This window comes from Cynocephalus volans, chromosome 15 (assembly GCF_027409185.1).
Source record: "Cynocephalus volans isolate mCynVol1 chromosome 15, mCynVol1.pri, whole genome shotgun sequence".
NCBI classification, from domain to species: Eukaryota; Metazoa; Chordata; class Mammalia; order Dermoptera; family Cynocephalidae; genus Cynocephalus; species Cynocephalus volans.
The window spans coordinates 11,116,077-11,244,697 of NC_084474.1; the positions used below are offsets into that span (position 1 = coordinate 11,116,077).

At 40.6% G+C, this 128,621-nt stretch overlaps 1 protein-coding gene and 3 pseudogenes across 1 annotated transcript; all 4 read right to left on the reverse strand.

Annotated features, from left to right (window-relative positions):
* Nucleotides 1-22,471: 22,471 nt before the first annotated feature.
* LOC134363631 (large ribosomal subunit protein uL11-like) lies at nt 22,472-26,447 on the reverse strand (annotated as a pseudogene).
* A 55,458-nt stretch (nt 26,448-81,905) lies between these two features.
* On the reverse strand, nt 81,906-99,137 carry ALKAL1 (ALK and LTK ligand 1). Its single transcript, XM_063079116.1, has 4 exons — nt 98,948-99,137; nt 85,054-85,107; nt 83,012-83,092; nt 81,906-81,970 (listed from the first exon to the last, which is right to left on the reverse strand). Exons 1-4 carry the CDS (start codon nt 99,135-99,137, stop codon nt 81,906-81,908), a joined length of 390 nt encoding a protein of 129 aa, XP_062935186.1.
* Nucleotides 99,138-117,703: 18,566 nt separating this feature from the next.
* Nucleotides 117,704-119,105, reverse strand: LOC134363632 (endosome-associated-trafficking regulator 1-like; annotated as a pseudogene).
* A 3,427-nt stretch (nt 119,106-122,532) lies between these two features.
* Nucleotides 122,533-123,259, reverse strand: LOC134364187 (proteasome subunit alpha type-6-like; annotated as a pseudogene).
* Nucleotides 123,260-128,621: the final 5,362 nt, after the last annotated feature.

A 128,621-nucleotide genomic window follows, 5' to 3' on the forward strand; every position in this document is an offset into this window, starting at 1 on the left:
CGTATTGAGCAATTTTCAACTTAATTTAGCCATCAAGCATAAATAATACTGAAGCTTTTGAGTATATTAAGTTCCCTTTCAAAATAAGTGTGGACTAGTCAAAAATAACGAGGGAAAAAATGCACCCCAAACCATACGTAATTAGTCTTACACTAAAAAGACCATGTTAAAAAAAAATAAAAAAGAAAGAGAGACCATGTTTTATACAAGCAGTAAAACTTTTAAATGTCCTAATTAATTTTGTCAGAAAGAAACTGAAAGGTGGAGAGAATTCTAAGCAGTGAAATGACAGCATTATTTACATTTGAATTTTGAATTAAAAAACCAGTATATAATTTCTTTAAAATTGTTTAAAGTCTTACTTGTGAGAGCAGTTGGAAAAGCAGCTCCAAACCAGCAGAAAGGAAACGTAGTCTGACAACTCTGAAGAACTCATCCAAAACCTTGACACATACACAACACAAAAAAAGGAAAAAAAACTTTCCACAAACTTAGAAACCACATGACTTCAACTTTAGTCTCTGTAGCTACTTCTCCTTTCCCCTGTTTGTTCATATTCAAAACTTTCATGCTAATGTGCACTGTACACAGATTTATTTATTATAAGCAGGTGATTTGCATATAGTTCTTCTCTGTGTAAGACTGAATCAGAAGCTAAATAATATCTTTTTGTGAAAAATCCAACTTTTCTATGACATTTTTAATTACTGTAAAGACTACAATCTGTTATCTCATAGCAAGACTAAGACTATTTGATGGCTCTGATATTTTTGCCATTAGTTTTACCTAATTTGTCTGAGGGCAAAACAGTTCAATGGTATAAACAACCAACAAAAATCCAAGAGGGGAAGGTAAGAAGCCCTCGCCCTGGCTCACGGCAGCATCACAGCGGTGCCTCCTGCGGGGGCTCCCAGAGGCGAATCATAAAAAATAGCAAAGGGTTCTTTTATAAAGCACTATTTGGTGCAGGATCTGACATTTCATACCTTTAGTTATTCAGCTATTATTTAAAAAGCAAATTTCACATGCATATCACTAACTTTAAATATTTGAGACCCAGATGAACTAGGTAGCATGTCTTTGTTTAGAAGTTAGTATTCCTGGAAAGCAAAATGAAACAAAACAAAACAACAAAACAAACAAAAAACTTATATCTAAGTATTATAATGTCTCTGGGTTAAATATTTCTCTAACTCGTTCTAACCACATCCCACTCAGATCGATATAGAAATCGCTTCCCCTTTCATCTTCAAAAGGACCAACATTGTTGTTGTACAGTTAAGTGAATAATTGAGGAAGGGAAAAAAATCTTAAGAATTTTTTTTGTTTTTTAAAAGCTTCAGGATTATGTCTGCCAATAAATTTGACTGTGTAAATAAAGAGTATTAGCCACAATACAAATTCCTCAAAATGTGCAAGGAGTTTCTTGGGGGGAAATGTTAAAGATGAGTCTCCTTTACCTTTGCTTTTTGTTTTTTTGGTGGCTGGCCAGTATGGGTATCCCAACCCAGTCTCAATTTTCAGTGTACGTAAGGAGCTAAATGTCAAATATTTATTGACATCCTTAGTGACATTTACTGATTATTTATTTTTTAAAAATCTGACTGCCTTTCTAGAATGATTATAAAAACTATGTCAAATTTGTTTTTCAAAAACAGTTTTTAGAAACTGACTTAAATACAATAACAATTAACAAGCAAACAAACTGGAAGGTACTAAAAAGCTAAACCAAAGCACTTAGCTTGAGATCATCTCATTAAATCCCAGGCTATTAAAGCTAGCCTCAATGCTGAACAAACTTAAATATAATTCCTAAGAAAATGACAATAGAAAAATATTCATCATTAATTTCAATCATTTGGTGATGCATCTTTCATCCAGAAGCAAGATTTGTTTGCCAAAAATATGACACATTTTTCTCTCCATTCAATCACAATTTCAATATTGTCTTGTTTATGAAGTCTGGAAAGTAACAATACAAAGTTATTATTAAAGTTTAGGACAGGTGCTCATGGTTAGCATTAAACAGTTTGGGCCTAGCTCTGAATAGTATTAATACCTGTAACCAAATAACTTGTATTTGAAAAGCAAATACCCAGCACCATGTTGCTATAGAAATAAAGTGAACATAATAAAAGACAGACATCAGAACATCCTGTTTAGGCTCTTTCTTGTAAATGCTTTACTTCTGTTTCAAGCAACAATCACAAAAAGTAGAAAAGAAACTGAACATTTGTAAAACTTTAAAGTTCAACTTCTATAGCACTTGGCAAGATTCAAGTTAGTTCACAGACTATTATAAAATCTGAAATGTGGCTTGAAATTTTGAATGATGCTTGAAATATCCTTTGAAACATCTATCAGATTAGAATTTTTCAGTTGATAACTTAAGTGTCATTTTCAAATCGAGAAATTTTTTTTTTTTTTTAAAGCTGACCGGTAAGGGGATCTTAACCCTTGACTTGGTGTTGTCAGCACCACGCTCTCCCAAGTGAGCCAACCTGCCATCCCTATATAGGGATCCGAACCCGTGGCCTTGCTGTTATCAGCACCACACTCTCCCAAGTGAGCCATGGGCCAGCCCCTAAGAAATAATATTTTGAGGTGCGTTAAACCTTGGAAATTTACTTGGAATGCAAGTGCATGAATAAAACAGAACAGGAAAAAAAATACAAATGAGGCGTCAAATCAGCCAGATCAGTATTCCAGCAGTTTCAAAAGCATTTGCATGAGCAACTTTGCATTGGTTTTCATGCACAAAGTTGTCCTTCCAGCCACATGGGTAGGAATGAGAATTCCATAATAAGCAAGAAATTAATATTAAACTAATAGTCAGAATGAGCCTGCATCATACTGTTTTACTAGGCTCAACAGAATTCTAGACAATAAGTACTTTGATAGAGACATTTTGAAATGGTCCAACCTTTAAGGAAGTATGGAAATTAAGATGACACCCAAATAAATGTAAATAAGTTAAATATGAAACAGGTATTTGATCCTTAGTACACTGCAGAAAAAAATTTAACATTTGGTAAAATTGCCATGAACTCAGCTAACAAACTACAACCTATTTTTATGCTCTTTCCCAATTGCTAAAATGTTACAGATACTCAATAAATATTGTCACATTTTAGAGGCAAAGCAAGCTCCCACTGAAGGGAAGGCCTGCAGAGGGGCTCAGTGCGTGCTTGTGGAGCGAGTGACTGCATAAATGAGTATGACCGTGTGATTGTATCACCGTGCAACTCAGCCTCTCCTGGTTATGTCACAGTGAGACTCAGCATGTCATGATTGTGTCACAGTGCAACACATACTACTTGGTTTTCTTTTTCTGTATTTTTTTTTTATTATTGGTTTTCTTACCTGAAGTCTTGATGTTGTCAAATCCACAAACAACTTTGAGAACAGCGCTCTTAAACATGTCTTAAATGGCATGAACAGGTAAAGATTATGCACACTTTTTCAACAAAAGCTGGTATAGGGTAATTACTCTCACAGGACCTGACCTAAATTTCTATCCATGAGCTAGACAGATCTTTGAGATTCCTAAATTGCTTAATCTAGACGAAGAAGTGAAATAGATTGAGGAAGTGGTTCAGTGCTCACTACAATTTGGATAGGGTTGTTAAACCTCATTGCTTGGGGCTGGTAGTATTTAAAACTCTTATGCTTGGTACAGTAGTACACTGCAGATTTTCGCTGATTTTCACATTCATATGCCACTCTCACCCCAGTTCTCTCATTGCCTATTGTAGTTAATAACGTCCTCATGTACCTAGGATAAACCTCCCACGTTTCAACTATTCTTTTTCCCTTTTACTCAACATTGCATTTGCCACAAAATTTCACAAATTTCATCCATTAAATAAATTTCTCTTAAATTTGCTTCATCTCTCTCAGCTGCCTTGATTCAAGCTCTCATAATCTTTTGCCAAAACTTTGCAACAACCTCCTAACTCACCTACGGACCTCTTCGTTATTTCAACCCTCCTCCTACTGGGGCTGACAATGATATGGACATCTCTGTTGCTTTGCCTCCCACGGATTTGTCACCACTTTTTCCCCGGGTGACAGAGCCACCAAAGATTACTCAAAGCCCATCTCTTCCGAGCAGTGAGAAGCCCCGAAAAGGGGTTCATCTCCCGGAACCCTCAAGATAGAGGCATTCCTTCCATTTGGGAAATTAACCATGAATTGGGGTTCTCTTCCCACATTTATTCTTCAGACCAGGAAGTTCCAAGAAGAGAACATAAGTGGGGTTTTTGCTAAGTATAGTTTAACAAGTTTAACAATAGGCATTCCATAATGCAATTTTCAAGGGAAGCTTGATCTTAGCAAACATTCTCTTCTTATAGCAATTTCGCAGTATCTTTACATATCAATCAGTAACCTGTCTGTCTTTGAGCCAGCAACCTTGCTGTGTTACAATTCTTTATCTTACCACAGAGATTATTTAGCCTGGGGAAAATTTCCTGTCCTTTGCAAGGTCAATATTTGAAACTTCAAGGCTTTGGAAAACCAGGCCCTGTGAAGTACATTTGCTTTATGCATGCTTCACACATCTCTCTTACCTAGAGAATGAAAGTCTACATATTTTAAACTTTTGGTAAATCTGTTCCATAATCTGAATCCAGTTGACCTTTCTAGACTCATCTTACACTACATATCACCTACCCTGGCTCTAGACACGATGCACTCACACCTCATTGATCCCAGACACTTTATTCCTGCCTCTTGGTGTGCTATTTGAGGACCTTATAAAAAAGAAAAATTTGCTTGGTACATATGCAAGACATTTGTTTCTGCTTTAAAATAATAAAGCAAATACAATAAAAGTTACATAAAGCACTATGTATAACATAGATTATTTCTAAATAGTTTATTAAATTTATACTGGAGAGAAAGGGATAGACTGAATGATCCTTAGAAAATTTTCTATTGTTTTTGTCTATAAAGCACACTCTTTGTCCATCCTACATGAATATTTTTAGAGCAAAGAACAAGATAAAATGGGTTTAAGTCACACCCAAAAATGCAGCTGGGCAGAAGGAAGAATGATCAAGAATCAACGTGCAATAATGAGTCCTTTGGTATTCAATAGTGACATCAAAAAAGATGCAAAGATTAATTTCCAAAACTCACAAATAATCTATATAATAACCCAGAACAGTATTCTCTCCAAACAATTATCATTACCAACAAATTTAAGAATGAAGATTTCTAGGTGGATTTTAAAGGCCTAATTGAAAAATACTTCCCTTCAAAAATTTTCTTTTTAACTGAATATCTTTCCCTTAGGAAGCTGACAAAATTTAAATAACTTTAGGCAAGTTACCAAATTGTCTCTTGGACACTTTCATTTGATAAAGACGTTAGACACCTAAAATCATAATCAACTAACTGAATCTAAATCAGTTCAAAAGTAATTTTGTTAATAATAAATTTTTTGCCATTTTATTATATTAACAGTATGAGCTAATATTATCAGCTCATATTTGCTCATACTAGCTCATATTATGAACATGAGCTAATTTTCAAAAGGAATTAAGTTCTAGTAACAACTTAGAAATTTGCATTTCCCTGGGTTTTTTGTTTTTAATTTAGTTCAATTTTGAATCAAAATTCAGCATAAGCTACTTTCAATGTGAAGATAAAAACTGTCTTGTTTTCATTTGACCAACTCTCCACAGCTTCCTCCTTTGGATTCTGGCCTCACTCTGTGATGACACATGCCCTCCTTGGAGCTGGCTAGGTCAAGCTGGTGGTCACTTTATAAGGTGACTGCAGGAGCTTTAAAACGTATTATTCCAGGGAGAGGAATTTTAAACCCCCAATGCAGAGTAAAATTATCACTAACGTGTTTAATCGCGGTTATGTTGGCTTGTAAAGTTAGAGATAGATAAACTATGTATAGCGTGACTGCTGCATAAGTGCATGATTTTTAAAAAGATTTTTCTTAGATAAATCTCAGGTTTGTACCACGCTTGCAAAACTTGACAAAAAAAAATTCTCAAACTAACCCAGCACTTTTCTTTAAAAATAATCATTTACACTCTGCTCAACTTGAATTTTATAGGAGAGTTTTCTTTGCTCGTCCATTTTGAAGTGGTTGTTTTTCTTAAAGATAAAAAAGGAAAAAGAATAAAGGAAGCAAGGTTTCTTGTTTCTCCTGAAACAGCTGAACCGTAAGTCGTTTTCCTAAGAAGCCACTTCAATTCAGAACAAAAGAAAACTTTGCACTGGACAGATGGTTCTATTTACCCAGGTAACGCTCACATCTGAAGGGCTTGCGTGACTTGCAGAACCACATCGTCGGGACGAGGTCGCCGAGCCGCGCGGGGCACGAGCTCGCCCGCTGCGGGCACAGCCCACACCCGCTCCCGCCCCGGGCTCCCGGCCACCTACCAGGCGAAGGAGGCCGTGCAATCATAGCGCGACACCTCCTTCATTCGTGCAGAACCTGAAAAATCCACCGCTCAAGGGTGCTTTGGCCTATGCCCTCCTCCCCAGCATTTCTGTCCTAGCCGCCAGGCATTGTTTTTCAAGGAGGGGTTTTTCATCACTTCAGGCCGAGGGCACCTGGCCGCAGCAGCCTCTGCACTGAGTGGGAAGAGGATTTCTAAAGAGCTGACAGGTACTGCATTCGGGAACTGAACAAAAGATTGAATATGCACACCTGGTGCAGCCGGGTCGCTCAGGACGCGCGCGGTCCCTGCGGTCCCCCTGCCGTGCGCTTCCCGCCCTGCCCGCGGCGGGGCCCTGCGTCCTGGTTCCCGCGCCCCGCAGCGGGCGACACTCACACCCAGTGACCCTTTTCCCAGGACCCATTTCCTTAACTGTATTTATTTCATTAATATGTTTTTAAGTTGTGCTTAATTATTTAAGTAGCAATCATTTCCGTTTCTAATTATGCCTACTGTCGATGGTAAAAATGATAGTTGTTGACCCTCTACAGGTACTTTTTTATTTTTACACTTAATTTTTTTGTTAGAGCAGTTCGTTTTAGGTTCACAGCAAAATTGAGCACAAGGTACAGAGGGTTCCCATATAACCCCTGCCCTCCCTCCGCCCCCCATTTGCACAGCCTCCCCCATTGCCAGCATCTTCCACCAGAGTGATACATTTGTTGCAGGTGATGAACCTACACTGACACCTCACTGTCACCAGAGTTTACCTTAGGGTTCGCTCTTACTGTTGTCCCTCCCAGGGGTTTGGACGAATGCATTGCATTTCCCTGATGACATGCGACTGGACCCCTTACAGCTATTTGCTTGCAAAGTCTCAGCTCATCCACGAGTAGGCATTTTGACCTCTTGTGCAGAGGAGGGAGGACAGTGGAGAAGACACATGCCCTGCTCCAGGTCACATAGCTGGTTGGTGTGGAGCCTGAGTGACCCAGAGTGGTCTTGGGAAACCAGCTGCTTTAGGTCATCTATCTGCTTATCAAAACTTCTGTGCACAGTAATACCCATGATCCTAGCCTGATCTCACACCTAATGTACCAGCAAACTCTATCAGCTCTACCTTAGAAATACCTGCAGAACTTAACTCCTTTTCACCATCTGCACTGCCTCCAGCCCGGGCCCAGCCATCACAGCCTCTCGCCTGGATTAGAGCAGAAGCTTCCTCACCCTCCCTCCTGTGTCCTCGCCTCTGCGAGGTCTGCCCAGCACACGCCTCCTACAGGATCCTACTGAAATACGGACCCAGTCTGACATCCTTCTGCTCAGGATCATCCTCTCGAGGCTCTGTGTCCTCTTCAAGATTCACTCCCGAGTCTTTGCTGTGGTCCAGAGGGCCCTGTCTGTCTTGCCCTAGCCCCTCTCTGACTTTTCCCTTCCCTCCTTCACCTCCAGTCACTCCCCCCCGGCTACTCCTGGAGCAGGTCAGGCAAGGGCCACCTCAGGGGCTTTGCAATCCCTACCCTCTCCATCTGGAAGGCTCTTCCCAGATGTCCTGGTGGCTCACTCCTGCTCCTCATCAGGCCTCTACTCAACTATCACCTTAGCCAGAGGCCTTCCTCCAGCACCTTCGATGATTCAACTTCACTTCTCGTCAGAGCAACCGATCACCACCTGCACATCAGACATTTGCATGTTTGCTGTCATCTTCTTAATGGAATGTAAGCTCCAAGAGACCAGTGATTTTATCTGCTCTGTTCACTGCTGTATTTCCAGTGCCTAGAATGTACTTGGCATTGGATAGGCCCTCAAAACAAATTGACTGATTGAATAACTGAATCCATATTCCTGACCTCAGGGAACTCCAGGATTTAGCACTTACTTCAGGCTACATAATACACAATAATGGAACCCACAATATATCACCGTGATGCCAACACCATGTTTCTCACATTCTGTGGAACCTGATTAAGTGGACTGTGGTCAAATCAATTTGGGAAACACTGGCTTAAATGCAGTTAAACTGGTGTATTTACTTCTCAGCCCTTTCAACGTGCTAATATGTGTTGCTCTTGTTGAACTAAAGAAACTGATGCTAAACATATAAACATGGAGTTTACTGAGCCAATATGATGACTACAGCTGGGAAATGCATACGTCAGGTCACCTTGAGAAATGGACTCCAAAGCAGCCAGCAGAGCTCAGCATTTTATAATCACACTACGGGGAGAATCAAAGGAGAGAGAGACGAGGACAGCTCCCTAATCATTACATCAGTTTTCCTATTGGCTGGTACATATACAGAGATGTCGGATGGTTACTAGGTTACACCTTACATGCAGGAATCTAGGGTAATGATTACAAGAGGGCTTCTAGGCTATTTTATTACTTCTGGTGCCAGCATGTCTGATTTCTAAAAACAGTCTTATGATAATGTTTGCCGGACATATGGATATGACTGCTGACTTATCCTAAATTTCCCAAGGCACTACAATTTAGCTGGGCAGAGAAGATTTTTTAATTAGTCTTATACAAGAGAAGAACAACACCTACAACATGTCCCAATCTGAATTGACCACAGGACCCTTTTAACACTGGCAACTAATATTCCAATGCACTCTGCAGGGTGCTGTGCTAGTTCTTTCAGTGTCTTTATGCTTAAGGAGTGCTAATTAGGCTACTCTTTTTAAGGTATTTTTTTCTTTTATTTTTTGATAATCTGTCAATCACTAAAGATCAGTTTCAATTCCATTGGTAATAATCATTGTACAGAAAGAGCTACCTAAGGCTTCCAAGTGACTCACTCTGAAGAACCGTGGTGTGCTTTGCTGTGAGCCATGAGCTGCCCCTTGTCACAGTGAGCACCAGACAGCACTCTTCTGTAGAGCCACCCCCGCTCAGTCTGATCTCCACTCTGGGGTATCCATGCCCAAACTGGGCATCTCCAGCTCCCCTGAGCTGGGTCTCCTAGAACACCCCTACCCTTCAGCTCCCCTTCCCACTAAGCCTTTTTTCTTACATTATCTCTAATTGCTACAACAACCCTCCATAAATATTATTATATCCATTCTTGAAAGAAAGACACAAAGGGACAGAGAGAACTTGCTTGAGGTCACACAGTCAGTTTGGATTTCTGAGCACCTCACCACCTCCCTCAAAGTCCACTCTCAATTTTGAAGACATCGGGTCCTTCCACGGTAGATTGCACCAGTAGGACACCTCGCCACTGCCAGGTGCTGCACGTCACCGTGTTGGGCAACATGATTCTTCAACGAGTAAACATCAGCACTGAGTGAAGGCGGCACCCTCTTGTCATAATTATTCCCACTTTACATATGAGGAAACTGAGGCCACAGACAGTTTAAGGAGTGGTCACAGGTACATGATGACATCTTGGCGGCCTCAGAGACAGTGCCTCTGGGAAGGTGCAATGAGTCTTTGTTGAATTAAAAATGAGGATTGAGGGCCAGCCCGTGGTTCACTTGAGAGAGCGTGGTGCTGACATCACCAAGTCAAGGGTTAAGATCCCCTTACCGGTCATCTTTAAAAAATAATAATAATAAATAAATAAAAATAAAAATGAAGATGGGTGGTGGGTGCTGTGTATGTAAGAGTAGCTTTGCATTCTGGTCTCTAGAAGCGTGAAGATTTACTTGCTTGATGATAAACTAAAATTAAAAACAAACGGAAAAATTTAAAGAGGGTAATAGAAGCTCTTCATAAATAAGCCTTAATGTTCTTAAGGAATGTCATATAATTATCCTCATTACTTCCTCTTGAATACTTCTTATCTGTCCTCCCGTCCTTGGGTGTATAAGAAGAATTTCTCTCGCCATTCCCATTTCCTGCTCTGTTGTATCCATGGTATTTTCAGCCATCAGGGAATTTTGTTAAAGAGTGTCAAATCACATCTTAGGAAATGTCACAAAAATAAAACCTACTGAAAGGAAGGTGCACTTTCAGAGGAATGTTTGCACACCTATGGTCTAACTGCTACAAACAGAACAGTAGAGGTGACACTGGATTTATCAAGAGGCCCTTTGGTAAAGCCTGCAGTTCCTGACGTTTTGAGCTTTGTTACTGAGAGACAGTTCTGAAATGGGGGTGACCATGACCCATGGCAGAAATGGGAGGGAGACACATTGGATTACCATGTATACAAATACAAAAATATAAACGGGAAATGTATGTGACTTTTGGCACATCACCGTGTCCCTCTGAAGCTCTGGGTGGATGTGCTCGTGAAGCTGCCTGCTGGGTAGATCAGCAACCTCGATGCTTCCTCCTGGCCTCGTGACCAGCTGACCTTGCACTGCCCTCACCTGAGGAGGAGGATTGACAACAGCAGTGATGACCTTGATGGGTGGAGGGTCAACAGAGGGAAAGTCTCTACAAGTATCTGTCACTGGAAGTCTCAGAAATGCAGAGCCTTGTCATGCAAAGTTCTCGGCAATGCTCCCCACGTCCAAAATTCTACCCTGTTCTGTGTTAAGCCTTTATTTTTCCTCAGAGCAAAGATCTAAAGTCCAGAGAGGCTCAAAACCTAGTTCCTCTAAACACAGAACCTCTGATCCCTCTTCTTGAAAACAGCATCCCATTGACTCAGCTGGTGGCCACAAAGCCAAGGTCGGCTTTGAGTTATGTTCCTCTCTCTCTTTCCTTCATCTCACTGCTGGGCCACTCCTGGCGCAAAAGAAGCTAGTGGCAAGGGCTTGAGGTTCATGCACAGACCCCGCATGGGCAGGAAGGCTGGAGCTTTGAGAAAATGCCACATTTTAGGTACTGTATTTCTACTGGCACTAGACTCATTCGAACAAAATAAGACACGAAACAGAATAAACAGATGCTGAGTGACTTCTTCAAGAACACTGAGTGGAATACATGACCCAAATCGAAAACGTCTGATTCTTAAAAAATACCAAATAAATGTTTTGGGTTTAGAAGTCTGCACCCTGGGTTCTCACCATGTAGGTGGCTCCCTGGCATCCTGTGGCCTCGGGGCATGAGTCCTCTGCAGATCCAGCCTCCCGGGCACAGGAGAGGGGCTTAGGGGTGGGCCAGCTACCAGGAAAGACGTTTCACTGGCGCTTGTTCATCCGCATCTTTTTGCTAGGATTCTGATATGGTGAGTGCAGGGGACGATTCTGAACAAAAACTGGTGGCGGGAGACTTACAGCCAGGCTTCTGAAAGGTTCATTCTCTGGTGAGTGACAATTCAATCGTCCCTGGCAGAGAAAAAACAAACCCTGCAGGAGAAAAATGGTCAACTTTATCCAAACAGAACCTAAGGATTTTCGTGGGGACAGCAGTGGAGAAGGGAATTGACCTCCTTCTCTGGGAGGCCCCAGTCCTCCTTGGAATCAAATGCAGCTTTGCTGTTTGGTGTAGCCTTGTTTTTTTGCCACATTTAAGTAGTACTGTCCTTATTCTTCTGAAAATACCTCAACGAAACAAATGAGCCTGGGAAAACTGGGTTGGCACTTCACAGAAGCTTTTTTTTTTCTTCCTGAGACTAAAAGCCCCCGACGTTGCTGCGACTTTCAGCTCATCTTCTCCCTCTCCATCTTGCTTGGTGCACACGCCACCCCGTGAGAAGACGCCAGGACTCAGAAAGCACAGACCTCAGGGTGGACAATCACTTGACTCAATACATCCTTAAAATATTTTGTTCTCCATCCCTTTCCTGTCCCACATTTTAAAATACTACCAATTAAAAATAGCCTCGAACCCATTTTAGAGATGGGGAAGCTGAGGACCTGGGAATTTTAGAAGGCTGTTGGAGATCACACAGATGATGTGCAGAGCGGGCTCTACAGCTCCTCAACTCCAGAGCCCCAAGGCCCTGCTCTCTCCACTCCCTGCCCCGCGACCCCCCATCCGGTGGAGAAATAGCCCCCTGCACACCAGACCCCGGCTGCTGCTCCCCGTCGGGGTGGGTAATGGCACTGGCAGGGATCTAGCATCTTTTGCTCTTTCTATATCATTTGAATGTTTTACAGTTAGAATACATTCATTCATTACTTGGGTTTAAAAAGGATAAAAAAAGTATTTTTTCCAGCTTTATTGAGGTATCATTGACAAAGAAAAATTGTATGTATTCAGGTATACAACAAGATGATTTGGTACAGGTGTACCTTGTGAGGTGATTTCCGCAGTCAAGTTAGTTAACACACCCATCATCTCACAGTGTTACTATTTTGTGGGGGGAGGGGGATGTGAGGACACAATGTCTATCATCTTAGCAAATTTCAAGTATCCAATACAGTGTTATTAAGTATAGTCATCATATTGTACATTAGATCCCCCCAGGATGTATTTATCTTATAACCAAAAGTTTGAAAAAAGATAAAAACATTTTAATAATCTCTGAGAACTGTAAAATAATAAGTGCTACGAGGTGTTCTTGTTCATTCTATTATGTGTGTGTTACTCTATTTTTCACGTGCACCATATTCATTCAGTAATGGCATAACTCAACTCAAGAATTAGTAGTAGCCCTTCCTGTGTGTACTCGTGGTTGGGCTCACGACTCTTTCTCTTTGCTGTCCTTGTTGGACGCCGTGATTCACTGCACGAGCTACTCGCTCACAACCATCTTTCATTCCTTCTACCCTTCCTTCTTTTTGTACTTCTCCAGTGCTAATGAGGAATTAAGAAAGTCGCACAGAGTAGTGCCACTAAACAGTGTAGTCTCTCCAGCCCAACCAGACAGGCATCGCCCCTGCTCAGTCGTCTCTCTTACCCTCAATCCATTTCCTTTCGTTGTGTAAATATTTCAAATCTTGACTACTTTGCTCACGATACCAGGGAGGTTCCCACCATCTTCACTTACAGATGAACTTGCCTGTGGTGTTGTCCACAAAAGAGAGGCTGTCAGAGGAGGTGGCCCACGCTCCCCGGCCCTCACCTCATCTGCTCTTGGGTCAGGGGCTCCCGACCACCTCCTCCTCCTCCCCTGGAGGCTCGCCCAGCACTTTCCTCCCATGCTCACACGTCTTCCTCCTCCAGCCCCTTCTCCTGGCCCTTCTGATCTCCCATCTTTACAAAGACGTCTCCTCAGGCGACTGCCTTACTTACCCCATCCCCCAACCAAACTTCCAAAGAACAGTGTCTCCCTGCTTTTCCCTGTCCTTCACCCCTCAACCCCTATGTCTCTCCATCTTCCCACAGCTGTTCTGAAATGCTATGTTCACGTGTATATTCAACTGACCAAAAAAGTCAGAGGACATCTTTCAGTCTCAGTCTTGTTCCACATCTCTGCCACACTGGAGCTTGGTCCTTGAAGAGCTCACTGCCTTGGTTGCTAGGACGACCCGTCCTCCCTCTGACCGAGCCTCAGTCTTCCTTGCTCCTGGGACAAGCATCAGACTTAAACTAATTACTGAACATTTCCATCCAGATATTCCCTAATACCATGTACCCAACCATTCAAACATGCCCAAAACCCAACCTTCCTTTCCCATAAAGCAGCCTTCAGAGAGCCACGATCATTTCTCATCCCCAAACATAGAAACCTGGGAATTATTCATGATTCCTTTCTCTCACACTCCCTATACACCGATCAATCATTATGTTTGGCCAATTTCAATTCTTAACTGTAGCAGATTGCGTTTTCCACAGATGGCCACAGCAGTGTGCCCCACCCCAGACGCTGTTCTGCGACATGACCTGCCACTGTCCCCTCAGGAGGTGGATTCGATTTCTCCACCCCCGAGCGTGGCAGGCTCCGTGGCTCCAGGCTCACCCTTCTCTGGGCTGGCAGCTTCCACCTCCTGCCTCTGAGAGCTGGCGGGCCTGGCTGGCTGCCCAGAGACCACCGTGCTGAGAGAAGCCTGGGCCGTGCAGGGAGGGCCTAGAAGATGAGACGCTGCACAGAGGGAGAGAAAAGGGCAGCGAGGAGCCAGGCGTGCCAGTGAAGAACTCTGTCTTGGAAGAGGGTCTCCCAGCCCCAGCTGCACTGAATGTGCCCTTTTCTAAACTCCATCCTTAGTAGGCCTTTCTAGAAAAGATAGAGTAGCTCTCAAACCAATGGATGTCAACAGCCTGGTGGTGAGTGACAGGGTTCATAGCATTCTTACCCAGGTCATTCCCGATGCATTCTGTATGTCCTGGACAGACCAGCTCTAATCACAGAGCTCAATTCTCCTCTGAGAGATGATCTGGCTGTGACCGTCCCATAACCTGGTCTGCCTGCTGGTGCAGAGAGGGTGGCTAGCAAGGCTGAGGTGTCCTTCCTGCCTCCCTGACAGCGGCTGGAGAATGGGGCGAGTCACTGTGCCCCTGAGCTGGACTCTGCGACAGCTTCCTCCAGACCCCCGAGAGTGGAAGGAGAGACCCCGACCCCCGGCCCCATGGAGGGCAGCCACCACCGAGAGCACTCGGCTTGCCTGACCCTGTGCCACTCGTGAGCACTGTGCACGGCCGGGAGGGAGAGCCGCATCCCTCTGAAGCACAGCTGCTCCGTTTTCAGTGAGCAGAAGGATAACCTCGGGAGTTGTCAATACGCAAATTTCAGGCTCCCATCTCCAAAACCTCTTTTCTGTGGTGCAGTCCAGGAACTCGCTTTTTAACAAACCTTCCAGGGGATACTGATAAAGGTACTTGGTGAGGCACACATTGGGATACACGGTCCTAATGAAATGCGTGTCACGTCCTCTGCTGTCAAGGGGTTTGCAATCAAACCAAACAGATATTAGATGACGCAATCTAGTATGTACTAAATACCGAGAGAGGTAGATGAATGTTGACAAACAAAGGGAAGAAAATGAGGTGCATGTGGATGGTGTGGGATTAGGTCCTGACAAAGGTGAGATTCTGGTAGCTCAGTGGTCCCCAGCATGCGGTCGCCATCCTGCAGTGTGGGCGTTTTCTGGGCTTTTGTTAGGAATGCTTATTCTCAGGCCCACCAGAACTGCTGACGCAGAACCTCTGGGGTGGGCCCTGCCGTCTGTGTGTTGGTAAGGCCTCCCAGCTGATAGCTGAGCACACCCAAGATGGAGAGAAGCTGGAAATGTCCAGAGACCAGACTACACATGACATCTTCAGAGGACGTTGGGTAATATATCAAAAGTAAAATGTGTCATAAGAAAACCAAACCATTGACTATTCCTGTCATGCTAATCTGTGACCTGAGTGTGGTAGTCACCTGCGAAGACCAGCACTTTCTCTCATGTTGACTTTTGGCCTTTCTTGGTACAGCCCGACCAGCAGAGTGAAAATGAGTCTGTAGGGAACACCTGCTCTTAATGGTATTTAAAACACAACCCTTTGAATAAATCATGGCCTGTGAATAAAGAACACCATAAGATGGTGTCATATGTTACAGTGTTTGTTTAGTTTACATTTAGCCTTCCATCTGTACCAATTAAATCGTAAATTTGTTCAGATACTGGGGGAAAAAGTGTGTTCTTTGAAAGTGTAATAAGCTAGGTTTCAAAGCAATAATGTGCTTAATAAACTATGTGTGCATCCAATATGTTACACGCACCGAAGGATGTATCGTGATTAAAGAGGAGTTGTAGTTAGTAATAAAAAATTATGAAAATGTGTTCATTGAATTGCAAGATAGAAGTACACTAATCACAAAAACCCTTATTTCAGAAAGCCATTTGCACTGTTTGAACTACTAATAAGAAATAATTCAAGGCAAGAATGTGGCTTACAACTTCTCCTATTACAAGTGTGTGGGGTAATGTCATGTGCTATAATTAATCTGTTTGTAAGAATGAAAACAAGGAAGCACTGTGCCCCGGTGAAAGGCCTTTTTCATATTAGTGAGCTGGAGGGATACGGTTTTTAAAAAATATCTCCTTTTATTATTTGTGACATGGAGTAGACTATTAGATAAAGGCGGCGGTTGGTCACCTGTTAAAAGCTAAGTGTTTCACTGCTCAGGAATCATTTTACAGATACCAAGTGAGGAAAGAAGTCAGTGCAGCTGACTATATTTATATTTTTATATTTACAATGTTGTAGTAAATATAGAAAAAGTCGATTTTGAAGTCAGGGATCCAAAATCCTGTTTGGGATTTTGCATCAAATGTGGTGTGTTCTGTAAATGAGATATTGGAGAAAATATCCAGCACAGAGTTCTGCGAAGAACCTAAACAGTATCCAACCAGTAGAGTTCAGAAGAACACGGTCTGTGTCTTTCTAACCACAATCACCTACATTATCTTCTTCCACTAAACTCTTTTATCGCTTTCAAAATAAACACACTAGTAGTTATCCCATATATAATATTTTCTTACACTTTAAACTTTAGCTTATTGCTTTTGTGTTAAAATACTGTAATCTGACAATGTGGCTGGCCAGTGAGCACAGTAGGTTAGAACACGATGTCTTAACACCAGGGTCAGGGCATCAGATCCCCATACCGGCCAGCTGGCAAAAACCAAAACAGAACACAGCAAAACAACCCTTTCACTCTCTGCTGCCTATCAGTAAGTGTGTTCACAGTGTAGGTTTTTGACCAATTAAGAATTAAGTCACTGAGTCTGTATTTTTTTGTTAAAATCAGATATTTAGCATTTATCATGTTCTATAACTGTTAAAAATAACTCTTTAAGCAATTTCAGAAACATCAAGAGTATGCCTAGAAAAGGTTAACAAATGCGTCTATCCATCTGAATAATTTTATACTTAGAATTATGTTTCTTTTCTAAATAAAATAACACAGTGTAAAGCAGATAATAACCAGAGGTTCAGTCTAGGTTGTTTTTATTACCAATACTTGCTTTACGTAAGTTCCTCCAATTTATTCCCTGACGGCAGAAAATGATGCTTCTGCGCCCCTGGCAAGGGATATCAGCTGCCATAATGTACTGATTTTCTTACTGCAATCTAGTAAGTAACTCTGGAGATGTCCACTAGGCGGCGCTCTTGCTACAACAACAAAACAAAAGGCCGCCCTTGCTGTTTGCCGATTGAGGGCCTCAATATTTTCCTTAAATTATTCTGTATAGTTGTGTCGGCAAACAGAAACCCACACTCCATAGGCAGCAGATGCAAATATGAAAATATTCAAATAAGAGTTTATTAAATAAAAAAAAGCAAAAATGGTAATCTATGCTAATTTTTGGAAACTTGTATTACCGTCTAAATTAAGGCAAAATTGAATACACACATCTGCAGAAATCTAACAGAACTGTATTTTTCAAAAGAATGGCATTTTAACAGGATACAAAGCTGAGATTTTCTTAAAACGTCAATTAAATATTTCTATTTCAAAAGTATCTCATTTCTATTTGGTGGTACTTCTCAAACTATAATAATAAAATGTGTTCCTGTCAAATGCTTCTTCAGAATGCAGAAGCTCACCTGCAAACCCATATCATTTTCACTTAGACGACCTTGATGCTCCGTGTTTTGAATGCATTGATTCTCTCCATCCCTTCAGTGAGAATAATTTTTTATTATGAATTTTACCTTTGCATTTATTAAGAAAAATAAAGTATACGCATAGATGGTCTCACATACAGAGTTTTAGCAATACGTACTTCTGGAAAATTTATTTTCAACCACAGTGTGTGTGTGCACACGTGTGTGCGTGCGTGTGCGTGCATGCATTCTGAGTGTAACGTGTTCCTATGTGTGTACGTGTGAGCACTGTCATGCTGGCCTATTGATGTTAATGGGAAGATGGTCCGTAGTACTTTTTCTGTATTTGAGTATTAGCAATAGACCTGGCTTCATAGGAAGGAAAACTGCATTGAGTCATCTGTGACAGGCTGGATGAAAAGGGAGCAAACAACCCCACAAGAGAAAGCACAAAGCTGCATTTTGAACCTTTCCTGGCTCCGTGAACCTGACTTCCAGGCCTTGTGGAGCAGCCAGGCCTCCATGAGCGTGGAGCAGATGGAACAGGCAGTAGTAAGACATTATAAACATTTTGGAAAATGATTCTACCAAGCCAAGTGGCCTGTGGAGCATCGATGGGGGAGGGGAGATGGGGGCGAGAACCACAACCTGACTTTCAGATTTTTCAGCAGGTGGCAAACGCTGCCAAACAATGCCAGTATTAAAACCGTGGGGCTGGGGGGCCGCCGGCGAGAGCACTGTGAGGAGCAGCAGATGCTCCCCTGTCCCCAGTCCTGTGTCTGCCTGTGCCTCTGGCAGCAGCTCCCTGCACTACTCCCGTTTGCTCAGCTCAAGTTCAAGGCCAAGAGTGACAGTGGCTCCAACCTCGCCAAAGACAGGACATTCCACGGAAGTGCACAAGATGCTATTCGGACTGGTACTAAAATCCTCATTACCTGCAGGATAAAATCCAGCTCCTCAGCATGACATACAGGGGTCTCCACAATCCAGTCTTATGCTACCTTTCTAGCGAGGCCCCCAGAACTTCATTTCCTGAAAGCCAGGCTCCCCTGAAGCCATTGTCATTTCGTGCTCACATCACACCCTTTCCTATCTCCTTGCGATCTCACAGCTTGAGATACCCCCTGCCCACCTGTCAAAATCCTCCAAGGCCAGGCCCTAGCCTGAGAAAGCTCCTCCTGTCCCCTTCACCAGCCCAAATTACTCCCTTGTGTGCCCCAATAGCACTTTGCTTATTTCTTTGTGACATCATTCAGGTCCAGATATTCACCTTCCCTAGTAGTTTGCACGAACTTGAAGGGAAGGCACTCATCGCTGCTCGCTGGTGGGTCTGCATCCCGCGCAAGACCTACAGCTGCCCTCCACTGCTGTGACGGCTGCTTCTACTACTTGCCGTGTGCTGAACACTTACCGTGTGCATCACCTCATTCTAATCTGCCTGGGTTTGAGTCCTCGATTCATCATTCACCAGCTGAGCAACCTTGGGCATGTGGCTCAGATTGCAGGTGCCTCAGTGATCCCATCTGTAAAATGGGGTGATAATAGTCCTGCCTCCTTGGATAACTGTGAGGATCAAAGGTGTCATCACACATAGTGTGTGGCAGGATCCTGGTCTACAGAAAGGACTCAAAAGCCATTACTTATTATTTTTATTATCATTGCACTGCTGTTATTATTTATTCTACAAAGCAACACTGTAAGGTAGGTATTATCCCAACTGTCACCTGAAGCCACAGCTCATAGCGGTGGAGTCAGGATTCAGAGTCAGGTCTGACTCCAGAGCCAGCGCTCTTGCCCTCTCCTGCCTGACCGTGACATTCAATATTGTTTTTTAAACAAAAGAAAATACTTTGGGGTAAGTTTATTGAATATGTAACAAATGAATTAACTGGCTGAAAAAGCTTTGGCTTAGAACATTAGAACCTGAAAAGACCTCCAAAATCATGAAATCTAAACTTTGTCCTTCACAAATGAAGACGTTCAGGCACGCTCATGTAGAAAATTTACTGAGTGGTTACTACGTGTGACGCACTGGCACAAGCATTTGGGTGGGAGGAAAGAAACAAAGCGAGAGATGTGATGCCCACCCTCAAAGAGGTTATGAACCAATGAAATCTCCAAGTCACCTTACCCTGAGGGGGCATGCGGTGCTAAACTTGTTAGTGACAGTCCAGACTCCAAGTGGGTTGGCTTCTTGATCAGAAGGCTCTGCATTTTATCATTGCATTATAGTGTTGCAGTAAAATAAGCAATTCAGCTTAGTGTAGAAATTTCTGTAGGAAAATGTTTTGATTTTAACAACTCTTATATCCCAGAAATCCATCTTTCCAAACCTTGGCGGCCCTAAGGATGCCCCGAAGGAGTAACATTCCACAGGATTAAATGTACCATCCACCACCTCCCCTGGCAGAGTTTCCCCAGGGTGTGAGCAGCAGCCTGAACAGATGGAGACTGCCCTTCCCCACTTGCCTTCCCCGACAGCTCTTCTTTCTCTGTGTGTTCCTCATCAGTGAGTCCATGCTCATCGTCCACACAGTGAGCCCACATGAGGATTAAACAAACAGATAATGAAAAAATGACAATTTAAGTAAATCAATAATAAATGTCGATTTGCCTAGGAATAGAGGTCAGAAGTCTTGTAATGAGATGCATATTAATGCCTCTGGCATTGATATACATCAGGGTAGAGGCCTCATTCAGATTTTTATCACTGGCCTCCCCCATGAAAACTGTAAAATTAAGCTTTATGTTTGCTTATTGAGTGCATGCTAGAATTGATTACAGATCAGTAAATGGATATTGAAAGCACTATTAAAAATATATTTAGGGATTTCCAGTCAAGATGGTGGAATAGATGGTCCCCAGCACCACTCTCTCCCACAAATCAACCAATTTACAACTATAAAAATGTAACATCAGCCAAGCCGGGGCTGCTGGAGCTCCAGAGAAGAGGAGAAGAGATCTATGGAGTTCATGAAGATGAGAAAAACCATGATGAGAAAAAGAAAAAACTGCTCTGAACGTTTTGGGCTACAGCCACTTTAAGGCTGGAGCTGCTGAGTGCATGGAGCAGGAGCTGGCAGAAGCTGCAGCTGCGCCCTTCAGATGGAGTTACTTGGAGGTGGCAGGGGAGAAGAGGGCCTTGGAGGCCCCCAGGACAGCAAGACCACTAATAGGGTTCCTGTGAACCCACACAGGAGTGAGGAGCCAGAACAGCTGAAAAAGGGGAGCCATTCAGAGGCCAGTGAGTCATCACAAGGGACTGGCACAGGGCCTGTCCCAAGGGAAGTGTTCAGAGCACAGGTGGTAGGGGAGACGGGCCCACCAGGAGAACACTGGGACACAGTAAGGACAGCCAATCTGCCCCCCATCAGCACAGGACCACTCAGAGGTGACTGGTCAGTAATGCAGAATTGCATGGAGTGCAGTTTGACGAAAAAACTCAGGCCCAGATCAGAGTTTCTACACAACGCAGGTGCACCGGGTCTCTGGAGAGCCAGAAGTACCTATAAGGTCAACCATTAAACCCTGAGCTGCACAAAAAGCCTTCCCTAGGGAAACAGCAGCAAAGCAGCAATTTAGCTAAACCACAGAGCTCAAGCACTGGTTCCCACAGGAAGTTCCCCCATTTTAGAAATAAGCAAAGGACAAAAAATGAGTTCCAGCCCCAGCATACCACCAGCACCTTGGAGCCCACCAGGGGACATGAGGTATAGAGCTGGGGACCGGACCCCACTCCCACAACCAGGCACACTGCCAGCACCTTGGGGCCCACCCAGGGACCCAGTGCATGGATCTGGGGACCAGACCCCCTCCCACAACCAGGCATGCTGTGCCAGTGCATCAGAGCCTGCCTGGGAACCTGAGGTTTGGAGCCAGGGACCAGAAACTCCCCACAACCAGGCACACTGCCAGTGCCAAGGAGCATGCCAAAAACATTATCTCCATGTGAGTGGCCCACCACAGCCACCACAATAACCATGGCTGCTGCAAAAGTGGCTAGATGCCACAACCACCATGCAGATGGTCCTCCAGCCACTAGAGTGCATTGATACAAGGATAGTCACCCACAGAGATAAAGAAAAGAAGAGGGTGTCTCTCTCCACAAAGCCCATTCCAGAGTGACAGAAGCAGCATCTGCTTTACAATAATATTGGGGAACCTGATCACATCTCTCAGCAGTGGACAGATCATCTAGGCAGCAAATCAACAGGGTAACCATTATTCTTTCAGAAGGAGAGAAGAAATCTAGTGTAATTAGAGGGGGGAGGGAGAGGGGGAGGGGGAGAGATTGGACGAGGGGCATAAAGAATAATTATGATTTGTAACACTATATATACTAGTAATACTGATTTGATCAACATATCTCAATGTTGAACCCCCCAAAATATGTATAATAAATTTTGCTTCAATAAAACTTTAAATAAATAAATAAGAATGAAATTCAAACACATGAATTAATTGAAGTTTTGATGCTACTCAAAGAAATTTCTGGAACAAAGACAAATTTCCATAGTCTAAAAGACACTACGACGCTAGGAAAAAATGCTTGAGAAGATGATCGTGCTAAACTTGCCTTTCTGAATAAAGTTCTTATATATGGACCTCTTAAAAATATATATACATACACACACACACACACACACACACTTAAAATGATGTCAGCAAAATTGGCAAAGTAGGGGCATCCAGGGGCTGTTTCTTCCCAGAAACACTAAAAACCTCAGCAAAAACTATGAGAATCAACCTCATCAAAACTCTGGAAAATAGTCAAAGGTTTGCAGCAACCAGGTGGCCACTTGGCCAGGAGAATGGCGGCTGAAACAAGACAGGAGATCTTTCCAGCATTCCCTAGTCATCCCTCCCCTGTCTTCCTGACGGTCCCCAAGACAACATTCTTCCTCCCTGGTGTAGGTATCAGGTTCTGCAGAGAGCACAGTAGACCTTGTTCCTGAGGAATTGTGATCGTCTGTTTGCACCTGGCTGGGGTTTTCCCAAAGGTATGCTGTGAAGGTTTTCTGTGTTTTGTCAACTTGGTTCTTGAAAGCAATGAAAGCTAAATGAATAATCTGCTGCCACCCGAGGCAAAAATAAGCAGTTGAAGCAAACAATTGACCACTTGGGGCAAAACAAAACAGTTTGGGCAAATAATAGAAGTGCCAAAAGCCTGGGAGTAAAAGCCAGGGAGTGAGATTTGGGGGAAGAACAGGAGCTTCAAAAAGCTACCACACAGGGGAAACCCAGAAAGCACACACTTGGGACAGAACACATGCTGAAAATTGGCCTGAAAAGACCCTAAGCTTTAACCTCTGGCTGGTCTTTAGGCTCAGTGCAAATACACTGAGCTAAAACATGCTAAGGCAAAGATGTAAATGATTTGGCTAAGCCTTAAAGGAGTGCCCAGCACCAAGCAAATCTACAAATACCCGGGGAGTATAATATTTTTCCTTCCTTCCTTTCTTTCTCTCTCTTTTTTTTTTTTTTGGCACATGATAATAGTCAAAATGTCCAGTTTTAACAAATAATTATGAAGCATGCAAAGAAACAAAAAACTATGGTCCATTTACCAAAAAAAGGAATTAACAGAAATTGGCCCTGAGGAAGTATAGACATTAGACTTACTAAACAAAGACATAAATGTCTTAAATATGCTCAAAGAGTTGAAGAAATCCATGAGCAAACAGTTAAAGGAAACCCGGAGAATGATGTCTCCATGAACAAAATAAATTATTTCTCAGTAAGGAGAAACAAATTATAAAAATCAAGATTTCAGAGCTGAAAAGTACAATAACAAAAGATTCACTAGAGGAGTTTGACAACAGATTTGAGCAGACAGAAAAAAGAATCAGCAAGCTTGAAGATAGGTCAAATGAAATTACCCAATACGAGGAGCAGAATGAAAAAAGAATTTAAAAATGAACAGCACCTAAGAGAACTATCAGACACCACAAAGTGGACCAACTGATACATAGTGAGAGTCTCAGAAAGAGAGGAGATAGATAAAGGGGCAGAAAAATGTTTGAACAAATAATGGTCACAAACTTCCCAAATTTGATAAAAGACATGAATCTACATATCTAAGCTCAGTGAACTCAAAGCAGGATAAATCCAAAGAGATCCATACCAAAATAGTTTGATATTATAATCAAATTGTGAAAAGCCAAAGCTAAAGAGCCAATCTTGAAACCAACAAGAAAGAGAAGCAGCTCATCACACAGAAAAGGCTTCAATAAGATTTACAGCCAATTTCTCTTCAGAAATCATGGAGCCTACAAGGCAGTGGGATGACATATTTAAAGTGCTGAACAAAAAAACAAAACAAAGAACTGTCATCCAAGAAGTCTGTATCTAGCAAAGCTATCTTTCAGAAATGAAGGAGAAATTAAGACATTCTCAGATCAACAAAAGCTGAGGGAATTCATTACTTGCAGTCCTGCCCTACAAGAAATGTTAGAAGTGTCCTTCAGGCTGAAGTGAGGGGACACTAGGGAGCAACTCAAAGCCATATAAAGAAATAAAGAACATTAGCAAAGGTAACCACAGAGGTAAATATAGAAGGAAGTATTAATGTATTTGGGGTTCATAATGCCTCTTTTTTTCTCTGTGATTTAAAAGACAGATGCATAAAACAGTGATTATAAATCTATGTCAATGGGCATAAAATATAAAGGCATAATATGCGACAACAATATAAAGGGAGAGGAATAGAGTGTATGCTATTGGAGATAAGTTGCTATTAATTCAAGGTAGGTTGTTTAAAGTTTAAGATGTTGATTGTGATCCCCAAGTTAACCACTAAGAATATAACTAAAAAGTATACAGTAAAGGAAATGAGAAGGGAATCCAGAATATGCAAATGCATAGACAGAAAGCAGGTTGGTGGATCTGAGGGGCTGATGAGGGGAGGAAGGGAAGTAACCGCTTAACAGGGTGTCTGCTGGGGTGATGAAAAGCTCAGAGTGATGATGGCTGTGCCCTGTGAACATACTTAATGCCACTAAATTATACACAGTTAAATTGTTACAGTAGCAAATTTTATGTTCTGAGTATTTTTCCAGGATAATAAAAAAAAAAAAAAAAGCACACACACATAGTCTTCACTCAAAGCAACCATTCAAACTACCACAGGCCTCAATGGCAGCCTAAACCCAACACGGTGCCATAGAAGTTACAGCACACACTTGTGAATGTACCTACATCCTCCTTCTCGAAAGCATGTTGAGTGTTCCCTAGATAATTTCGCAGACCTTTGAGGCCACAGGGCAAGCCATGCCAGACGTCACACAAAATGTCAAATAGAATCAATTCCCGGTGCTCAGGGGTTAACAAATATGGTAAATCATAATAGACATTTAATAACAATGAGGAAAACTCACACCCTCAATTTTTTATATATTCTGTCTTGTTTGGTGTCTTAGCACCTTATCTATATTCTATTTAGCTTTGATATTATTCAGTTACTAATTCATTAAAATCTGTTTCTCTAGTCTGTGATAAACTTTTGGAGAGCAAGGACTGATCACTATTGATCCCTGTGTCTAGCAATGCCTGAAACTTAGTAGACATTTAATAAATATCGACCAACTGAATATGTACATCCTTGTACAATGTTCAGAGAAAAGGGGGATTCTAATTCCTAGAGAAGCCAGAGGGTGAAATGTAGAAACTCTTTACGCACAGGGTGGATCCTCGTGACTGAGCGATCCGGGGATTTTTATGGCAATGTCCACTTTTCCATGATATAAAAAGTCATATGCACAGGCGGCACATATTGGCAGAACCATGGAAAGGATGATGTATCACTTACTGGAGTGTTTATATTTGTTTTATCTTATTGTTTTCCAGTCTATTTCTAGGAGAGCTCCTCTCCCCCCTGAATTCTAGTGAATAACTTAGATTTTGATTAGCTTCTACTACTTACAAAAGGCGTTTTCTGTCTTGAAACTTAGAAAGATTCACCAGTCAGGTAAAATAGAGTTCTCTGGCCAAAACAAACAAACAAACAAAGTAAGAGAACACAGACTGTGACAGACACTTGCAAGTTCCATTGTCATTCGTTTATTGCTTCTGGTTTGTAATATTCTTTAGCATCTGGATGCAGTTTTAAAAGAAATGCTCTGTATGGACCAGCCTTCCTACATTCTGTAATTCAATTCCTTTCTTTATTTCTTTTTTTTGGTTGTCAAATAATCCTCTATTACAATATTTTCCCACGTACTTTTTCACTAGCCGGGCACACCACTGCACCACTGTTGATGTTATCAATGACGTCACGAGGGTGGTGATGAGCGACATTGCAGCCTGCAGACTGGGCAGTCCCCAGGATCTCTTTGGTGGTTCCAGAGAGTTCTCTGGTTGAAGGTCAGTGCTGCATCTGTCGAGCAATGCTGACAATGTCATCAAAAATGATATTTCCTCTATGTTTTTTTTTTTGTTTCTTCCTGCCTCTTGGTGGTTCCTTGAGGGCTTTGATGATCAAGGCAGAGGCAGAAGGTACCACCTCAATCTGGGCCTGTCTGTTCTGAATGGTCAATTTCACTGTAATCCTCAGACCCTTCCAGTCACCGGTTGCCTTGGTGATATCATCACCAACCTTTCGGGGGACAGACCCAGGGGGTCACTCTTGGGGGCCAGGACAGACATGGCACCTACTTCACCACCTGTACTTCTCGGGTACACAATTTTGATCTCGTGGTTGAATTTAGGCAGCATGGTGGAGGCTGCTGGTGTCGGATGAACCCAGATTGTGGAGGACCAAAGAAAGTTGCACCTTGGCCTCCCCCCAGCCAAAAGCCGAAAGTAGCTATGATTCAATTCTCAACTTCAAATGAAAGGGACATCTTCACTTAAAATAAACGCACACACACACACACACACACACGCACGAGGGTATTTCAAAAAGTTCATGGAAAGCTTTGCATTATCTTTCAATTCTGTTTTTCCACGAAATAATTCAAGGACGTGTGTGTGTGTGTGTGTGTGTGTGTGTGTGTGTGTGTGTGTGTGTGTGTGTGTGTATGTGTGTGTGTGTGTGTGTGTGTATTTAGTATACTACGAACATTACCTACAAATGCTAACAAGAGTTAATGATTCCTTGTGCTTTTTTCAGCTCATTTAAACTTGTTAACATTTCAGGAGAATGCTACCTGTGGAAATTAGGACACCATCACAGAACAACGACTAATTAGCTCAGGACCGGCTCAGCAGCGGCAGCTATGCTACAGAGCTAATGAAGTCTAAGCTTCAGGACCCTTCATCTGCATGGGCCCCTTCCAAGGCCCAGAGAAGGGTCTTAGCAATGTCTTTGCATGATCATGTTTTCATACAATGATTGGAATAAGGTATTTTAAATTGCGTGTTATGACATTTCTGGGATCCAGCTAAGGGGACATTGAAGTAGGAATACATTTATCTGGGGGATAGTGGGATGAATTTATGAGTTTAGCAGTCACTTCTGCTTATACTTAATAATGGGCAGCTGCCCTGCTGTAGGAAAGGCTTCCAGGAATACAGCCAGCACCCTCTGTAGCCACTCACCCAGCATCGTGACACCGAGGAGTCACAGGAAGTGTGTGGACACAACTTAGTCTCTTATGCCTGTTGAAAGAAAATTGTCTCCACCACACCTGAAGATTTTGACTACCTTGGCATTTTGCAGCTGATGTATATTTTTTTCTGGGGTTAAAGTATTTTATATATGCATGTCATACAATTAAAATTTTTCTTTAAAAAGTTGAAATATGGGCCGAGCCCGTGGTGCACTCGGGAGAGTGCAGCGCTGGGAGCGCGGCGACGCTCCCGCCGCGGGTTCGGATCCTATATAGGAATGTCCGGTGCGCTCACTGGCTGAGTGCTGGTCACGAAAAAGACAAAAAAAAAAAAAGTTGAAATATAACAAGATGACCTGCTCATTTTAAAGCTGGAGCTTTGCAATGAGGTAACAGCAACGTTTTAAAGATCTAAGATGTATTTTCTAAAATCAGAAAAGAAACATAAACACAAAAAAGATGCAAAAGTTTATTCAAAAAGCTGATAACATTTAATACGCATATTGGAAAGAAGCTTTGGAATACTTATTTAAAACGAATGAAAAAGTTCAGCCTTTCAATTTGGGCATGTATGACAGGTACCTTCTTTTGCCATCTTTATTTATATACAGAATTGTCAAATAAAAATTGTAGCATATTCTAATTGAACCATTGTATATGCGTGTATTAGAATAACACATTATACCCCACAAATATGTACAATTAAATTTTAAAATAAAAAATTACAGCACATGAAGTGAAATGAATAAAGAACAGCAATAAAATCAATAGAATACTTTCTGATATTGAGGTGGTTTTTTAAAAATTTTCAGATCAGACCAAAAGCTGTATGTAATTCATTAAGAGAACGAAGTAAATTTCACATAGAAATATTAAATTAGCTCCTTCATTGTGTAGAAGAGTGAATCATAAGAACATTGAAAAGATTTACATGTTTTGTTGATTTGAAATAAAATATCAACATCTGTGAAGATAACTGTGATAGGCAAAATAATGGGACCCTCAAGACTTTGGACTTCCCAGGTTCAGAAACTGTAAGCAATAAGTGTCGTTTTCTTTATGAATCACCCAGTTTCAGGTATTTTGTTATAAGCAACAAAAACGGACTAATACACTTGATATGACATTATTAGTTGTGAAGCTGAAAGAAATTTCTTAAATTATTGACAATAAAGAACAAATCTTTTTTTGCTTTTAACTTTAGTCATTGTACAAGTCTAGTTTGTGTTGCTATAACAATATCCGAAACTAGGTAATTTATAAAGAAAACAAAATTTATTGCTTTACAGTTTCTGAGGCTACGAAGTCCAAAGTCTGTCTCGTGGTGGCGACAGTGACCCGGGGGTCTCACATTGCAAGATGTTGGAAGCAGAGAGAGCAGAGAGAGAGAAAGACAGACTCTCCTCTTCTTTTAAAGCCCTCAGAACCACACCCCTGACCACCACTTTTAATCCATTCACTACTGCACAGTCCTACAATCCAATCAACTCTTCAAGGCCCCACCTTACAATTACCATAATAGGATTTCCCATCCTCTTAACAGTCACAGTGGGGTCTAAGTTTCTAATACATAAAACATGGGGGATACAATTCAAGCTTCAATGAGTTTTGGGAGAACATAATTCAATCCACTATACTCATTTTTATTTTTCATTATATGAGAAATAAATTTGCATTATAATTTTTTCAAATATGGAAATAAAGAAAATAAAACCCAAAAATATTTAACTATAGACAATTCCACTTCTTCCACAGAAGGCATTGCTATATTTAGTTTGGTATGGATATCTTCAAACATAAAGAACAAAACTTGGTCAACCATGCTAGAGCCTAGACTTTCTCATGTTGTTATAGAAAATCATGGCACATACTATTGTCATATGGAGAGGCAATTAAAGTGAATGAAGGTAAAAGTGTAGGAAAAATATTTATTGGAGAGATGTGTCATTCAATTAATAAAAATATGAGATTTTGCTGGTGTTTATGAAAATTATGACATGGGTCTACTTTTTAAATATTTGAATTTGCTTTTATTTGCCCTTTCTAAATAAATATGTAATTATTTAATCCAGTTTTGAATTTATAATTTCGTATTCTTTTTCAAAATTGTATAAACTTGAGGCTCCACAAAATCCAGATTCTCCCTGGGGTCCAAGCTGTCTGCTAAACTGCTGCATGGACTGTCCCCACCTATTTGTAATACCATCAGCACGTCCATTTAAACACAAGGTGACCAGGACTTGGAACAGCCAAGCCACCTGTTGGGAAAATAGAGTAATTTAATCAGGCCCCCTCACCTTAGGTTTGGTTGGGAGTGGTGCAGCGCATTCTTTGTAAGCAAGTTGTGTGTGGGTGGAGTTGGTGCACATGGATGTCTCTACCACTCGGCTGGCATTTACTGACTCTGGCATCCACCCGTGCAGCCGTGCTCTTGAACCTATGGCTCCAAGGACCGTTTTGCTGGTCACCTAGCTCGTAGACCTGTATGTGAGGGGTCTGGGGACCCAGCCTGGCATGTGAAGGGTTTGTGACCCAGTCTAGACAATGGGCTTAAGGGGTCTATGAGCTCCAGACCCAGCACTAGCTCAACACCACCTGCCCTGGCTTACTTGGTTATCTCAGAGGCAGAGTTTGGAACTGAATCAATGCCTAACTCCAAGGCCCTCACTCTTACAGGGCAGAAGTTCTCAGAGTGTGTTCCCCGGACCAGCATTCTCAGATCCCCTGGGAACATGTTAGACCGGCCCAATCAGAACCTCTGGGCCAGCTACTCTCCCTATTTAACAAGCCCCCACAGTGATTGTGACACACGCTAAAGTCTGAGAATCACTTTCCCAGAACACAGTCTGGCAGGCCATCAACCAGCGTCCTTTGTCACAGGCACCCCTGTGTCCTCAAAATACATCATGATCTCCCTGATATTGAGGCATAACCTAGGGAGCACTCAGACAACACTCTCATGAATTTTAACCATCCTTCAGCGGAATTATCTCTTCTAGTTGCTTGATGAGGATAAGAACTATACCTACTAGCAGTCTATCGACATAAGTTGCTCAGGACTGAAGTTCTGTTCCAATCCTGGAACTGGAATAGCATGGTAAGAAGCCAGCTTGGTGGCTGCTCAGGTCCAGAATTTCTCCAGCCTTCTCAAGAACAACTCTGGCAGCGAGGTGCCATCTTGTGGAGGAGTGTGGCACAGCAGGAAAATAATACGTGGAGTGGACAAGGTTTGGTTGTTTTTTTGCTTTATATTTCCTCAGATCTGTCATGGATTATAAAAATACTTTTTCAAAAGACGATGACATTTTGGAAAAACGAAATGAAGAAAACATACAAAATGCACAAAACATGCAAAATAATTTTTTAGATTTGAATTACTATAAAGTTTCTAACGCTGCCTGCAGTCTGTCCTCATCTTGGGCCAGTCACAATGTACAGACTAGCACAGGTGCACAGCTGGAGTAGCGCTGCACATCGAAATTCCTTAGGAATGCAAGCTGTACGCCTAAGAGCCTTTGTTTTTGTACAAAAGGTTTCCTTTGTTAGACTACGAAAGAAGCAAACGTAGACTCTCTGCTTTTGTTCCGATGTGACCACCATTCTGTTGTTTATTTAAATTTTGTATTTGTTGTTTGTATTTTGTTTTGTTTTGTTTATTTTTCCTGTTATAAAGAATAAGACTTCATATTCCTAAAACAATCTGTAACTATGAGGATTTTTTTTTTTTTAACTCTCTACATCTGTTTTTTCATTTTCATTATTTACCTGCATTTGACATTTTGGTACCATTTACACAATGCCACCACAATGATTAACTGGTGAAGAGTTAAATGTTCAATAGAATGGCTAAAATAAAAATAGGTGTTTGAGCTTTATTTTTCTAAATCTTATTGACCAATCAGCTGACTGGTTAGAAATAAATCACCCAGAAACTAGGAATTCAGTCAATACTATGGAAGGCAGAGATAAACATTAATTTGTATCAATAAATATTAAAATGGTGTCAAGAATAATGAAAAATTAAAAGTTGAAGTAAGGATCAACCATTAACCAGTTGCCTAAAAATAAATTAACAGAAGCAAATTATAAGTAATCGCATGTAATGATTATTTAAGAAGAAAACTTATTGAGACTCTACTAGAAGTTATTTTTTAGCTCCCTCCAATAAGTGAGAACATGTGGTATTTCTCTTTCTGTGCCTGACTTGTTTCACTTAATATAATTCTCTCAAGGTCCATCCATGTTGTTGCAAATGGCAGTATTTCATTCGTTTTTATAGCTGAGTAGTATTCCATTGTGTAGATGTACCACATTTTCCGTATCCACTCATCTGATGATGGGCATTTGGGCTGGTTCCAACTCTTGGCTATTGTAAAGAGTGCTGCGATGAACATTGGGGAACAGGTATACCTTCGACTTGATGATTTCCATTCCTCTGGGTATATTCCCACCAGTGGGATGGCTGGGTCATATGGTAGATCTATCTGCAATTGTTTGAGGAACCTCCATACCATTTTCCATAGAGGCTGCACCATTTTGCAGTCCCACCAACAATGTATGAGAGTTCCTTTTTCTCCGCAGCCTCGCCAGCATTTATCGTTCATAGTCTTTTGGATTTTAGCCATCCTAACTGGGGTTAGATGGTATCTCAATGTGGTTTTGATTTGCATTTCCCGGATGCTGAGTGATGTTGAGCATTTTTTCATATGTCTGTTGGCCATTTGTATATCTTCCTTAGAGAAATGCCTACTTAGCTCTTTTGCCCATTTTTTAATTGGGTTGCTTGTTTTCTTCTTGTAAAGTTGTTTGAGTTCCTTATATATTCTGGATATTAATCCTTTGTCAGATGTATATTTTGCAAATATTTTCTCCCACTCTGTTGGTTGTCTTTTAACTCTTTTAATTGTTTCTTTTGCTGTGCAGAAGCTTTTTAGTTTGATATAATCCCATTTGTTTATTTTTCCTTTGGTTGCCCGTGCTTTTGGGGTCGTATTCATGAAGTCCGATTTCCTGAAGTGTTTCCCCTATGTTTTCTTTAAGAAGTTTTATTGTCTCAGGGTGTATATTTAAATCCTTAATCCATTTTGAGTTGATTTTAGTATACGGTGAGAGGTATGGATCTAGTTTCATTCTCCTGCATATCGATATCCAGTTATCCCAGCACCACTTGCTGAAGAGGCAATCCCTTCCCCCGTGAATAGGCTTGGTGCCTTTGTCAAAGATCAGATGGCAGTAAGTGTGTGGGTTGATTTCTGGATTCTCTATTCTATTCCATTGGTCAGTGTGTCTGTTTTTATGCCAGTACCATACTGTTTTGGTTATTATAGCTTTGTAGTATAGCTTAAAGTCAGGTAGTGTTATGCCTCCAGCTTTATTTTTTTTGCTGAGCATTGCTTTGGCTATTCGTGGTCTTTTATTGTTCCATATAAATGTCTGAATAGTTTTTTCCATTTCTGAGAAAAATGTCTTTGGAATTTTGATGGGGATTGCATTGAATTTGTATATCACTTTGGGTAGTATGGACATTTTCACTATGTTGATTCTTCCAATCCAAGAGCATGGAATATCTTTCCATCTTCTTGTATCCTCTCTAATTTCTCTCAGCAGTGGTTTGTAGTTCTCATTATAGAGATTTTTCACCTCCTTGGTTAACTCAATTCCTAAGTATTTTATTTTTTTGGTGGCTATTGTAAATGGGCAGGCTTTCTTGATTTCTCCTTCTGCATGTTCACTATTGGAGAAAAGAAATGCTACTGATTTTTGTGTGTTGATTTTGTATCCTGCTACTGTGCTGAAATCATTTATCAATTCCAACAGTTTTTTTGTAGAGGTTTTAGGCTGTTCGATATATAGGATCATGTCATCTGCAAACAGGGACAGTCTGACTTCATCTTTTCCAATCTGGATGCCCTTTATTTCCTTCTCTTCTCTGATTGCTCTGGCTAGTACTTCCAACACTATGTTGAATAGGAGTGGTGAGAGTGGGCATCCTTGTCTAGTGCCTGTTCTTAAAGGAAAAGCTTTCAGCTTTTCCCCATTCAGGATGATATTGGCAGTGGGTTTGGCATATATGGCTTTAATTATGTTGAGATACTTTCCCTCTATACCTAACTTATAGAGGGTCTTTGTCATGAATGAGTGCTGAACTTTATCAAATGCTTTTTCAGCATCTATAGAGATGATCATATGGTCCTTGTGTTTGAGTTTATTAATATGGTGTATCACATTTATTGATTTGCGTATGTTGAACCAACCTTGCATCCCTGGGATGAATCCCACTTGATCGTGATGAATAATTTTTCGTATGTGTTGCTGTATTCTGTTTGCTAGTATTTTAGTGAGGATTTTTGCATCTATATTCATCAAGGATATCGGCCTGTAGTTTTCTTTTTTGGTTATATCTTTACCTGGTTTTGGTATCAGGATGATGTTTGCTTCATAGAATGAGTTTGGGAGATTTGCGTCCGTTTCAATCTTTTGGAATAGTTTGTAAAGAATCGGTGTCAATTCCTCTTTGAATGTTTGGTAAAATTCTGCTGTGAATCCATCTGGTCCTGGGCTTTTCTTTGTTGGGAGCCTTCTGATAACAGCTTCAATCTCCTTTATTGTTATTGGTCTGTTCAAATTTTCTACGTCTTCACAGTTCAGTTTTGGGAGCTTGTGTGTGTCCAGAAATTTATCCATTTCCTCCAGATTTTCAAATTTGTTGGCGTATAGTTGTTTATAGTAGTCTCGAATGATTCCTTGTATTTCAGATGAATCAGTTGTAATAACGCCTTTTTCATTTCTAATTTTTGTTATTTGAGTCTTCTCTCTTCTTTTTTTTGTTAGCCATGCTAATGGTTTGTCAATTTTATTTATCTTTTCAAAAAACCAACTTTTTGATTCGTTGATCTTTTGAATTGTTTTTTGGTTTTCAATTTCATTCAGTTCTGCTCTGATCTTAATGATTTCTTTCCGTCTGCTAACTTTAGGATTGGATTGTTCTTGTTTTTCTAGTTCTTTAAGGTGAAGTGTTAGGTTGTTCACTTGCCATCTTTCCATTCTTCTGAAGTGAGCATTTAATGCAATAAATTTTCCCCTCAATACTGCTTTTGCAGTATCCCACAGGTTTTGGTATGATGTATCATTGTTTTCATTAGTTTCAATAAACTTTTTGATTTCCTGCTTGATTTCTTCTTGGACCCATATGTCATTAAGTAGAATGCTGTTTAATTTCCATGTGTTTGTATAGTTTCCAGAGTTTTGTTTGTTATTAATTTCTAGTTTTAATCCATTGTGGTCTGAGAAGATACATGGGATAATTCCAATTTTTTTGAATTTATTGAGACTTGATTTGTGACCTAATATGTGATCTATCCTGGAGAATGATCCATGTGCTGATGAGAAGAATGAATATTCTGAGGTTGTTGGGTGGAATGTTCTGTAGATATCTGCCAATTCCAATTGGTCTAGAGTCTTGTTTAGATCTTGTGTTTCTCTACTGATTCTTTGCCTAGATGATCTGTCTAATATTGACAGTGGAGTGTTCAGGTCCCCTGCTATTATGGTATTAGTGTCTATTTCCTTCTTTAGGTCTAATAGAGTTTGTTTTATAAATCTGGCTGCTCCAACATTGGGTGCGTACATATTTATGATTGTTATGTCTTCTTGATGGATCAGTCCTTTTATCATTAAGTAGTGTCCCTCATTGTCTCTTTTTATGGTTTTTAGTTTAAAGTCTATTTTGTCAGATATAAGAATAGCCACTCCAGCTCGTTTTTCTTTTCTGTTTGCATGGTAAATCTTTTTCCATCCTTTCACTCTTAGTCTGTGTGAATCTTTATGGGTGAGGTGGGTCTCTTGTAGGCAGCATATAGTTGGGTCCTGCTTTTTGATCCAGTCAGCCAGTCTGTGTCTTTTAATTGGGGAATTTAAGCCTTTAACATTAAGAGTTGTTATTGAAAGGTGTTGACTTATTCCTAGCATTTTATTGGTTGTTTGGTTGTCTTAGGTGTCTTTTGTTCCTTGCTTTCTGATTTACTGTTTGGTTTCTTTGTTTGTTGGTTCCTTAGGTTGTAGATAGTGTTTTTGTTAGCTTGTTTTCTCTTCATGAATGCCATTTTTATTGTACTAGCGGGTTTAGATTTTTCTTAGGTTTTTATGGCAGTGGTAGTTATTTTTCAGGAACCAAACCCAGTACTCCCTTGAGGATTTCTTGTAAGGGTGGTCTTGTGGTAGTGAACTCCCGCAGTTTTTGTTTGTCTGAGAAATATACTATTTGCCCCTCATTTCGGAAGGATAGCCTTGCAGGGTAGAGTATTCTTGGCTGGCAATCTTTGTCTTTTAGTATTTTGAAAATATCATCCCATTCCTTTCTAGCTTTTAGGGTTTGTGATGAAAAGTCTGATGTTAACCTGATTGGGGCTCCCTTATAGGTGATTTGACGCTTCTCTCTTGCAGCTTTTAAGATTCTCTCTTTGTCTCTGAGTTTTGCCAATTTGACTATGACATGTCTTGGAGAAGGCCTTTTTGGGTTGAATACATTTGGAGATCGTTGAGCTTCCTGGATCTGAAGATCTGTGATTTTTCCTATACCTGGGAAGTTTTCTGCCACTATTTTTTTGAATATGTTTTCAATGGAATCTCCATTTTCCTCCCCTTCTGGAATACCCATGACTCGGATATTTGAGCGCTTGAGGTTGTCTGATATCTCTCTCAGATTTTCTTCCATGTCCTTGATTCTTTTTTCTTTCTTTTTGTCTGCTTGTGTTATTTCAAACAGCCCATCTTCAAGTTCAGAGGTTCTCTCTTCAACTTCGACAAGCCTGCTGGTTAAACTCTCCGTTGTGTTTTTTATTTCGCTGAATAACTTCTTCAGTTCAGCAAGTTCTGCTACATTTTTTTTCAGGACATTGATTTCCTTGTATATTTCCTCTTTCAGATCCTGTATACTTTTCCTCATTTCATCATGATGTCTAGCTGAGTTTTCTTGTATCTCATTCCGTTTCCTTAGAATCATCACTCGAAATTCCTTGTCAGTTATTTCAAGGGCTTCTTGTTCTATAGGATCTAGAGTATGAGATTTATTAACTTTTGGTGGTGTACTTTCTGGATTTTTTGTATTTCTGGTGTCTTTTTTTTGGTGTTTATTCATTGTGGCAGGGGGTTTCACAGTCCACCGGTTTGAGACTAATGACTAACTAGGATGTTGCTGTGGTTGCCAATTTGGTATGGCTCCCGCCGTTACTGCTCAGTTGGCCTCTAGTGTCTTGTGTGTGTGGTTGCCTCGGGTCTTGGGTTTCTCCGGGGATCCACCTTTCTGGTCAGCTTGTACTCTGCTGGGCTGGTGGATCACGTACCACAGGGTGTGTGATCTCTGTTGAGCTTTCACTTTCTGTACAGGACTTCTCCCCGTTCCGTGTGCTCTGGCCCAGGCTGTTAGATCGTGCAGTGGCGACCCCACCGGGTGTGTGGTTTCTGTAGAGTCTCCGCCTCCCTGGCCGCACGTCTCCCCCCTCTGTGCACACTGTGCTGGGCTGGGGCGTGTCTTCTGCACCCGTCGTCTATCAGCTGGGCCTTCAAGACCCTGCTCAGCACCGCCTCGCCCAGGAAGTCTACCAGGTTTCTGCTAGGCACAGACGACCGGTCTCTCTGGGTGCCTTTGTAGCACTGTGTAGATCTTTCTCGGGTCTTGTTCACCTTTGTATCCCCCCGGTATAAACCAAGTCTAGTGCCCGCCTGCAGCCTGCTCTCCGGCAGGTTCAAGCGGACCTGGGAACTCTTCTACCACACTATTCCCAACCAGAAATTCGTTAGGCTTTTTTCCAAACTGGTGGTCACAGAGATGGTATCTGCCTCCCAGTAACAGGAAGTTTACCGGGGCCGGAGTCCAGGGTGTGGTGGAGTGACAGTCGGCCCGCCCGTACTTCCTAGCCCTCCCAACACTGGTCGGGACGCCCCACACCCCCAGCCCCGCCAGAGAACCGCGGAGGGAGTGGGAGAGGAGGCCGGCCCGCAGGGTCCGGAAAGCCCCCGCCAGGCCAAGCAAATGGGCTCAGTGATGGCCGAGCAGGGCAGAGCTGCCCGCACCTGGGAAAATGGGGGCAGCACCAGGGCAGTGAGTGGCCTGGTGGTGAAGGCGGGAGCCGCGTGGGCATCCACCCCCCAAACAGAGCTGTGCCAGGGATCACTCACAGTGCTGTGCCAGGTCGGGCGCTCGCTCTGTCTCTGGTTTGTTGCCTTCCGTGTTCTCGGCGCTGCCGCCTCGGGCTGTTCAGTCGCAGCGCCGCTCGGGCACTCCCAGGAATCTTCTTTAATGCCGGCCTGAAACCTCGAATCCTGAATAGGGCAGCTGGCCGCCTTCAGTGCGGCCCCAGCCTCCGGGATCCTGGCTGCATCCACAGCAGCCCTGGCTCTGTGTTCCCTGTTTAGAGACTCACTTTTGCAGCTAAGAAACAGTTCTTTTCCTGCTCCACACTTCAAAGCTGTTGCCTGTAAATGAGGCAGCCTCTCCTGCCGGGGGCAAAGTGGCGTTGAGCCCCCACGACCGGCCAGCAGCAGCAGTCCTCCCTTAAGAGATGGCCAGAGGAAAGTCCACAAGTTTCCCGGCTGCCTGAGGCCCAGTGGCCACCTTTTCCACCTCAGCTACTCCGCGCCAGCCGCCGCAGCCGCCGCCATCTTGAAACTCTCCTACTAGAAGTTATTTGAAAATGAATTTTCTTCCTTCTCATCATCTCTAAAATATAAGCATTTCACAACTTTTAAAGTTTGTATCTTTGGAAGATGTTTGAAAGCTTCCAGACTGTTCATCCATGATTTAACTAGAAGAAATTATAATTCAATTATGATTTAATAAATCAGCTTTTAAAATTGTTTTCTTATTTGCAAATTTACCAAATTTTTGTCAAAGCACTATTCCTTCTAGTTTTCGATTGTCTGTAAATTTTAGAGAATATCTAATTCATCTTATTTAATTATTAACTTCTGGGGAAATGTACTTATTTCTTTCTGTTGTTAACCAATAACTGTTAAAGAAAAAATTATTCAAATACACTTGCTAAAGGACCTAAGGCTTTATTCAGTACCATCTCAATTGATCTAGACCACTGCAATGGGATTTTGCAGTAGGGGAAAAATTGGGCTCAACTCCAAATACAGCATGGGTAAGTGGACATTTGTAGCCAAGGAGCAGTGTGGGGGTCAGTGGATGGAAAATTACTAAGAGGAAACACCAAAGAAACTAACCAAACAGGATTCTTGCTGAAAGCAGGCCAGGGTGATTAGACATCACCTGGGGGATGGTGGGAGATGAGGAACCTGATCGGATATGGAGGTAGGTAGGATATCAAGTGGGGGAGTTCTGGCTAGAAGTGGATTCTACAAGGAAGTGTGCAGATGGGCCCAGGAGAAGGTTCAGGAGCCTGACTAAAGGTTGGTCAAGCAGAGAATCTTTGACAGGTCCCCTCTTGTTCAAGAAAAGAAGAGACATTCCTCCTTCTTTGAACAATGTAAGTCCTTTTTCATGTTCATTAAAGAACAGCTGAGCCATCTGTTGGGACTGGGTAATAGAGAAATTTGCTGGATGGTCCCAGAAGTCAGGCATTTAGTGAGGGAAGTTTCCATGAAAATAAGAGAAGCACAACGATTAACAATTGGAAACCCAATTTCTGAGTCCAGAGGGCAACCAGTTGAGATTTTTAGTCTTGAACTTGAAGCACCTTCAGATAGTGAACAGTGGCCATCTGACGAATTTTCTGGTTTGCAGCTTGAATGTCTCTTAGAATGATGGTATCGGGTGTTCCAGGGAACTTTCTGAGGGTTCTGCACAGCAACAGGCACAGAGGCTATCTATACTCGATCTGTTGTGCTGATTTCTCTGAAGTTTATACCAAATTGTCCATGTTCAGCTTGCAGGGCTTCAGGAAAAGGGAAGTTTTAGTTTTTAGTGATACCAGGTCAAGAAGATGGAAGAAAATTGCAAACGTTAATTTAGGAAGTTGTAGCCAGCTATCGGAGAAAGCTAGAAGAACTGAGCAGATCCAGACAGGTAGATCTCAAAGGCAGCAAGCAGGGATAGAACCTAACAACCCACAGGGTGTGTTGTAGTTTCCCATTGAAATGTAATTTTTCTGTCTACAGCCACCCCTATTTCTATCAAAGTAAGACTAATTTGTTTGCAAAATAAGTTTGGTCTCATTAATCTTGGCCTGCTTATTTACATAAGTACAGCAAGAATAAGAGTTGACCAAAAGGCTTTTGCTTAGTTTGCTTTGTTGGAACTCTTTATAAAGAATCTTATATTAGACTCTTAAAAGCCTCTTTTTTGTTTATTTTGTGTTTTGGTGGCTAAAAAGTACAGGGATCCAAACCCTTGACCTTGGTATTATCAACACCACACTCTGACCAACTGAGCTAACCAGCCATCCCCTTAAAAGCCTCTTAAGGCTAGGAGGTTGAGCCAAGAACTCCTCACCAGACTTCACCTCCACTACCTATAGATTTAGGTGAATTTCTCTCTCCTCAGAGTCCCTAAGATGCCTTAAGTTTCCTCAGCCCACCAGGAAATGACCTTGCTGACACATCTGTAAGGCAGGAAACCCTGTAAGCCAGGTACCAGGCTAGTTTTTTTTTAAGAGGGCTTTGTAAGTATTGGCTCTATAAAGTCAAACTTAGTTCCTTAAAATTGTCTGGTCATATCTGATTTTATGTATGTCATTCTCAAATACGATATTTCAGTCAAAGCCTTGGTAATATAACTAATATTTCCAATTGTGTCTTGTTAAAAGGAGAATGGATTCTGATTGAACTTCTGCAAATAACTATATTGCCATGAAAATAGTAATATTCAATGAGAGTTTCCAAATCTGGGGGTGATCAGTTAAAAAAATTTTATTTTTGTTTATAAAGGCATACTTTACTGAATAACTATAAGTTATAAATAGCTTAAGAGAAAAAGGAAAGGGGTTCCTTGAATCTGGAAAACAAAACATTAAAGAACAGGCAGTGTTCCAAAGCAAAACCCACAATCATCCTGTTCATTCAGTTCCTTCATCCCCACGCCATCAGTCTTGCTCCTTTGATCTCGGGTTAGCATCTCAGGAACTCATCAGTGTCTTCTTTAGAGTTCTGTAAATTCTTACCCAGTCCTGTGGTCTGATCTTGAAGTTATCAGAAACCTACACTTGTCAGAATCTTTTCCATGAATATCTTTAAATAGGAAGCACTTTTGGATAATAGCTGCTTGCAAAAGCTGTTAGGAAAGCATCAAAATAAAACAGTGTCTGTGAATGACAAAAGACTCAGAATGGTCACAGTTAAAGATCTGATGAGAGTTCATCTAATATGGAAATGCAGTTATTTCTGTGATATATAATATTTTAACATAATAACTGGAATTACGACTGATAACATTATGTCCAACATATAGACAGCAAAGACATTGACAAATTTCTGTGAATGTCATACAATTTCTGAAATACTTATACTAATAACATTTGCCTAACACAAATATAACATAGGGAAGATTAAGCATCGCTTTTTATTTGACAATGCTTCTCGTGTAACTTAGCAAATCAAATAAACCTGATTAGTTTACCTTCTGTATTTTATAAGGTAAGAAAGCCAATGCTTTTGAGATTTTCCAGGGGCCCTCTGCTGGCAACTTCTGTAAATTTCGAATGTCTAAGACAAAAAATTTGGAAAATAACAACTTATCTAAATGGCTCCCAGCAATCAGTTTGAATACCTTTATTTTTCTTACTGAATGCAGTGAGTGTTTTCGAGTCGTGTAGAAGCATGAGTCTGTCCAGCATAGTTCCTGGAACATAGTAGGTATGTTTTGTGATTGATTTGGAAAGGAGTAGAAACAGTGGAGGGGATAACTACAGAAATTTCTAGGAACAATTTGCAAGTTGTATTTTTGGTGGGGGTGATGGTGATGGCGATGCGTGTTTTTTCTGTATTTTCCTCTTAGAATAATAACAGACTGTTCAATCATGGGCTTTTACAGACTGCATGTCAGGCGCTGTGCAAGTCACCCGCCACACAAAGTGTGAGGTGACACAGCCCTGCCCTCCAGGAGCTCCCAGGAAGGGAGGTGTGGTCAGGACCCCTCCCAGAGCACCTCCAGGGAGGGGCTGTCTCTCAGGTCGCCCTGAGAAGGCTGTACCTGAGCCGAGTTAGTGAGGAGGCCGTGGAAGGTAGAAGGCTCCAGACAGAGACACACTGCCCTCTCCAGCTGTGCCCGAGGTGCTGGGGTCAGGGCGGGAGCTGGGAATTCTGATGCTGAGGCTGGCGGCTCCCACAGCACCATGCATATGAGCACACAAGCACACATAAACATGCTCATAATCGCCAAATGTGTATGCTCACAAATACAAACACACACACTCACAAACACCCCCACAGCTAGGGCAACCGAGTGTTCCAATCTGCCCAAGGCTACCTTGGTTTTCACACTGAGAGAAAGAGGAATCTCAGGGAACCCTTCACTGCTAGGAAACCTGGAGGACTGGTCCCCACTGTCCCTCTGCCAAGGTACAGCCCCTTCCTCAGCTCTGAGATGAACCAGCCTCCTGCCTTCCCCCTTTCCTCTAGCACAATGTGTCTTAAACTTTAAAGTGCTCAGGAATCACCTGGAACGCATGGAAAACACCCTGCACCCACCTCCAGAGCTCCTGATTGGTAGGTGTGGGGTGAGGCTGGAGAATTTCATGTCCAGCCAGATCCCGGATGGTGCTGGAGCTGCTGTTCTTAGAGCGGAGGGTGGGATAATCCACAAAGATCTGTAGGGTCTTTTTATAAAAATATCTTTTTAATATAATTAATACAAATAGCTTAGAGAAAAAGAACAATCTCTGCATGAGCGACACTGAACAGTGTAATTCCTGCCAGGGGCTTAGGCTGTGAGCCAACCTTTGGTGGGGTGTTCTCCAAGCATCACCTGCTCTGCAGCCCCTGCCCACCCTAAAAGCCCGCAACCAAGCCAAGACGCAGCCCCAGATCTCAGGGGAGGTTAAAGGTAGGGGGAGATGAGAAAGCAGGTCTCTCCTAAGATGAGTGTTCTTTCACAAATAATGTGCCTTGTGCAACTTCAGTGTCCATTGAGAGATGAACAGCGTACAGAATGTGGTAGCTACTGTAAGTACAATGGAATATTATTCAGCCTTAGAAAGGAGATTCTGTCACTTGCTACATACACTGTGGATGAAACTTGAAGGCTTTATGCTGAGTGAAATAGCACAGTGGGAAAAGGACAAATAGTCCATGATTTAGCTCATATCAAGTACCTAGAGTTGTCACATTTATAGACAGAATATAGAACTCTGGATGCCAGGAGCTGGGGCAGGGGCATGAGAACTTAGTGTTTAATGCTACAGTTTCAGTTCGGCAAGAGGAAAATAGTTCTGGGGATGGATGGTTGCACAACAGTGTGGATATACTAAATGCCACTGAACTGCACACTTAAAAATGGTTGAAATGGTCGGTTTTATGTTATTTATATTTTACCACAATTTAAAAATTTTTTAAAAGTGAAATGCTTTGTTTTTTTCGTGGGGGAAGCTGCCTCTCTGTCTCATTTAATTCCCCACATGAAGCTTCCTGTTTATGTGTCAAAAACACTCAGTGGGGCTCATTTTTCACAAAATCCAAAGGCCAGTCTGCATTATCATAAATAATTTTTGAAAACATTATTTTGCAAGAGAATCAACTCTAATTTCATCTCCATAATGAGGCCGACACAGGTAAAATACATTCCACTGATTTTTTTCCCCCAAGGAAAATCATTAAGAAAATGTATCTGGTATCCATACTTTCCTACCTCTAATATTTGCATAAGAAAAAACAAACCATCAGCCACGTTAAATTTTTAGCTTACTTGCTGCACACCTGACAGAAACATTCTAAGTGTTGACAGGCTTTCCCACACAAATCCATTGGCATGAGAGACTGATAAAAACTCTTTCACAACGCAAGTGAAGACTCTTAAACTGATGGGATTTTACACGGAACTCTACATCTGACTGTTCCAGCGGCTAAAAAACAATTCCAGAGAAATTTTTACACCTGCCACCATTTGTACCTAAACTTGTCACTAAGCATTGGCTCGTTTGAGGAAGGTCTCTTTGTGGAAGAGATTGTAAGAAACCTAACAATAAAGTAATGCATAAACAAGGAGCTTGCACAGGCAAAATCGGCCCTGAATGCTCTGCCCTTGGGTCGGAAGCCACACCGTCCTGCTCGCTTGTGTCTCAGGCCATTGGGCCTTGAAGTCAGGAGCATCAGGGCTCTGGGTGCAAACGGGCACGATGGCGATGGGAAGCCGGTGACCTTCCCCGCCCGCTCTCTCTCGCTTGCTGTCCTCCACCATGGGAGCGCCCAGTGTCCTGGTTCTGGCCCAGAACGTCCAGGTGACAGTTCTGGGGGCTGTTCAAAGCAGCAGTTCTGCAGCTCTCCTTTGCCTTTGTCTCCTCATTCCTGTCACTTCTTTCTCCCTGGAATGCACACTGCATGCCTGGAAGTGCAGCGCTGTCCCCTCAGAGGAGACCCCATGCGCTCAGAGTGGACAGGCGGAAATCAGGAGGGCGACGGAGCCCTCAGCAGCTCTGCGTGGGAGCTCCATGTCCCCAGCTGCTGGGAGTGTTGGCTGCTAGCAGCTCACAGAGCCCTTCCTGGGAGTGCCCTGGAGGGGACACCTGCCCCTGGAGGTGGCTCAAAGCCAATGGCTGACTGATACAGAGATTAGAAAGCCTGGCCTCTTGGCCTGAGTGGGACCCCTCTGTGACTCTGTTCATGCTCCAGAGCCCCCAGGGGTCCGACAGAGGCCAGACCCCACTGGGTGCATACCTTACACCCTCAGACCCTTACAGATTTCCCCAAAGCCCTCTTGCAATAAGCCACTTACACAGAGACCTCTGACTCAGGCTCCACAATCGGGAAATAGACCTCGGGCAAACTGCTTGCTTGTTCAGGTCATTTGTGACTTTTCATGTAACTTATAATTCCAGGTTTTGTGTAACTTGAAAGTGAATGCAATCCTGATCAGTCCGCTCCCCAGATGCCAGGATAGGCAGTCGAATAACTGGAAGACATCCAAGGGCACAAAGGGCAGAGCAAGCACCTGGGGCTGCTGCTGCGTCTGCTGAGATGCAGGAGGGAGCGCTGGCTCCAGCTCTGCCGCCTCCGCCCTGGTGGTCACAGATGCCGCCGGCAGCCCACCTTTTGGGCAGAGCAAGTCCCTGATTTCTGGCAACAACCTCTTCTGGTCTTCTTGTTTTGGGGGTTTTGGTTTTGGTTTGTCTGTTGTTCTTGTTCTTATTGTGGCAAAATATGCATAACATAATATTCACCATTTTAACCATTTTTAAGTGTACAGTTCACTGTATATTCTGTACAATGTTGTGCAACCATCATCACCATCTTAGTCTATTTTCTGTTGCTACGACAGAATACCTGAGTCTGGATAATTTACAAAGAATAGAGGTCTATGTCGGCTCATAGTTCTGGAGGCTGGGAAGTCCAAGATCAAGTGGCTGCACCTGGTGGGCTTCTGGTGCAGGCCTCTGCTGCCTGGTAACATGGCAGAAGGCCTCACATGGCAAGAGATAGGGAGCATGTCAGCTCAGGTCTCTCTTTCTCTTCTTATCAAGCCACCAGTCCCATCATGGGGGCCCCACCCTGATGATCTTATCTAATCTTAAATACCTCCCAAAGGCCTGACTGCTCATCGACATATGAATTTTAGTCAGCTTTCCCACACTCCTAATACCGCCACAATGTTTACCAAATTTCAACACATCCATCTTTGGAGGACACACTCAAACCATAGCACCATCCATTTCCAGAACTTTATCATCCCAAACTGAAACTCCATACCCCTCCGCCCAGCCCCTGGCAACCATCATTCTTTCTGTCTCTATGAATTGGACCCTTCTAGGTACCTCCTATAAGTGGAGTCATACAGTATTTGTCCTTTTGTGACTGGCTTATTTCACCGAGCATAAGGAGTTGTTTCCACCTTCTGGTCACTGTGAATGATCCTCTTCTGTTTTGTGCCATATTATGGTGGCATGTGTTCATGCACGGTGGTGCTGGGGCTTCCCATCATGCTTTGACAAGCCTTCTATATTTGAGGACCTCCTCACATTTTGAACCCCATCTTCCCTGCACAGAAGCCAGAACTCTCGGGCATGTGAACTTGGCTCTGCTGATCAGATTTGCCCATGCAAGGCAGGTTGGGAAGGGGAAATAAGCAGCAAGTCTCCATGTGGGACATGCACTTGGCCATCTCAACTACAATGGTGGTTCCTATCTTAGGGTGTCTGCCAGAAGTTGGTGCTGGGAACAGGGTCAGTTGCCAGAAAGCAGAGTCCCTGGGAGCAGTGCAAACCATAGCTTCTAATCCTGGGCAGAGGCAGCGTTATGGACTGAATTGTGTCCTTCCCCCATAAACTAACATGTTAAAGCCCTAACTCTCAGGACCTCAGAATGTGACTTTCATTGGAGATAGGGCCTTTAAAGAGGTGATAAAGATAAAATGAGAAGGTTATGGTGAGCCCTAATCCATTTTGGCTAGTGTCTTTATAAGGAGAGGAAATTTGGACACACACAAAAGAGATATCAAGGGCATGCGTGCGCAGAGGAAAGACCATGTATGAACACAGCAAAAAGATGGCCATCTACGAGTCAAGGAGAGGGGCCTTGGAGGAAACCAAACTTGCCAACACTTTTACCTAGGATTCCCAGCCTCATAACCCAAATGTCTGTTGTTTAAGTCACATGTTCTGTGGCTCTTTGTTATGGCAGCCCTAGCTGTTTAACTTCCATGTATTCATATAGTTTCCAATGTCCCTTCTGTTCTTGATGTATAGTTTTATTCCATTGGGGTCAAACAAGATAGCTGGTATGATTTCAATTTTTTAAAAATTTGTTGGCACTTGTTTTGGATCTGCTATATAGTCTATTCTAGAGAATGTTCCATGTGCTGCTGAGAAAAATGTGTATTCCCCAGCTGTTGGCTGCAATGTTCTGTAAGTGTTAGGTCTAGTCAGTCTAGAGTGGCACTTAACTCTGCTGTTTCCTGGTTAATTTTCTGTCAGGATAATCTGTTCTTTGCTGAAAGAGGGGTATTGAAATCCCAAACTATTCTTCTGTTGGAGTCTATTTCTCTCATTAGGTCTAATAGTATTTGCTTCATATATCTGAGTGCTCCAGAGTTGGGGGTGTATATATTTAGAATTGTTATATACTCTTGTTGAATTGATCCTCTTATCATTATATAATGACCTTCCTTATCTGTTTTACTTTCTTTGGCTTGAAGTCTATTTCATCTATGTATAGCTACTCCTGGTCTTTTCTTTATTTCCATTTGCATGAAATATCTCATTCCATCCCCTTACATTCAGCTAATGTGTGTCCCTATAGATGAAATGAGTTTCTCGTAAGTAGTGTACTGTTGGTTCTTGTTTTATAGTCCATTCAGCCACCCTGTATCTTTTAATTGGGGAATTTAAGTCATTTACATTTAGAGTTATTGATATATAGACACTTGTTACTGCCATCTGTTACTTTTTTCTGGTTGTTTTGTAGATCCTTTTTCTTTTTCCAGTCTTACTGTCTTCTTTTGTGATTAAGTGATTTTCTCTGGTAGTGTATTTTGATTTCTCACTATTTATTTTTACCATGTCTGTTATAGGTTTTTGTGTTATTGTTACCTTGAGGCATACAAAAAACATGTTATAGTTATAAAATATTGTTTTAAACTAATAACAAATTAACTTTGATTGCTAAGAAATAACAGAAAACCAAAGCCAATGCTACATTTTGATGTCATTCACCACCTCCCCCCCAATTTTTTGCATTTTGTTGTATCAAGTTACTGTCTTTAATATTGCCTATCTCCTATATAGTTGGTGAATTTGTTATTATTTTGTTGGGTTTGTTCTTTAGTCTTCATAGTAAGGATATAAGTGGTTTATTCACCACCTTCAAAATATTAGAGTACTCTGAGATTGTCTGTGTATTTACTTGACTAATGAGTTTTGTATCCTCAAATATTTTCTTATTACACTTTAGTATTGCCTTATTTCAGCTTAAAGAGTTCTCTTTAGCATTTCTTATAAGGAAGTTCTAGCATTGATGAATTCCCTTAACATTTTCATCTGAGAAAGACTGTATTTTTCTTTCATATTTAAAGTTTACTTTTGCTGGATACAGAATTATTGGTTGACAGTCTTTTTCCTTCAGCACTTTGAATATATCATCCTACTCTCTCCTGGCCTGTAGGGTTTCTACTGAGAAATCTTCTGAGAGATGTATTGGGACTCTGTTGAGAGTTATGTGTTTCTTTTCTCTTGCTGCTTTCAGAATTCTTCAACTTTGGTCTTTGATAATTTGATTATGCTGTGCCTCTTTGGATTGAGTTTGTATGGTGACCACTGAGCTTCCTGTACTTGGATGTTGTCATCTTTTTCCATACTTGGGAAATTTTCAGCCATTATATCTTCCATTATGCTTTCTAGGTTATTTCCATTTTCATCTCCTTTGGGTACACCAATTATGTGCAGATTAATTTGCTTAAAGGAGTCCCATAATTGCTGCAATTCTGTTTCATTTTTTCTTTTTCTTTCTTTCTTTTTTCTTCTTTTTTTTCTCATCTGATTGGATAATTTTGTATGTTCTGTCTTCAAGCTCACTGATTCTTTCCTCTGTTCGATCAAATCTGCTGACGGAGCTTTTTACCAAGGTTTTCAGTTCAGATAACATATTCTTTATTTCTAAATTTTCTATTTTTTTAATTGATTCTATTTCTTTGTCAAGTTTCTTATTCTACTCCTGTATTGTTTTCAAAATATCATTTAATAACTTAACTGTATTTTCTTGGGATTCCCTGAACACCTGTAAGAGGATTAATCCGAATTCTCTTTTAGACATTTTAAATCGACTGTTTTTCTGGGTTCGTTGCTGATGCTTTGTTGGTTTCTTTTGGTGGCATCATATTTCTCTGTTCCTTCTTGATCTTTGCATCTTTATGTTTATGCCTGCACATTTGAGGAGATAGCTACCTCTTCCAATTTTTGTAGGTGTTCTTTGATGGTGTTAGACCTTTATTGCTCAATGTCAGAACTTCATCTCTGGTCTATGTTTTTTTTTTTTTTCTTTTCATTCTATGCTGGGTTAATAGCAACCACCATGACTTAAACTCTGCAGTGGAACTAATTTGCTGACCTATGGTTAATTCTCAGATTGGGGAAAACTTCCTGTGGGAACTAGAACTTGAACTCTGGCCTGAGCAAAATCAGTGCCTTGATCTTGTTTCTCAGACTGAAAGAATTTTTGTGCAAACCAGCCTTTTAGTCACTTCTAGGTCATGTGAGGTCACGACAGAAATAACTGGGATGTGCGGAAATTCTGGCCCAGCACTGTCTTTCCTGCAAACTATAACCCCTGTAGTTTTATCATGCTGACCATTCTTCACTGTCTGGCACCTCTGCCAATCAGAAGGCAGATCAGCTGCCAACAGTGCTCCTCATTGCACCCCTGGTGGATTGTCCCCCAACTGCCTGGCACTGCAAATGCTTCCCATTGAGCAGGCCCCACATGAGTCCCTGTGAGAACTCACCAACCTCTGAGTGATTCTTTCCTCCTATCAGCTGCAGCCTCTGTCTCCTATGCAGGCACTGGGGAAGCCTGTGACCAGCTTTGCTGGCCTGGAAAATGGAATGGTGTACTCCAAAGTGATTTATTTATTTATTTATTTGCCAAGTGTCATGGCACTCTTCTCGCCTGCAGACTCCTTTGCACGTTCCAGGTAGCTACTCTGTGTGCTGGTAGCTGCTCCACATGCTGTGCCATGCTGGCCCAGGGAGCGGCTGGGGCTGGGTGTGATATGGGTGATCCCTCCTCCTGTTTGCCATGCCTTCCCACACCTTCACAGCCTCAGAGGTTCCCTCCCCCTCTTCCCTCAAGTTCCAGCGATTACATGATGACAGTTTTTGTGTTTCAACAGTTGTAAGTTGACTCTTGTGGGTAGGGAAGTGATGACGGGATTGTCTATTTCATCATCTTGTTGATGTCACTCTCTGTAAATAAACTTTTATTGAAAACATTTATGCCCAATTTTTTATGTATTGTCTCCAGCTGTTATTTTGTTATATTGGCAGAGTTTGAATATTTAGGACTGAGACTATACCTCCCATAAAATCTACAATATTTGCTATTTGGCCCTTTCACAGAAAAAGTTTTCCACCCCCGATCTAAACCATAAAAAAAGCCTGAAATAATAACTTAGACCAGTAACGTTTAAGCACATTATACTTACTATATTTGTATTTGACTCAAATAATATAAACCTAAGCAAATTTATATGTTTGTTTTTCTTTTTTTTTTTTTTTTTAACCTCTTGGTACTTTAAAAATATTGTACAAAAGATGGCAGACTAGAGGTGCCCAGGGCACACTTCTCCCACAGAAGAAAATCAAAACAGGCCCACTGTCACCACTGCTGTAGTCACTGGAGCCATTGTTGGGTCCAGGAATCATCACCCATCACAGGGCAGCAGTCATGTGGCTTGCCTGTCACTGCAACTGCAGACTCTGCAGACACAAAGGAGGCAGCTACAATTGCTGCTGCAAGTTAACCCTGCTGCTGCTAAGGATACTACAGATATGAAGGAGACAACTGCAGCCACTGACATCACTGCCACTCCACAAGGTAACCCCACTACCACCATGGATACTACAGATGCGAGGGAGGCAGGTGAAGCTGCTGGTGTTGCTGCCACCACTGTGACGTAACCCTGCTACACCCAAGGACACTACAGACATGAGGGAGACAGTTACAGCCATGGAGTCATTGCTGTCCCCATAAGGTAACCCCACTACCACTGTGGAAACTGCAGACACTAGGGAGGCAGATGAAGCCACTGGCACTGCTGCCACCCACATGAAGTAATCATGCTGCTGCTGTGGACACTGCAGACAAGAGGGAGGCAGTTGCAGCCACCAGTACCACTGCCTCCACCATGAAATAACCCCACTGCTGCTACAGACACTGTAGCCACACAGGCTGTCACTACAGACACTGCAGCCAAATTGTGGTAGCTGCCACCACCAGGGTCACCAGGCAGCCCCCATCAATGCATGAGAAGCCTACTGCCACTAGAGCCACCACTGCCACACAGACAGCCAGTCAAAGCCACTTCCACAACTACCGCTGCTGCTAGGTTGGCCTTCTACCACAGCAGCAGTAGAAGCAGCCACTGTCACTGGGCAGGTGGACCACTGATCACTCAACTGCACTGACACAAGGAAGGTAACCAGTGGAGTCAAGGGAGGGAGAGTAATAGAAGAAGAAACTGCTCTACCATCTGACCAGACATCAATGTAGAGATGTTAGAAATACGAAACAAAACGAAACAAGAAACAACAAAATATGAACCCACCAAAAGAATACAATAACTCTCAAGTACCAGACCCTGTACAGTAGGAACACCTTGAAATGACTGAAAAGGAATTGTGAGTAAAAATCTTAAGGAAACTCAATGATATACAAGAAGATGCAGTTAGACAACACAAAGAACTGGGAAAAACTATCCAGGATATGAAGGGAGAAATTTACAAAGAGATTAATACTCAAAAAAAGAATGTAGAACAACTCATGGAACTGAAGGAGCCATTCAACAAAATAAAAAACATGACTAGAGCTTTAGCAGCAGCTAGAGCAAAGAGAAGAAAGAACTTCTGATCTTGAAGACAGTCTCTTTGAAATAACTCAGGCAGACAAAAAAAGGATTTTAAAAAATGAAGAAAATCTAAGGGAAAGTGCAGACAACCTTACACACACAAATATCTGAATCATGCTATTCCTGCAGGGGAGGAGAAAGCAAATGGCATCGAAAACAGTCAGTGAAATAATAGTGGAAAACTTCCCAGGTATAGGAACATACACAGACTTTCAGATTCAGGAGGCTCAAAGATCCCCAAAGAAATTCAACTCAAAAAGTTCCTCTCCAAGGCACATTATAGTCAAACTGACAAAACTCAAAGACAAAGAAAATCCTAAAAACAGCAAGAGAAAAGCATCACATCAATTAACCAATAAGGGAGTCCCTGTCAGACCAACAGCAGACTTCTCAACAAAACTCTATAGGCCAGAAGAGTATGGGATGATATATTCAAAATATTAAAATTAGTGGCATTTTTATCTCCAAAATGAACTAGAAGAAAAAGAAATCAGGAAAGCAAGCCCATTTACAATAGTCACCAAAAATCACAAAATGCCTAGGAACAAATTTAACCAAGGAGGTGAAAGATTTCTAGACTGAGAACTATAAATCACTGTTGAAACAAATTAAAAAGGACACAAAAAGATGGAAAGATATTCCATGCTCTTGATCGGAATGAACACTGTGAAAATGTCCATACTACCCAAAGCTATCTACAGATCCAATGCAATCCCCATCAAAATACCAATGACGTTCTTCAGAGATATAGTAAAAAATCTTAACATTCATATGGAATGAGAAAATACTCCAAATAGCCAAAGCAATACTGGGCCAAAGGGAAAAAAAAAAAAAAAAGGTTGGAGGCATAACACTACCTGACTTCAAATTATACTACAAAGCTATAATAACCAAAATAGCATGGTAGTGGCATAAAAACAGACACTTGGACCAATGGAACAGAATAGAGAACCCATAAACTTACCCACAACTGATCTTCAACAAAGGTATTAAGAACATACATTGGAGAAAAGAGTGCCTCCTCAATAAACGATGCTGGGAAAACTGGACATCCATATGTAGAAGAATGAGACTAGAACCATACCTCTTGCCATATACCAAAATCAACTCAAGATGGATTAAAGACTTAAATATATAAGACCTGTAACTTTTTTTTTCTTTTTGACCCATAAGGGGATTGCAACCCTCAGTATGGTGTTGTCCGCACAATGCTCAGCCAGCGAGCGCACCGGCCATCCCTATATAGGATCCGAACCCGCAGCCTTGGCGCTACCAGTGCCACAGTCTCCCGAGTGAGCCATGGGGCCGGCCCAGACCTCTAACTTTAAAATTCCTAAAATGAAACATAAGGGAAACACTTCAGGAAGTAGAAATGGGCAAAGACTTTATGAACATGACTCCCAAAGCACAGGCAACAAAAGGAAAAATAAACAAATGGGATTATATCAAGCTAACAAGCTTCCTCACACCAAAAGAAACAGTCAACAGAGAGAAAAGACAACTGACAGAATGGGAGAAAATATTTGCAAACTACACCTGACAAAGGATTAATATCCAGAATATAAAAGGAACTCAAACAACTTAATAGTAAAAAAAATTTCTTAAAATAAGAAAAAACCCAATTAAAAAACGGGGAAAGGAGCTGAATAGACATTTCTCAAAGGAACATACACAAATGACCAAAAGGCACTTGAAAAAATGCTCAGCGTCACTCAGCACCCGGGAAATGCAAATCAAAACCACATGGAGACATCATCTCACCCTAGTTGTGATGTTGGAAGCTGCATCCAGGATGCCGATAGTCGGCCTCAACCCACCCAGTCCTCTTACAAGGTTCTTGACTCTGCCATAGGAAAGAATTCAAGGGCAGAGTCACAATAGACAGTGAGAACAAGTTTAATATAATAGACAAGAAATACACGTTCCATGGAGAGAGTGTGGCATAGCTCCTGAGATTGAGCGGGGCCCATACCAAGTTTAACACAAAAGTAAGTTCAGCACAGACTTCAAGTCTAACACAAAAGCAAGAAAAACATCCTTAAAGTCAGTACAAAGTGCAGGCTGGCTCAAGAGAATGAGCAGCTGCTTGCTGAAAGTAAGTTCAGTACAAAGTAAAGTATACACACCTCAGCCAGCGAACCGCAGTTGGCCACCAAGAAGGAGAGCAACAACACCGCCTTTGGCTGGGATTTGGCTGTTATAGTTTCTCCATCTAATGAATATTCAATTAAGTGGGTGGTTCCCAGTTATGTAACATTTAGTCTTGCACATGCTTAGTCAGTCTCTTCCTGGAGCATATTCATTGGTCAGACCCTATCACATGCACCAGACATACTCAAGAATATTCTGTGCTCTGTTGAGCATGCCCAGCTACTGGATTTGCATAAACCAGCCCCTTGTGATCACATCTTCTCCATGTTGGTGCTGAAAATAGGTCTAAATGGCAACAGTAAGTTTCCTCCAGGGGAGAGCTCAGAGGAGGAATCCTGAGACCTCAGGGAGTGGCTGAAAACTCATAGTCATGTTGTAAAATTCAAGCCCAGGGAAACTGAGCACCTCCTGTATCAGTTAGACTGGCTATTATTAAAAAGACAGAGAATAACAAATGCTAGCGAGGATGTGGAGAAAGTGGAACACTTCTATACTATTGTTGGGATTGTAAATTGGTGCAGCCATTATGGAAACCAGTATGGACATTCCTTAAACAACTACAGATAGAACTGCCGTATGATCCAGCAATTCTACTGCTGGGTGTATACCCAAAGGAATGGAAATCATCATGTTGAAGGGATACCTGCTCTCCTATGTTTATCGCAGCTCTATTTACAATAGCCAAGAGTTGGAACCAACCTAAACAGCCATCATCAGATGACTGGATAAGGAAAATGTATATATACACAGTGGAATATTACTCTGCCATAAAAAAAGAATGAATTACTGCCATTCACAGTAACATGGATGAATTTAGAGAAAATCATGTTGAGTGAAATAAACCAGGTGCAGAAAAAGAAATACTGCATGTCCTGACTCATAAGTGGGAGCTAAAGTAAACAAATAATTAAAAAAGAAAGAAAGATACAACTATCACAGTAATACATTGAACTTTCAAAAGGAGAGAACTGAACTGACATTACCAGAGGTGGGAAAAGAGGAGAGGAGAGGGGAGGTGGGAAGAGAGGAATTGGTAAAGGGCCATGAAAAAGGACTACATTGTATAGTGTTGAATATACTAATTATCCTGATTTGAGTGTTGCATATTGTGCTCAGGTGTCGATGTTCAACTCTGTGTCCCACGGATGTGTGCAATCAGCTATGCTACAATTTTTAAAAAAGGAAAGCGGGGGGGGGGGGGGGGGGGATGGATACTTCCTCACAACTATCCATTACTAAAGAAGAGTAAAAAAAAAAAGTGCTGAGTGGAAAATCTGGCAAAGGGTACCGGAAGGAAATGTTTCGAGAGTGCAGCTGTCAGGTGAGAATTGAGTCATTACTGCAGAACACTCAGTTTCCACCGAGTGAGTAACTCCTGTCCCTTGTTTCCAGGAATAGGCCAATTTTACTCAAACGGTCTGGTGAAACTATTTTATCAGCTTGGAGAATTTCTCCCACTTGCAAAAGAAACACGTTATAGTGCCACAAGACTTTACTTAAGCCCTGATGAACTCTCAGCATGTGCAGAACACTGGAACACCCAGGAGAATAGGTGTGGGGCTCTGGATTGCTGATGTAATAATGGTCAAGTTGGGAAGGCATGTTGAACTGAATAAGCTAAAGACCCCACCATATGCTGGAAAAAAATTAACAACACCTTTGTCACTAATTTTTTGTTGTTGAAACATGGTTAATTTTGCATGTTTGTGGGGTACAGGTTGAGTGCCAATACCTGTGTGCAATGTGTGATGGTCAGGTTGAGAGAATTAGCACATTCCCCATTACAAAATGTAATCATTCTTTGTGTCCATTACCTTATTATGAATATTTATATGGACGTGACTTAATATGAAAAAAGCAATCTACACATATAATTTAAATGCAATGAAAATGTAGAGCCTATTGTCAGGCAGGAATCTCGGATCATTCTGCCCCTTCCTGTGCAGGTTGTGAGTCAGATAATTGAAAGAAGATTCTGGCAGCTTTATGCAAGGTAGACATACTTTATTCTTCAAACGTGAGCTTCACAGACCTGCTTTATTCCTGCAAGACAAACTCAGGCTCTGCCCCCACTCTGCTGACTCTCCACGCTCTGCCGATCCTCTGTGCTCTGCAGACCAGTGTTTTAGAGCAGTTACTTTTATGTTCTCTGTACACAATAGTGGCCGCAAGCCAAATGCATAACGTAACTACAACAAACGTGCAGAATCAGTAAATGGGCACACATGCGCAATTACATTACTTTATTATGACTTGTTTCTAATGAATGTGCTGATCTTGCCTATTTGTAACAGATGCGAGGTGAGTGAGGCTGACTAAGTTGTTCTTTATTTTCCACTAGTTTTACTTTCCTTATACCAATCAAATGCTATCATAAATAGAACATGACAGTATTTTGAAACTTCATAAGTGGGGAATTTTGTTAGTAGATGCTTCTGTGATAGGTATTAATTACAGAAAAGAAAATTAGTTTTCCTTTAAATGATTTTTTCATAAAAATGGTAATTTTTTTCATAAAAATTGTACAATCTCAAAAGTAGATTTTGTCACTTCCCCGTGAGAAATGGTACTGTGGATGTGCGTGTTGAATCTGAAACATGTTTCTTTATCTCAAACTTGCTGTTCTAATATCGGGAACATGAAAAATTTTTTTTCTGACTGAATATACCTGAGATAAAATGGAATTGTTATGAGGAAAATCTTTCCATAACTGCATATATACCCCAAACATATTTCTAAGTAAAAAAGACTGCTTAAGAAATGTTATACGCTCTATTTTCATTTTCATGAATTGTTTTAGTATGGCAATAATCCACGAAGAAAGATATGAAATTGTTTTAATTTTATAGAAAGCCACATAACAAGGGTACCTCAAAACGTGCATGAAAAGATTTGTATTATCTCTTAATTCTATTTTTCCACGAACTTTTTTCAAGTGCCCTTGTACAATGTGGGTCTTGCTGGTCATCTGTCAATTTTGTTGTCTTCTTGGGAGGCCAACGTTTTATTTCATTGATCTTTTGTATCATTTTTTGGTCTCTGTTTCATTGGGTTCTACTCTGATCTTTATTATTCCTTTTCATGTAAAGTTGGGTTGTTTATCTGGAGTCTTTCTACTTTTTGATGTGGGTGCTTATTGCTGTGAATTTCCCTCTTGGTATTGCTTTTGCAGTACACCGTAGGTTTTGGCGTGATGTGTTTCTGTCTTCATTTGTTTTGAGAAATGTTTTGAGATATGTCCTGCTTGATTTTTTCTTTGGCCCACTGGTAGTTCAGGAACATATTGTTTACTTTCCATGTGTTTGTTCACTTTCCAAAGTTTCACTTATTGAAATAGCAAGATGCTGTCCAGTTATAGCAGTAACGAATTAAATAAAATAAATACTCCTATAAAAAATAAATAAAAATATTGTACAATAAAAATGTATAAATATTACTAATAAAAAATTTTATATAATTTATTTATTACACAGAACACAGTGAGTTATACCGTGATTACTTAAATTTGTATATTGTAAATCTTAAGGGCAACAACTCAAAACATTTTTTAAAGGGGGATAAATAATAAACCAATAGTGGAAATAAAATGAAATCATTGACTGTGAGGTAGTACATAGACAGCAGCCAAGAAATTTTTCAGAAAAAAAATGGGTTAAATATCAAGAAATACTATTATATTTAATCCTTTAAATAGAAATATTAAATTGTATGAGTTAATCTAATACTGTTAAAACAATTAAATGGGAGGCCATTAGACTGAGGTTGCTCTGAGGCCTTAGATTCCCACAGAAGCAAACCCAAACCTAACTCAGAATTTAAAAGAAAATGAAACTTAAGCTCAGCCAATCACAGGTGACCAGCTGGTTATTAGTTCCACTGTCTTGAACCACCCACCAGGATGGTCCAAATAAGGCAATTGTTCAAACTTTAATCAAACAATTTCTTTGCTCTGCTTCTGGATTCTCCCTATAGGGAAAGCCTAAAGCCTTTCCCTTGTGCCCCTTCAGTGGAATCCAGAACCACTGCCAGTCTAGAGCCACTGGCGGTCTAGAACCACTGGTGGTCTGGAACCACTGGCCATCTGGCACCACCCATTCATGGATTGCTGTTTGGTCCAATAAACACTTTGATATTTTAATGTGCCTCAGTTTATATTTTAACAACATATTCATACAGAACACGAGGAGAACTGAGAGCCTGGTGAACTGAAGTGAAGACACCTGAGAAACTGAAGTCAGAATTTTCACATTTCACGATTATAGGAGGAATGGCATGAAGGCCACTAGAGCGGAAGAGGAACATTGGTTCACATAAGGTAACGAGAACCAGCCACAGTGCCCCCTAGCGTCAAGATGAGGGACTGGCTCCCCTGCGTAGGTACAGAAATCATCATGCACCCAGGGCTGAATGATCACACCTCATAACAGGAAAATAGGATAAAACCAGAGAGAATATAAAAAGAGATATTTTCCAAGTCATTTCAAAGGAAAATTGCTAAAGCTTCTCGGAAGCATTTGATAGTGAATGTAGTACTGGTCAGTGGAATCTTGGAGCAACTGCTGAATTGAGAATGACCTCCAGCCACTGATTATTGGAAAGGGACCTTGGTGCTACAGTCAGAAAGGCATTTGTGAAAGGAAAATCCAATACAGGAGACAGAACTCTTGAGTCACCAGGCGATATTCCACTGGGCAGTGGGCTTTCAAAGAACCAGCATGGAGTCTCACCAGCTGCGCTATATAGAGCCTGATGGCAAGAATCTCTCAGAAAAGACCGAGATTCAATGCACACACGGGGTGGGCTAGACGTCTGAGGAAATCTGAGCCTCTGCAGCGCAGAGAGGATGACTCGTTCACCTTCATCTTCCAAGATACTTACCAAAGTGCTTCAGTCAAAATTCACTCTTAATAAATGTCTGTTGAATTAAATTAGATCAGGTACAATCTTTGCCACTTATTCTGTGATAGCATCTGCCTTCTATAAAAATCAAAATATATTTCTATATTTAAGGGTATAGTAAACATTTTTTAAGTTTCTGCATTTGCATAAAATCATAAAATGACAAAACTATAAACAATCTTATAACTCCTTTTTAGAGTTTGTCTATTCATTCAACAAATATATATTAAACACTTACTGTATGCCAGGTAAAGTATTATGCACTACAGATGCAGTCTTGTGGGAAAAACAAAGTACAGTAATACAAGGACATAATTCATTATGCTGTAACTGAAAAAATAATAAATACCGAGGCCTATGGAGGTATATGTCTCCAACTGGTCTTTATGAAGTGCTCTTAAGTACAAGATGCTTTACTCATACCGCTTGAGAAATGTTTTATGTTTTTCTCAGTTGTCAACTTCTGTATCCTACAGGACTATATCCCTCATGGTACAGCTCTCTTGTTTATCATATAAATCAGTTATCGTGATGTTACATCTTTGTGAATTTGTCACTGTAAATGTGTGTGGAGGGGGGTTTAAGGACTATTCAACAAATATGTGCCTTTGGTTCCTCAGCGGGATTAAAATGTGTAGCAGCATCTGAAATCGCCACGAGCTGTGTTTAGAGGTTCAAAATGGTATTTGCTTAATTTGACAGAGGCCAAGACTCTGAGCCAAGTTACTCTGATTTCGATTTCCCAGTGTTTAAAGGAGGATAAGACATCACCTTCCTTTTTACGTATAGATAAAGGTTCAGATTTCATTCCAAGTAGGCCCCACCTGCTGCTTCCTTCATGTTTGGTGTTCCCTTTGAAACCCTTTAAGTTTCTCTCAGGAAAAGGGGAACCCAATTTAAATACAGAACCATCCTTTCTTTTCAGTTTGTTATGGTCCCATCTTGGGAATGAGCTCTAGCATCCACTCCACATAGACTACGACGTGTCTGATGTCCCCACCGTAGAGGCCACTGGTCAAATACCCATGTTCTCCCAACATATGATATTTCCTAAACATTCCAAAGTGGAATTAAAAAGTCTTTTCTCAAAGACCTTTCTTAAAGAGAAATCAAAAAAATATATGTAGATACTTGTTTGTCTAATAGATGGATCTTAATCCCCACTCACCTCTTGAAGTCTGGCTAGACTCAGTGTCTTATTTCCAAATAACACTGCAGGGAAACAGAAACATAGTAACTTCGCAGTGGAGAGACCTGGCAGACACCTCCTTAGCCAAGTGACGAAGGTTAATGTCGCCAGTGATGCCACGTGCACAGGATGTATTACCTAACATGATGCGACAGGAAGGGCGCCTCACCTCTTGGTATTCATTCCAAAACGCGGACCCCCAGTCTAATCACAAGGAAAACATCAAACAAACCCAGATTGAAGGATGTTCTACAGGACACCTGGCCACTACTCCTCAGCCTGTCAAGGTTATAAAAGAAAAGGAGAGACTGAAAAATTGTCACAGATGGCAGGAGACTAAGGAGACAGGACAAGTAAAAACAACCTGGTCCCCTGAGCAGGATCCTCAGAACAGGAAGAGGACATTCACAGAACCTGGTGGAATCAAAGTAACATCTGGAATTAAGTTAATGGTGATGTACTAATGTCAATTTCCTATTTTTGACAAACGAAGCATGCTAATGTTAAGATTTTAGTGATGGGAGAATTTGTGTGAGAGGTAAATGGAAGTCTATGTTATCTTTACAACTTTTCTGCAAATCTAAAATTATTCTCAAATAAAAAGTTTATTTTTAAAAGTCTGCTTTTATAGAAGTTCAATTGGTAATTGAGAAATGACAAAGTAAGAAAAGTCACAGAGCATCAGCTATTCATAATTAATGTAAGGAAAAAATAGATTGAAAATTAGATTACTAAACACCAAAGATGTTTGTTTAGTTTCTTTGTTCTCAGCACAATTAGAAGTGAATGACTTTTCTCCTTTTATTACAGTATTCAGCTCTTTTTCTGGCTATTTTACCTTCAGCCAAACCCTAGTATGTTTAAAAAAAAAAAAGTTTCCTCTGCTTTTCATTCTAGATTTTTTTTTTTTTTTTTTTTTTGTCTTTTTGTGACCGGGAGCACCACGCGCAGCCAGTGAGCACACCGGCCATCCTTACATAGGATCCGAACCTGTGGTGGGAGCACTGCTGCGCTCCCAGCACCGCACTCTCCGGAGTGCGCCACGGGGTCGGCCCTCATTCTAGATTTTTTAATTGCCTCAGTGAAGCACGAGGCTGTCACCATAGCCAGTGCCACTCTCTCTGCAGCTCTTTGGCTTCCAGTGTTTGCTTATCTTATTTCAATAATGGCACCTCAATTGTTCTGGGAGAATTACCTCGCCCCATTGCATCGTGTCTGGTAAGACTGTGAATAGAGTTGTGGAACCTGTCTAGCCAAGGCTGGACAGACGGTCAAGTTGGGACAATCCTTCTTCCTCCCTAGAATCTGAAAGCTGGACAAAGTCCAAACACATGTCCCTTTGCTATCCCAGAAACTGAGCTCTAACAAGTCTGCTGCCTGGACAGCTTGAATGTCCCTCATTCAAATTTCTAGGCTAGTTCTCATTAAATGAACTCTGGCTTATCCCCCAAACAAAATTATCTCCCCCACAGGCCTGTTACAGGGCCTGATGTCCACACTGCTCCTCAGTAACCTTCAAGTAAGTAAATACAGACATAACACAGGTCGAATACGTGTCACGCTAGATGTATGGACGTGCATGACTACGTTGTTCAGTCACAAGATGCAGCTGCCGCAAGTCAGGAAGCGTTCTCGCCCTCTGCCTGCTCCCACGGATAGGTGCAGCTCAGCTGCAGCCAAATGAAATCACACTGCATTTCACACTGCCTTTAATGTCCAAATAGTTCCTTCTTTGGGTTATGTAGTACGTGTAAAGCTTCCTGATATGTTTAGGACTACAGTTTTGTTCTGTTGGGCCTTGTGCTGGTTAAGAATGGCTGATCAAATGAAGAAATTTGAACACCGACTGGGTATTTGATGATATTAAGAAATTATTATTAACTTTTTAGAGGTAATAGTGATATCAGAAATGTATTATATTTTTTATAAAGAGTCCTTGTCTTTTGGGAATGTACACTGAAATTATTTGTTGATTAAATAAATGACTGAAACTTGCCTTGAAAAAACAGAGAAGCAGAGGAAAGGAGAGGGGGCAGGAGAAACGTGTGTCGATAATGACTGCATCTGCATGCGGTGAAGACACAGGCGTTCTTTACTATTTTCTCTACTTTTATGTGTTTGGAGATTTTCATAATTTAAAAATATGGTGAAACAATGGCTGATCATATGTCAATTATACATTATTATTATAGTTACTCTTAAGAACAAGAATTTTGTGCAGTTTATTTGCTGAGCTGAGAGATGATTAACTGAAACGTTCCAAGAATTCCATGTCTCCTCGCATCTTCTGCCACACTCGCTGATACAAAGGACATCACACGTTCAAAGGGGAGAAAGAGAAGGATCTAAATGACTCTCCCCTTCTCTTTCTACAGAAACTGTTTTAACTTTCTGCTGACTATAAAACTCCAAATCTGGGTCTAAATCTCTAATTTTATTACATGACACGGGTGGGTTAGGAAATAAATCCACTTATGAGAAAGGGAACCAAGAACTTGGATTTCACAAAAGGCATTTTGGTCTTAAATTAATTGCACAAACTGTCTTTTAAGAAATGAGTTTGAAATAAACATTTAGATTTCCATAACTTCAATTTAGAGGAGAATAAATTAATTGGGAGCAGTTATTACTGTTTTCTTTTGATCTTTGATTTCCAAACTTAGAAGAAGCGTTTTCCTGCTCTTCCTGATATATAAAGAAGCAAGATCGGGAGGACACAAAAGACCCAGCCTACAATCTGCAGCCACAGCATTCGGTGGACCAGACTCTCGGAAAGCCACACTTCCTGAGGACCATAACCCTTGTAAGTCCCACAGCTACCAGCACCGGAGTCAGCCACGTCTGATCTTTTTCTGGTCAAATCCAGAATACTGGTATGATGTCTGTTATGTTCTCCCTTTCAGTCTACGCTCAATGTTTTAAGATTTCTGGGTTGTAGTTAGTGAGTTAGGTAAGTGCATGAATATAATCTTCCATCTTGCAGCGACCCAAGGCTTTCTCCAGCACCAAGGCCCTTATCAGGGAGACCAGGGAATCTTGAATGCCAGGAAGCCACGGCATTGACTCACACGCTACCTTTTTAATTTTTAGTTCTTTCTTCACTCTGTCCTCTGATAATCTCCTTTTCTCTCTGAAAAATCTAACTACGCATTTTAAAATATTTGGGTTATTCTTTCTCTAGCATTTCTAGCTATGGCAGGAGGGGTTTCATGTTACCTTACCCTCCATCTTCCTGGAACTCGTGGGCTGGTTAAGTTACACTCTTGTCTCCCCCCAGACTCAAAGCCCTGTGAAAACGAGGACCACCTCTTTCTTTTCATGCCATTGCAGCAGGAACCAGCACATGGAGCCACTCGAGAGCAAATATTGAATGAAGCAGTAAATTGATTTTCTTTCTGGTGATATGTGGAATGCCATCACATTTTCTTTTTCAATCCATTATGAACAACTTCACACAAAAAAGCACAGCATGAATTGATCAAAATATTGGAAGAGATTGGTTAATGGATACAAAATGACAGCTAGATAGGAGGAGTAAGTTCTAGTTCTATAGTAGTGCTAGATATATAACTAACAATAATTTACTGTATATTTTCAAATGGCTAGAAGAGAGGAGTTTGCCTGCTCTCAACATAAAGAAATGGTTGCAGTGATGGACATGCTAATTACACTGATCACACCTTGTATACATGGGTCAAAATATCACGGTACTCCATTAAATATGGACAATTATTATGTATCAACTAAAATAAAAAAAATAGAAGAATACTACAAAACCTTCCAAGGCTGCTGTGGCCCTTCTCCAACTGTCTCCTTCCTTTCCCTCTAGAGGTGCCAGTATCTTGAGTTTTTAATTTTTGTATGGTTTCACCATTAAAAGAAGAATATGGGAGAGTTAAGAGACAGTGCCCCAAGATGTAGTGGCTGCAAATTTTCAAGAGTGGAAGAAAGATATGAATCCTTAGAATCTAGAAATACTATGTGTTTCAAGCAAGAAAAATAATATAATAATAATAGTAATAATAACACAGTGAGTCTCCACAACACCAACGAAAAAGATAAAATCTTCAGAGTAACCCACAGAAAAAAATTGATCTCAAGACACAGCAATTAGATGAAAAAAGAATTTTCAACAGCATCAAAAGAGGCAAGAAGTAAGAGAATGTCTTAAGTGCCGAGAGAAAACAGCCCAGCCCCGAGGTCTACACTGTAACCACTTGTTTGTCAAGGATGAGAGCAAAGTAAAGGGCATAAAGAATAATTAAGATTTGTAATAATGGATATGCTGATAAAAAATTTTTTTAAATGACATTATTGAACTACAAAGAGTGGGAAGGTTAACTATTCACATATTCTCACTAGAAAAACTGTGAAGAATATATTTCAGGATAAAGAAAATTAAACCCACACGAATGACTAGGACACAAGGAATGAGGGTGACCGGATGTAACAGTCAACACGTGGACGATCTAACCCAGCGCTGGCTGATCCAAGAAAGCACGAGCCGTTGTAAATACTAACCTGGGAACATGCAAATGTGAAACAGGAACACTTAACAAAAATTACGTGTCATGAAAAAGTGACTGGAGTTAAAAGGTGTTGCAAGGCCCTTACACCATTTAGAATTCTGGTAGCAATACTGGTTTAACATTCTCCATGACTAAGGGTGGGTTTTCCTCGTGTTCGTGTTAGTGTCCCAACAGCGTGGCCCACACTAGGTTTGTACAGGTCACGAGGCTGATGTGTACAGAGAAGAGCAGGTGGCTGGAGACACACCCGGCACCAGGATCCACCTCTGTGTCCTCTTTGCCATTGGAAGGGGGACCCTCGGGGCTTCTCACACTCCCTGGCTCCTGTTTCCATGGTTATGGTCAGAATTTAAATATCCGGCATTGATGGCATTCATTTTTCAGAGCAGTCAATAGAAGACACAAAAAATATATAAATATTCTTACAAATCATTTTAAGGGTAAAGAAGAATACACATTTGCGCATGCACACACACACACACACACACACACACACACACACACACACACGCCAAATGCTGGCTCAGCTATTGTATGAACAATTATAAATATAAATGCTGATTTCATTTCTTATACATCATTCCCAAATTTGATGGAGGTAGTTAGGGCATATGTGATGTACTAGAAATCTATTCTCCTCTTCAGATCCCCTCTTTGTCCTTGTCTGCCATCACCTCTGTCCTGGGAAGTTTACCACGTGTCTGATCTCATCACCGCCCGTGTGCTCTGTTTTCAGACAACAGGGAACCCAGCAGTGGATCTCAGGGTGGCAGGAGAAGGTCGCTTGCTTAGTCCTTCAGCTCCCTCTATGCTGACAGTGTTCCTTTTCCAAAGGCAGCCAGCTCCATGCAACACCCTCCCTCTGGGTTCCAATAAGTGCTCCCTCCCCTCATTTCTTCAGCACAGAAGTCATTATAGTCCAAGAGGAACTAAGTCTCTGATTCCTGCACCATCACTTGGGGTTCTTCTTCAACCACACCTTTGTACATAGTCCCTTTGTAATTAAACCCCTCTAATTATCTTATTTTTAGTATTCTATTTCCTGTTGGCATCCTGATAAATACAGTTATTAGAACTAAAAGCAGCACCCCCCTCTGGCACCAAAATCTATATTCATTTCCTGTTGCTGCTCTAAAAAATGACCACTAAAAATATACTGTGAGTGTACGTGACTAATAAATGGCCATCTCATCTATCCAGTGTTGATTGTCAAGTGTCCCCATAACTCTAGGGCAGGAACCCCTCTCTCAACAATGGGGTGAAGAAGAGGCCATCAGAACACCTCCCCCACTGATGGCAATAAAAGTTATCTTCAGACCACTGGAGACCACTAATCTAGTGGCTTAAAATAATACAAATTTATTCTCTTATAGTTCCAAAGATTAGAAGTCTAAAATCAAGGTGTCAACAGGGCTGCATTCCTTCTGGAGGGTGCAGGGGAGAATTCGTGCCCTTTCCCTCTCTGGCTTTAGAGCTGCTGGCATTTCTTGGCTGTGGCTCTTTGCTGGCATCTTTCCAGCCTCTTGACTGCTTATACCATCTCCTACTACTTTGCTCCTCCTGCCTCCTGCCTATAAGGATCTTTGTGAACACAGTGGACCCACACAGATAATCCAGGATGATTTCCCCATCTCAAAATAAATTCATCCCAGCACCTAGATTAGTGTTTGGTTGAATAACAGGATGGTGACCTGGCCGAGTTTATACATATCTCCAGGAAATAGACTATCAAACCTGGATTCTAGAGGTGGGTAGGACTTGGTCAAATATTTGAGGAGTGCAAAGATATGCTTCTTACCAGGCAGAAGGGGGACACAGGTAATCTACAACATGCTGCGACATCAGGATTACTCACATTGTCACTTTAGGTGGCACTGCATGATGTGCACAGGGAGGGACTGCAGCTGTCTGTGGAGCTGTGGACACAGCACTGAGGATGAAGGTCGTGGAGCTGTGCTGCTTCTCCTGACGGCTGTATAGGGCATGCAGGTGGAAAAAAGGAAGTTTAGAAGTATAAACATAAATTCAGATTTGAACATGAACATTGTTAAAAGACCATGAGATCTATGGAGGAAGGGAGGGTAATCTTTGTTTTCAGAGAAAGAGGAAATCTGCAGATTGGGGAATGCAACCTCCGGGAAAAGTCAGAAGTGCATACTCCAAAGAAGGGAGAGAGAGGCTGGTCCGTATTTCTTACGGGGTCAGCCTTACATACATATTTAGCAGGCTTAGGGAGATCCTATAAATATTTATGAGGGAAATCAAGTGCAGGTGCAGTGGGTAAACATATGTGTAACATATATCCATGTTCATTTGGGGGTGGGATTTTAAAATGAGGTGAAATTTGGCTCATGAGATCAAAAAATGAACCACAGGGCTCAAGGTGGCTTAAGCACCATCTCTATAAACCGGCCCAAATGGGTTTGAGGTTTGTGGCTGTTTATCAGGAAAGAATGTTTGTGAAGCCGATTATCTGTCCAATCAAAGTTTTGGAGGGACAAAAAAACGGAGGGTCAGTGGGCTGGCGTCAGACCTGGAGGAGGTCAGTTGAGACATTTCCAGCTGTAGTTGTTCTGACATTGCTTTTCAGGAACTGGTTTCTACTTAATTAAAAGAAAGAAAAACCTGTGGCAGTCAGCAACATATTTAAATATATTTTTGCGAGCATGAGGATAAGTGTCTAACCCTTCATCCTGCTATCAGCACTTCGTTACTGAAGAAGAGGGTCTGGGGAGGTCAGATAGCCGAGCTCAGCCCACCTTGTCCTCTGTCAGGTTCTTGACTCTGCCACAGAAAGGAATTCAAGAGCAGAGTCGGAGTAGAAAGTGAAGACAGGTTTAATGAAAAGTATAAGAAATACACAATTCACAGGGCAAGTGTGAGAAATGAGCCGCAGCTGCAGCAAGTTTAATACAAAAGTGAGAAATGCACACTTCTCAGACAAAGTGCAGGCCTCTTCTTGGATTCTACTTTTATAATCTGGCTGTCTATACGTATTCATGCTATCTGACGCCTATGCAGCTGAGGTGCTTCCCAGCTATGTAACAGGTTATATAACATGGCCTTGCACATGCTCAGTTGGTCACTTCAGAGCATGCTCATGGGTCAAATTCCACAGGATACACTTAAAATATGCTAGGTGCTCTCTCGCACCTCCAGTGGAAGGTCATTTGTAGGACAAACTCCTTTCTAAACTCCTTTCTACTGAGCATGCTCAGCCCCTGGAATTACATAAGTCTGCCTCCTGGTCCCAATCTCTCCATGTTGGTGCTGAAAACAGTTGCAACAAGCAACAGGAGCTCAGGACTCAGAGGAGGAGCTTGAGTCCTAAGGGAGTGGTTTGAGACCAAGGGAGTGGCCTGAAACCCAGCCCCCCGGGAAAATGAGCACCTCCTTTCCCAGTTTGGTTCTATTTTGTAGTTTTGATATGTCTCATTTTAGCCACAAGGAGTCCATTTTGCTGTCTTTTAGGGTATATTTTAACGATGTGAATAAGAACATACAACTAAGAGCATTCATGGAAAACAAGAATGCCCTACATCATGACTCTGAACAGCTCCCTTAACCCCAGTCATGGAGTAGATAAAACTAAGGTATTACTGAGCCAGGGTCTAATTGCAATATTAGCAGAGTTACTGCAACAAGTAAAGGCTTGATGTGCTCTAGTCTCTTATGCCAAAATAAGGGTTCTTCTCACAAGAACTGGGACTCTGAGGCATAGAATGGGGACGTTTAGGCAAAAATGGGTGAAAAAAATTGTTCTTCCAAACTCACTAAAATTCCCTCTCCCCCACCCCCTTCTATTCTGAGGAAATTAGTTTTATCTCTTCTGCATACAAATTGCCTGTAAAAGTTGCTTTACAAACAAAAGACAGTTATTCTCAGGACACACCCCACTACCTCTCATTGTCTCCAGGCCCATATGAGTTACATCCCCACATATCCCAGATGGGAAGAAACAGGTTTGCTCTAAAAAGAGATCATTCGTACACCAAAGGTGTTAAAAGACGGCCACGCTTACTGACAGAGCCCGGGGGCATCTGCAGAAATGGATTCTAAACATGCAGAACCGAGAAGGATGGAATAAAAGACTCGGTGTGTCTGAATTCGTTGACATGGGTATAATCTCAACTCGGATGCAGACTTTTCAGAGTTGGTTTGAGGCTTTGTGAGTGGCATTAATCGTCTGTTCAGGTGGCTAATTAAAGCTTGAATTTAGCGAAGTCCTACAGTTATTGAGGTCAAAGTGCCAAGACGTCGCTAAAGCACTGAATAGAAAGGAGTCTGAAGGTTCTGGAAAATTTGTATTTCATGTGATTCTATTAGAGACAATCTGCTAGCCATCACTTATGAAGGCCCCAAAGAAACTCCATTTACCAAGACAATATAAAATGCATTGCCAAAGGGACCAGCATCCTTGAAGAGCTCTGCAGCTCTGTCAGCAGAGATCATCGTGGGGGGTGCTGCACTGGAATTAATTTACCTGATCTAGTGAGAATAACGAGATTTTGAAATGGTAGAGGCCAAGCTGTAGTGCTTAACCGTGAGAGAAAAGCTGGGAAGAATCGCCAGGTCTGTGGAAGAGTCTGAGTCATATATGGGCTTACGCAGAAGGGGCTGGGTCCAGTCAATGGGAAGCAGTTGTGTACCATGTGGATTACCAATCTTTGGGGACATCCTAGATATGTGAAATCAAAACCCATCATCCAACAGCTTAGAACTTCGCACTCATTTAACTAACCTCATCTAACTCATTTTTATCACCTCTTGCTTTAGACAAACACTTAGAACCATTTTATACCCATTTCTTGGCCCCCAAGACCCACACCATTGTTGGGAAATACAATCCAAATCCTTGAAACAAGAGATCCTTGCCTCCGAGCACCGATGACAACAGTTGCCGGTACCTACCTATTCAGTAAGACAACTGTGGCTGGGAGCAGTTTTAGGGCCTCACTTCAGAAACACTGCCAGCCACAACATAGCCTCCCACCAAAAACCCCAGAAAAACCCTGACACTGTGCAGCTTGGCAAGGTACAGGGACCAGGAAGAAAGGAGGCAGCCAGCCTCCCTTAAGCCCTGAATCCCACCTAATAATAATAATAATGCTTCTTCTGCATACCCCAATATATCTAATCTGCTCCTATTCACAGACTGTTTCTTAAACATCTTAACTAAATCCTCTCCAAATCTCCTCTGCTCTCTCTTCACTTTCCCAGATACCAAGCTTATGTCTCTGTTGTATCCTAGACTCACATCAAAAATTTTCTGCATGCTTCTGCCTTTTCTGGTTATGACTTTGGCTCTTTTCTTAATGTAACTCGTCCTCTCCGTCCAGGCTGATTCATGAACTCCACTTCCAGTCAGATCGGCCCCGCAGGCTGCGGCACCCATCCCATCCCACAGAAGACGACACAACCCCTGGACGCAGGTAGACCCACTGGGAGGATTCGGACTACTTGAGACAATGCAATGTAGTCCAATGACTATCAGACTTAGAATCAGAAAACCTGGATCAAACCTCAACTCTGCTACTTGTTATCTGTATCAACTTGAGGAAGTTATTGAAAATTTCTTCACTTCAGTCTCTTATCTTTAAAGTAAGGCTGAACACATATCTACCTCACGGAATTCTTATGAAATTAAATAATATGAGAAACTGCCCAGTCTAATGTCTTGCACATGATGCACATTCAAAAATAAACAGTTATTATGTATGTTTTATTCTAATAAACATTATAAATAGTTTCCAGTAGAACACAGGTCAGGAACTCTTTCATTTATTGGTATTTTTATATTTTAAGTCATTCCACAAATGCTTTACATCTGTTGAACTAAAATTCTAATTTTGGAAGCTGCTATTTGAAGAATAATAACACAACTCCAAATGATGATGAAGGGAGATTCTAATTCTCTACAGAAAACCAAGCACATTCCATGAATCACTGAGGCCCTTTTGCACACTGGTGATAAATCAGCAATGCAATGGAATTAGCAAAATAAACAGAAGCCAGCTTCTTTCTTCTTGCCCATTACAGTTTCCCTTCTTGGCATTCAGCTCAAGCAAACAGATTAAAGAGACGCTCAGTATTTCATGGGAGCAAGAAGCTTTGACAGACTGCTGGAAACGTGTGCCCTGCAGGGGGCAAGGTCCTGTAGATGGCCATGAAACTCTCACTATCTGATGCCATTGCGTGGTCCACTCTGAGTCAGGTCCTCTCCACTGAGCACTTTCACTTTGGAATAGAAAAACATAAAAAGTGAGCATTTTAAGAGCTGAATCTTATCCATGCCAGTGTTATAGAGGAAGTTCCACAAAGTTTTACTGTTAAGGTTCCAGGAGCTTCCCGATTCCTGTCCTTCCCAAGGCCAAAGTGTATACCCATGAGTTACCCTTATAACTCATACCCATAAATTATCTCTTTTTGCCTAACCTGAATAATGTTCTTCCTTTTATTTGGAACCTAGGTAATTTTGAACACATACACAAATATAATTGGTAAAATGAAAAAACTAAACATTTATTTATGTGAGATATTTTGCTGCAAAACTAGTAACTGTTTTATGTGCTTTGGCAGTAGAATCCACCAGGGGGCAGAAAAGCTTGCAGCAGAATCTCATTTAATCCATGAAAAGCAAACCACACCACCATTACATTTATGCTTATTTTTAAATGGACACATATGAATTAAACAGAATATCCATTATTGTTTTTTAGGAGTAAGAGGCATAAACTGATTGTTGAAAAGAGTTTGAGCGTGATTCAGACATGTTTGCAAGCTTTCTTTTAAAATTCAGTGAGCTCATAGCTTTATAAGGGGAGCCCACGTCTGCGGATGTTCCTGAGGGCCTGCACTGGGCTGAGTAGTTACAGACATCATGAGTTAAAGGTTATTATCCCCTTACACACTGGAAAACTGAAGTCTAGAGAGGATAGGGAACTCAGATCCAGCTTCATGAGCCAATGTTCTTACCCACTGCTCCATCATGCCTCCTTAGAGTTACTTGCATGTGTTCAATCTTTTCCATGAAAATACTTGTCACAGCATGTGACCTCCCTAAAGAGGGCATGGGAAGACAACTGGCAAAAGATGAAAAAGAGCAATAAACAAGTGGGGAGATATTCCGTCTAAGAACAGACTCCTTCACATTTGTCTAAATCAGCATTTTGTAAATGATAATGGCAATGGCGTGCAAAACTAGAAACAGTTCTCACCCACATAGTGACAACCAGAGGAAGGAAGGCACCAAGCAGGATATTCTGCATGATTCACATACACGAAGTTGAAAGGAGAAACCAATCTATGGTGTTAGAGGTCAGGAGAGAGGGTACTCTGAGGATGAGGTAGTGACTGGGGTGGGGAACGAGGCTGCCTCTAGGATTCTGATCATGTCCTTTCTCCCGGTGAGCGTGCTGGTCACCTGGGTGTGCTCACCGTGCAAAAAGCACCACCACGCTCTGTGGACGTCCTGTCAGTATGTGCACTTCAACAGATGCACAAAAAATGAAGATACTGCCTGGTGCTGGAGAGCACAGGATGACTTTTTTCAATTACAGAAGTCATAATTTATTCTTTCTCAAATGTTCAAGTAATACTAGTAAATCAAATGACTATTTTGTCTCTCTCAATGCCCCTTCTTTTCCCAAAGGTAGCTGCTAATGTGCAAAGCCATTTTTTTCTTCCATCAAGTGTGGACGCGGTACAACTGACACATTTCTTAAACTCTGAAGATGTCCAACACAGAATCCATTTTAAATAAACTTTGGGAAATAACTTCTATAGACAAAAATATTTTAAAGTAAAATGGGGAACATCCCTAACAATTAAAGCAGGATACAATCATGTGAAAAATGCAGGAAAAAAATACAAATCAATTCTCAGAATGATTGTGTTGGGCAAGGAAATTATACATAATTTGTCCTGGTTTTTCTATTTTCCAGATTGTTCTGAAATATATTTATGTTATTTTAATAGCAAATAATTAAGTTTTAAAATACAGAATCTATAAAGAAATTCTTAAATTTTAAGAGCAGACAAAATAAAATATAGGTTTTTCCATAACAGAATATATTACTAATGAGAAATTTGTAAGGAGGAAGTATTCTTTAATGCCTTTAAATTAATTTCTAAGGTATTCTAAGGGCTTCTCGCTATCTGTTTCTTTAGTTCATAATTACTTTTGTTGAAGAATAGGCAACATACTTACACCAGACTTATCTGCCCTAGAAGCTTCAATCTATGGTGGAGACTGAGGACTGGGGGAGACAGAAGAAATCTCCCCAGAGAAGGCAAATCTGCCCCAAGATAAGCCACAGTCAGGCCAAGGGATGAGTTACCTAAACACTCTAAATTCATAAAGAGAAATTAATAAATGTTCATTAAGATTAAGTCTTCAATGGATTCTGGAGGAAATTTACTTGTATTTTCTGGAGTGGAACATTTAATTGCCAATCAAAATACACAACTTTTAGAAGCTGTCTTCTAAACAGGAATCCACGCTTCTGCTGATGAACGTGCTCTGTAACGAGCCTGTTTGGTTTCCCAGCTGATCTTTTTGTTCTAGACAGCCATTTGAAACAAATCAGATTATTTGCTATTTCAAAAAAAAAAAAAAAGGGTGCTTCACTTATCACCTTAACATAAAATTGTTAATAATAACCAGAGATGGTTTAAAAGCCAGTTCGCCTTCAGTTTTGAGCAGAGTTTTAAGGAAGAGTGTATATACAAGCAGGTGCAGTTACGTAGTGTGCTACCATGTGATCTGGAGGAAATGACTTGTGCTGGCAGTGGGGACAGGGGGAGGGCAAACTTGGGACCCAGGATGAGTCAGAAGATCACTGCAATCTTTTAGGGACAGGTCTCACCCAAGGCCACAATGTTGGGTAGAATGCACACTAGACATCAGGCATGTTGTTTCATTTATTTACTTAATAATTTATGGCATTCATTGTGTCTAGGCACTTTTCTAAGCACTTCAATATTAATTGATCTACTTCTCTGCAAGGTAGAAACTGTTTTTACCCCCCATACAGACTAGAAAATGTAGGTACAGAGGGTAACTCATCCAAGGTCATGCAACTAGTAATCATTTGTTTATTGAAAAAAATTATCCAAAAAATTCATATGAAGAACAAACCACCTTTTTGTTTATTCAGACACCTACAGTGAACCTCGGTTCTTCCTCCTTTGTTCCAGAATCCTCGTACCTTCTCATACACCCGCTCTACTGACTTGCACTTCTCTCGCTAGTATTTAAACAGGACCAAACCTCTTACCAAAAACTCCTTGGGCCTTGCATTAGTTTCCAGCTCCGCCTCCTCTCTCGCCTCGTCCAGGCAGTTCCAGCTTCCTCAGCAGCAATCCACACTCGCTGTCTCCACTCTCCCAATCCCTATGTTTACTCCACAACTCACCACCCTAGAACCTTTGCCCGCAAACCTGCTGAGTTTGCCAGCCCCATCAACATCTCTGTCCTCCGAGGCTGCTCCTCTGGACCCTGTCTGAGGCCTTTTTTGCATCTCTCACTTTAGTTCTCAGGCACAATCAGTTAAATTAGTGGTTCTTAACCTCCTGGGGGCCATGGACATTCCTACAAATTTAATGAAAGCCATGGATCCTTTCCTGAGAAAAATGAAGCATGGATAATAAAAAATAATATATTATATATATGAATTTATATATACACATATGCATGTGTATGTGTGTGTGTGTGTTCCATTCACTTTCAGAGAGGAATCATGGATCAGCTGGGCACAAACCACCGGCTGTGGCCATGAGCTCATGTGACACTGAGGACATCTTTGCGATTGCTTGCTAGTCATCCCTAATTCATGAAGTGTTCCTCCTGTCCTTGTGTAAATTCCCCTCTCTAAACCCGTTTTCTCTTTGTCTAGTGACATCAAATAGCACGAAAATATCAAAGACAGATTTTTCTTGAGGTTGGCGCCTAAGGCTCAAGTCCTAGTGTATGTCAGAGGTTTGATGAAGTCACTTTACAAAGAGTGGATCTATGTCTCTGAACAGGTCTTGAACATGCCACTCAGGGAAGGCTCTAGCAGGTTCCTGGACACCTTCTCTCCAAGGCATTTATAGCTGCTCATAATGACTGAGAAGCCCAAGAGGTTTTCTGTTTGTTTGTTTCCCTTTGTTTTCTATTTCTGTTTTGTGGTAGAATTGAAAAAGCCCGCATGGACACATCACCATACCAGGAGAGATTGGCTGTATCACTGAAAATTAATGTATTTTCAACAATCCTCTCTGGCCTCTGCCTCCCAAGTACAGTTATTAATCAGAGCTGCTACTGGTTATAACTGCTGTTGTTTCACAAACCCACAAGTCTGAAAAAACAGCCGCTCTGTTACAGTGAGAAAGAAGGCTGTACGGGCAATATGGCCCAGTATTTATTAACTGACCACTCACTCAGACATAATTTTCATACCGAGCTCCTGGTATGGAGACTGTCTCCCCTTTCCTCCGCCCCACCCCCCATCGACCTGGCCCTGGTTACAGGCACAGGCGGACGAGGCTGAAGACTTCCACCTCTGTTGAGGAGCAAGAGGCACCTCAGCATTCTGCAGAAGACAGAGCTATGGCTTTCCTTGCCTGGGGCTACACAGTATGGAGCCCAGGAGAAATTTCCAGAAGCAGGGATTTAGGAGGCTCCCCAGCCACAGCCAAGGCAAGAATCAAAACCTTATCACTAAATCTTCATAGGGACCAGAGAGAAGAGGAATCCAGCTTCTAAGCAGGACAGAAGGAAGCAAAACTGAAGAGACTCCTGAGTCACAATGTTCATTGGACGTTAAGTAATAGCCATTTATGACCCAAATAGGACTCAAATTCTTTTTTTTGACTGGCACAGTATATTAAAATTTTCCAATTAAATGCCAATATTAGAAATTGAGATATTTCACATAAAATATCTGGATTCCAGCTTTCCTAGAGAAGGTAAAAGGAAGCCTGCATCCTAACATGGCAGCACAGGGCGGAGCTGAACGCCTGCCCCACCCCGGCCGTGAGGAGCGCTCCTGCGGCCTCTGTGGTAGTCACCTGGCCCCGCAGCCATCTGAGCTCCCACCTCCAAGGTTAAATGGCTTCAGCAGTTTTAATACTGTGAGTCGGATAAACTGAAGCAGTTACAGGGGGAGAAATGAAGTGGACACTCCTGTCCCCGTACGTAAAGACAACGTATTTACATGAAACATAAAAAAACATTTTTTAAAAATAATTTATTTATTGAATCAAAATTGATTATATATATTTTGGGGGTTGAACATTGAGATATGTTGATTAAATCAGTATTACTAGCATACATATTGTTACAAATCGTAATTATTCTTTATGCCCCTTGTCCAACTTCTCCCCTTCCCCCATTCCCTCCCCTTCCCCCCTCTAATTGCCCTAGATTTCTTCTCTCCTTCTGAAAGAATCATGGTTACTCTGTTAACTTGTCGCCTAGATGATCTGTCCAATGCTGAGAGGTGTGGTCAGGTCCCCCAATATTATCATAGAGCAGATGCTTCTTCTGTCACTCTGAAATGGGTTTTGTGGAGAGAGACATCCTCTTCTTTTCTTTTCTTTGTCTCTGCTTGTGTGAATGCACTCCAGTGGTTGGCGGACCATCTGTGTGGTGGCTGTGGCGTCTAGCCGCTTTTGCAGCAGCCATGCTTATTGTGGTGGCTATGGTGGGCCACCCACGTGAGGGTGCTGTTTTTGGCATGCTCCTTGGCACTGGTGGTATGCATGGTTGTGGGGTGTGTTTGGTACCCTTCTCCATGCCTCTGGTCCCAGGCAGAGCCCAAGGCACTGGCACCATGTGCCTGGTTGTGGGAGGGGTGTCCACTCCCCTTCTCCATGTCCTGGGTCCCTGGGTGGGCCCTGAGGTACAGGCGCAGTGTGCCTCGTTGTGGGAGAGAGGTCCATTCCCCTTCTCCTTGCCTCAGGTCCTCGGGCAGGCCCCAAGGTGCTGGCGTGGTGTGCCTGGTTGTGGGAGGGTGGTCTGGTCCCCTTCTCCATGCCCCGGGTCCCCAGGTGGGCTCCAAGGTGTTGGCATGTTGTGCCTGGTTGTGGGAGAGAGGTCCATTCCCCTTCTCCTTGCCTTAGGTCCCTGGGCAGGCCCCAAGGTCCTGGTGTGGTGTGCCTGGCTGTGGGAGGGTTGTTCAGTCCCCTTCTCCATGCCCTGGGACCATGGGCAGGCCCTGAGGTGCTGGCTTGGTGTGCCTGGTTTTGGGAGAGAGGTCCAGTCCCATTCTCCATGCCTCAGGTCCCTGGGAGGGTCCTGAAGCACTGGCACAGTGTGCCTGGTTGTGGGAGAGAGGACCATTCCCCTTCTCCTTGCCCCAGTTCCCTGGGTGGACTCTGAGTTGCTGGCATGTTGTGACTGGTTGTGGGAGAGAGGTCCAGTCCCCCACTCCATACCCTGGGTCCCTGGGTGGGCCCCAAGGTGCTGATTCAATGTGCCTGATTGTGGGAGGGTGGTCCATTCCCCTTCTCCTTGCCTCGGGTCCCTGGGCAGGCCCCAAGGTGCTGGCATGGTGTGCCTGTTTGTGGGAGGGGGTCCAGTCCCCTTCTCCATGCTTCAGGTCCCCAGGCTGGCCCCGAGGCACTGGTGCAGTTTGTCTGGAAGTGGGAGTGGGGTCCGGTCCCCAGATCCAAGCCTCCAGTTCCCAAGCAGGCCCCAAGGTGCTGGTGGTGTGCCTGGGCCGGAACTAATTTTTTGTTCTTGGCCCCTAACATGGGGGAACTTCCTGTGGGAACCAGTGCTTGAGCTGTGTGGTTGTTTAAATTGCTACTTTGCTGCTGTTTCCCTAGGGAAGGCTTTTTGTGCAACTCAGGGTTTAATGGTTGACCTTATAGGCACTTCCGGCTCTCCAGAGACCCGGTGGATCTGTGTTCTGTAGGATCTCTGATCTGGACCTGAGTCTTTTCATCAAACTGCACCCCACGCAATTCTGCATTCCCGACCAGTCTCCTGTGAGTGGCCCTGTGCTGATTGGAGGGCAGATTGGCTGTCCTTGCTGTGCCCCAGTGTTCCCCTGGTGGGCACGTCTCCCCCACTGCCCGTGCTGCAAACACTTCCCATGGGACGGGCCATGCGCTGCTCCCTTGCGATGACTCACCAGCTTCTGAGTGGCTCTCTTTTTTCATTTGTTCTGGCTCTTCACTCCTGAGTGGGTCCCCATGAACCCTATTAGTGGTCTTGCTGTCCTGGGGGCTGCCAAGGCCCTCTTCTCTCCTGCTACCTCCGAGTAACTCCATCTGAAGGGCACAGCTGCAGCTCCCGCCGGCTCCTGCTCCATGCGCTGATCAGCTCCAGCCTTAAAGCAGCCGCGGCCCAAAATGCTCAGAGCAGCTTTTTCTTTCTCTCATCGTACTTTCTCCTGCCTTCATGAACTCCGTAGGTGCTCAGTAGTGTTTCAACTTTTTTTTTTTGGTGGCTGACTGGTCCAGGGATCAAACCCTGGCCCCTGGCATTATCAGCACCATGCTGTAACCAGCTGAGCTAATCAGCCATCCCTTAATATTTTTTTGTAAATCATTGTCTGCTTTTCATTATGAGTGAAAATGTGCTCTTTAATCTTGTTCGTTGGATTATAAGATAATGGTTTATTCTTTTCTTATTACACAAAGCACCTACTGTGAGTCAGGCACTATTCTAGGCTCTAGAAATGCTTCAGAAGTCAGTCTCTTCCCTTCAAACCTTACTTATTGTGGAGAGATAAGAAACAAACAAATATCATTACTGCTTAGATTGATAAATAATATGAAGTAAATTAAGCAAGGAAATGTGGGGGGAGGCTACTTTAGATAGGGTTAGATTTTCTAATCAATTACCCATTTTTTTCAACATGTAGAAAGTGATGACACATACACCCCCTACCCCCACATGTAAGCACACTTCCTGCCTTCCAGGAGCTCTCAAGAGCCAGCTTCAGTAACTGCATCTTGCCTTTCACAGCACAGGACACGCATTAGAAAGTGAAGTGTAAGGACGCTAATCATTCAGACAGTTCAGAGCCTAACCCGGTTGTCTGCCTAATCCCTTAAGTGCCTGGCTGAGCACAGCCCACCTAGTGGATCCAGCTCTAAACAGTCTGGAGGAAACATTGTTAACCTCCTGGCTTGCTGCTTGGACAATGAGGTCACTTCTCTGATGTGTGGATGTTACTTTACTAAGTACCATGAGTGTTTTACCCTGCTCACCTTTCAATCGGCTTATTTTCCATGTGAGAAAATTTTCTCTATGGCAACAAATTCAAAGTTTCTTTATTCATTCCCCACTATGTCAAAATTAACACAATGAGAAAATGAGTATATGTGGTAAAATAAACATCATTTTAACTGGAGATATGTTTAATCAATCTTTGTGGATTAAAAAATATATATACAGCATTGAATATATTTCTGAGGCAAACTAGTCATCTATGAAAATGTTTAAAATCTAATTTCATAGCATTACATCTGAAATAATATACTTTATTGAGTCCATACTAATCATGAAACCCCTTTAGGCTATTTTCTGTGTTTAAGCAAAATATGTCTCCTCCACAAGTTCTTATCTGTCATTCAATAGCCTCTTCACTTTTATAAAAATAGCTCTCAGCTCTCTACATAATTATAAGCAAAAACTACTTCTTTTTTTTAAATGCAGTAAATATCGTAATTACCATAAGTACAACTAACTAAAAACATAGTATTCTCATTCGTTATTACATAGCATTAATTCTTCTCATTCGTTATTACATAGCATTGCAGAATTCCATTTCCCCCCAGGTTTTTAAAACATAATTACTTTTAAATCTTTGCCCACAGGCCAAAACAAATAAAACCAAAAATGTAGCTTCATAATATTCCTGAAGCCAAAGGGCATTTCTGAACTTGCTCTTCTGATGGACAAAGAAGTATGTGTGTTTACACGCACAGACAGACACAGAACACTCAGTTATGGACGAGCCCAAAGGTGCGTATGATACAGAGATAATGTGTCTTCAGGACACCAACACGAACAGTTGGAAGGTGATAAAAAGTCAATGATTCTACTGTCTGTGATTAACAAGCAACTAACGCTTTGTCTACTCTTTAAAAGGATGAGGGTTTTCCATTGCTCTGTTGTAAGTTTCTGACTTTTTACTTTTTGTTTTGTTTTGTTTTGTTTTGGCAGCTGGTGGGTATGGGGATCAGAACCCTTGACCTTGGCGGTACCGACACCACACTCTAACCAACTAAACTAACGGGCCAGCCCCTGATTTTTTCACTGTTGTTTTTAAATTAAAATAATTGAACATATCAGGGTATTTTGTCACATTCTAAGCAGCATCTGGGCAACCCATACATTACTCTCACTCCCTGACGTACATCTCCCCAGTCCAAGAACAGCAGGACTTTTAAAAATTTAAGACAGCGATACCATATGTTCGAACTTTGAAAGATAGAAATTGTCTCAGGATCCTAATTATCAATTCATAAAATTAATATTTATATACACACATACACAGTAATCATATTCTAATAGCATAACCTCTGCCACAAATATCTTTAATTAAAACAAACACAGATTTTTCATATTTCAGTTTTAATAAAATTCACATTTCAAATTAATGCAAATAAATATTACAAATTCTGAATTAATGAATTTAAATATTATTAAATAAGAATTATAAAAGTGGACTTCATACATAATTATTTAACAAGCATATTAATAAAAGTTATATACAAAAAAGTCATCCCTTCCCACTAGTACTCTCAGACATAATTTACACAATTAAATGTTTAATAGGGAATTTTAACCATATAAGAAAATAATATATCTAGCAAAAATAAAGTAAAATAGCATAATTTTGAATATTCTATTTGCAATATGTGATTTAAACCATTTTTAAAAATTACAAATTACTGTATATACAAAGATAAACCAAGAAAACCTCCATTCTATGGTAGGACACAGCTAATTAGTTATTTTGGGGAACTCTTTTATATTACTCATGTTAATATCCACAAAACTAGATGCTTCATCTCTTTTACATTTAGTCTGATTCCAGGCACTTTTTTCTTCAGTTAGACTTGCATTCTTAAGAAATGTCTGTAGGGGGAGGGAGGCGAGAAGAAAAATGTTTATGACCTGGTTTTTACCATACTTAAAAATATGTATAGTTTTAATAGCTATATTTTGCCTAATTTTGCTTAAAGGATTTGTGGACTCTTCATTTACAGTCTACTCTTAAAAATGCACACTAATGTGTTTGTGGAACAAGAGTAAGGTTAACCAATACTTTTGGGGATATAAAATGATTTCCCTATTAAACTTTTACGATATATAAACATGCCAAAAAATGAACTTGACATCACCTAAATAACTCATAAGATATTCTTAAAATTTATTAATCTGTAATATTGTGATTGTAATATCTTGTTAAATAATGACAAACAGATACTATCACAGAAAACTACAAAAGAAATCACTAAATCTCTAAACTCTACAATTTTAAAGAGACATATTTATTAGTTTTGTCTTTTATGGATCTAGTCTCAGAGGAATGTAAGTTTACATACAATATTTTAAATTACAATACAGTACTTGTTTGGGGAAACTTTTCCAGTTATGTTGTTCGCTGGACTTCACATAAATTTATTCATTTACATAAAATATATTTTAAAACAACAAAAAAGACAAATACAGCTTTATATAGGTCATTTCAATAGCCAAATACATTTTCTTGATTTATTCATGCTTTGTTTGCATTACTGCATTATTAAATAGTATTGAGACAGGTTGAGAATAATTGATTCAGGTATCTTGCCACTGAATACTGAAATGATCTAGCATATTTTCTTAATCTAAAAAAAGGGAGAACTTTTAATTTAGCAACTGTAAATATGCAGAACTAGCAGTTCTAATTATTATCATTAATTTGTAATAATAGCTTTTAAAATAAGAACAAGGATTGTCTCAGTAATTGTCACGACAAACCTGTGAGACAGTTTAAGTAAATCCTCATGCGGTTATTAGGGATAGACTTAGTTACGCTGGCCAGTTCAAAATATTCAAGGATCCTTCTAGACTACAGGTGCTCTCTATGACTCTCACTCACACCTTCACAACCTGAGAAACCACAGTTTCCGTAAAGGGACTTGTCCGTGGTGCTGAAATGCTGCCCCCCAAAATGTTGACTTTGTACTGCACTGGGAAAGAACTACTAGTTAGAAAAATATCTGCAAAGAAATGAGTATCATCCAGAATTTTATATAGATTCTACTTTTGTAAATAGATATTACAATGTACATTAAATTTATTTAGGACTATACAAATACTTCATTGCCCTAGAGCTCCTAGGGTAATTTAGCCAGAATAAAAATTCTGAAATAGTATTTCACTTTTGTAAAGCAATAGGCTAGAGCAAATGATGATTACATGTTTACTATATTTTTTATTCTTTTCTTTTTCTTCTACTTGTCTAGTACCTTCTCTCTGCTCCTTGCCTATACTGTGTAAACCAAAGCGTTAAGATCTGGTTTCATTTTATTATATCTTTTGGCCAGTTAAGGAAAGACAGACATTCATCTAATATCTACCTATGTAATATTTCTTCACAATAATAAAACAACACCAAATGTCGAAAGATTTTTAAAAATCAAAACTATGCTACCATCCTTAAGTGAATCATTGTACAGTATATGCATGTATTGAAACAACACACAGTACCCCACAAAAACAAATAGAAATAAAATAGAAAAAAAATATTTTTAATTAAAAATATCACTCAGGACTGATAAGATTGCCAAAAAGCTATTTATTTTACTTAATTAAACCACTGTTGAGGACATTTAAAAAATTAATTCAATAAACCAGCCTATGCATTTTGCTGGCTGCTGGCTCACTTGGGAGAGTATGGTGTTGATAACACAAAGGTCAAGTGTTCAGATCCCCATATCGGCCAGCCACCAAATAACCAAAAACAAACAAACAAGAACAGTCTGTGCATTTAGACCAAGTTTTAACATTATGTGAAAAATCTACAGATTAAATTCACTAGGTATTGCTAAGATTAGCTTCCTGGCTTCTTACATTGTTCAAAATGTTCTTAAGAAAGAAAGACTATTAAACAGGATAAGAAAAATTAATAAGTACATACCCATAGGGTAGGTTTTCTAAGTCTGCGAGCACACTGGACTCACTGCTAACCTTGTTAGCAATCTAGCACATCTTTTGTAATCTAGGAAAAACATTAAAGGTGAATTATGTACACACTTACTATAAATGTGAGGAAAATCATGTTAATTATTGCTACTAATTCATATAACAATAGCTATAATTTAATAAGCACCCAATATATCAATTGCAGAACATGGATTTTCTCATTAATTCTCTTAAAAACACAATCAAGAAGGTGCTATATTCACTTTAGAGATAATAAAGCCTCAAAATTTAAATCGTCTCATAGCTAGTAAGCTGTTTGATCCCAAAGCCTGCACTTTCTCTGCCATGCTGTGCTAACAGTTCGTCATTTTGCCTTGAATTCAATGCAATTAATTTCCCCTAGTTATTAAATACAAGTTGTTTTTGAGAAAATGAGAACAAATCTGACTCAACATCTTGAGTAAAATTAAATATTCCTTAAGATGAGCAATATAGTTAAAAAGAAACAAAATGTTTAAGATTCATTTTCTTTAAAAGGCAAGTATAGGCTTAAAAAGGAATTTAAAAACAGCCAACTGACTTACCACACATAATCATAATTTGGGTATTTTAAATAATAACACTTAAATAGTAAGTTTGAAATTATATTAACTTTGGTAACTAAAGTATTCAAAAGAATGCATTAGAGCTACCATTGTATGGAAAAATCAAGTACCCAGTGTATAAGTGATGCATCATAAAAAAATATTTACTTTAAAATAACTATTGAAGAAATTTTGACTTATGCTTCATAGTCATTATTTTTTCATTTATATAAGAGAGCAACTTATTTATGCCAAGGAATTTGAATAATGATAAAAATCTTGACAAAGATGTTGGTCTTTAAGGAAATCTGGCTATTTTCAGATTTGGATATAGTCCTACTTAGAATGTGCTTTCATTCCTTATAGTTTCAACAGCACACACAAATCTTAAGTACTGTCAGTGTTATAAATAGCATCTCATACAATGTTTAGTCTAACATTTCCCATCTGCAGACAGCTGAAGTTTAAAATTACATGCAATTATTGTTAAAGATTTTTTTAAAAAAACCCACAAAACTGCCCAAGCTACTTACAAGCTGGCGTTGAGCAATCCCTGGTATTGTAATAGAGTCGATGGAAATGTTTGCTACATTCAGCTGAAAATGTGACTGGCCCTAGTGAACAGGAAAAAAATGCTTATTATAAACACAGGCGTGTTTTCCAAACAAATTTGCTGGCACTTTATGGACGAAGATAATATAACTGCAGTTTACATCCTTCCATGCCCTTAAAAGAACTTGCCGAGCACTCTTCCCCTCCCCCAGACTCTGCGGGAGGCGGGAGGCGGGAGTTGTGATCTCTGAAAAATAATCTAAATTCATTCCACATTCTCAACACCTCACATAATGGAAGCTTCATTTTCACCAGAACTTTTTAGAATAACTAGGAGTGAAAAGCTCTAGACTGAAAAAAAATCTGTAGAGAGCAAATCAAGTGGATGTGAAGAATAAAAAATAAATATTCTTGGTTTTTTACTTTCTGTTCCCCAGTTTTTTATTTAATAGGAAGTATTGTTTATATGCAAAGACATTTATTCCATTTTCTCGTTACAGTAATTTGTGTCCTATTTGTGTCAAGGACTATTGTAAAGTGGGCAGGAGCGACTTCCTTTATCTCTCCCCATAAACCCCAGGTAGCCCCCATCAAAACTTCTATCCTTCCACTTGGAGCTGCTGTCTATGGAAATGGTAGAAGTAGGAGAGGCCACAGTCACGCTCACAGGTGCCTTCACTTCCTTGTGACGCAGGTGGACCTCACCTGATCTTCATGACCATCATTTTGAAGTGAATTAACAAATATGTTCCTTGGATTTGATTAAGTGGGAAAATCACATCTTTCCCACATTATAGGCCTGAGATGTAAAACAATAAAAGATAGCTGGGATGATTGGGAACAGAGCAGCAACAGTAAATATAGCAATAGTAAATACAGGGGTGCACTGTTCAGAATAATTTAATGATTTCCTAGAACTTGGGGCATAGGATGATTTGTGATTAATCCACAAATTTGATATGAAGAACAAAACAGTGTCATGAGAGAGTCTTTTACTTGTGTTTAAGATGTGGCATATGAAAGTCTGTCTCTCCCTTGTTCGAAAAACCTCTATTTCCCTGACTGGCTGGGGAGCGCAGTTTAAATTCCTCAGCATGCCACTTAAGATTGTTCATCAAAGAAATGTCAAATGTCCAAGGGGATACATGTACAAAACACATGTACAGGTATCAAAACATCACACTGTATCCCATAAATATGTACGATTTTTACATATCAATTAGAAATAAATTTTTTAAACTTTTTTTAAAAGGTCTCCACTAAAGCACATAAAGGAATTTCAGAACATTGGTGATGAGAGAGAGAGACAGAGAGAGAAGTCGATCCAAAACCCTTCCATAGAGAACAACAGAGACCACACACAGCAGATCGGGTGTCAGAATGATATCAGATTTCTCATAGAAACATTGAAAGCTACAAGAATGACTTATATCTTCAAAACTCTGACAGAAAGTAAATTTGAACATAAAATTTCACAACTAGCCAAATTGTGATTCAAGTGCTAGACTAAAATAAAGACATTTTCAGACAAAAAAAAAAAAAAAAAAAAGATTGTTGACAGCCTGCCTTTCTAGATGTATATTTGCCCAACGGTCACACACATCCCTACCTAAATTCACCCACAGTCTGTCCACATCATCTGCCCGTCCCTCCCCAAACCTCACCCTGTGCCAGCACGCCCTGCTCAATGGAAGCCTTCTCACCAGAATGCCTCTCTCATCCTGGGAAAACCTTATTCATTCCTTAAAGCCTAACTTAAATATTACATCCACTACAAGCTTTATTTATTGGCCAAGTTACTCACTTCCTGTGTATCCCTAAAACTTGGTTTGTACTTTTATTACTTATCAAGATCTGGCTTACATTACAGTTAACACAAGTTAATAGCACATGTCCATTTCCCCAACTGGACATAAAAACTGAGCCTCTAACAGGCATTAATCTTCAAATCCCCAGTGCCTAACACAGTAATCTGCATACAATCTTTGTATTTAATTAAATCACTGATAAATTGTATGCTTACCGGTGAAATGCTTTATGAATTTGTCTTTTAAGTTCAAATCTCTTGGGAATATTTCTGAAAAGAAAAGAAAAAAACTTTAGAATTTCTTGAATACATTTCTGCCATTAAAAAATGACCTTAATATGCTACAGCTGCAAGCACTAAACACATAAATTCATGGCAGTGTATGTAGCTGACCCCAAATCCATTCCCTGGGGCCCCAGATCTCTGGTAGAGCCACCTGCCTGCTCTGCGGCTCTGTCACGGCTCCTCACAGGCCCTCGGAAGTGCGTGGCCAGAACTGAAGGTCAGATTTGCCCTCTCCCCAGACCTGTTTCTCCCCCATGTTCCCCAGTTTTGTAAATGGCATCACTCTTTCTCCCTTGCTCAGGCCCCAAATCAAGAAGTCACACTTGGCTTTCTCTTCTCCCCACCATTACACCCAGCCCATGAGTTAGTTTTGTACAATTCACCTTCAGAAAATCACCCCAGACCCATGCACTCTGTCTCCTCCCACTGGCACGAGGCTGAGTCACGCGTGGCGCTGCGGTGCCTGGACTCGGGCAGCAGCCTCCAGCAGGACTTCCCTTCCCTCTAGGCCTTTTTCCTCGCTGCAGCCGGAGCAAATAAATGCAAAGGTACTTCAGGTCAGAATACTCTCTCACTTAAAAGGCTTTGTGCTTCAAATAAATTAAAATTCAAAAATCAAACTAAATCCTAGACTTCACCTTGAACTCACTAAAAATATGCCATCCAGAAAATGCAATTTATAAAAACAGTTGGGAGCATACACAACTCTTTCGGAGGAAGAGAAAACTTAAACATCAATAAAATACTTGAACCTCAAGATTTGTTGGCAGTTATACATTTAAACTTACAATGTTTTTCTTATAGATTGACTCCTGTGTAGGTCAAACATAGTATTAATATAACGGGGAAGCGAACTTGTGTCTCCTCCCCATAGGCGAGTCTGAGCCACCGCACTGGCGAGTGAGACAAGGCAGGGTGACGGGGAGCTGGAAAATGAAGACGTGGGAATTCTAGAAGCCCTTTCCCCATACCTCTCTCAAACCAAACACAGCAAACTGGCTGCTGCGGTGTCAATAGTCCCTGTGATATTTGGCCAACTAGCTGCATCTGTGCTTCCAGAAAGATGAGCCAGCCGAGTGCAGCAGGACCAGGGCTAAAGCGTGTTCAAAGACTTAATTCTATTTCCAAAAGCATTTTAGAATACACGTTTAATCTGTAGGCCCTGGAACAACGATGGCACTCAGGTTTGCAAAGAATTATGTACTTTAAGTAAATTACCACCTCTTCTTCTTTTTTTTTTTAAAAAAAAAGGGGGGGATCTTAACCCTTGACTTGGTGTTGTCAACACCACGCTCTCCCAAGTGAGCCACAGGCCGGCCCTAAACATGTGATTTTAAATGTCTTAGTAGCCACATTAAAAAAGTAAAAAGGAAGAGTTGAATTAATTTAATAATTTATTTTATTTACCCCAATGTATTCCAACCATTACCATTTCAATGTAATGTAATCAATTCATGTAATATACGCAATTCATGTAACCAATATCTTTAAATTATGGAGACATTTTACATTTTTTATACTAAGTTTTCAAAATCTAAAGTGTATTCTCCACTTACAGTACATCTCAGTTTGGACCAGCCACACGTCCAGTGCTCGACAGCCACGTACATGTCAGTGGCTACCACGCTGGACAGCACAAGTCTAACAGTATCTTCATCCCTGTGGTGTGCAACTACAATGGTGTGAAGGATTACACATGGATGTATGGACAGATGAAAAACGAAAGGGTCTTCAGGTAAGGCGTGATCATTATCTTGTAACAATTTGAATAAATTACTATCTCATTCATCCAATTTGTGAAAGTTTCTAGTTTCTGTTTAACCAAAACAGTGGCCATGTGTCACCCTCGTACATTTTAAGTTTATCATCTTTTTTAAAGGAGTAGATTAGCATATATAAATGCATACATATATGTTGACATGCTTATCTCTCATTCCTACATTCTTGTTAAAAAATGAACAGGGATCATGTGAAATAATAAAAAAAAACCCAGAACTAGTAAACAAAATAATAGAAAATGTTTACTGTTTGCTTCTACCAGCATGTAACGTAATATGTTATCATAACGATAATTTGTTCTGATACGATGTCTTCTTGATGAAGCCATGTTCGTTGATTTTCAGTCCTTTCTGAGGTACAGTGGGACAATATTTTATGTTTTAATTTGGCATTAGATTAGGCACTTAAATTGAAATGTTTGCTGTATAGTTCCTTGAGGTATCTTTTCATTTTTAGTTAAAGAAATGGCACTATTAATCTTTTTCAATTTACAAAAAAGTTCCATTTTCAAAAATAAGAACAATTACCTTATTACCTCAGTGCTGAGAGAATTACTAATGGAAAATGTAAGTGTTTGGAGAAAAACTCAAATTTATTAAATATATGGTAGAAAAAGCTGTTGACTTTTAAACATATTCAAGCAATACTTTTTAATAAATACTAAATTTAAAGTATTTAGAAATGAACCATTATAAAATGTGTACCTTCTTCTTTCCTTATGTAGTCATATGGCATCTGTACCAGTATACACTTGTAAATGTATATCAGTAAGTATATGTTTTCATATCATGCCTCTTCTTTTAGAGCTTAAGATATTTAAATAACGGGATTTATATGTGTAACTTTTTATGTAACTTTTTATAAGGCCTAATGCTATTTAGGCTAAAAATTACACACAGGATAATAAAGTAAATTCAGACTGGTTGCTTATTATTTTCCAAATTTTTGCTATTAAAAATATGTTTCATAGACCAGCAATATCAACATCTTCTGGGAGCTGGTTAGAAATGCAGACCAGGCCAGACCTACAGAGTTAGATTCTTTTTTTTTATTGGAACACAGTCTATTGCGTATACTCCCATTTGTGGGCCTACTGTGTATGGCTGCTTTTGCACTACAGAGGCAAAGTTGAGCAGTTGTAAGTTCTTTCTCATACTTGACGAACAGAGTAAGTACAGACGTGCTCTACCTTAATAAAAGACAATGTATCGTGTATTAGTTTGCTAGGGCTGCCATAACAAAGTTCCGCACATTGGATAGCTTACATCAGGAGGAAGTCCTTGTCTCACAGTTCTGGAAGATAGAAGTCAAATCAGGGTGTGGGCAGAGCCACGCTCTCTCTGAAGCGTCAAAGGGAGGATCCTTTCTTGCCTTTTCCAGTCCTTGGTGGTTCCTGGAAATCTTAGGCAATCTTTGGCTTGTAGATGCATTACTCCAATCTCTGCCTTCATTGTCACATGGCCTTCTGCTGTGTCTCTGTCTTCACATGGCTGTCATCTCATTAGGACAGCAGTCATATTGAACTAAGGGCCCACTCTACTCCAGTATCTTAACCAACTACATCTGCAATGACCCTATTTCCTAATAAGGTCACATTCTGAGGCACTGGGGACTAGAACTTGAACATATCTTCTGGGGGTGGGGGAGACACAATCCAACTCATAACATATTGAAATCTGAGTTTATATAACAAATAATTGGATTTGATTGTTTGCATTATAATTTATTTATTTTCACAATAATTGCTCAAAATTATTTTTAAATGCTTTAACCAAGACAATGAAAACAGGACTTATTTATCAAATTTCAATGTGTGCATAACTTTTACATAAATAAATATATTCTGTAATGTGAGATTCTGTTACAATCCTTTCTGAAAGAAATCAGCTAGTCAGTTTGGCTGATACAAGTTGTAAAGACCTACCCACAAAGAGTAACATGATCAAAAAACTTCTCAAAATAAAAAATATTTTTAAAACACTACTCATCCCAGGTTATTTAGATTACTTAAAATTGTTGTACTAATATTATTTAGATGTTTTTCTGATTTTCTAAATACCTTTTGAAAAACTAAATTATTTATTTAATTTATTCTTCACCCCTTCACAAATAGCTTCAAAAGACAGAATTGGCATTTTAAAATTAAAACCAGAATGTGTTGGAAGATATCAACTGCTTTCAAGGGCGACCTGATATTTTTCAAATAAATTTTTTATTATTGAGCAGTTTGAGATGTACAGAGTAATTAGGTAATACAGAGAGTTCTCATAGACTCTATGCCTAGTTTCTGCCATTACTAACATCTTACATTAGTAGGGCACATTTCTCACCACTAATAAACAAATACTGATATATTATTATTCACTAAAGTGCATACTTTATTCAGACTTTTTTTGTTTTTCCCTAATGTCCTTTTTCTGTTCCAGGTTCCTATCCAGGGCATCACATCACATTTAGGCACTGTGTCTCCTTAGACACCTCTGGGCTGTGAGAGCTTCTCAGATGACTTTCCTTGTTGGTTGATTATCTAGATGGTTTTGCCAGGTATTTTGTAGAATGTCCCTCAGCTGGAATTTGTCTGATGCTTTTCTCCTGACTAGGCTGGGGTCATAGGTTTGGGAAGAAGACCACAGAGGTGAAGGCCCCTTCTCATCATGTCACATCAAGGACAGATATTATCAATATGACGAGTCACTGTGGATGCTGACCTGGCTGACCTGGTGGAAGCAGCATCTGCTGGGCTGCGAGGCTGCGAGCTTCCTCTTCTGCCCTCCCCACACTGCGCCTTGGAAGGAAGTCACTCCGCTCAGCTCACACTTGGAAGCTGGGAGTTACCTGCCCTGCCTTGAGGGCGGAGTATCTACCTGAATTGTTTAGAATTCTTCTGCAGGGGAGGTTTGTCTCTTTCCTCCTATTTATTTATTTACCTATTTATTCACCTAATCACTTTCTCAGACCAGTATGGGCTCATGGACATTTATTTCATGCTTTGGGTTATAATCCAACACTACTTTATTTAGTTTGTTGTTTAGACGGTTCCAGCTTTTGCCATTGGGAACTCTTAGTTGGCTCCTGTGTCTCTCTGACATACTCCTGTCATTGTGGGGGGTTTTGTTGTTGTTGTTGTTATTGTTTTGTATTTTTACCATTTTTTTATTTTCTGGCACTACCAGATGCTCCAGGCTCATCCCATATAATTTCCTGTCCTAATCCTAGTGTCAACCATTCCTCCAAGGAGCACTTGTTCCTTTTATCGTAGGATGGTATTAGGTACCAAGATCCGGGCTCTGGGCATGCTCCTTGCTCCTAGGATGTCATTGCTCCCAGCCCCTCTGAGCTGACAGAGCGAGGACATATGTGTATGGTGTGAATGAGCAACTTGATTTTTAATATACCTGGTGTTTAAATTATTTCTAAAATTGTACTATGGTGCTTGATAAAATACATTTTTGTCATGTACAGTATGTGTGATATTTCACTGTTGACATTACAAAGACCACATAAAAATCATTTAAAACAATCTGAGTTCAAGCATAGAGTCATATCAAATCATACCCTGTACCCCATGGGCACTGAGTCCTCTCCTAAGACTCAGTCTCTGCCTTCACCTTCTCAACCAAAGCAAAATTCTGTGTCAAGCCAGACAGCTCCAAAGATGCTTCAGGATTGTTCATTTATAAGTTGAGGATGACAAACTAAATAACCTCTAAAATCCTTTCTAAGTCCTATGTTGTAAAATATTATGACCAGATTCTAACATTATACTGCATGTTTACCAAAGGACAAAATATTAAATGAGTACAGAGAACTTGAAAAAATACAAAATCATGTTGCAAAGTAGATTTCTTTCTGGTTTTAAACTACAGGCCAATTCATGTTTAATTTAAACTTTAGCCATTTTTATTTGAAGACTGAGCTCATGAAAATGATTTATTCAGTTTCTGGTTTAATCTAGTTAATCCCCCTTCCAGATTTAAAATTATCATTCCCCTAGAAACTTAAAAAGACAAATGAGATTCTTATAAAAATGCTAAAACATTTCAAAAACAAATAGATGTACAGCATTTTATACTGAGATAACATTTTTATGGGCAATCAGTTATTAAGAATGACAACCAAATGACAGTAGATTAGTGCTAGCAGAAAACACGGGATCCAGCTCTAATGATGTTCTTGTTGGATTATGCAGCCTTATCAACAAACTGAGCCACTGGAAAATCCCAGAGGGCTGTAAATCCAGCAGTAATTTACACCACTCTAGAAGCACAGCCTCCAAGAAGCAAAAGCCTGCCTGACCAGAAATAAAGGACAGAGAGCAGGTTTGAAGACAAAAAGCACAGGGACAGACAGGGAAAGGTCAAGTTTGAGATTCCTGTAGTGGAGATACTCAGCAGAGAGTGGATATGAATCTAAAGGAAAAGAAAAGGGAAGGAGATACATTTTGGAATCACAGACAATAGCCGAAACTAGAAAAGGACACAAGGAGCTCTTTGAGAGTGAACAACCCATGGATGAGAATGGAACCACAGGGTGCTTAAAGGTCGGCTGAAGAAGAGGAGTTGAGGGAGAGAAAGAACTGGTCAGAGAAGCAAGAGAACAAAGTGAGAATAACTGCAGCAACGTAGGAACCATTTAAAGGGGACAGGGAGGGTCAACAGCAGGAAAGTCTCCCAGATGAGGTCTGACACCTGCCCACCGGGAGTCGGCTGAAGCCCAGGCCCATCACGGGCAGGAGCAGATGACAGAGGCCCACAGGCAAAGCTGGCAAAGGAGGTCGAACTGTGTCCTGTGGGTTATATTAATCACACCTTTTAATTTTCTATATTCTGATGCTGACATCTGGGGTGGTGCTGACCCTGGAGGGACTGCTCCTCCCAGGGCTAGCCAATTCCTACAGAGAGTAAAGGACTCACCTGCAAGCTCGCCTTTCATTTGCAAACCAACCAAAATGAAACCCACAGCCTACCACCTCCTCTATTGGGCTCTCAGGCTCAGGGCCAACATCCCTCTGCCCCAATCACCCCAGGGCCAGTACCAGACAACCAGGGACAGCCCTTAGCACCACAGTCCACTGAAAATATTCAAACTAGCCAATGCTAAGCCTACTTCACTTCCTGGCCTTGTCTATCCCGTGGAAACCACAATGAAAGTTCATGCGACATTTTTCTGTGTGGCCTGCGTGGTGTGCCGTGCCTCCTATTTCCAGGGACCTGTGAAGATAAACTTCTTCATTCATGACAGGCATCTCTGTGTCTGTGTGTCTTACCATGCCTGATTAAAACAAATCCCAGGTACATTTGAAAACATGAGTGGTGGTCGATACCGAGAGGAATCCTAACTAATCGCCTTTGTTTTATATCCTCTGGAAACAATGCAAAAAATATTTACTAGAAAGCTTACACTTCTTCAAGTAATCTTCTGTAACAATCTAAGACTAACTTTTTCTAAATATGTTACCTCCTAGAGGAGGCAAAGAAATTTTTTGCACAGCAAGAGTTTTCGAGTATATTTCCATATACCACGAACATTACTGAAATATGTAATTACTACATGATTACCATATGTTAATAATTTTATCAAAGTAATTCAAAATATTTAATTAGATAGTGAAATAGAGTATATGATCACGGGAAATATTTTTTCTAAGAATGGAATATATGAGGGATTAGAAGATTGGATGGATAAAGGTCAAAAACAGTAATAATACAGTAACACAACTAAACCAAAATTTATTTCATCAGCACGTGGGATAAGCAAGTTGACCACTCATTGTCCATGCAACCTGGCCTCTGTGTTAGATTTCTTTTCTTTCTTCTGAAGTATCTTTTATTTTCATTCTGTCTTTTAGGAATTTTTCAAGGAGTGGCCATTTTAACACTTCATCAATTAATATAGTAGTAATGAGCAATTAATGTAGTTATCAATTTCTATTCTTTTCACTTATAATTCAAGCTATAAATCCTGCCCTATTTAAACAACACTTTGTTTTAAAATTGACTGAAGAACAAGAGATATTCACAGGAAAGAGTTACACAAACGGCAACTATTCCAAACCCAACATGAAAGTTGTGTTTTTCCTTTCTTAGCAACAGGCATATCTTCTGGCAACAAACACCTCCTATAAATAAGTGTAACAAAGCTTTGAAGCAGTCACGATGACATTCATCTTTTCAGATTCACCACTGCTCGGATGGCCATGCGGAGCTCCAGGAGAGCAAGCAGTCACACATCTGCGGCCTCCTGAACCAGGAGTCTTGCCAGGTGCTGCCCACATAGCCTGTGTCACTCAGTCTTCACAAGAACCCTTGAGATGGGCACAGACACACACCTGCACCTCAGAGCTGCATCCCACCCAGGCTCCACAGCCCAGCTGCACAATTGGAGCAAGCCTAGACCAGTGACTTCTGTCTCTGCAGGGTACTTTACGTCATGGAAATCAGCAACAACCAATTGGATACTATTGATAAATTTTTTACTGAACTATCAGCCAGAAATAATCTTCTTTCAGAGTTTAAATTTTTTAGTGTTTTTGCTTTCTTGTTTTCTCATAAGTAACTACTGCTTAACAAAGATGTGACATTTGGCTCATGTAATTTGTCATATGTCCACAGAGAAAACATAGATCTACCAAGTGTGACATAGACATGCAGAGTGATTCAAATAAATATTAATTACGGGTTCTGTAGAATTTAAGCAAAGTCGAATGCTCATATATTACATTTTAAAAACATTAACAAAAGTGCAAAGTGTTCACAATGGGCACACTCTCCAAGAACGGTATTTAAATATTAGATGAGTAACTTGCCATTTTACTAAACATATCTTTGTATGTTTATTTTTCCATTCAGCAAGAGTGTGCCTTTCTCACTAGCAACTGTGTGTCACTGTTTTTGGTGGCTCTCCTGGAAGGCCCCACCCTCGGCTTTTCTTCTTTCCTTCGTTACTTTACTCCAGCCCAGCCTTTTCCTCCTGGTGTCCTATAGGCACTGAAATAGGGCTGGCTTATGTGCACTGGCTCAAACTATGTTTTCCAAAGTGGGTTCCTTCAAAACCTAGTCCTATGAGATGCAAATAAATGCTAAATTAAAAAAAAAAAAAAAAGAGTTTAATAACACTGGTTTACATAAAGTTTCCTTTACTGTAGAACTTCATGGTGCTTGTACAGTGATTCTCTAAAACGGGGCTTAATGATCATGTTCTGGAAGCTGGTAGACCAAGGAAGCCATTTTTCACAGGTTATCTTTCAAAACATGCTGGAACGTGTTGCTGTAGAGCTGTGGGTGCATGTGAAGATGGGAGAGAGCAGACAGTGAGCGACTCAACGAGGAGCATGGCCAGCGTGGGCAGGGTGGTCAGGCGCTATCTCTCTCTGGAAGAAACTTTCCAGAAGATTTTTTTTTTTTTAAAGGTGACTGGTAAGGGGATCTTAACCCTTGACTTGGTGTTGTCAGTACCACGCTCTCCCAAGTGAGCCATGGGCCGCCCTCCCAGAAGATTCTTACATCTTACATGCCACCTTTCTCCTCCCCAATTGGGGGAAAACAAAAAACAAACAAAAAAAACCCTCTGATGTTTCCAAAAATTGAATGTACACGAGAATTCTCAAAGAGCTTGTTGAAATTCAGACTCACAAACTGCACTCGCAGGACTGATTATATCCAGGGTTAAGTCCAAGAATTAAATTTGGAATTTGCTTCCCAATTGGTTCTGAGGCTCCCAGGAGCCTCATTTTAGGAACCATTACTCTAGAACGTACCATGGGCAGTAAATGCTGTATTGTCTAAACATTACCAAATGGTAAGAAATTAGCTTATGACTCATAATAGTACAGACTAATAATAAGATAGTAGGTCAGGTTTGGCTTTGGGGCAAATAAAAATTCAAATTCTTTTACTTTTAAAGATAAATTTTAAAAATTAAAAAAACTTCAGTTTCTCTTCAAAAATTTAGTGTCCCCCCCAAAAAAAATCCTTACTAAATATCAACTTTATATAGTGACTTTGGTAGGCTATAAAGTATTATCAAAAAGACAGAAAATAACAAATGCTGGTGAGAATGTGGAGAAAAGGGAACTCTCCTACACTGTTGGTGGGAATGTAAATTGGTGCAGCCACTGTGGGAAACAGTATGGAGCATCCTCAGAAAACTAAAAATTGCATTACCTTGTGACCCAGCAATCTCACTACTGGGTATATACCCAAAGGAAATGAAATCAGTATTTCGAAGAGACACCTGCACTTCTATGTTCACTGCAGCACTATTCACAACAGCCAGAAGATGCAATCAACTTAAATGCCTGTCGGCAGGTGGATAGGCAAAAAAAAAACTGTGGTATATATGCACAATGAAATACTATTCAGCTATAAAAAAAAAAAAAATACTGTCATTTTCAGCAACATGGATGGAACTGGAGACTCCCAATGTTAAATGAAGTAAGACAAATACTGCATGACCTCCCTCATGTGGTATCTAAAAAAAAGAAAATTGGTTCTCATAGAAGTAGAGAGTAGAACAATGGTTACCAGAGGCTGGGATGGGAGTGGAGGTGTGGGGACGAGAAGTGGTGAACTAACGGGTACAAGACTATGCTAGCTACCCTAAGTGAGTCATGGTGCAGAATATACACCATATTGACACAACACAGGTACCCCACAAATACGTACAACTAAATTTTAAAAAATATTGGAAATAATGTAAATGGTAGCGGAATAGCCAAATAAGTTATTGTATATCTACTCTACCAAATATTAAGAAATCATTCAACTGATAATAATGACTATATAAAAATTATAAATATTATTATAATAAAATGTTCAAAGAAAACACTGTGACTGGGGAGGGACAAGCCTCACAGCCCTTACTAAGAATGTTCATTTGCAATTGTTCAAAATAACTTCACCAAAGTGACCTTCACATTCTCTCCTTAGGTTCCATGTCAGCAAGGTTTTACATCAAACGCCACCACCGCAAATCAGACTCCAGAAAGTCTAGAGAAATAATGGAAACACCTGCTGAAATCTCCTGAAAAGGCAAAGATAGTGAAGGGAACATAATATGCATTAACCTCCCATCAGTCCCCCGTACTGTTCTATGTCCCTACAGTTCATACCAGTTTCCTTTCTGTCTCAAACTCCTCTTCTCTACCTCCACTACAGCCACGTCTCAGCCTTCTGATCCCGTCTCCGTTTCAGTAGGGGGTCCCTCCATGCCCCCTGGTTCTGACAGTGGGAGGGAGGATTCTTTGCTCCATTCTGCTGTGTGAAGATCAGAGACAATGGGAGGAGAGAACAGGAACAAGGGGGCAGGAGACAAGGTGACGAAAACATGCACTTTCTCATTCTTTTCCCAGCAGGACAGGCTGGCAGGGGCAGGCACAGAGTTAGGGAGACAATCTAGAAATCACTGTAACACTCTCCTAAGGGCTTGAACTAGGGTGGAGAGGACAAGAAACAGGACAACCCAGATTGGGGAGGCATTCGAGGCAGAATTTACTAACAGAACTGAGCTCCTCAACAACAACAGTCAACAACGCTGGTTAACTTCATATTCCCAAACCCACCAGAGCACCTTCAAATGTGTGTTAATGGCTAACATGAAAGGATGAAGGCATGCATGAACAGACGGGCTGTGGGCAGGAAGAAGGGTCAAGGATGGTGAATGACGAGTGTTCCTGGACAAAGAGACCCTAACACCCACGTCTCTCCCTGCCCCTCTCTACAATCCTAGGGGCATCCTTGCTGCCGCCACATTGCCTCTGGCTTTTCTATGGACTGCTCCCAGTGCCTGGGAATGATCCCCCCACCTCCAGCCTCACATCTGTATTTAGGGAAGCTGCCTAACCTGCTGAAAAGGAAAATGCACAATTGCATGTGCAGCAAGAATTTCAGAGCTCAGAGCCAGTTCGCCAGGCCCGGCTGAGGGTGCCTATTATGTCGCAGAATTATGGGGGCAGAACTCCAAACACTTCTGGCAGTGATAAGAGTCCTTGGCCTCCAGGACCTGGGAGATGTTTCTTCCTAAAGGAATTATGACCCTGCCACCCCACAAGCACGTCCCATGAGAACATCCGAATAGGTCCTTGTCCCCTCCATTCTCACGTACTTGTTTGTCCCTGATCCATGCCCAAGTGTCCCATTCACAGACTCAAATACAGATGTAATGAACCACATTTTTCCATGTAAATAAAGTACAACAATCAAAAGACGAGACCACCACAAACAGCCATAGAAAGCAGCAGATTTGGAGCATGACCCATAGGCCACTTTCCGTCAGGCTACGGTTTTCTTTAAACTTTGGATTGTTGGCACTTTTATTTTAACTTTTAATAAAATGTTCTGCTTTATCTCTTGTGTCTCACTTCAGTAAGTCCTCACTGTCTTTTAACCAGAGAGAAAAGATCTGTTAAACTTAAATGAAACAGAAGGTCTAAATTAATGTTACCATAAATGTGTAACTTGAGACTTTCTCCCACTTCTTTTACATTCCAAAGGGACGTTCACTGTCTGAAATAAATATTTGGGCTAACAATAATTTTGATCCAAAGTGTGTAGAGGGCTTTAAAAGGAAAGCACATGAGAGTCTCTCTGCCCCACCATTTTCTGCCACGTGAGACACTTGCGTTGCTGTAGAGCCACCACCAAAGAAGACCCTCACCAGATGTGTTCCCTGGACTTGAGATGTCCCAGCCTCTGACGCTGTAAGCAATAAGTTTCGCTTTTTATTTTTTCAACAGAGAACCCAGTTCCAGGTATTTTGTTATAAGCAATAGAAACGAACTAATACAACCTCCCTCTGCTTGGCTCCTCACTTGCAGAACATCTTGCTCTTTCCACCTACCCGGGCACCAGCCTGCCTCCTCCCTGCACACCAGGACGTGTGGGGAGAGCCCAGACACCTGGCTGCCTGCTCCCCTGGGTGGCCTCAGCTCTCCGCATGATGACTGGCACATAACAGACAGGTACACGATGAAAGTTTGTGGAGTGAATAAGTATATATTTATGTCATAACTATTATGAAAGAAAAACGATGCTAAGAAATCCCTCTGTATTCTTAAAAGTAAAGCTTGAGCAGAAGGGCCCTCAGGCGCTATGGCGCGACAGCCAGATGCAAGCCACCAGGCATCCTGAAGCACCCCGGTCTGTGTCCTCTCTCCAAGCCAGGTGCAGGCCACTAAGTGGCCCTGAAGAAGAGCCTCTCTGCTCCAAGCCTCGGCCAGTAACTCCGCTTTGCTCTGTTTTTGCAGGGTCTAGACAGGCGCTCTGGAATAGCTCCTCTCTTCCTTGCTCACCCCCGTCCCCCGTGCCCTGCGCGTGCTGCAAGCCTCCCTCCGTCCTCTGAGCGCCCCCCGCCCCAAAACAGCCCACCGCGCCCTCTGACCTCGCTCTCCCTGGGCTTTTCTTTTCCTCCCCATCACATGAATTCTGTCTGTGGGTGTCGCATGACCACCTGTACGGCTACGTTTTCTCTCTTCTCCCCAGCACCCTCCGTCCCCAGGCATCTAAGTAGCAAGAACCTGAGTGTCCAGAGTTGACTTGGGAGCAGCCAGCAGCGCTCCGGGCCCTTGCAAACCGCCCTAGGAAAGGGCCGAATCACCGTAAGCCGCAGCAGCCTCCTGAACTTCACGTGTTCGTCCCCAGTCCCCGTGACCAGCTTGCAGGGCTAGGAAGGGGGCACTCCGGGGCACGTTCGGGTGGCTGGAGGCAGCAATCCTAGATACTTCTCACCCCGGAAGGCCCAGAAAGTGAGACACGGACAGGTCCCTCACCTGCCCACCGCCCCTCGGCCGGCGGGACCGACGCCCACGTCTTTCGGCCGCTCTACCGGTTTACCGCCATGAAGTCCTGCCACGCCTGCGACAGCGCGTGCAAAGTGGCTCCCTTGGCGGCCGGCTTTGGCTAGTGAAGGCTCAGCCGTGGTGAATGTGATAGACTCGCTCCCTCTTTCCCCGAGAGCCGGGGATCTGCTGTGCTCGTGTCACGCGTCCCAGCGGTCGCCGGCGGAGACCCGGGCGCGGGGCGAAGGCTGCGCCGGGACGGGGGCTGCTTACCTGCGCTCCGGGAGGCGCCGGGAGCCGGGCCGGCCCAGGCCGCGGGGAGGAAAAGCAGCGGCCGCGGCTTCTCGTCCGCCACGCGCTCTCCCCTGCGCCCCCGGGGCCTCCCCTGAGTCCCCTGCGGGGACGACGCCAGAGCCAGCAGCAGGAGCGCGGGCAGCGCGGCGCCGGGCTTAACCGGCCGCATGTCCGCGCGCCGGGAGGGCAGAGGGGCGGCAGGACCGAGGTCGCGGCTACCGAGCCGGCCGGGGCCTCACCGCGCGTCTGTCCCAGTCTGCGCCCCCCGGGCGTCGGGGTGGGGCGCCCTGGGACTCAGCCCCGCGCGTGCCGAAGCGTGCGCGGGGCGGGGACGGGCAGCGGGGCGGCGCCTGGGGACCGCGGGCAAGTCCCCGGGATGAGGGCGTGTCCGGCACGCGGGACCCTAGGAAGTCCGCTCTGGCGGACGACAGGCTGGGACTTAGCCTGGTCTTCGGGGCTCCCTACGGAACACCTGGCCCGGGCCCCGACACCCGGCTCGCGTCGCACCGCCAAGCTCCCAGGGCTCTGTCTCCCGTAATTGATGGTTAATTACCTTCTCATTGCAAAGTGGCAAATAGGTAAAAGAAAGAAGGAAGGAATAACCACGGGAAACGGAGGCCCCGTTCCTCATTAGGCATTGCCCGAAGTTAAATTAATTGTACAAAACGATCTAGTCGGTCACAAACCCTGACAAGTGGTCCCAACTCGTTCAAAGAGTTAACCTAGGCTTGGCATTTTCAACGCCCCCGGAAATTGGGGAAACAAAGTAAGCCTTGCAGGAGCCCTGTGACATCATGCCTTTGAATGAAGCGCTTAAGGAGGTTGTTGCACAGGCGAAGACTTTACCATTAAGGAGGCATATATATGGCTGGTGTCCCCTAAGCAGACACAACGGCCTATGAGAATGGCTTCTACGGTAGGAGACAAGGAAGAGCATTCTTAGAAAAATAGATGAAAAGAGTCTCTGAAGGTCTTAGTTAGGCAGAATAAACTCTTTCTAACAGCTCTGCTCAAGTGAAAACATTAAACATTTAGAAAATGTTAGAAGATCATAGACATTGACAAGCATTTCAGAAGTTAATTTTAATTAGAAATCCAATGTTAGGGACTACTCTGAAAAAGCGAAGCAATGCAGTATGAAATAATGCTGGAGAAGCAGTGGTACAGACATGACAGTAAGAAATGGACTTCAAGTCAGCTATCAGGGAAAAACAAAAACAAAACCCAGAAGCTGGATTATTTCCCTGCTTTCTATGTATTGAAAGCTAGAGGAAGTGAACAATCCAATGAACTTTCCAGAGTCTGAGAGATCGGGCTCTACTATTTGCCAAGTCATTAGCCATGTGACCCTGAACAACCCACTTAGCCTCAATTTCTCACTGGCAAAGTGAAGAGATTGAACTTCAGTGGTTCTTGGACTATGTAGTATGTGAAGAAGGGGCTTGGAGTGTGTGTGTGAAGAAAGCAGATTCCAACACCCCCAGGGACCCAGTTCCACAGGAGGTGCCTGTGAATTTGTAATAAAAGGGACTACGGATAGTTCTGAAGCAAGTGGTCCTTGAAACCCACTTCTATTTATTCAACAAAAATTATTTGAATGCAAATTAAAGACTAGGCACAGTAGAAAACACTGGTGCTACAACAGTGTGTAAAATAGACAAAATCCTTGTCTTTGTGAAACATCTGGCTTCCCGCACCTACTTCCCCAACACAATGATTTTACCATAAATAAACAGGGTGCCTATAGCATGTTTGCTCTATATCCTTGACTACTTCTTACTGCTCCAACTAAATGCTACTTGCCCTTCAAAGGTGACTTGAAGTGTTCATGTACAGTCTCTTAGCACTTGCTAACTTACTATTTAATGTGTACAAGAACGGTTATCTGTGTACAAAAAGGTAGTTAGTAACTAATGTTTTAAATAATTCATTTTAAAAATATATACATGTTAACAGCTATTTTTTAAGCCTTGACACTCAAGGCATTTGTTTTCTTTATAAATTACCTAATAAATTGAACAGATGAAGTTCACCTAAATATGTAACACCAATAGACCCTATTCAAATTACAATCACAAATTTAAAACAATTTATTTTTTCAAACATTTTATAAAGCAGACAATTTTAAAAGGCACAAGTATTGAAAAATCCATTGCTACGTCTTCCCAAAATTACTGGTAATTTAAACTTAATTTTTTTTCAAACCACCATCTCTATCTCTATGTATTTTGTACCTTCTTGAATAACAAGGTTATTTTCCTGACCAAGGAAAATAAAAGTCCTTTTCAGGCCAACTTAGATTATTGATTCAGGGTCATCCATTAGAAATTCAGGACCTCAATTGAATTATGAATTTGGGGAACAGGCTAGGACAGTAACACAAAATACTGGAAGTTTTAAGATGATTAAACTGTGTTGTGGAGTTTATGGAACCAGGCCCCTTCGTATAGTAATAAAACATCTCACGCCCATATCTCTCTAAAATTTGGTGTTACACTTTATGCTGACCTTTTTTCTTATGAACAAAGATCTCTTACACGACTTTTAAAATATTTTTTTCATAGCTTTTTTTCTGCTATTCATGGAATTTTGCACATGAACACCCTTCCCCAGGTTGCAAGATTTTTACTTAATATTTTACTGTCTGATTTGGCCTAAACTCCATTCAGTACACACATAGTTAGGTTTTTTTTTTTTTCCTAAACACTTTATTGAAGTACAATATAGAAAATAAAAACATATATACATATAATACAGAAAAGTGCACGTTGTAAGTGTGCAGCTCGAAAAAGTTTCACAAACTATACACACTCATGTATCCACACACTAGGATTTAAGCACAGATATGAACACTTTTTTAATTGAAGTGAAATCATGTAACATAAAGTTAACCACATTAATGTGTACAATTCAGTAGCATTTAGTACATTCCTGGTGTTCTGCCACCACCACTTCTATCTAGTTTCAACACATTTTCATCACCCCCAGAAGAAAACTCTGCAGCCATCAAGCGGTCCTCCCCACTCCTGTCTCCTCCCAGCCCCTGGAAGCCACTCATCTGCTTTCTGTCTCTGAATTTTTCTTAAACTTTTTTATTGTAGCAAAATACATAAAACATAAGGATTGCCATTTTAAGCACTTTTAAACATACTACTGTGAATACACACATAGTTTGAATTGAGCAATATACAGAATTTTCTATAAATACGATTTTAAAATCATGTATGCTTTTTTTTATTATACCACATAATTTTCCCCTTTTGAGTAACATTAGGAATTCATAATAACCTTCACAAAATGATTTTTCTGTTGCTCAGACAACACAATGAGCCCTGTGAGCTGATTCCTTTCTCCCTGGCTCTCCGCAGCAACTGAGACAGCAGCCTCGTCCTCTAGCTGCAGCAAGACGTCAGGCACATCTTGATCTCCTGGGTTATTTCTATCATGGAGAGACACTGAATTGGTTACTCTTGAGATTTTAGTGGAGGTGAATATTGGAGCGTTCCACATGAGAAAACATGGCAGAGTATCAAAGATCTGATTTTAAAGGTTATGAGTTCACGTGATTGTTTCCAGTTTAACTCCAACTTTCCTAAGCCCTGTCTTAAAATTATTTTTCAAATATGTTTTTAATTTTTCCACTTTTTAGCTATCAACTCTTCAGAGTTTTCATTGTGTTGCTATATAGGAGATTTATACAATTATATAGTAGGACAAGAAAAAAATAAAGGGAAAAAATAAGCAGGGTCATTTGTAACAAATAAATAAGTAATGGGCATGTTTATAGACTAACTTGTTTCCTGTAACAAACTGGCTTTATGACAACTTGCAATGTCCACAGGTAACATGAGGGGTTTTTGTTTGGTATGCTGAGTAGTCATTATTCTGTATTTCCTATCATCGTAGGAAAAAGAAAACATTTTACAGTGCAGCATCTAAATAAAGAAAATGTGTTTAGGTCCAAGGAAATTAGGAAATTGCTTTCTCTCCATGCAATACTACTTGTCCATATTTCCCTTGTCATCAAGGCCAGACAAGAAGGGAATGATGCAGTGTGTTTATACTACACGTTTCTCCTTCGGTGAAGTAAGCTTGCCTTGGAAAATGCAAACACAGATGAGAGCGCCGTGGGAAGTGGCTGCTCCGAATGCATGGGGACATTTTAAAGTTATTACTGAATTATGCCCAAATTATAAAACGCTTAATTTATACATGTCTGTGCACTTCCTCTCTTACATGTCCAGTCTGAGCTCCTCTTACATCACTTGTATGATTCTGAATCAGCTAAGTGGCATACTTAAACGAAGTGGGAGGAAAAAGATAATGTTTATAATTCTACAGCAAGTACACCATAATGCATCCTATTCATGTTTTCAAGCTGAGATACTCAGATACAAAACTAAAAAGAAAATTATTATGTTCTTTGGTAGATACTTGAATCATTACACACTTCTAAAAAGTTTTTCCTATGCTGAATGCACATAAATCTTCCAATGATTGGGAATAATTCAAGAAAGTAAAAGGTTGAAATGTAACTTAAAAGTATTTTATAAACTTTTATACATAAAATGCTACACAGGGCAAAACTGAATTGTTACCACCCAGATCTTGAAAGGGAAAAAAGATAGCATATGTTGCAATGCCAAAATTGAGGCAATGACAATAAAATCCTGAGACACTAAAAAAGAGAGTCAGGGGGACATTTCAATAATTTATGTATTGAAGTGAAAGACAGTTGGATAAGTAAATCATTAAAATAAATAGAATAATATTTATGTTTTTAATATGTACACTTACCTTAAAATATACCATTGGCAATGCTCTTGAATACGTTAACAACTGTTGGACTGTGCTTAAAGTAAAACTTCGTCACAATACATGGTACCAGCAATTTACTAAATTTACTAATGCTGTATTGTTTAGCTGCTGTTTACTCAAGTAAGAAGAGCGAACATGAAGCAGGCAAACGTGTAATTCATAAAAGAGGCCCTGAGATGAGTCTACCTGGATTCAAATCTCAGCCCTAACACTTAATACTGCGAGACCTGCAGGGAGTATTTAACTCTTTCCAAGCCCCCATTTCGTCATTGTAAAATAGGAATAATAGCCAACTCACTTTAGGTGACTACCATGTCTAGGTTAGATTTAATTTTAGTCTCCTTTAAAATAAGGACAGCAAGAGACCAGCTGCCGCTTGCCTCACTGCTCCGCATTAGCAAGCTCGGATAACTAACTGCTCACGGTTTTCAGTCCTCTGCTAGTGACGTGAATATTCTTTCCATTTCTTTGGATAGATCTGGATCTTAAACCTTTGAGGAGGTGGCCACAGGGGGCTTTTGCCTGCAAACAAGGATTGGCTTTCAAGAGGAGAGAGAGTCCTGTCCCCCTCTTGGCATCTCATACATCACAGAAAAGGACAGTCGGCTTAAAGCTTGAGATAGTTTTTTATTTAGTTGTTTAACTGACCCATAATAATTGTACATATTTATGTGGTACAGTGTGATATTTCAATACTTGTATACATTGCATAATGATCAAATTGTGATATTTAGCATACCCATCACCTCAAACATTTATAATTAACTGTCAAACCTGTTTGTCGGAAATGCCACCAGAGTCTGAGGTTGAAAGCTCTTTTAGATACACTGGACCTGTGGACTTCCCTTTTATACCATATCTAAGTCTTGCTTCCTGTGGATGTCCTTTCTGGATGGACCACACCCTACCACCCCTTCAGCCAGCCACAAGTAAAATTAGTCCCTTCTGATACCTCTTAGTCCCTTCAAATTTCTCCTTCTGGGACCTCACATTGCACTTACACAGATCAACATGTAACTGCTTGGCATTTGTTCTCTCTCAAACCATACCTTAAAATTTTCCAGCCTGAAGAAAGGGCATTTCCTTTTCAAAGATTTCCCCTCAGTAGTTTGAACAGAGCTCAATAAATATTTCGGGATAGACTGAGAAGATAGAGAATGTAAGAGAAATCAACATCACTCTTGCCAATATACTGTAATATGTTTCTCTTCCTGTGTAGGGCAACATTAGAATGGGAAGCTTATTCACCAATAGGTGGCAGCGGGAATTTAATTTCTGGACAGTAGATATCACAGAAAAGCAGTAAATTGCTAGAAATGCCTTATTCACTTTCCATGCATGCAATACATTTTCTACCCACATCCCGTGCCCTTGCCACCCTCTCGGCTCTCTGCCATGCCCTGGTGACTGCTGCCTGAACAGTCACAGCACCTTCCTTCACGAGGCTCCCAGGCCCCACTTCCAAACCACCTCCTGTATTTCTACCAAATCATCCTGTAAAAGCAGATCTGACCAGGTCAGTCCCCTGTGCAAACCCTGAGGGTGGTCCCCATGGCTTACGGTGCCAAGTCCAAACAACCAAACTGGTTTTCAAACAGTCATCATTTGGACCTTTGTAATTTTTATTCTTACTTTATTATCCAGCTATACTGGTCTTCTCGATTATTTTTCTAAGCAAAGGTACCCCATTGTTCTGAGCCTGATATATCCTTAGAATATATATTACTTATATATATGTATATATACATACACATATGGATATGTATGAAGGGTCTTCAAAAAGTTATGGAAAGATTTGTATTATCTTGTAATTCCACTTTTCCACAAACTTCTTGAAGTACCCTCATATACATCCTATATGTATATCACACACACACACACACACACACACACACACACACATCCATCCTTTATTGCTATCCATTTCCTGCAATCTGCACAATTGAAATTGACCTCTTTCTTCTTTATTCCCTAAGCACTTTGTTACTTTAAGACTTTCTATACTACTAGGATTGCTTTCAAGATCAGATGATAGACATTCTCTCTTTCAAAATACCGTGAACTTTCCAAGAGAGGGAAGGATATGTAAGTGTCTAGGGTGGGGAGAAGGGGGCAGAAAGAGAGAGAGAGAGAGAGAGAGAATGTGCACAAAAGATTAGTTGAAAAGTTTAACAAATTGTCATTGTGTCTTAAATACAAAGTGCTTGCCAATACCATCACAAAGAAGCAAAGGCCATGCAAAAGAGGAACAGTGGCACTAGTGTGGACGTGGCTTGTCCCTGCCCAACTCAAGTTGAAATTTAATTGTCAACAAAACAGTGCTGAGAGGTGGTGGGACCTTTAGGAGGCATTTGGGTCATGTCATGAGGGATCCGCCCTCATGAATGGATTGATGAAGTCCCAGGAAGCGAGTGAGTTCTTGCTCTCACAGGATCACCTACTGAAAGAATGTGTTTATGAAGTGAGGCTGCCTCTCCTGTTTGCCTTCTTTGCAGGCATTCACTTCTCCTTCTGCGTCTCCCCATTGTATTAGTCTGTTTCTGTCACTAACAGAATACATGAAACTCGGTAATTTATAAAGAAATAAAATTTATTTCTTACACTTTCAGAGGCTGGGAAGTCCAGGAAACACATCTAGTAAGGTCTTGTTGGTCGTAACTCTATACAACTCAGGGAGTCACATGGCAAGAATGGCTTGAGCAAGACAGAGACAAACCTTCTCACTTGCTCTCCTTACAAAGCCATCAGAACTACACCCATGGCCACCATTAAACCGTCAATGGATTAATCCATTCACTAGGTCATGATCCTCACAATCTAATCACCTCATAAAGGCCCCATCTTTCAATTACCATAATAGGATTTCCCACCCTCGTAGCACTGTCACATCGGGAATTAAGTTTCAATGAGTTTTTGGAGACATTCAATCCACAGCATCCATGTTATGAAACAGCATGAGGACCTCACCAAAAGCCAGCCAGATGTTGGCAATGTGATCTTGTACATCCCTGCTTCCAGAATTGTGAGCTAAGTAAACCTCTTTTCTTTATAAATCATCCAATCTCAGGTATTTTGTTATAGCAACAGAAAATGGACCAAGATAGGTACACTTTTCAAAAAACGGTGATGAAAAAATTGGACACCTGTATGCAAAAAAATGAACACAGACACAAGCCATATACTTTTTACAAATATAACTTAAAATGGTCCATAGGACTAAATACAAAATACAAAACTAAAACTTCTAAAGAAAACATAAGAGAAAATCCAGATGACCTTGGGTTGGGTGCTGAGTTTTTAGATACATCACCAAAGGTACAATCCATGAAAATAAATTCTTAAGTTGGACTTCATTAAAATTAAAAACTTCTGCTCTGCAAAGATACTCTTAGGAGAATGTAAAGACAAGCCACATACTAGGAATAAATATTTGTGAAACATATGTCCGATAAAGAAATTGTATGCAAAATGTAAAAAGAATTCTTAAAACTCAACAATAAGAAAACAAACCAATTTAAAATTATGCAAAATATCTGAACAGACATCTCACCAAAGAAAATAATCAGATGTCAAGTAAGCATATGAAAAGGTGTTCAACATCATTTTTAACTAAGTAACTACATATTAAAACAATAATGAGATACCAATAAAAACCTATTAGAATGATTAAAATCCAAAAAACTGACATGTCAATTGCTGGAGCAACGGGAATTCTCACTCATTGCTGATGGAAATACATAAGGCTCCAGCCACTTTGGAAGACAGTTCAGAAGTTTCTTATGAAGCTAAACATAGTCTTAACATACAATACAGCAATCACATCCCCAAATAGTTATTCAACTGATTTGAAAATGTCTATACATTTGCATATCTATAGCAGCTTTATTCATAATTGCCAAAAACTGGAATCAGTTAAAATGTCCTTCAATGAGTGAATACATAAGCAAACTGTGGTACATCCAGACAGTGGAATATGATTCAGTGATAAAAACAAAGGAGTTTTCAAGCCACAAAAGACATGTGTGAATCTGAAATGCACATTGCTAAGCGAAAGAAGCCAGTCTGAAAAGTAACATACTGTATGATCCCAATTATATGACATTCTGGAAAACTACATACAGTGACAGTAAACAGTACAGTAATTGCCAGAAGTTCGAGTGTGCATGTGTGTTGGGGGGGGGGTTGTTAAATAGTTGAAGCACGGGGGATTTTTTTTTAGGGTAGTGTGTTCAAACTTTAAGAATATCATTTAGAAGGTTGTAGAATCACAGAATAGAACATGGAATGTAACAAAACAATCTAACCGTATTACAAATATATGAAAAAACCTTACTGAAGTGGGGTGATTAGTAGAGGGAGTCTATGTAACTCTGGAAATCCATGTTATGACACAGCACGAGGAACTCACCAAAAGCGAGCCAAATGTTGGCACTGAGATCTTGTACCTCCCCACCTCCAGAATTGTGTTCCAGTCTATGTAACTCTGGAAATGGGTGGAGTCTATAAGACTAAAATCAAAAGAAACTTCCCATAAGCTCTGTATTCCAGTTAACAATGTTGCTTCTTGTGAGGCCACAGCTTCACAAATGGATACCACTGTATAGTGGGATTGAACAATTAAGCAGATGAATGGTCGAAGGTGAGAACCAGGTTTCTCCCTGTGGGAGTAGAGTTTATAGATAAACAAGGGAAGGAGCCAGAATGATCCATATGATAACGAATTAGAGTTGCAAACTTCAGTATGAACTCATGGTTAGCTTAACATAGGTATAAATGGTTGCATGTAGAAGTATTTATAGATATGTGTGTATGCACTGGTTAGTACACACGCATATTTCCTTGCAGTGACAACACAGAGGGCTTGGAAGCAGTGACATGCCAACAGCAAGGAGCACCTCTAGAGCTCAGATCTTGGTTTCTAATACCAGTCTCCAAAAAAAGAAACCAGGCTCCTTAAATAAGTGGCTGATTCTATCACTAGGACAGGAAATAATACGAGATGAATCTGAAGTATCTTATAGTGCCAAAAGTAAGAAAGTGCTAAAATATATATATACCTACACATAAAATATATATATATATACACACACACACATACATACATATATACACACGTCCAGTGATAGGGGGGCTCTGTCAAAAGAACATAGGAGCCAACTAAACTAGTACCTAATGGACAAAACTGGATTATTTTAAGCAACAAACTAAATAAAGTAGTGTTATATTATAACCCAATAATAAATAAAATAAATATCCATGAGTCCATACCGGTATAAATAAACAACTGAATAAATAAATAAATAGGAGGAAAGAGAAAAACCTCCCCTGCAGAAGAATTCTAAACAATTCAGGTAGATACTCTGCCCTCAAGGCAGGGCAGGTAACTCCCCACTTCCGGGTGTGGGCTGAGCAGAGTGACTTCCTTCCAAGGTGCAGTGTGGGGAGGGCAGAAGAGGAACCTCACAGCCTGGCAAATGCTACTTCCACCAGGTCATCTGGGTCAGCATCCACAGTGACTCGTCGTGTCGATAGTACATATCCTTGATGTGACATGATGAGCAGGGGCCTTCACCTCTGTGGTCTTCTTCCCAAACCTATGACCCCAGCCTAGTCAGGAGAAAAGCATCAGACAAATTCCAGCTGAGGGACATTCTACAAAATACCTGGCAAAACCGTCTAGATAATCAACCAACAAGGAAAGTCATCTGAGAAGCTCTCACAGCCCAGAGGTGTCTAAGGAGACACAATGTCTAAATGTGATGTGATGTCCTGTATAGGAGCCTGGAACATTAGGGACATTAGGGAAAAACCAAGGAAATCCTAATAAAGCATGTGCTTTAGTGAGGAATAATTTTTCAATATTGGTTTATTAATTGTAACAAATTACCAAACTAATTTAATATGTTAATAATGTGAGAAATTGGGTGCAGGGTATATGGGAACTCTGTAAAATCTTCATAGTTTTTCTGTAAATCTAACCTTTGTCTAAAATAAAAAGAATATTTAAATAAAAGCTTGGAGTATGTATAATTCTAATAATTTATTAGGGAGTGTGTAAAAACAGTCTCTCAGACCCCATCTCCAGAAATTCTTATTTTTAGATCTGAGTGTGGGGTCTAAGAACCCGCATTTTTAACAAGCACCTTCCTTTCCCCCAAAAAAGAATTCAGTGCAGAGTCTGTGAATCCCACTTTTAAAATGTTCTAATTTTTGTATGCTTTATAGTGAAATTATTTTAGACTTACAAAAAAGTTGCAAAAATAGTACAAAGAATTCCCATATGCCACTTACTCAGCATCTCTAAATGTCAACATCTCACATAAATATAGTATAATCATCAAACCCAGAAAATTAAAATTAATACAGTATTATTAACCACCCTACAGACCGGATGCACATTTTGTCAGTTGACCTATTGACATCTTTTCCTTGTCCAAGATATAATCCAGAATCCACATTGCAATTAGAAGTCGTGTCTTAGTATCCTCCAATCTAGGACAGTTCCTCGGTCTCTCATCTTTCATTACCTTGACACTTTTCAAGAGCATTGGCCAGTTATGTTGTAGAATGTCCCTCAGTTTGAGTTTTCTGATGTCTTTTTGGGATCACTTTTGCTAGTGTATTTTGGCAACACCACCACACAGGTGATGGTGTGCCTGTCTCAGGACGTCTTCCTGAGAGGCACATGATGTTATTAGGGAGCCTTACTGCTGATATTACATTTGATCACTGGTTAAAGGGGTGTCTGCCAGATATCTCCACAGTAAATTTACCAGATTTCCCTTCGTAATTTATAGGTATCTTGTGGGGAGATACTTAATGACAAATATCTTGTTTTTCATCATACTTTAACCCACTAATTTCAGTATCCACTGATGATTGATGATTGCCACAATTATTACTGTGTGTGCTAACTGGTGTTTTCCATTGCTATCAATAATTTTACCTTTATTAATTGGAAGTCTGCTGCAAGGCAGAACCATCCCTCCTCCCCCATTTATTTACTTACTTATTTATTTGTATTTATTCTATTCCTTGTTTGTATTTGAGAAACTATTCTACCATGTATTCAACCAACTTTTTTTTTGAGCTTCTGTGATCAGTCAGGCTTTGCTCTAGCTTCCTGGATGCATGTGTCCTTGCTCTTGAGAACATTCTAGTTCATTAATCAGACTCAGGTGAGTTTGATTAGCATCACTTACAGAAAGCCTGCTTTATCCCATTGAGTTGAAAATTGAACTTCTGGTATCATTGAGGGGCTTTCAGCCTTCAGTGAGCACAGGAATCACTTAGAAAACTTGTGAAACATGCAGACCCTCTAGGGACTGACTCAGAAGAGCCAGAAAGAGACCTGGTCATCTGCATTTGTTGCTATGGATTCTCAATGACTAAGTTACAGGTGGTCAAGGACCACATTTGAGAAGCTGCTCTAGATGTGAGAGCTCCAGCAGACTTAAAACTCATTGCATAGTCCCCTGAAGGAACAAGTTAATCTCTGTGATAGGTTTTTAATTAAAAGATATGTTTTTACTTCTTCAGAAGGGTGGCTCTTCTTTTCTTAAGCATTTGAACAATTCATCTATTTAGGGCCTCACCTTTTCCTAGGACCCATCAGCTTCCCTGCTCAATGGAGGAGAACATTTATAGAAGATGAAAAAATGTGTTTTCTGGTCATTCAAGGTTGTATGACCTTAGCACTTGTTAGCAGTATTGGAAAGGGGTGGTTTTGTTTAATCTTGATCTTTTGAGGGCTCTGAATGATCTGCAGCTTATTGTATAGAGTTCCTGAAGACCATCATAGAAAAGTTAATAAAACACATTAGGGTAGTTCAAAACATTATAAAAAGTTAATAGGTTTAAGTGTACTCAATAGTAGTTTTATGCATGTTCGTATAACTCTGACTTCGTTCCTAAGGAGGACCTGAAGCACAGTAGAGCCAGGAAAGATTGTCTATTTGAAGTTTTGGTAATCAAAGACCAGGATTTAGAAACAACTTCTCCACTTCCTAGCAAGTGAATTTGAGTAAATCACTAAAGAGCTCTGATTCTTGGCTTCCTCATCAGCAAAGCAGGGTAATCCTAATACCTGTTATGCCAACCTTGCAAAGAATGAATGAGGTTCTAATGAGATCATGAGGCAGAAAAGCATTTTTTGTTTCAACTACAATAAGTCATATAAATACTATGTTACTAGGAGTCATAAAAAATTTAGTGAATTGCCATTCTTGGAAATAAAGGGAATTAACCCTCACTGCTTAGGATTCTCTAAAGAAAGTACTACATTCTACTCAGGTTGTAAAGGCGTTTAAATATTATTAGAATAATGGGGGAAATGACTGTTTCTACCTTAACAGACTACCAATTTACTTGCTGTTTCTTGTTTTATTTTATCTATTCAGCAGCAAAATACATATATATGTATTTATAATAAATTTTGGGAAATATAATTTGAGCTATAGAGATAGAAATATTATTTATTGCTTTAAATAAACCATTCATGTGATGGTTTATTTCTTATGAATGGACACTGCGCCACAAGTTAAATTAATGAATATTTTCTGAGTGAGGTCAATGGTGGAACTGAGAAAAGCATCCCAGGGAAAGTCCCCAGTCCTCGTGTGTTGCTGGACGTATTAAGCCTACCATAAAGTTTGTTTAAATTTCTCTCTTCTGCCTTCTTAAACAGTCTAAATATAAAACAAATTCAAACCCTTTAAGGAAAAAAAGTTACCTTATGTGTCTTCTAATCTCCTTGTAAATCCCCTAAGGGTGATTAATATGATTACTTAACCCCAACTGTCCGAGGGGGATTTGTGACAGCTTTATGAGGGAATTAGCTGTTTTCTGTTTTATGGCCAGGCTTTTTCCTCCGGGCTGGGAGCACGGCTGGAGGTGTCTGGGCCTCGCTGAGAGCCCAGGCTGTCTCCTGCAGAGCGGCGTCCCAGCCCAGCCTCAGTCACATCAATCCCAAGGTCGCATCATGGACATCTCACCTTAGAAGACTTTCTTCTACGCTCCCTTCTCTCACCTGCAATTTCTCTTTTGGGGGCATAAAAAGTACATGTAATGATTAAAAGATTGTTTTCTGTCTCTTTAGCCAATAACTGCTAAAAAGACTTCCCCTTTTCATCACACTGAACAGGTGTTTCTGCGCTACCCACTACCTCCCAGAACTCCGGTGTGAAAGCCAGGGTTCCAGTACTAGACCTCCACTCTTCTGATCTGCTTAGATGTTATTTTTACTATAAAGATTTATATTGTTCTCACCTCTGGCTTTTCCCTGATTTCTCCAGATTTATGAAGCAGTCATTTTTATTTGTCATTCAGTTCAACTCTGTGCCCATATATCAATTGCCTTCCTTTTTATTCACTTATTTATCTATTTTTGGCAGCTGGTAGGTACAGGGATCCGAACCCTTGACCTTGTTATTGTAACACCATGCTCTAACCTACTAAGCTAACCGAATTGACTTATTTTAAAAACTAAAGGGGACTGTCATTTCCAAGAGCATATAAAGACCAGAGCAGTGATTCTCAAAGTGGTTTTCTAGGCCTCCCTGGGGAACTTGTTAGAAATGAAAGTTCTCCTCCCACCCCAGACCCGCTGAGTAAGAAGCTCTGGGGCGGCCCCCAGTCTGTGCTCTAACAAGCCCAACAGGGATGCTGATGACAGCTTGTTTGAAAACCACTGGATTAGAAGATTAGCTGGGTTTCTAGCAGAAACACATGGGTAATTAGGTCCCCAGCAAATTTGGATAATATGAAGAGAGTTTAATAAATAAATTATTTACAAAAATACTCATATGAACCGAGTGCAGAAAAACTACAAGTGCCACTGACAAGGGAGGTACCAGCACCACCAATCGGCCTCCAGGAGCCAGGTGAGGGAAGCCTGAGGTAGGAAGGGCTGAGCAAAACTGCTGCAGGGCAGGGACCTGCCTCTGGACAGACGCCACCATCAGGAGAGAGCCATGACCTCCGGCTCCCTCCAGTGTCTGGTCAGTTTTTCCCACTGGCTAAATCCCACTAGAGGCCTGAGGGCTTACAGATCGTGCAGAGTGGTGGGGCAGGGAGCTGGGTGGAGAAGGGTGGCCAGTGCCTCCAGAGGGGCCAAGAGAACTATCCAGCATAGTGAGCAAGTAAGGCGTAATTCTCACCAGCTAAGAAGGATGGCCCAATGGGGGCCATGAATGAAAATGTGACCGGTACTGGCCTGAGGATGATCAACCATGCCAGTTTGCCTAGGAATACAGGTTTCCCAGGACAGGGACTTTCAGTACCAAAGCCAAGAGATACAGAAAGTAACAAGTGCTGGCGAGGATGTGGAAGATGTGGAGAAACAGAATCCTTGTGCGTTGCTGGTGGGAAAGTAAGATGCAGCCTCTGTATGGCGGTTCCTCAAAGGGTTATACGTAGAATTACTGTGTAATCCAGCTATTCCACTTCTGAGCATATATACCCAAAAGAATTGAAAGCTGGGACTCAGAGACATGTACACCAGTGTTCATACTAGCATTATTCACAGTAGCCAAAAGGTGGACACAATCCACAGAGAATGGATAAACACACAATGGAATATTACTCAGAAATGGGTAGGGAATGGGTAGGGGGTCACATGATACTGTTGAGGGTTTGTAAATTCTTTTTATGGAGGGAAATACGATTTGGTTGATTTTTTAAAATTTAACTTAAAGAGACTCGAAGCCACTTATCTTCCTATTCTGTTACAATCTTTAAATAGCTGGTGCCCAACATAAAAATCAAAGGACCACCCAAAATTGAAATTACTCTTGATTTCAGAGCCTATTCTCCAGTGTTCATCACACACACACACACACACGCACGCGCGCGCACACACACACACACGCACACATGTGCATGAGTATACTTCAAAACAATCATGGAAAAATGGAATTAAAAGATAATACAAGTACAAACTTTCCATGAACTATTTGAAGACCCCTTGTATATCAGTTTTCTTTCATTCATACTCTGGTTTACAAAACTTTGTTCTGCTAATTTGTGCTTTGAAGGATTTCTTTCCTAAAAATAATGTAAGCATGATATCTATTTAACCAGGTACAGTGGAAATGAAACTCCATGCTGCATGATGTTATTGTGAAAATTTACACTAATGGGAAATGAAGATATTTTAAAAACATATTTCGCAGTTACATCAGGGATTGTACTTTGTTATTAACACATGATAGAGATAACAGATTGTATTAGTCTGTTTCTGTTACCTATAACAAAATACTTGAAACTGGGCACTGAGTAAGAAAACAAAATTTATTGCTTACACTTGCAGAAGCTGGGAAGTCCACGGTCCAGGGAACACTCACTTACGGTGAGGGCCTTCTTTGGTGGTGGCTTTACAGCAACCCAGAGGTTTCACATGGTAGAAAATGGTGGAGCAGAGAGAGAGAGTTCCCTATAAACTCTCTTTTTAAAGCCCTCAGAACCATGCCCATAACCACCATTATTAATCCATTCACTGTGGCATGGTCCTACAATCTAATCACCTCTTCAAGGCCCCACCTTCCAATTACCATAATAAGATTTCCCACCTTCAATGGTTACAGTGGGGATTTAAGCTTCAATGAGGCTGGGGAAGGGGATGACATCTACAGCACAGAGTAAAAAGACAGTATGGATTTATTTCCAAGAAAAGGGTAGCGTGCACTGGGGTCCAAGGGAGTTGCGGTCAAGGGTGAGAAGCCTCTGGCCCTGACCCTGAGGTCCCCACCTCAGGGGTCTCCACCTCAGGGGCAGCTGGAAATGGAAGTGGAGAATGGGCCTGTGGGGTGGATCTGGGTCCTGGGCTTTGGATTTCGAGCTTGGTCCAGCAAACAGGACTCAGTCTATCAGAAATGGGAAGGCAACAGATAGTTCACTGTCCCAAGGGTCAGATGCTGCTCATGTCATCTGTGGGAGAGATTGGGGCCCATCTGCTAGAAAAATGTGACAATCTCCTAAGGAAGCTTAATATATGTGGCAATCTGGAAAGAATTAACAGAAAGACACTGAAGTCTCAGAAGAAAACTATGTGAAGCAGAAGAAAATTCTTACCAGAGGAGAGTGAAGATGAAATAAAAAAAGTAAACATTTGTGCCCTCGAGGGCTTTGAACTGACCCATGGGCTTTGGGGGTCACTGCCCACCTACCCCTACCCCTGCTCTGCCCCATTTGCAGAAATAATGGATTTCTTTCTTTTTAAAAAATCAATTGTGATGTTTTTAAGTGTTGTCTTCCCTTTGCTCTTGCATCCCCAACAAAAATCATTATGACATTATTCAGTGAATTGGTAACTTTGTTCCTATTTTGCCTATTTACTTTTTGGTGGAAAATTTCTACAAATGTGAAGCAGTAAGATATGAGAAGAACACTGCAGAAATTTTCCTTTTTACTAAATAATGGCAATAGCACAATAATCAAAATTGTGTGTGAATTTCTGTGGAAATTATTGCTTTTTTTCCTACCTGGATTTAAACAATATTTTTAAAAAAATCAATGTCCACTAAAACAAATATATATGTCTACTATTTACAAGTCATAACTCTAAATATCCATTGATTAGGGAGGTAAGATATAAATGGTAGTTTTAAATTATACTAAAACTACTCATTATTTTTGTCTTCTGTAGCAGGGAGGAATGTACCCATATTCTTTAAAGCTTTTTTTTAAAAAGTCTTCTTATGAAGGTGTTTTGTTGGGTTTTTGTTTTGTCTTATCATACAGATACTTGAATTCATTTATCCTTCTAATCTGCTGAAATCTTTAGAGCTGGTACCCAATATACATAAACTTATTTATAATGAATGAAATTTTACCAAGGATCAAAAATAATTTAGAAATTAAATTAGAAACTAAAATGGCAAGACTGTTCTCCCATATTGCAATGGATTTCTTCTCAAACTGACAATGTTTTAAGGAAAAAAAGAGTACAAATTAAAGTGGAACATGAAAAACAGAGAAATATTAAAGTCTGTATGTTTAACTTTGGATTTGTCTATTTCTTCCTTCAGTTCCATCTGTTTTGGTTCATAAATTTTGAAGCTTTGTTGTTAGGTGTATACAGACTTAGGACTGCTATATATTTTTAGTAAATTGACTCTCATCATAATATTATGGTGTTTTTTTTTTAAATTTCAGAATTTATTTAAACAAGAAAGTATCGGTTTGAAGAGGAGAGAAAAAGAATATTTACTTTAACAAAAGAAACATCTACAGGAAAATAGTCCAAAAAGTGTACAGCTCATGTTATGCCCTTTCCTGGGCAGGAGAGCAGTTAGAAAGGCCGCCTGGAACACTGGGTGCTAATCCGGGAATGTTCTGCACATACTTTAAATTCCTGAATTCCAAACTTCGTTGTACAAAATGCCACTCGAAATGTGTATCAAAACCCCCAGCCAAAAACAGCTTTTCAAATCTGCAAGTGCATAGAGGTGCACTTTGATGTCTTCATGACATGGAATGTCTGCGACCTCGGTCTCTGTGGGAGGACAGCAGCATCCACTAAGTGGTACCTCTGTGCATGGGCCACCCATCCCAGGAGCCACCCCGGGAAGGCCGCAAGAGTGAACCGTGAGCCAGGGGGGCCACTGAGTGACAGCAGAAAGGCACTAGTCCCTGTCCAAGTCAATCATTTTTATGATGGCTCATTTAGGATGATCGACTGAATTTATCTTACAATTGATGTTCTGGGATGATAATGGAAAACACTTATTACCGAATTGCTACTTTCATGTTTAGTAATTTTTAAAAATCACTGGCTTTTATAAAAATTTCTTCCAGTAGATCATAAGAATCTATAAAATAGCGGGAATTTCACCAAGAATGTATATAAACTATAGGTGCAACTCACGAATAGGCGCTGCTCTATTGTGGTGGCCAATAATACTGTTTTAGGTCATGAAATTAGTATCTCACGGTGAACACTTGACTCTGGGTGAAGACTGCGTATTTAAAGACAATCGCATGGTCAGATAAAGCAGCAGCGATCTCAGGTGTACACGGAGCGATCGGCAGGAAGCGCCCCAGTGGTTCTCTAGAGTCCTCCTCCTCGTCTTTAATTTCGGAAATTCTGCCTATAGATTTAAGGATTTGGGCAACAAGATCCAACGTTTCGGCTCCGGAAACCGGCCGCTTTACGGCAGCGCGCGCATTGCCCCTGACGACGCGGAGGTGGCGCACGGCCACGTGGCGGTTGTGCTTCCCACCGACAGGCGACAGGCGCAGCCCCGCGGCCGCAGGGCACCGTTCTCACGCACACGGTGGGAGACCCGTGCCTGGAGCAAAGTTATTTCCTGTTTCAGGTTAATGACGTGATTTTCTGCACTTACAGCCTGTTTGGCTGGAGGTTCTGCTCCACCTGCTGGACCACCAATTCCAGGTCATGGCAGTTGCTTTCCTCCTTGATAACTTTTGCTTCTAATCCCCGCTCAAGCATCCTCACCATGTCTGTTTGAGGTTCAGAGAATCTCTGCACCTCAATCAGCTTTCTGCTTAGCTCAGAATTTTCATCTTTCAGTGCTTCGCACCTTATGTGCAGTGTCCACAGGCGCTGGTCTCCCAGGGACTCTCTATGTGCCACAAAGTCTGTGCCAGGATTCCCTGCTGGCAATGCCCGAAAGAAACGTGAGTCAGTGTCACTCACTGTCTACGAGGACGGGGACGGGGATGAAGACTTGGGCCCTGCCAGATCCAGCGGGGTGGAGAAAAAGGAAAGGTAAGTGCTGCAGTGTGACATGCTCGCGGTGACCCTCGAGGAGTGTCTGCTCCATGGCGGATGGCAGATAGGCCCTGTTCCACGCTTGTCCGGGAGGTAGCCAGCCCTTGTAAGCAGTTCTACTTGGAAAACCTGCTGCTCACTGTTTGGGAGTTGTGGTCAAGTCCCAGTGAGTGCCTTGAGGCGTCCTTATAATAAATCCTACTGTCGGTTGTGTCCTCTTTTGACAGTCGGAGATTCTTGGTTTTCAGAAACTCTTTAAAGGAGAATGGATTTGCCTCTTCAAGATCTTCAATTTTGTCATTTCCCAAGTGTGTCTCATGGGCTCCTGATGGACCTTGCTTAGTACATTTCCCCCTTCCACAGCCCAAATCTGTATCTTCCATGGAAGCTACCACCAGACTAGGAACATAGCACATGAACGCCCACAATGCAGAAGAAGTGGGAGTCCAGGTGCCTGCCATGAGGGCACTCACAGTCCAACTGGCAGAAACAAGATCCCGGCTCATAGAACACTGGAGCATCAGGAATGAGGAAGCTTTAGTCTCGGGGTAGTGGGGTGATGCCTGGGTAGGGCGGGTAGCCAGACATCACTGCAGCCTACAGGACTGGCCCTGCCCAGCCCAGCAGCAGTGATGCCACGGCCCGCTCCACCCGGCCATGGCCCCCCATCACCTGCCCTTTTACCTGCCACTTCTCCGAGCCTCTTGCAGCTGCCTGTTATGTTCTTCTTTATCCTTGGTAATTACCCTTGATCTGAAGTCTACTTTGCCTGATATTAATATAGTCACTCTATTTTCTTTTAATTAGTCTTTGCATAGGATATCTTTTCCATCTCTTTACATTTAACCTGTCTATATCATTATATTTAAAGTGGGTATCTGGTAGAGAACATGTAGGTGAGAATTGTTTTGTTTTTTAAATTCAGTCTGATAATTTCTGTCACTTAATTAGTGTATTTAGATCATTTACACTTAATATAATTATTGATATGGTTAGATTAGGTTTACCATTTTATTGTTTGTGTTTAATTCCTCTGATTTTTGTGTCTTCCCCCTTCCCTGCCTTCTTTTGGGTAATTTAAATAATTTTAGCCCTCCCTTTTATTTTATTTCATTATTATGTTGTTATGTAAATTATTAATTAAATTAGTGACTTTTTGACTAATTTGACTTTGTAATTTCTTCAGAGGTTGTTTTATGAATTATAATACATATTCCCTAATCTGTAAATCCACTTATATTTACTATTTTACGGGTTTTTTTAAATGTTTTATTTGCTATGGATATTTTTATTTATCTTGCTTGGTCTGTTTAAAGTGAGGGTTAATATATTTGTTATTATCATTGATTGTTCAAAATGCTATTCTTTCAATGCACTTTGAATAAAGGTATACACTATATTAAATTAATAGTTTACACATTAAATAAAAGGTATACTTAAGGATTTAGTAAATAATTAAAACACTATACGTATGTGTTTACATTAATATTTACAGAGCAAATGAGATAACTTCTTGCAGCCTGGAAAAGCAAGGTGATGTAGCATGCTTTTTTAATTCACTAACTAACTAATTGAAATACTGCTTAAGATAATTTGTAATTAAAACTTTTAGGTATCAAAAACAAATTGGGAACTCAAGTAAAGATGGTTAAGCTGGAAGCTGACACTCTGGTGGCAGGGAGCTGAAGACTGGGGGCAGGAATTTTGAACACACATGGGAACAATAGACTCTGCTCGAAGCCTGGATAAGTCACAGAGTGACAACTGAAATCCTCCATAAATGTTGGGTCTCCAAAATACAGCACTGTCCTCTTAATAGGACTAAAAATATTCCTGCCCGGTGGGCCTGGTGAAGCAGGAAGGAAATGCATCATGGACATAGAGATTTGAGAAAAAAAGAAAAAAGATTCCTTGTGAAGAGTCAAAATCTCAAAGTTGTGTGGTAGGGAATCAAAATTTATTCCATCCACACGCGCAGGAATCCAAAAGATGAGAAATTAACATAAAGTGGTCCTGAGCAGTTTAATTCCCCTGTGAGAACAGAAAGAAAATTTAAATCTCCTCCATAGAAAATTTTCTCTCTGACAAATGTAGAAAACTTCCATCAAAACAAACAACAAACAACCAAACAAATCCATTTAAACTGAGTTTACAATAAAAAGAATGTATCTCAAGAGAAAGAAAAAAAAATTGTGATAAAAAATTACACACATAACACAGAAAAACCTCTGCCCCCAAAATAAAAAACAAACAAGCAAAAAAGCCTGTCTGAAAATAGCATAAGGACATGTAATTTAAAATTATAAAAGAAGTTTTTTTCTCCCTAGAAAGAGTACCACTTTTTTATTTTTATTGGTTATGAATATTCATGAGATACAATGTTGATTGTCACTCCTTGTGCCCATGTTGTGGGGGCCAGATTCATACTAGCTGTATACCCATTACCACAAGTTGCATTTGTACCCCATGTCCCCCACCCAATTATCCCCAACTCCCCTCCCGCTCCCCTTTTCCTCCCCACTCCACTTTGTAGCCCAAAGTAGAAGCCTAACAACACTATGCCGCCCTTAGTTTCCTCCTTTACGTTATAGTCATCATGTGTATTACATCTGTGCACCTGAAACACTCAACCGACAATACTATAATTTTTTATTTCAACGCTCATGCATATTTAAAAGAACTTAGAAGAAAAAAAAAAGAGTCTAATCTATTTACCCAGACATTTACTATTTCTGTAGCTCTATCTTCATTTCTGAAGTTCCAGGTCTCTCTCTGGTATCTAATTTGTTGGGAGTCTTTATCATGAAGGGATGTTTTATCAAATGCTTTTTCTGCATCTATTGAGATTATTATATGTTTCATTCTGTTGATGTGATGTGTTACATTTACTGATTTGCAGATGTTGAACCATCCTTGCTTCCTTAGGATAAATCACACTTGATCATGGTGTATAATCTTTTTGATATGCTGTTGGATTCTTTCTGCTAGTGTTTTATTGAGGACATTTGCATCTGTGTTTGTTGTCCTTGCCTGGTATCAGGGTAATTCTGACTTCATAGTATGAGTTTGGTGTCTGGTATTTGAGCTTGTTTTTCTATAAAATTTCCTTTAGCCTTTTTTTTTTTTTTTTTCTAACAGCAGGTCTGATGGTGACAAATTTTCTAAGTTCTCTTTCATCTGAGAATATTTTTATTTTGCCTTCATTCCTGAAGGATATTTTTCCTGGATATAGAATTCTGGGTTGATAGTACTTTTCTTTCATCATTAAAAAAAAAAATGTGTGCTACTTCCTTCTGGTCTCCATCCAGCTTCTGATGAGAAATTACTGTCATTTGAATTGCTATATCATGAGTCATTTTCCTATGGCTGCTAACAATTTTATCTTTGCTTTTTAGCTGTTTGATTATGTATCTGTGTATAGTTTTCTTTGAGTTTATCCTGTTTGGAATTTGCTGATATTCTGGAATCTATAAATGTATGTCTTTAAGTTTTCAGCCATTATTTTTCCAAATATTTTTCTGCATCATTCACTTTTTCCTATTCTCCTAGGATGCCAATGACATAAATATTAGACTTTTTGATATTATTCTACAAGAACCTAACTCTGTTTATTTTTTTCAATATTTTCCTCTATGTTCTTCAGATTAGATTATTTCTATGGATCTATCTTCAAGTTCATGGATTCTATTATTAGTCATCTCCATACTTTTATTGAAATCATTCAGGAAAATTCTGGTTTCATTCATTATAATTTTTAGTTCTAAAATTTCCACTTAAAAAATGTACTTTCTATTTGCTTGCTGAGAACTTCTTTTGTTTCATTGATTTCAAAAGGGTGCAAACTTTTTTTCCCCCAAAGCACTGTCTTTACTTATACAGAGAGCTACCACTTTGGTGAGTAGTAGGAGGACTGGGAGAGGTTCCTTTTTCAATCCAGGGGTCTCCATCATGTTGGTTTGTTGTTACCAAACACACAGACAAGTGGCGTCATGGATTTGGTAACTGATGACAATGTTTAGTCTCTCTCCACTAGAGCAACAAGGTGAGTGTCAATCTCTGCTTCTGTAAGAATCCTGGATTTAGGATTTTCAACTGTAACTAGTCCAACTTCTATTTGTGAAAGTTTGAAATCCAATTGATAGAACAGTAGACAGGCATGTAATTGTACTTTCCACTGCCTGTTCAAATGTCCAATCAAATTTCTTCTTCACTTTTTTTTTTTCCAGGGAAACTGACTGACTCAGTTTGCTTAACTCCTGCTGTGTGTGGTGGTTTTAAACCTACAGTAGTAACCTGAGGGCCTTGTTCTTCATCTATACCAATTAAAATCATACAACAACCAAAAGGGCCCATTTCAGCATTCTGTGTGTAGACCTGAGAAATAACAGCAATTGTTTACACAGTATGTCCACAAGTATGTCATAGCCATACTTGTACTTCCAATTAGCTGCCTCATAGCATGCCCACTGTACCTGAGATCTGCTGTCTGCTGTCATTCATGTCATCACACAGCCAGTGTTTTCAGTTATCTTGAATAAGTGAGTCACTGTGCTAGAACCCAATAATTTGTCAGGCACTTGCTTCTGTGTGAGAATTACTACATAGTCTTTCCCTCTGTCACCTACTGATGTAAGCCACTCTGGTTAATGGCCTTAAAAGCATATTCTACTTGGTAGAGCCTGCCCTCGGGTGAAAAAAATGGTAGCGTGGCAATCAAAACCAGCTCTGGAACTACAGGACATGTTAGTTGACCCACTATTTCAAACACAGCCTCTGGGACCCCCAAAACAGGCAACTTTATCTTATGGAGCATGGTTATAAGAGCTGCTTTAATATCTTTGATAATTTCAATATCTGAATTATCTCAGAGTTCACATTTGTTGATTGTCTTTTCTTTTGAGAATTGGTCATATTTTCACGGTTATTTGTATGTCAAGTAATTTTAGATTATATCCAAATGTGGACGTTTTGAATATTATGTGTGACTCTAGAGTCTCAGGAGACTATATATATTTTTTGTTTTGGTGATAAATAAACCTAATTAAGTTAAGAATGCAAATTATGAATTGCTTTCTGTGCACAATGCTTTCAATGTCTGTTCCATTTTCAAAGTTCTTGCTTTGAAATAATGGCATGATTTCAAAACCAGATAATTGATATTGGTACCATGTGTGTATGTAGCATTTTATCACACATGTAGAGCCTTCTGTTTGATTCTGCCCACTTGACATGCACCCCTCAAGTGTTAGTATGGGAGTTGCATAGTATTTATAGTTCAGTACTCGCTGCCTTTGCTGTGCTTCTTTGGGTCTGTTCTGTGTGTAAACAGTTTGGGTGTGAGCCCAGGACTTGTGTCAGTTTATACACAGAATTGAAGATGGCCTTCTCCATTTCTCTTCTCTGTTTGGTTTCCCTTACACACTCTGGCCACTTTTTCCAGTTCCTCTGGGAACGAAAAATAGGTTTGTCCTAGAGTATTGGCCTCTGTGCTGCTTCCCATTTTCATGCAACTTAGGCCACCCTCAGTGAGAACCAGCAGGAGAAAAGGAAGAGATAAATTAGTCGGTATTTCCTCTATCCTGTCCAGCTCACAGTGACCTTTTTTTCTATTCTTCTAGCCAGAAATAGGGTTTTCTTTGTGTTATTGTCTGTCCTTGTGATGGAGTTCTGTGACTCAGGCCATCCTCAGGTAAAAAAGGGAAAAAAGCCAGGAAACTCACCAGTATTCCCATCATGCTAAATTTTGACTTTCCTCATGACTCTGCTTTTTATGGTTTACTTTTCAGTCTTTGGATAGTTGATTTTGGAATCACGTCCAGAGTTTCAATTGCAATCAGTGTTACATAGGCTGCAACAGATTTATTCCATGTTGGCCATCACCAGAAACTGGCTTGGAGTAATTTTTACTTTATTAATTTGACATACTTGTAGATTTCATGTGAAGTTGAAAAACTGTACAGAGAGTTTCCATATACCATTCACTCAGTTTCTCCAGTGGTTATATAACTGTACTTTACAAAATTATACATAACTTTACATAGCTGTAGTATAACATCAAAACAAAAAACTGGCATGGGTACAATATCTGTATAGTTCCGTGGCATTTTATCACATGTAGAATCATGTAACACCACCAGCACAATCAAGATGCAAAACCGATCCATCACTACAATGATCTCCATCATGCTACCCCTTTATCATCATGCCCAACCCTTCCCTACCTCCATCCCTAACCTCTGGAAGCCACTCATTTGTTATCTCTCTCTATAATTTTTTCATTTCAGAATGCTATACCAATGAAATCATATAGTATGTGACGATATGAGATTTTTTTTCCATTCTGCATAATTCCCTTAGAATCCATCCAAGTTATGTGTATCATTTGTTCTTTTTAATTGCTGAGTAGTAGTCCATGGTAGTCCACAGTATGGATGTACCAGTTTCTTTAACCATTCTTCTATTAAAGACATTATAGTTGTTTCTAGTTTTTGGTTATTACAAATAAAGCTTTTATGAACATTCAAATACAGCTTTTTGTGTGAGCAATTTCTATTGTTTTTATTTCTCTGGGATAAAGGCCCAGGAGTGTGATTGCTATGGCATATGGGTAAGTATGTGTCATATGGGTAAGTAGTTACAAGAAACTGCCAAGCTATTTCCAGAACACTATTTTACATGTTCATGAGCAATGTTTAAGTGACCCAGTTTCTTCACACTCTCACCAGCATTTTGTCTTCTCATTATTTCTTTTTTCACCATTTTGATAGGTGTGTAATGGTATCTCATCACAGTCTTAATTTGCATCTCCCTAGCAGCTAACGATGTTGAACATTTTTTCCATGTGTTTATTTGCCATCTGTGTATCCTCTTTGATGAGATGTCTTGTTATGTTCTCTACCCATTTTCTAATTGGATTGTTTGTTGGTTTATTGTTGAGTTCTGAGAGTTGTTTACATACTCTAGATATCACTCTTTTGTCAGATATGTCTGCAGCTTGTCTTTTCATCCTCTTAATAGGGTCTTTCACAGAGAAAACTTTTTTAATTTTGATGAAATCCAATTTGCTATTTGCTTTCGATTATGGATCATGCCTTGGGCGTTATGACTGAGGTCTCTTCACCAAGCCCTAGGTTCCAAAGATTTTCTAAGTTTTCTTCTAAAACTTTTATACTTTTATATTTGTATTTATATTTATGTGCCAGGTTTGGTTAATTTTTGCATACGGTATGAAGTTTAGGTCAAGATTCATTTTTTTTTTTTTCGGTCTATGGATATCCAATTGCTCCAGCACTGTTTGTTGAAAAGACTGTCCTTTCTCTATTGAGTTGCTTTTGCACCTTTGACAAAAATCAGTTGGCCGTACTTGTGAAAGTTTCTTTCTGGGTTCTCTACTTTGTTCCGTGAATCTATGAATCTATCCTGTAGGCAATACAACACAGTCTTAATTAACTTGCTATATAGGAAATCTTAAAACTGGATAGGCTGACTCCTCCCACTTTATTCTTTTTAAAAATTGTATTAACCATTTTAATTCCTTTATTTTTATAAATTCTAGAATAGAATAATCTACACAAAATCTTCCTGGGATTTTAATAGGAATTGTGTTAAACACTTTGGAAATAACTGAAATTTTACTATGTTGAGTCTTTAGTCCATAAATATGGTATTTCTTTCCATTTACTTAAACTCTTCCTTAATTTTTAAAAATCAGACTTTTGTATTCTTCAGCATACAAGTCTTGTACATCTTTTTTAAGCTTTACCTCTAAAAATTTATTCTGCAATTGTAAATGGCAATGTGTTTTTAATTTTGTTTGCTAGATGTTCATTGTTAATATATAACAAACAATACAATTGAATTTTGTATGTTGATACTGTACACTCTGACCTCACTGAACTCACTTATTACTTAAGGAGGTTTTTTTGGTTGATTCCTTGGGATTTTTCCACATAGGAAATCATGGCATTTGCAAATAAGAACAGTTTTATTTCTTTCTTTTGATCTGCTTGCCTTTTATTTCCATTTCTTGCCTTATTATGCTGTGTTTTGGCACTTCCAGTATTATGTTGACTAAGAAAGTGAGAACAGATACCCTTGCTTAGCCCCAACTGAGGGAAAGAGAATTTAGTCTTCCACATTAAGTACAATGTTAACTTTAGATTTTTTAGTAATGTTCTAGTTTTCTGAGAGTTTTATCATGAGCAGGTGATGAATTTTGTCAAATAATTTTTCTGGGAGAGAAAAGAACTATGATTCCTAAAGGTGAGAAAGGGGGAGAGAGAAGGGAGTTAATGAGAAATTGGTTAATGGGCACGAGGAATGATTGTTTTGTAATAATGAATATGCTAATTATCCTGATTTGAACATCACACATGGTACACAGATATTGATGTTCAACTCTGTATGTATGTTTCAGTAAAAAATAATTTTTTGAAGTTATTCATATGATTATGTGATTTTTCTTACTTAGCTTGTTAATATAATAATTTACACTGATGGATTTTCAAATATTAATCAGTCTTGGCATCCCTGCACAAACCACACTTGGTCATGGTGTATAATCCTTTCTATATATTGCTGAATTCTATTTGCTAATAATTTGTTTAAAATTTTGGTGTCTATTCATGATGGATTATGGTATATACTTTCTGGTTTTTTCTTATTCCTCCATCTCTCTCTCACTCTCTCTTTCTGTACTCTCTGTCTGGTTGTGGAATCAAGGTAATACCAGCCTCATAAAATAATTTGAAAAGTGTTTTCTCGTCTTCTATTTTCTGGAAGAATATGAAATTGATGTTAATTCTTCTTTAGATGTTTGGCAGAATTTTACAGTAAAACTAACTGGACCTGGAGATTTCTTTTTTGAGAGTTCTTATATTGTGAATCCAATTGCTTTGATGATTATGGGGTATTTAAATTATCCTTTTCACACTGGGTGAGTTGTGGTAGTGTAAGCTTTTGGAGGAATTGCTTCATTTCATCTAAGTTGACAAATTCATTTGTCCAGAGTTGTTCATAGTATTCCCTTATTGTCATTTTGATGTCTGCAGGGTCTGTAGTGATATACCTGTGTTCATATTATTGATATTATAGTTTGTGGGGACCCTAAGGCATCAGGAAAACATAATGTTTTTAAAATTTATAATACAGACTCATGACTTATTCGGTAGTGTGTTGTTTACTTCCCAGATATTTGGAGATTTTCCTGTTCTCTTTCTGCTGTCAACTTCTAGTTTGATTCCATAATGGTCAGAGAATATACTATGTATAATTTCAATTATTTCACATTTTTGAGTTTTGTTTTATGAACGAAGATATGGTCTATCTGAGTGCATGTTTTATGTATATTTGCAAAGAATGTGTATTCTGCTATTGTCGGGTGGAATGTTTTATAAATGTCAAATTAGATCTCTTGGTTTGTGGGGTTGTTAAATTCTTCTGTATCATTGCTGATTTTCTATTTAGTTGCTCTATCAGCTGTTGAGGAAGGATGTTGTAGTCTCCAACTCTAATTCGGATATTGTTTATTTCTCCTGTCAATTCTATCAGGTTTTTGTGTGTGTGTGTGTGTTGCTGGGGTCGTTACAGGAATCTGAACCAGTGACCTTGGTGTTATAAGTCTGTGCTCTTGCCAACTGAGCTAACTGGCCAGCCTATTCAATTCTATCAGTTTGAGCTTCACATATTTTGCAGCTTTGTTGTTTGGTGACATAACGTTGCAATGTCTTCTTGGTGGATTGACTTTTTTATCATTATGTATGGACCTCTCTCTCCATGGTAATTTTCTGTGCTCTAAAGTCTTTTTGATTTGATATTAATATAGTCACTCATATTTTCTTTTGATTAATGTTTGTATGTTATATGTTTTCTATCCTTTTACTTTCACTCTACCTACGTAATTACATTTGGAGTGAGTTTCTTTTAGATAACATATAGTTAGGTCAAAATTTTTTTTTCATTCTGCCAATCTCTGTCTTTTACTTATTTTTTTTTTTACCACTTACATTTAATATAATTATTGGTATAAGAAGGCTTAAATATGACATTTTTTGTTTGTTTTATGTTTGTTCCTTCTGCTCTTTGCTTGTACATTTTCTTTTTTCT

Bases quoted from the DNA above. Each gene is read 5' to 3' on its own strand.
- ALKAL1 (XM_063079116.1), bottom strand. From the start codon at position 99,137: ATGCGGCCGGTTAAGCCCGGCGCCGCGCTGCCCGCGCTCCTGCTGCTG. The intron at 85,108-98,947 runs GTAAGCAGCCCC...TTTTCTTTTCAG, and splicing joins CGGCGCCTCCCGGAGCGCAG to AAATATTCCCAAGAGATTTG. The intron at 81,971-83,011 runs GTAAGTAGCTTG...TGTTTTTCCTAG, and splicing joins GGATTGCTCAACGCCAGCTT to ATTACAAAAGATGTGCTAGA.